The sequence below is a fragment of the Pipistrellus kuhlii genome, unplaced genomic scaffold (assembly GCF_014108245.1).
Source record: "Pipistrellus kuhlii isolate mPipKuh1 unplaced genomic scaffold, mPipKuh1.p scaffold_m20_p_4, whole genome shotgun sequence".
NCBI classification, from domain to species: Eukaryota; Metazoa; Chordata; class Mammalia; order Chiroptera; family Vespertilionidae; genus Pipistrellus; species Pipistrellus kuhlii.
The window spans coordinates 19,178,308-19,322,486 of NW_023425540.1; the positions used below are offsets into that span (position 1 = coordinate 19,178,308).

General features: G+C 35.5%; 1 protein-coding gene across 1 annotated transcript; it reads right to left on the bottom strand.

Annotated features, from left to right (window-relative positions):
* Nucleotides 1-11,835: 11,835 nt before the first annotated feature.
* On the bottom strand, nt 11,836-104,087 carry CDH9 (cadherin 9). Its single transcript, XM_036410829.2, has 12 exons — nt 103,750-104,087; nt 69,838-70,114; nt 38,187-38,481; nt 32,593-32,712; nt 31,665-31,832; nt 29,543-29,730; nt 28,387-28,640; nt 20,276-20,412; nt 19,386-19,507; nt 17,719-17,836; nt 17,369-17,620; nt 11,836-12,519 (listed from the first exon to the last, which is right to left on the bottom strand). The coding sequence occupies exons 2-12, from the start codon at nt 70,063-70,065 to the stop codon at nt 12,032-12,034; spliced, it is 2,370 nt and encodes a 789-aa protein (XP_036266722.1). The 5' UTR covers nt 70,066-70,114; nt 103,750-104,087; the 3' UTR covers nt 11,836-12,031.
* Nucleotides 104,088-144,179: the final 40,092 nt, after the last annotated feature.

Here is a 144,179-nt window from a genome sequence, read left to right on the forward strand (position 1 = left end):
AAACTCCTATGAACCTCAAGGGGCTCTACCTTTGGCTCCCGCTCTTTCACTCTGGAATGTAATGGGCCAATCATTTCACCATGGCATCTGATAAATGCACCACATGGGAAAAGAATGAATTTATTCCAATCAAATGGAGGAAAAATATGACTATGGCTTTTAGTGTTCAGAAGTAAGCATATATCTCCTAGGTATTTGGAAATAAGTTTGCCCTTACTATAACCTCTCTGTGCTTTCCCTTTCTGCCAGTACAGTCTCTCAGCAGAATTGAAAGTGAGTCTATTAACAGTCATCCACATATCCATTTAGCCTTGATCCTTTCAAGGCTTGAGATAATTGTTGCATTTGATCTTTGTATGCCTAGAAAGAGAACAAATTGAATATCTTTATACAGAAGTAAAATAGGGTTTTATTTTATTTTTTATAGAGTATGGGATCCACAAAGGCAAACATTCTTATGCTCACCAAAGCCATAATGCAGCTCTAGACTACATCTTACTGGAAGGCATGGAGTAAATATGCACTATCTCCTGGGTATGTAGCATTCATAAGGTCGATACTAATAATGCTCACCTTTCATATCCTTAAATCTCATTTTATGTAATGCTGAAAACTTACAAATTGTTCATGAAATACTTATGCTTAAAAATACCTTTGGTAGTGAGCTCATTTATATCCAGAACAGACCATTGGAAGTATCTACAATAATTGATCTCAATTCTTTTCTCAGCTTGGCAAATTTAGTGAGTGCCCTCAGTGTGGATCAAAATCAAAATGATATAAATGACATTTAATATTTATAAATGAAAAAGTATTCTAAGAAGACTTCAGTAAAAACACTAGTCCTTATTCTGATCTTCATATAAATGATGCAGGATGAGAAATAGCCTTGGCTGAATGTCCAGATAAAACTTGCTAAGTATGGGATATTTTATCTAAATGGCATGAGGATTCCAGTTATCCTAAAGGTAACAGTTGGGAAATGTTCTCAAATCTAAAACTGCTATTCTTCTGTATTTGGAAGACATCTAATACATAAGTTAAATTCAGTTTTTTCCTCTAAATATACGATTTCTTTGCTACTGTTAACTATGCTCTTTTCTAAGAGTGTATTTGAATTAAGTTATTTTAATAATAATCTTTTTTGTCATGGTAAAGTTAGTCTGTATCAGAGAGAGACAACAATAATCTGGTTACTAAAAAAAGAGACTTCTTTCTCTTTTGGTACTAAATCTGGGTCAGTATTATAGTCAGCTAACAGCTCTGCTCCAGCAGTATGGCTCTTTCTTTCTGATCTCCATCTTTATAAATTCTGGCTGATATTTAAAGTTGGTTTATCTCCATATTATAAACAATGGTATTTAACTTACTCAAAATTTTTTTCCATCTTTAGAGTCTATTGTTTAATTCATCCTTAATGAAGCAGATTTTGGGGTTGACTAAAATAAGCAGTTTTGAAGTTCATAATGAAAGCTATTGGATAAAATATTCCTGGCTTATTATATAGTGGTTGTATGGACAGAATTTAGAGGCTGATTGCCTGGGGAATATTCCCAGCTTTATTATTTATTAACTGTGAGAACTTAAGGGAATTATTCAATCTCTTTGTATTTATGTATTCATATCAGAAATGCATGTAATAATAGTTCTACCTCAATATTAGATTAAATCAATTAATAGCTTTAAAGAACTCAGAATAGTAGCAAAGCTAAAGTAAATGCTCAATAACTAATACTAAATACTGTACACTAAAACAATAAATACCTTGAGGTAGAGTGAATAAAAAGGAAGGTTTTGTTGTCTTTTTTTTTTGTTTGTTTACTGTTGTCTGTTGTTTCTCTAGTGCTCCAAAGTAAGCACTGCATTATTTTATGAGTTAATAAAACTTAAGGCATTCCACCAAAATATTCTTACATCATTTACTAATTTGTAAACGCAACAACTTAGTACTCCAAGAATGGTTTAATGTAATTGATACAGCATGGACTCTGTGAACTAACAGATTGGCATGAATCTGCTTAATTTGAATCCTGGATCTTCCACTCCCTATGGTTTATTTAATCCCTGGGACTTATTTATCTTACCAATAAAAAAAGCATTAATAAAAGCACACCTCTCAAATGTTATTTTAGGATCCGGTAATATTATATGCTTAACATGCTTAAGATACTGCTTAGAAAAATGGTAAATACTTACTAGTATTATAATTACTACTATTATTACTTACCATTAGGATAATCATGGAAAGTATAGGGGTTCTCTTTGTACTATAATTGCATTAACATTCACTAGGAATACTTTATACTTGTGTGTTTTTTTTTCATTAACTTTTAAAATGCTTGTTTTCTCAGTCATGTTTTATACCACTTTACATTCCATCTGCTCTCACTAGTATATAACTGCAATGAATGCCAACTGGTGATTCATCCTAGTGATTTAAGAAATAGTTTTCTTTAGATATAAAATCAAGTAAGCCATTTTCTTTGTGATCAATTACTCATGTTTTTCTTCCTTAAGAGAGACTTAACAGGGCTGCCACTCAGAAACCTCTCCTCTAAAAACCTTCTGCATTGAAATGAATTATTGTTTGCCATCATGCCTCAGAATAGCAATACTTCTTTCAGACATTGGTTACTAATCCTATAAGCACCATTTCTGAGAAAGGTCTTCACAGAAACTTTTACACTCACTGTCTTTCTGCTAATTATCTCACTGACAAAAGACAAGCAAGTAATCTTTGACTTGATTATTATTATTCAATAAGTCTTTTTTACTTAAGACAACCCTTTTGGAAAGATTGCTATCTCTTATTTAATTATCTCTTTACAGAATCATGTCGAATACCCTCTGGCTTCTATAAGGTAAGGTTCATCTATTAATAGTCTGCTCTGGTCTTTAAAGACAAGCATGCTCATCCCAAATATCCTCATTCAGGTAACCGACAAATGTGTGTTCACTAATTCCTGAGTGTTGCATGTGCTTTGTGCTAAGGATAAGTGAACCAGTAGGATGTATTCATGCTCCAGGGGTTCAATGAGCATGGCTATCTCTTCTTGGTTTGTGCTCTTCTGGAGCTACCACTTTAGGAGGGGAGATGGCTGCAGACGAATGAAAGTGAAGCTTTAAGCTTATATTAGAGGAATCTAATTTATTAAGTTTTGAAAAACAAAGATAAATGTATACATTTCCCAGGATATTAATACAGTTGACTTTTGAACTACATAAATGTCCCTTATTTTGCTGTCAGTGTATTTTAAGACAGTCCATTTTGTTTTAAAGAAATAGGAATCATTTATTTTAGACATACGGGATTCTTCTCTCTCATGTATTCAACTGAAGCAGTGTTTAAAAGTATAAAGTACAAAAACACACTGAATCATCAAAAAGATCACATTTCCTGAGACTTTATTAACCTCAACCTTTAAGAACCGAGTGCCCTTACATTTTTACAGGTTTATTAACATCAAGAAGTTATTGCATAATGTTAAAATCTAGTAATCTTTTTGTTTTTTGGTATAATATATACATATTTTTGAAGTATGGAATAATAGTATAATAATTGTTTGACCTTTAAACTCTTTCATAATAATGGACTTCTACCCATGTAGGTTAATTTCATTCTTATGTATATTTGATTAGTCAGAATGTTGTTGCCACTAATCTAGAAAATTATAATACCATCACAGACATATAGACTTGAGAACAAATTATATTTCAAAATTTCTAAAGAAAATGGAAATCTTAGCATTTGTACAGATTGATTATTTTGGTAATAATATCTTTCAAAAATAATTTGAAATGTTTTATTAAGACTATTCTTTGATTTATAATTGATGTGATGATTTTAAAGCCTCTGAAGCAAATCACAGTTGATAGAAGACACTGTCTGCATTGAATTATAAGAATGATTACTGGGGTTGGGTCTTTTGGAAAGAGTTGACACAGTCATTTAGCTCATTCAGAGTGTCCTTAGGAGATTCATATGAGATGCCTTTAGTCAAACTGAATGATCTGCTGACTGAAGAGCTACAAGGTATGTATTAAACAATATTGTTTTGATGATGTTGTGTGTACAAAGCATTGTGTTTGAGTTTGTTTCCAGGTTTTAGGAGAGAATTTGTATTCATGCTCCAGGGGTTCAATGAGCATGGCTATCTCTTCCAATCTGATGGAGCATGTGCATAACATTGGCTCCCAGCTGAGTGCTCAAAGTTTGTGGAAAAAGATAGGGAAGTAGTCTATGCACCGCTAGATATTTAGGTTCATTTGAAAAATCTGCTTTCATTTCTGCCTATTAATTTCATTGATGCTCTGTAGTTCTGGGTTTTAAGGGCTGCCAGATTTACTTATTTCTCCAGTAATGTTACTTATAGCATCTTTTGGAAGTAAGGCAGAGAAGTGATAAAAATATATATATATATATATATATATTCTGGATCCAGACCATGTTTTTGAATCCTCACTCTTCCTTTTAGCTGAGTGACCTTGGGGAAAAAAATACCTCTACATATTCTAGTTTCCTCAACTTCGAATAAGGATAACAATGATACTGCCCACGTAGTGTTTGCAATAGGAATACATGCATCACAGACATGAAACATTTGCTTTATATGTGCAGAGTGTTATGGGCATTGAATGAGCTTATACCAAGTTCTCATAATAGAAAAACCTGATGACTGTTTTTTGTTACCTCACTAAATCAATTTTCCGGTCTTCTCTGTTCTGTTCAGTGTCGCTCTGTTCTGTGCTACAGGATGCTAATATCAAACAGTGTTTCCCAGGTCTTTCTTATTTTTAGTCTCCCATAGGGTTTAGCCCATGGAAAGCATCTGAAGTAAATAAAGGGGCAAAAGAGGAGAGAGAAGTAACAATGTTTATGCTTCCCTCTCCTTGCCATGGTGTGGTATCAAGCAGATTTCACTATCCACAGATGCTCACTAGGGACCCTATTTCAAACTTTATTTCTGAAACACATGTAGGGGACAAAACCATTAAGCATTGTGTCCATATGATTGTCTACATTTTTATATGGCAGAGATTTTAGCGTAGCAGGCTTAACAGTAATTTTTATATTACTTATGTTTGTAAATACTTTAAAAAATTTCCTCTGGAGCTACCTATTATATGCTAACCAGAATATGATGAAATTATATATATTTGTTTGTAAAGACTTGATTCTTTTCTCACTGGAAATCTTATACTTGTTCCAAGGAAATAAGTGTCTAAGTTTTACTAGGATTTTTATTCCAGAATTCATTTTGTGTCGGTGTACTTGATAGAATCACATTTTATGCATATACATATTCCTTTCTATTACAAACAGTTTTCAAATAGAAGATTTCTCCTTTGGCTACGTACAAAGTGAGGTAAAAGCAGATTGACAATTGTGAATATGTGAAATATTCTATTATTTATTAATTATTGTATTGCTTTCTATACAGATAACTGTGCATACTCTTTTGCTCCTCCCCTGTATATTACTAAATAAACTAATGAAATTGGACACATGGCAATTCTAAAAGTAGAAATGGTTAAAAAAATATTTGTGTAAGATAAATACCATAATTCATGGAAGGGTACATGTCCTTTCCCCCCCACCTTTTGTCAATATGCACTGCAAGGCTTTGTATTCATAAAGGACACTGTCTCAAAAGATGATGAACACTGTAAGTGCACATTAGAACTTTTATATGAGCATATTAATCCTTAAATCATTATCATTTTGCTCTCAGTGGATTAGAACTGGACTTGTTTGTATGATTTTATTTTTTAGGTTAAATTTCAAATTAAATTTTAATGAGGTTGTATCCTCTTCCTCATAAATTGAAGAAGACTAAAGACAAACTTTCTTCTTTTTTCCTCATAAAATAATTCTGCTTTTAAGAAAATATTGAAATTGCAGCTACTCTTTGAAATTTGTAATATATAATATATTTTAACTTGGGGCTCTTCTTTTTGATCACTTACATTATGCTTTTCCTCTTGGACTCTTCATAGAAATTTGTAAAAGGATTTTTCTCTCAAAGATGAACAGAATTTCCTCTTAGTCTTAAGTTCACATCTGTGATCCTAATTCTCAAAGGTGTTTTTGCCACATATGCAGAAATTTATAAAAAATAGTTGCCTAAAATTCAGTAGTGTTTATTTTTCTTTTGAAACACTGTATTATTTTATTTATAGACTTTTATTGACTGGGCATCAATATATCAATATATTTGTAAAAGGAAGATTAATATAGTATTTAGAGAATAAGCAAAACATATAAGCGGCTGAAGATAACAATAAATATGCTAATTAACCTGTCATATAAACTAAAAGCAAGCAGTTTAGTTCTATTATTTTCAGCTATAAAAGAGTATATTTTTAAATAAAATATTTTTTGAATTTAATTCAGATCACCATTTTATTTAACAAACTTACATTTAAACATTTTAACATTGCATCTAAATTATTTGTTATTCAGTGAGCAAAACTGATGGTTATTACATTAAAGTTTTAATGAGTAAAGGTTGGTTGAGAATATTTAATATAATTTCATAATAAGTACGAGAGTAGATTAATAATGAAAAATGCATAATATGATCTTTCATTATAGCTGGAAGGTTAAGAAATTAATTTTACACACCATGAAATGGAAATAACTTCCCCACTATTTTATTAACCAATGCTTAGATCAACTCTTCTACTCAGAACAAGTATATCATCTTATTTAGTGGCACTAGATAGAAATTTCCATCATTTCATTAGGTTATTATAACTCAATAAATAGTACCCAAATGAGAATTCAATCATATTACATGATTATTTCTTGATAAGATGTTTTATATCATTTAGCAAATACATCAACATTTCTGAAACTAAAACACGTGTGAATGTGTTAGCTACATTTTTATAAGTTAGGCAATTTAACAGTATGATGCTATCAATGTAGGAATCTACCATTAAACAGGAAAATAAGGGGAATATTTAGAATACTGTAAACTTCACAAAAAGTTTATTCTCATTGATTGGATAAGGTGTAATTCAAAGTATTTTTTTTCTCCATAAAAATTAAAACCTAAGTACACAAATACATTAAGGTAACATGTATGTACAATCCTCTACATTTTAAGACTATGTATTATTAAATAGATGAAATCCATGGCTGGGAATCAATATATAAACTTCTGTTTAACACAGTGTTTTCCAAATTTTACCGTTGCCAATAGATGAAGTTTTCAGGCACTGAAAAGTTATCTCAGCACTTGAGAAAATGTTTGCCTTTTAACCAACTGAAAATCACACTGGAGGCAGTGCTGGTAGGAGACAGAGGGAAAGGCCATCAAAATGCCTCCCTAGTCCTAGCTGCACTTTGATTTAATTGAGTGCACATGACCAAAAATGCCATACATTTTATTCATTGGCCTCCAATTTTAATATTAAAATTGGCTGATTTTAATTAAGAATCCTTTATTACCTTATTTTATTTGAAGATACCTTTGATTGATTTTTACTAGATAAAATAATTCACATTCATTAAAAAAATTTATTGATTGATTTAGATAGAAAGGGGGAGAGAGAAAAAGGGTGAGAGAGAAAAAAAAATAGTGAGAAAGAGAAACATCTATGTTGTTCTACTTACCTATGCATTGATTAGTTGTTCTTGTATGTACCCTGACCTGGGATGTCAGGATTACGCTCCAGTAACTGAGCTACCTGGCCAGGGCTCATCTAGTTTTAAGAGATATAATTATAAAACACATGTGAAGCCAAATATTTTTTACCTTTTTAATCTTAATATAATTTCAAAGCCCTAATCATTACCATTTTACCTTTTAGTTACTTGTTTTATCTTTTATCTATTGAACTAAATTCTAAACTCTTAAAAGACATGGGTTCAGCATTGTACTATTTTTTTCAACTAGCCTCTCTCATATTTAATAAGGACTTTAAAAACTTAATAAATGAATTAATCATTAATTTATATAAAATCCTTTCAATAAAATATATTTGTTGATATAACATACTGAATAACATCATTTGAATTATAACTTATAATTATAATAAATTATAATTTGAATTATAGTTTATAATGCAAAACAATACTTTTAATTAAAATCATACTTTTCTTAGTATATTATTCCTGTACTGAATAGACTAAAGCACCGATATTTTCTATAAAAAGTACATTTTGAAATATATCACACAACTGAGACATTCATAAAAAGTTAGTATTAGAGAACGGCTATAAATATTGCCTCCTCTGGTAATTATAAATTTTAATTCCAATAAACATGTAGGCATTGTATACTTGATTTGTTTTTAATTGCTATCATATAAATAATGTTGTAATTGATTATCAAATGAATGTGAGATATGCATTTTCAAATATACAAAAGGTAGTAAATAAATTTTGTAGGATACTATACACTGAAAAGTAGTATTGAATGGGTCTAGTGAAACAGACAAAAGCTGATCTGAATGTTTTCATTCCTCCAAGAATATGACCACTTAAACATATATTTTCTTATAACCCATATGTACGAAGTGATTAGTATCAGTAATATATACTAAACATAGTAATTAAAAATAAAATAAAAATTATTAATAATACTGTTCAGAAATTTTCAGAGTTCTGGTCAGTGTTGTATAATAGGACTTACAAACTCAAATGCCTAATGCCTAAGAGGAGCAGGCAGGTCATAAAATTAATGAGACAATTAAGTGTCCAAAAGATAAATTTCTGGTCACTAAGGAGTTAAACACTTCAGAAATACTAATGAAACTCCAGGATAACAAATACATCTAGAGCAAAAATAAAACTAAGCTGATTGATGACAAAGGAATTTTTTTTGTTTAGAACATAGTGGAACTATTCTATGAGACACAAATAAGCAGTATCATTTGGGAGATAGGTAGACCAAATTAGGTAAAATCTAATGGGGAGGGGGAACACGGGAAGCAATCTGAAAGTGCTTGACAGGAGCAATGGGACTCAGGGCTTCAATGCTGAAGGAGAGATCCAGGGTGACTGAGGGAGGAGGTGCCAGGATGCGGGTGGAATAGAGGGCGATTAGTCCATCCCACTGAAGCGGTTCAGTGACTGGGGGAAAGATTTCTTCAAGGAGGTGAAATTGGCTCACTACTTTTTTTGTGTGTGCTTGGAATCTTGAGAGAAAATCTGATGATTGACAATGTGTTTGGAGCGGAATTAATAATACGGGCATGTAGAAAACCAAACAAATAATAGCAGGGAAACCATAAACCGTAGCATAGTTAACTTTGATAATATTATAATTAATTATAGTCAAAACAAAGCCACATATTTGTGAAAGTCATTCATAATATATTATTGAAAATGATGGCTATACAAATTAGATAATTGTATGTTTAGAAACAACAACAACTATCTAAAAGACACTGTCACACATGAGCTGGCAATTTATGAAATTAAGTGGTGACAAAAATACAAGGGGAAAATAGCTTTAGCTCACTAATAGATTTAAAAAAAAAAAAAATCCAGAGGGATTTATTTAGAGGTAAAATTCTGGCAATAACATGGTGCTTTTTTAGTCCCAGTTTTTAACACTATTTTGTCAAACAAGAACAAAGATAGCAAATCAAATAAGACCCATTGTCTTTGCCTTGATGCTTGGCCAAAGAGATTTGAACAGTAGGTGTTTCTATTTCATATAAACTATTATCAAACTATATTTATTCTTAGAAATAGTTACATATTTCCCACAATAGGAATTCCTTACATTACTGTAAAATTATAGGAAGTATTAATATTACATAGATCTGGTACTTTTATTGATCAAATCTTCTGATTAATAGCAAAATAATTGTTAAATATACATACTAACTATGAAACATCTTTCCTCTGTCCCAATAAAGATTTAATACATAAGTCATTTCTAGATGAAGAAAAGGGAGAACTGTGAATCTAACTTCATTAGTGGATTGAAAAAATGATAGTCAAATTGACATTTCTTATAATGGACCTTAAAAATTCTATTTAATATCTGGTAAAATATTATTTTATCAAAGCAATTATAGACATAAACTTGTAGGCAGCTTGGTTTACTGTGGTGTTTTCAGTATTTAAAACACAGCAAAAACAAACAGGAAAAGGATGTAACTGGCAATTTCTCCATTTCTGACTTGACATCATTTCTTCTTTATCACTCAGCTATTATATATACAGTCATTATAGGTCTCCTTAGAATCTGTTTACTTATTTTCACTTATCCTTCTGGTGATTATAGAATTAAGGGATTATAAGAGGTATTAATATATACTTTCTTAGATAAAAACTAAGACTTTCTAAACTAAAACTAAAAACTTCCTGTTTTCTGAGACATTCTATAATTTGAAAAAAAATCAAATAATTCTTAAATATTCAATATGTTTTCTTCTTTATCTTATAATACATTAAGTCTTCAATATGTATTAGCTGTTGGCCATTAAATTGGTAAAATAGTCTTAATTTTCAAATATTTTACTATACAGTAATATAACAGGACACACAAAAGTGCCTCTTTATGATTTAGTAGGATTGTGCTATTTAAAAGTTCAGACTGTTTGATGTTAAATTTCTGTATAAGTTTCACCTATAAATCACTCTGCACATGACATTTTTCTCCTTAAAGAATAAGTAATAAGAGAAATAAAAAAATAACTATTTCTTCAAAAAACAGATAACAAGTGATCTTCCTGTAAAATTTATATCATTTTGATTAGGTTTTGTTCTCCAGGCCAACCCAGGGCAAGTTTTCATGGCATTCTTTCAATAATTACAGATAATTATTATGCACAATTCTCCATCTCTTCCTTCTCTGCAGTGTGTGAGGATGTCTACGTTCTGTTTTCTGGACAATCCAATAATTAGTAAAATTTCATATTCCTTAAGATTTCTTGAGTTCACTATACATGTCACTAGTTCTTCCAAGATTTACTCAAATATCAATACAATGACTTTTCAACTTCTCAATAAAAGGATCAATTCAAAAACTTCTCTAGTTTGTTGTCACACACTTTAAATGTTACCCAAGTTATATTCCATGAATTGTCTGATCATGAAGAAAAAAATCAGAACTATTATCTCTCATTCTGAAAAGTACTATTGATGGAGGAAGAGTGCTTTAGATATTTTTCTTTATCTACATAACAATGCTGACAGAATTACTCTGTGAATTCCCTGGTTGGTTCCATAGTAAAGAACTGCAGAAATAAACAAAGTTAATCATTCACAATTATACTTATATTTTATATTCCAAAAGTGTCTCATATCCTATTGATGGGGAGGTACCAGTAGCGCAAAGAACACTTGTCCATTTTTAAGTGGTCAAAACAGATTTTCACAATTTATATTAAATCACATATAATAACATAGCTAACTGCTTTTTCCCTGAGTAAATCATGTTTTAGCTTTAAAGATGTAAACATTTTCTGTTATAAGTGAGATCAGAACTGCTTCTAAGAATTAAATAAAATGAAATTTACTTTTATAAATACTCGTTTATTTCATAAAAATACAAAAATATAAATATACATTTATAAAAATATGAATAAATTAACACCAAGACATTCTTCAACTAAATAAATATGTCAGTAATAGTCATTCCTATTTTTTAGGGATATAGTTTTCCATTTTAATTTACAAAGCGGTTGCACAATGATTCATTTAATAGTAAAGGTGACTTTAAGTCAGTTAAGAAAACATTTATAAAGTTATTACATCTAAGAAAAGGCACAAAAAGCCTTTATGTATTTTCGTTGATTATTGATGTGATATATTTTCCTTCAGAGATTGTTAGGCAAAGAGGGTGAACTGGTTATTATATTATTACTTAAAAAAAAAATCTACGTCATTCGTATTCATTCACAGAAACTTACTGATAAAGCAAACCCTTACGAAGACAACACCTACGTATTGTTTGTAATTTTGACTTTTTTTTAAAAAAAAATTTCCTTCAAGGAAGAGAATACAGGCCACTCAATCTAGTAGCAAAGAGTACTTCCATTAACACGGGTCAAGTCATACGATGCTCTATTCTCGGTCACTCTCATCACCCCCGTACATATCGGCCAGTTTTTTAAACCGAGGTCCCCAGTCGCTGAGGTAATCATAATCCTGGTTACAATCTGCTGTGAGCGACTCTAAAGAACTGAGAGAATCTGCTATGGAGTCATTCCCTTCATAGGCATAAGTAGCCAGAGAATCATAAGGAGGTGCGCTGGGGTCTGAGTCATTTTCTTTTAATCTTCGATGGATAAAATCTTGTACATCAATGTTTTCCCACAGCGGCACAGTCCTCCTTATCTGAAAAATAGTTTCTGGCATCACATCCCTTCTAAGTTTACTATCTTCTCTTGCTTCTGGATTTCTTAACGTGCCAATATCAAAAGCTTGTGTATCTTCTTCCCCGCCCCCCTCGTCATTGTAGGTCACGATGTTGTCCCGGACATCATCTTTTGAAATGATCAGAGGTTCCTTTTTTCTTTGCCTCTTCAATGCAGCAAACAGCACAACTAAAACTTTTGAGAGAGAGAGGAAATAAATATAGTGAGATCCATAATGCAGGTTTAAATTAAATATAGCACACTTCTGTGAATGAAGTTTGTGTGGTGTGAGAAATGCTAAGATTGGATAAAAACAAAAAACAAACCCTAAAGTAACTATCATATGTAAATATAGGGCGCTTTGGGCCAATGACTAGATACACTGAAATGATAAAGAAGTAAATATTATTGTTTCATTATTTTGCATTCAATATCCACTCTTCTATGGAGCTCTGACATTAAAAAAGCTTTATTAAATTACAGCTAATATATTTAGTCAACTGTAAATATTTAATATTTTATTTCTCCAAAATGATAGTGTTTAAATATACTAAAAATTTAAAGCTACAGTAATTAGCCAAGAGAAACTGAACATCAATTTAATATTTTCTTAATAACTCAAGGGAATATATGTAAAACATTATTCATATATGTTCATGTATGTATATATTGCATCATTTACATCTGTTATATGTCTATATAATACCTGGGTGTATGTATGCATAAACATATACAACATATAACAGATATACAACATATCTATACTAATAAAAGCCTAGGTGGTCCTCACACCCTTGCATGATGCCCTCATGTCATCACAAGATAGCTGCCACAAGATGGCCAGCAGGGGAGGGCAGTCAGGGGCAACCAGGCCTGCAGGGGAGGGCAGTTGGGTGTGACCAGGCTGGCCAGAACCCACCCATGCACGAATTTGCGCACTGGACCTCTAGTATATACATAAATATGAATATGCTACTGATCTCATTCCTTCCCATAGTTCATATATGTTTTTTAAAACTCCTTTATTGATTTGGCTTTGAAAGCCTGCTTAAGATAGGAAATATAACACATTATTTTGTTTTATATTACAATATAAAATACAAAGTCAAACACATTTTGAGCTTATACTCATCTTACAAGAGCCTCAGATAATATTGTGTTTCTTAGGACTTCCTTGACTTTCCCAGTTGCATTCAAACTTTTTGGTGAAAATGTTAATTGTACTACGTGTAATTTCTGCATTGTTTTTGTTTATTACCTATATTATTACCTATATATACATATAGTATCAAGTTAACTGTAAATGTCCCCACATATGGTACACTTTATTATTTTTATTATGTTACTTGATTTAATATATCCATGTATTTGATAAAGAACATATGCAAATTAAATACATTATGTAATTAAAATACATTTAAAAATAAGAAAAAAAAACATGTTGTTTGGAAATATAAACTTTCTATCGAAATAGACCACATTGCTGATTTTATACATATGAAAAATTATAATGAAAATTTCCCAAAAGCACATTTACAAATTGCCTGAAAAAATAACAAATGGGTCATTTACTTTAGGGCAGCTAAATGTTTTGTCAACACTATTCATGTGTCACTGAAAAACAAAAAAAAATTTGGCTCAAAAAGTCTATTATTTTTTCTCGATCTTTTTTTCAAGATTGTACAGCATGCACTCATTTACATTGAGATCATTCTTCATGTTGGCCCTTGAGGCCTTTATAACTCCTTAAAAACCTGAGCAATGCTATCATCAGATTAGCCAACACATGTTTTGCAGCTCCTACTAATTGGAAGAAAGAATATTTTAAAAAATTATTAGAAGCATCTTTAGTTAACCTCCACAGAATTGGCTTTAGCTGCTCAGCTACATCCAGAATCATCTTGGAGACTGTTCAGCAAAAATGAGACATAACTGTACTCTAGTGAACTGCCCAATAGGAAAAAAAAAAAAAAAAAGATTATTTTTAAACTTAATGTTCAATGCATTAATTTATAATTTTTACTTTCTATAAGTAAAAGAAAATGATATAGTCAAATTATTTTAAAGGTTTAATAGCTAGCTAGAGGCCTGGCATATGAAATCCATGTGAGGGGGAGGGGTGTCCCTCACCCCAGCATGCACCCTCTCACATTCCAAAACTGCTGGCTCCCAACTGCTCATCACTCACCTGCATGCCTAACTGATTACCCCTAATTGTCTGCCAGCCTGATCATCCCCAACTACTCACCTGCCAGCCTGATTGATGCCTAACTGTTCCCTAGCTGGCCAGTTTGCCCCTAACTGCCCTCCCCTGCTGGGCTGGTCCCCCTCAACTGCCCTCCCTTGCATACCTGCCCCCCCCCCCCACTGCCCTCCTCTGCTGGCCTTGTCACCCTTAACTGCCCACAACTGTCCTTCCCTGTAGGACATCTTGTGGCGGCCATGGGGGTGGTGATCTTGGGTCTTGGAGTGATGGTCAATTTGCATATTACTCTTTTATTATATAGGATACTAGTCAGCTTTATCTGACTGCCAAAGGTGTTCTTGGAACCAAAAGTATATTTTTTTTAAATCCTGCTCTAGGTGTTTACCCCCTACTTAGGCTTGCATCATGATTGATTATAAACTAAGAAATGCCTTTCTTCCAACTGTAACTGGGTATGTCTAAAATATCCTTGCCCATGACATATCACTGTTGCAAAGAGCAGACTCTATAGTGTAGTGGCTCTGTTCCTCTGTCTATATACAACCTCAAAACAGCAGCAACACTGCACGGGGACTTGGATAATGAAAACTTCAGAGGTTTTAGTATCTGGTTCTAACCATTTTTTACTAATAAAAATAAAAAAATCACTCCACATTTAGGTAATACATTGGTAAGGCAAACATAAGAGTGCGCCCTCTATATTGCTCAGGAAAGAAAGGTGGTTGGCTTTTCAGAATGAAAGAAGCATCAGGAATTTCTGCAGAGGAAACTATGATGCAGTTTAGTTTGATAACGCTGTAATGTCTAAACTTACTTGGGGGTGCTTTTCTTCCCCCATGTAGGCATGCATGTCTTTATGTCTGTCTGTCTATTATATTGACTCTAGAGGCCCGGTGCATGAAATTCATGCACTGGAGGGGGGGGGGGGTCCCCTCTCACAGTCATGGAGCCCTCAGGGGCAGGAGGCAACCCGGCAATCCGGGAAAGGCAATGTCCCCATCATACCTCTGTTGTTGCCCCTGTCGGCAAAGCAAGCCTCAGCTGGCCCTGGTTACCTGAGCCTCAGGCGGCCCTGGGTGATTGGGCAGCTGATATCTGCGGCTTGCTTGTGCCTCAGGCATTGCCTGAGCAGCTACCATCCAAGGCTTTCCTGCACCTCAGGCTGGCTCTGGGCAGCTAGGGGGCTGAGGGTGGGTCTGGCCACACCACACGCCGGCCACCCCCCCTTCCCCAGTGGTGCTGAAAGGATTAGGGGACTCCAGCGGGGCTGAGGGGGACTAGGCGCTGCATCTTGTGGCTATGGGTGCTGCCATATTTGTAATAGTGTGATGGTCAATTTGCATATTCCCTCCTTATTAGATAAGAATAAAAAAATCAGAATTGAAATATACATGGTTCTATGTTCTTAGCTAGGGAAGTAGAACTATCTGAACAAATAAAACAAAATGAAAAGCATAAAAGTAGCACTTTACTCAAAGGGTAAGCCACCATTTCATCTCCATGGGGATACAAAAATATTTTCCAGGAGAGCTGCACTATCTAGCAGCAGGTGGAAATGAAGGGCTGATGGTGAGGGTAGTCATGTGTATGTTCTAATACTCTGAGAAAATTTTTTTCTAAATAGTTGGATCATTTTAACTGAAAAATAATGGTTTCTCTTCACTTTCATCAATCCCCCACTGAAGTCCTGCAAGATATCTGGCCAAAGGGATTTCATCCAGAGAGTTTGAAAGGATTTGCAATGAAATGGAGCCAGCACATATGGGCACTGGAACATAAATTTGGCTAGCTATCTTGCCCTAAGCACAAGCATTTTGGATGACTATTTGTTGGAAACAGTTCTGGGGTAATGTTTTACAGTGGAACAACTGTTTAATTGAATTAAATCGTCGTCCTGTTAGGGCATGCTCAAATAAAACATTTGATATTGGAAGTATAACTTTATTTAGAAAACTTTGTACGTCTAGATATTCCACAGTGGCATTTTAAAAAATGAACATAAGCTTTTAAGTTGGTATATATTACCATCATGTATCACAATTTATGGGGGGGAAAAACATTATCTTACTGTGACAACTTAAATACCTTTGCTCTCTGATATGCATAACTTAGTATTTGTTAGTAATGCTATTCATGAAGGCACTCTTTGGATCTAATGGTTTAGAAAGGGTAATTCTGAATTAAAGTAATCTGGCTTTTTCATGGCAGGTAAAACACTTTCTCAGTGAGTGACCTTGTGTACGTGATTGAACCTTTCTGTCGAAGAATACAAGTATTTATACCTTATAGAGTTGATGTAACGATTAAATCAACTCTTAAATCAAAACTAATTGGGACACTGACTGTTTCGCACTAAGCAGTATACATATGAGATACAAGAACCCATTCATAAAAATATCATTAGCTATTGTTGTGTTGTTTTTGAACTCTAGAGAGCTAGACCTAGCCCCACAGGCACTCCTTTTCTTTTCCACTTGAAAGGACAATTAAAAAAAAAAAAAAAAGTTAGCCCAAACCGGTCTGGCTCAGTGGATAGAGCATCTGCCTACGGACTGGAAGGTCCCGGGTTTGATTTCCGGCAAGGGCATGTTCCTTAGTTGCAGGCACGACCCCAGTAGGGGGTGTGCAAGAGGCAGCTGATCGATGATTCTCTCTCATTGATGTTTCTAACTCTCTCTCTCTCTTCCTCTCTGTAAAAAAAAAAAAAAAATCAATAAAAATATATTTTAAAAAAGAAGAAAAAAAGAAGTTAAACTATTCAGTCTTTAGCTTAGAGAAGAGTGCTTCCCAGGGCAGGCTCCCTGAGCGGGAGGGAGAGGACTGGGGGCAGTGCCTCACCCAGCAGGATGAGGACACAGAGCAGGATGGCCACCAGCGCCCCGGTGCTCAGGCCCGCAGAGAGCACCAGGGCCTGCGCGCTGCAGGACTGCATGTTCCCGTGCTGGTCGCAGGCGCACACGCGGATGGTGAGCGTGCCGGTGCTGCTCTGAATGGGATAATCGTTGTCGAAGATCAAAATGGGGAGTAGGTAGGTGCTCATCTTGTGGCGGCTGTACCCATCTTTTCGAGTCATGATGCCCGCTGTGTTGTCTGTGGTTGGGGGAGAAGAAGGTGGAGAGAAAAAAATAAATCAGATCCGTTTTGGATGTTGCATCTCCTAACGTTCTGTTCACAAAAGTGCTCTGTACCTTTGTTATCCACGATGGTGAAGTTGGGGTTGAGCGGAAACTCTGGCACGGGCTCAAAGAAGAATTTGTGGCCTCGGGGAGGATCGTCTTTGTCCATGACACTGACAGTCTGGATCAACTGCAACAGAATGCATTAGGTAAAGCCCAACAAGAAAACAACTCTTGTTATTACCAGGCATTTTTAGTAAATATGTCACTGAAATGAAAGAAACCAAAAAATAATATACAATCTTCAGAAAAATCATGCCAAGGTTTTTCTATGGTGCTAGCTCATACAGCTGATCCAATTAAGAATAAAACGTCTCCATCAAGTATTCATGAACAGGGTGTCTCTAGGCATTGTTGTCTGATTCCTGGCCAAGGCAGTGCCCAGCCTTAAAGAAAAATGCGATCAGTCCAACAGCAATCCGCTTTGAACATTTTTAGAAAAAGCACCAGCCTTCTTTGTTATTAATCGGTTACCAATCTGTTGTCTACACTACCTAATGGTGGTTTCAAAGACAGAGAACAGATGCATTAAAAACAAAACAAAACAAAACGCATCAGTGCTCAGCATCACCACCTTCTATAGACTAAAAACGCTATTAATATTGTTTTGGAAACTGAACAGTAGGTCATGTAATGTCAGCAGTCAAAACGTGAAAGCTAGGGGGTACCATCACTGCAATCCTATAGCCTATCTTTTTCAAACGATGTGCCTTTCTTTTAATGGTATGTGCCACGTTTAAAACGATAGACAGATACATGATTCCAAAGCTATGTAAGATCAGTGTCCAAGTGGAGGCACCCAGAACTTCTTAGCCATGCTCCCTGAAGACAGAGCTGTGCTGGAGTGCGCGATTGGAGCAGCCAAGGACAGATTGGGCACAGAAGTTCCACAGAGCACTTCATGGTGTAACAGTCTCTAAGCCACACATCAGGGTGCCTGCATTTCTGGTCCTGGGCATGCCATCTGTGCATGGTTAGGCTGATTTGAAATCACGGTCGTTTAATTGTTCTTACTTTCAAACGTCTCCTCTACAAAAGCAAACAGTTGTGCCACTTCCAGGTAACGTCCTAATCTGCTAGTATACTCACTAGTTCAATAATTTTTCTCTATACTTTTATGTTAAATTGTATAATTTTTTTTTCTTTTTGACAGAGTGACATGCAGCCTTATGTGTTTTTATGTAATGGTTCTGAGAGTGCATGATTACTAATACAAACGGAACCCCATGTTTCTCTTTAGTAGACTAGAGCATTACACAGAAAAAAAATGTATATAATTTTTAATATTCTTGCTCAATATCCGGTGCAGAACAGCAGAAAAAATATTTAAAATTTAGTATTATTTTTAATCATAAACAACAATGGTCCTTTGCTTATTTGACTCTAAGATTTTGAAATTAGATGGGCCATTCTTTAAGCATATTTTAAGAGAGAATACATATCACTAGCTTAAAGTATATTGCATTTTTTAAATCTTAGCATGGGTTCTATAATAAAAACAATATTAATACTCATCTTTTTCAGATCACTGTGACATTTTTGGTAAGAGGAGATAAAAATGTGACAAGAAAGTCTGACAATAGATTGCATAAAAAAATTGTGCAAGTAAAGTAATGCAAAGTCATCTGCTTTTGTGAAGAGGAAACATTATTTTTAAAGTTTATAATAACTTTGTTTACCTGCCCAGGTTTTGCATTTTCACAAACAAATGTTTCATAGTACATGGCAAATTCCGGAGCATGGTCATTTATATCTAGAATTCTGATGAAGACAGGAATGTGGCTACTTTGTTTTGAGTTATCTGCAACAAGAACATATATAAGGTTTCAATCTCATTCACAGAGAAGCAGTGATACCACTCTCGCTATTTGTAACTTAGCAACAGATCTTTTCTGTGGTGATCACTACTTGATTGGACTGCTGATGGATATCTCAGCTTTCTTACATGGTCCTGATGGAAAATATGATAAACATAGGAGAAGATGATTGATAATAAGCCATTATTTGTAAGAGATCATTTTCTTAGACTGTTTAGTTTATGAAGTTATATTTCTATTTTACAGTAAGATATGCAGAAAATCAAGTTTAAGACATATATATATATATATATATATATATATATATATGCCCAAGCAACTGGTAAGACCAAATGACTGGAACGACTGGGTGACCAATCACTATGAAGGGCACTGACCACCAGGGGACAGACACTCAAATGCAGGAGCTTCCCCCTGGTGGTCAGTGTGCTCCCACAGCTAACTGCCCACAGCCCCTCCCCCCCAGATGGCTGGCCCCCTCCTGCAGCCATTTCCTCCAACCAGGCAGCCCTGATGGGCCCTGATCTCTAGTCAGGCTGAGGGACCCACCTGTGCACAAATTCATATACCAGGCCTCTAGTAGATGAATATTTGATAATCATTAAAATATCAATAATTATAAAATCCAGGCATTCTAAATTATTTCTCTAAGAGATTTGCTAATGACTAAATCATTCTGCTCAAGAAAAAGTTTATTTAATGCCATTATTTGGTGAAAATAATGTGTTTAATTGGATGCATGCTCAACTCACTTATTTCTGTGGCTATAATGGTGATGTTGTGCCATGAAGAGGATTCCCGGTCAAGGGGTTTTAAAGTGAAAATAGAGCCATTTTCTGGGTGGATACTGAAAATCCGGTCCATGTCAGTGTGCCGATCAACAGAGTATCTAAAAGAAAAGAGACTCATGAATCCAAGCATTATAAAAGATTATTAGTTCATCTAATATAGTGGCCAGTGGGGTGGAACTGGGTTTGAAGGGCCGGACATGCCCTGGAGCCAACTTCTCATGGTCTCTCCCTGGCCTTTTAATTATAGGTGATTAATAAAATGTTCTGATCAAGACATGGCCAGTAGATGGCTGAGAGTTCTTTTGAATTTTTATTTTAAAAAGTAACTTTCATTTAGACAATCTCTATATAAAAAAGGTTAATATGCTAAGTGCCCCTCCCACTGTCTGACCAGTTGCTATGATGCACACTGACCACCAGGGGGCAGAAGCTCAATGCAGAAACTGCTGAACTGCAGTGATATACCCAGATACCAGAGGGGAGGGAGCCTGGTTCCTTGTGGGGCCGTGCGATTCCATCTTTGACCGTGGGTTATATTGTTGTTGCCCCGAATCTGTTTTAATGGACACTTGCATTTGCATTCCACTCCCTATCTGACAGCAACTTTGCAGAGTGCCCTCTCCCACCCCAAAACCCCTCTGGCGATGATGGAGAGCCAGTTTCAACCTGATCCCCGCAGGCCAGGCTGAAGGAACCCATCTGCCTTAGGGATCCCTGATCCTTCCGTAGATGCTGGGGAGGGACCATGGAAGGTGGGCTCCAGGGTGTGTCCAGCCCTTCTCGCCCAGTTCCATCACACTGGCCACCTTATAATTAATTTCCTTTCAATGTGCATGAATCGTGCACTGAGTCACTGGTATGAAATATTTGACTGTTGCCATTATTACAATTCTATGATTATGTGTACTTTGCTCATTATTTATACTCAGGAGCCCTTGTGGCAGCTTTTATAAGTTTTTAATTGTACTTGATATACTTGTTATTTTATAGACCCATGTAATACTTGAGAAATATTAAGCAGGTATATTATACTGGAGAGTTGATTACATTGGATAAATAGGAATTATGTTTAAGAGAACACATAAGAACATGTGTCCACGGAGTCCTCATGAACATCAATGAATGTGGAGAGGCTGTTGTAAAAACATTACTTTTGAATGACTATTCAAAGAACAGAGCTGATTGAATATCTTCCTCCAATCTATTCCAAATAAAAAGGAAATGACATTATCACAGAGTTCCATGAATATTTCTCATTAGTCTAGATATGAAAGATGTCACTATGAAATTTATATCATTCTATGGTTGGAAAATAATGTCATTCCCTAAAGGATGTTCATCTCCTTATCATTGGAACCTGTAATTATCTTACTTTACATGGTAAAATTTACTTTGCAGATGTGATTAGGTTTAAAAAATTGCCTTAGCTGGTTTGGCTCAGTGGAAAGAGGATTGGCCTGTGGACTGAAGGGTCCTAGGTTCGATTCTGGTCAAAGGCACATGCCTGGGTTGTGAGCTTGATCCCCAGTAGGAGTTGTGCAGGAAGGAGGCAGCCGATCAATGATTCTCTCTCATTATTGATGTTTCTATATTTCTCTCCCTCTCCTTTCCTCTTTGAAATCAATAAAAATAATATATATATATATATTTTAAAAATGAGATGGATATTGATCTTGATTATCTAGATGGACCTAAACTAATCATATTAACCCTTAAAAATAAAAAAAGAAAGCAGAAAAGTAAAATGTTAACTAATATATATAAATCACATGGGTATCTTGCCAAAAATAAATTCTGATTCAGCAGGTGAAGTGTGGGAGCTGGTTTCTGCATTTCTAACTAATGTAGATAAATCTCATATGGCAAATCCATGGACAAGGTTTGTATAGCAAGGTATAAACTGGATAGAATAAGGAGTGAACACTTACAGACCACTAACAGATTAATCAGCATCATGTATTCTCTTCACTTTTCTTGGTATCTATTAAAAGCACTTAACACATAAACTCCTTTTTAATCTGGTGAATTATGGGATTATAGTTTCCATTATAAATCTATTCATTATAAAGTATTGACTTTAGCAAATATAAGTAATATATATTTAGGTTTCTAAACATTGCCAATTTTTAAACATTGGGTGAAAATAGTGATATTTTTTTATTTTATTTTATTTTTTTTATTTTGGGTTGCACTAATAAAGAACATGTGACTTAGTTTATTAGTAGATGAATTATGCTGAATTTAAAGTATATGTTACTAAACTCAGATTTCAAAAACAATTTAAGCAATTGAACATAGTACATATTGGTACTATTTTCCATTAAAGTTGTACAGACTCCCAAGTGTTGCTTCAAAGTGAGTTCTTTCTGTATCTCAGTCCAAAAATGTGTAACCAGGTCAATCATTTTCTTGTGATTCTTAGAATGATACAACAGCATGAAAATGATAGTATTCCCACAAATTTTCAACAATCAAGATTGTAATTTTCTACTTAATTTTTATAAAAATATTTGGGGATGTTTGAAAAACTCATAACATATGGTAATGGCACGAGAATGGCTATAATTCTGGGGTGGAAAATCCTCAGCAGAGGATAATTAGAAATTTAGATATAATAATTCTATATAATTAAAGCTTAATATGCTAAGTATCTAGTCCTCAGGTGACTGTTTAACCAATCAAAGTGGAATATGCTAATGATATGCTAAGGCCACTCAACCGCTCACTATGACATGCTGACCACCAGGGGACAGATGGTTGACTGATTGACCAGTTGCTATGATGTGCACTGACCACCAGGGAGCAGACGCTCTGACCAGTAGGTTAGGTCCGGAAAATCAGGACTGAGCGAGATGGGCCGGACACTCCCTATAGCCCTCCCATGGTCCCTCTCCAGCTAGCCAACCTCCCACTTTTCTCTCTGGCCAACTGGCCCCTATTGGGTCTGGACAAGATTGGGCCAGACATGCCTTGGAGCCCTCTTGCGGTCTTTCCCCAGCCAGATCATACATGCATGAGAGGGGTCCCTTGGCCTGGCCTATGCCCTCTTGTGATCTGGGACTGCTCGGAAGATGTTGAAGAGTTGGTTTCTAAGCCCAATCCTGCAGGCCACTCCCCTTAGGAGGGTTCTAGCAGCAGGGCCCCTGGCTGGGGATCAGTGTTGCGGTGCTCTCACTATTGGGACGGATTAAGTGAGAGCCCAAAGCAGGCGCAGTGGGGCCGGGATAAGTGGGAGCAGCAGGTAGAAGCTGCAGGTAGCTTTAGAGTAGGGGTGTCGAACTCAATCAGAGAAGGGGCCAAAATCTAAAATCCAGCCTAAATCGCGGGCCGAATGGTTTACTGAACAGTCATAAACTGTCATTGTGATGGAAACGCAGCGGAGTGCAGTGATGACAGCGCAGTGCGGGCCACATTGCAAGGCCTGGCGGGACGGATCCCCACAGGCCACCCAGGGGACCCCACCCATGCACAAATTTGTGCACTGGGCCTCTAGTGAATATAAAATGCATAATGATATATATGTATATATATGTAATTCCTAAAAGGAAAAGCTCTATTGCATTTAACCAAGAATTCTTTGTCAGATAGGAATCTGAGATAGGTCTTATTTTTAATGATCTCTAGTAATGTACTAAAATTGAGGATGACAGTCATTTAATTTTTAATCTGTAGCTTAATAGTGCTAAAAGGAAATCAAATATAGTATTTATTTCTAGTTGTCAATCCATCTACTATTTAGTTCCTAATGTGGGCTGAGAAAGTCAATGAAACATTAAAAAATGGCTTATTTTCCTCAATTCTGCTTATGAATAAAACAATCTGAAATTAAAACAAAGACAGCAAAGTAAAACAGCGAGTCACATATATGCATTGAATGAACCTCGATGCATAATATTCACCTACATATATTTCTCTCCATTATTGGAAGGGTCAACAGTTAACCACTGCTGAATCGATCTTAGATTTCCTCCTACTGTTTAAATTGAATATCAAAGAGAAAAATAAAAATCCTTTTGTGCTACCTGTCCTAGAGATTACTATGACAGTCCTATGATTGAGGAATTGCTAATAGTTCCAACATACAAATCCAGCTTTGACACACTTGGAGCGTATGTGGAATAAAAATAGGTTGGAATTTTGGCTGATCTACTTTTAGGTTCAAACTTGAAAGGCACTGTTTTCAAGTTAATTCATGAAGGATTTAGAAATAGCTCAGTTTAACATTAACGCTACAAACTTTCAGGTTTATATTCAGAAATTTGCCTCAGTGCAAAGAATGTTCTGCAGTTTTTCAAAGCCTAGGGATACATTTTCTTTTATTTAGCAGCCAAAATTCTATTTTCAACATTGAATAGGCCATACTGGTGTACCTATTAATAATAAGTGCACCAGATTACAACAAATGACCATAAAGGAACAATAAACACCCTTTGCGTAGGAACAAAGCAATCTCTATGTTCCAGCAGATTGCCTATTAAAGCATTTTATTGATCTCTTTACATTGAATTTGAACAATAATTTTTAAAAATATCACTGGCATAATTTTTAAGGAGTATCTTCGGCAGAGACAGGATCCAATTATATAGTCTGAGAATAGCAAGTAAAAATATTGCAGGAGAACTGAGTACGCAGAAGCTGAAATCTGGTTTAGTTGGTTGCTCTTTGTTTTGCTGTATCACTTTATGTTTGTTTTGGATGTTCTACCATTGACAAGCACACTTCAGATCCCTATATTTGCATCTAATATTTAAAAAAGTGAATTAAATTACACCGGAACAAATTGGTAATATGAAGAAATATGTCAAAGATAGCATTTTTTTTTTTTAAATTTACTGAACTAGAGGCCGAGTGCATGAAAATCCATGCACTGGGGAGTCCCTCAGCCTGGCCTGTCCCCTCTCACAGTCTGGGAGCCTCAGGGCATGTCCTACTGACAGCTTAGGCCCTGCCTCCCTCTGTGGGAGGCGACTGGGCCAATGAGAGGAAAGTGCAGCCCATTACCCCACCTCTGCTGCTGCTTCTGGCCTTCCTCTGCAAAAGGTGATTGGGTTGATAAAGGGCAGGCACCTCCCCCTTCACCCCGCTGCTGCTGCTGCCTCTGCCAGCCTCTGTGGCTGCTTGCTCTTGGCCCTTGCAGCCACCCTGGCTTTGTGCAGAAGATGTCCAGAAAGACAGCCAAAAGACGCCTGGTCTATCTGGTCTAATTAGCATATTAACCTTTTATTAGTATAGATTCCAAGCACATTGATAACCGGCTGTCAATACAATTAGGCTGTGGCTATGCTCTTTCCTTCCCAGCTACTGCTTTTCAGAAATGTGTTTTCTGCTTATGAACTAGCACAAATAGTTTAAATCTTTGAACAAATGTTTTATGTGTTTGAACAAATAGTTTAAATCTTTTTTGCAGTTATTAGTGACATATTCTAATTATTATTAGTTTAATCTGCATAAAAAATCAGCAAGTTCTAGGGAGACACATACACTGAGTGGCCAGATTATTATGACCTCTGAACGCATAATAATCTGGCCACTCAGTATATTTATATAATAGAGGTCGGTGCATGAATTCGTGCATGGGTGGGATGGGTGGGGTCTGGCCAGCCTGGCCAGGGGGAAGGGACATGGGCGATTGGCCGGCCTGCTGCTGGTTGAATTCCTGGTTGAGGGGATAATTTTTATACTAGCCTTTTATTATATAGAATATACACCAAGTGGCCAGATTATTATGCATTCAGAGATCATAATAATCTGGCCACTCAGTGTATATATGAGTGCACTTCTTCAATTATTCTAGCTTATGGTGGAGTCATGTTTTGTTTTTTTGTGTTTTGTTTTTTTGAGGCATAACTAATTAATCATTACAAGTTTGCGTTGGACTTACTCTCAGTTTGACTTGAGTAAAAACAAAAAGTTCTTCAAAAATTCATTGAACTTTAAATATGTTTAGCATTAAATAGGTGTGAAATGAGACTTGCTTTTTCAGAACCTGTAAAGCTATAATCAACCCTATACCTTGGGAATCCATGATTACTAATGAGGTGAAGCAGAGCTAACAACAGCTGTTAATTGTACCCATAATCACATGTTGCAAGTGGCAGATGCATTTCAGAAAATATGTTTGATGAGCAGATTTACTGGTGGGTGAGAATTAGTTCCCAAGCTCACCCTGGGAAATGTTTCTCCATGATGCTTATCATAGCCTATTTCTGCTGTGGGGATCAGTCATCCTTCTAAATGCTTCGGATGACAATGTTGCCTCCTTTTATTGCTGCATGTTCACACTATGATTGGGTATCGACAGCATTTATTTCATTGCTAATGGAAAGAAACCTATATGCTATATTTCTAGGGTGCCTTTATACATTGGCAGATGTAGCAGCATAATTTTAGAAATATAATTTCAGATTAATTTGTTCTCAATATTTTTCTTCTGATTTTACAGGTAAAATTGCTATTCTCTCCCCCCCCCCCCCCAAGAGTTGATATCACATAAAAAGCAAATGTTTCTGGGATAGGATGAACTTAAAATTTTATCAGTCACTTTTATATGCTGTGAAGCAAAGTTGCAGATTTCACTGTCATTTTTTTGACCCATAAAATTTCCTCCTAAAAAATGTGTCCTCATGGTGTCAGATATATAGCAGAATATGTAGAATATGTATGAGTGCATATGTGTGTGTGTGTGTGTGTGTGTGTGTGTGTGTGTGTGTAAGTCTCCAAACAAGCTGGATTTTTATTAATGATGTGTCACCTACATGACAATATGTCAGTTATGCTAAGTGAAAGAAGTTAGACAACAGAAAATAAGCACTGCATGATTTCATTTGTATAAATTCAAGAAAATCTAATTTAATCAGATCAGTATTGACAGAAAGCAGATTGGTGTTTGGCTGGAAGTACGGTTAGGTTCCAAGAAATTTGAGAGGAAGATATTGCAAAGGAACATGAGGAAAGGATAAGATATTTGTTCATTATACTGATTTGGGTGATGCGTTAATGGGTATATTAAAATTTCAGTGTTTACTGAATCATATAATTTATAATTGTGCAGCTCTCTTTTTTTGGTCAATACTATATCAATACTTATGTTCAAAGAGAAGAATAGAAATATAGCTACCATTTTCTAAGCAAACATCTTTATAGTGTGAGCTTATGTAACTCCATATTGCGGCAATTGAAAAAGCAAAAAGAAATGAGACCAAATTCTGTGAGGAAAACGCCATGTTTTGAAAGTAGTGGGTGGGACATCAGAGGAAGGGTGGCCTGAGAGATCCCTGCCATCTCTGCCCTTAAAGTCTCAACAATCTGAACTGCTATGGCTCAACACATGGTTTCCTGAGAAATGCCCAAACATATCTGAGAAATCTGTGAGTTGAGATATCTACAAGTGAGCAAAGGGAAGCAAACTGGGACGGTGAGAAGGGAGAAAAGCTGAGCTAAGCCATGGATGCGGCCCTTTAGCCTGAAGCTCACAGTGGGGCTTAGTCAGGCGGGGGTGGGGGTTGGGGGGATCAGTTTGTGGGGGCACTGCTCTTGGTGCAAAGGAGCAAGGAGATTCAGTGGGCATTCCTGTAGGAGTGGGCAGTGCAAACTGGTTGAGTGTTTTCAAAAGAAATTTTTCAACATTTTCAATGGATCCTTTAAGAACATTTCTACAATATTTTTTCTAATTTAGTATTTGTTTAGATCACTTATTATTTGAACTATCACTTACCAAAGAGAGACAGTGAGATATAGTCACACAGTCAAGGGATTAAAAATCACAGACTCTGAAGACTGATAGCCTGGTTTTCAAATCCAGCTTGGCCACTGACTAATTTGGCAAATCATTTAAATGTTCAGTGCCTTTGTCTTACCATCTCTAGAACAGTGTAATAATAGGACCTACCCTATAAAGTGTGAGTCAACTAAATGATATTTGCAGAACACTTAGAAAGACAGCCCGGTTAAGCATCTGCGCTATGACAGTGTTTGTACTTGGTCATGCATTTTACAATGTAAATTTTTTTCACACGGCTTGTAAATGGTAAGATTATTTTTCTGAAAACGTTACCTCTTGGCAAAATACTTACTGTATGAAATTGTTTGTGGCATCTGGATCGTATGCTGTGACTTGTCCGATGATGCTGCCTTCCTTTACATCTTCATCGACCTCTATCAGGTAAGAGACTTTACTGAACACTGGAGGCTCGTCTACATCTTCCACAGAGATTTTGACCACAGCTGTGTCTTTGAAAGGTCCCAGGTGTCGGAATCGTGGATCCGGGTGTGTGTTACTGGCATCCACTCTTAAAGTGTATAGCATTTTGCTTTCAAAATCTAAATTCTGAAGTTAAATAAAATAAGAACAATTAGTATAGCACAGCGGGCATAACAATGGAAGAAAAATTCAATATTTAATAACTAGCTCTCTTAATGGAACCAGACATTCTGATTAAGTAACTTCTCCAATTATGGCTTCACAGATATATCAAATAAGTCAGTAAATATTATTATACTTTACACATATTTACAGCATGTAGTTACTTATTATGGTATACACATTAGTACTGATTTCCTCTTAGTAATACATTTCACATTTTGGTGGTCACAGGTTTGTTCCTTCATGGATATATAGGTTATTTATTATTTTTATTGCTATTATTACTACTAAATTTATGCAAAGTTAAAGCTAAAGGGGAAATAGAGATTTTTCAAACTATTCATACAAGTCAAGTCGCTTCCTTAGATCCTATATTTCTAAAGCTGGTATTACGAAAAGAAAAAAAAAATCATTCATTTGAACACTGTGGAAAGGAAGAGGTGAATAAAAGCAAGTGATCAGGGCTATAAAAAATAATCAATATTTAGCTGGATTATTCCATGTAAGCTTCATGATGTTCTCCCACAGTGCAATAAAAATCAAGAAACCCAACAAAAAACTCATAGCATCTCTAGGCCTCATCACCTTGAATAGACATGAAATTGTGCTTCAGAAGTTAGCTGACCCTGCTTTGATGGTTGCCTTTATAAGCACAAGCAGCCAAGTTTTTATATCACTTTTTAAGTGTCAATGATGAAGGCGCTTAACTTACTTGAAGTGTAATCACAAGCATCCCCGCTTACATGAAGGATAGATAGCGTGTAAAGGATGGAAAAGTAAATCCTAGGCTTTTTTCTTCCCTTAACTGAAAAGCAAAAATCAACCATACAGTGCTCAATGATAAAATGAAGACAGGGAGAAGAAACCTGTTTGACAGTTATAATCCCTTCCTGTGTATTCTTGTCAGTGATGACATCGAACATGTCAGCTCCGTCTCCTTCAGCAATGCTGTATTCCATCTCAGCATTTTCCCCCACGTCGGGGTCATTGGCTTTTATCCTTCCAAGGTGTGTTCCAAGAGGGACAGACTCGGGAGAATTAAATTGATACGTACCTGAAAATTAAATCAAAGCTCTTGACATCTCATCTCTCGACAACGAAAATCCTTTATTTCCTTTGCCTTTTACACTTAAATAAATTAATTTTAAATTGGGAGGGTTTTTCATCATATTGAGTTGTAAGCTGTCAAAAATTTTAGATTTATTAAGTTGGAAACATAATTTATAAAGGCAGAACACTCTCATTTTGTAATTGAGAAATCGAAGTTCCAGAAAGATTAAGTGAATGTCCCAAGGTCATTTAGATAATTGATGGTAGGCCTAATATCAGAATCCAGAACTCTGACTTAGGGCGAGAACCAAATAAATCTCTTCAATAATTTAATAAACATAAAAATGTGTAATGAAGATGTTGAAAGCTCTAGATAAGCAGTGCATATTTGATTTCTTGCCCTCTTAAGCATTTATTTTTATATTCTAAATCAGAGATAGAAAAATTAACTTGTACATTTTAACATGTTGATGCCTTCAAGTGGAATCTGAATATTTTTTTTGTGCATGTAATTTTAGCCAACCATTATATTTTATGTGCTACCTCTGAAAGCATTTTAGTTTCTGACTATTATTCAAAATACAAATAGGAAAAAAAATTACAAAATTTGTCAATGAAAGTTAGAAATGTTTTTTAAACTTTTACTATGTTTCTCTATCTCTCCCCTCTCTCTTCCTATCTGAAATGAATACAAATATATATACTAGAGGCCTAATGCATGAAATTTATGCACAGAGAGCGGTGTCCCTTAGCCCACACTGCACCTTCTCTAATCAGGGGACACCTTGAGAAATGTCCGACTGCACATTTAGGCCTGATCACAATCCAGGATTGCTGGCTACCAACCACTCGCCTGCCTGCATGCCTGATTGCCCCCTAACCACTCCCTGCCAGCCTGATCAACATCTAACTGCTCCCCTGCCAGCCCGATTGCCCCTAACAGCCCTCCTCTGCCAGCTTGGTCACCCTTAACTGTCTTCCCTTTCAGGCATAGTTGCCCCCCAACTACCCTCCCTTGCAGGCCTGGTCACCCCCAACTGCCCTCCCCTGCTGGCCTTATCGCCTAAACTGGAATCAATATCATAAATTTAAATTTGAGGTTCTCAATTGAATATTTTAAGATAGGGGCCTTTATATGTTCATTTCCTACACAATGAAAACATTTTTAGGAAAGCCTGGGGATCTGCTTTTGCAGGACCTCATGGAATACAAGATGGTGATTACTGAAAGAGCACTGACTGATTTAACCTTCACCAGTTGTAGCATATTCTAGCAAACTTTAACATTCTCACAATGCCATCACAACCTAGGTATACTATAACTGTAGGGGCCACTAAAAAAAAAAAAAAAAAAAAAAAAAAAGGAAAAAATGCTCTAATTGAGCCAACATAGTGATTTTAAGTCAGTGCTTGATTTCAAGGATTGTTAAAGCACCCAGTCTGTGTTTTAGAATCAATTAAATAAGGCATTATAATTCTTATGTACAAACAAGAGAACGGAGGAAAGACACATGATAGACATGGGATTTGAAGCCAGGCAGTCAGATTGGAGAGTCCACACTCCTAACCGGGAAAGAAATAAGAAACAAAACAAGCCGATCTTAGTGAAGGTTGAGAATGATAGTCTGAAAAACTTTACAGCTCTTCTAAAGGTAGAAGAGGATCATTCAGGTTGCCAAAAGGACACCGTTTCCCCGCGCGCAAGCTCGTGCGCGCCTGTGTGTTTGTGGTGTGTGTGTGTTTCCTACTACTACTGCCTACTTGCTGATGAAAATGATATAATGACTTTTAATTTGTGGGGAAATGTGATACATTTCAGGGATACGTGTTATGCCTTTCTGTATAAACTAGCTGTGAAACCACTATGTACAAGTATTGGCCTCTCTTTGTGGTGTGTAGGAGAAGCCTTCGAACATGAGCTCCCTGAGGCCTTCCTTACTCTGGGGAAAGCGAGGTGGGTTGTTGTTGACATCTGTCAGAGTGATGTGCACGGTGGTGGTCCCAGAAAGGCCTCCCATCTGGCCGCCCATGTCTTTGGCTTGGATAACCACTTGGTACTTCTCTCTGTTTTCTCTACTCATGTCCGGTAATGCTGTTTTTATTATACCTTTTGAAAAAGGAAATAAATATTTTATCACTGATTTTAAAAATGGAGCTATTCAAGGTCCACCTTACAGAAGTTAATCATAACAGACAGAGAAAATGTCAGTGTACCTAAATACATATTTCAATCTATAACCACTTTAACATTATTGACAGAAGAAAAAGAATTCTTTCATTGGCTATTGCTTAGGAAATGAGTTTTTTTCTAAATCAATTTATCCTTTTGATGAATAATATGAAATCAAAAGGATAAATAATATGAAATCAAAATCATCAGACGAATAAGTTCAATTTTGATGGTTGTCACATTTTTTAGGTTTGAGTAGAACACAAAGTGCTGACATTTTGTATTTAGAGTCATAAATTTAAACTCAATAAATAGTCAAAAGTTGATGCAAATAATCTGTTTAAATTATAGGATACTGTCCAAACCGGTTTGGCTCAGTGGATAGAACGTCAGCTTGCGGACTCAGGGGTCCCAGGATCAATTCTGGTCAAGGGCATGCAACTTGGTTACGGGTACATCTCCAGTAGGGGGTGTGCAGGAGCAGCTAATTAATGTTTATCTCTCATTGATGTTTCTAACTCTCTTTCCCTTTTCCTTCCTCTCTCTAAAAAAGCAATTAAATATATTTTAAAAATAAATAAATAAATTACAGGATACTGAATAGATAGCTTTTAAAATACAAAAAATATACACAAATTAACTGTGCATCCAGATGCATTACATAATGAGGAAGGGACCAAGTATTAAATATTGTTACCTGATTCTGGGTCCACTGAGAAATATGGCTGTCCTTGCAATATGCTGTAGACCACTTTGGCACTATTTCCATAGTTGGCATCATCCGCATCAGTTGCTGTCACTTGTATTACAGACGTACCTACACAGATGCCCACCCATGCACAGACAATTAAATACTTCTCAATTAGAAGCTATCCTTCTGAAAAATGATCTCTGGTAATGAGGTGCGTTAGACCATGCTTAGTTGAAAGAAATTTGCTCAAATGATATTACCTCCAAAAAAAATTTTTTTTCTGTTTTACTCCTTTTTATTTCTGTAACTTTAAAAATATATTTATTGGTGAAGGTGTTAATATGTATCAGATTCCAAGAGTTAATTGGAAACATTGGATTTTCACTAAAAAGGGACTATGCACATGTCTCTGAGAATTAAAAAGAACTGTGACATGATTTTGAGAGAAATGTGGGCTGAGGGGAAAAGCAAGAAGAGTCGGTGAGAAAAAAAAAAGAAGAGACAAGTATACTAAGACAAAAATAAACAGCAAGAGAATAGTATATAGATTATCAGAGGAAAATAATGAAAAGAAGGTAAATTCTAAAAAAAAAAAAAAGTTTTTATTAGATGTTATTTACCCCCAAAGTTAATAATAGTAGTCTTTTAACTCTTTAATTTAAATAAAAATTACTAATATGATAAAATTAGTATTAGAATTAAATCATTGTGTACTACTTCAAATATAGAGGCATCTTTATTATTTGACTATGCGTGGGATTTAACTGCCAGTATATGATTTACATATAGTCTGACAGACTTCATCCTTTAGTTTTCCTCTGTAAATGGTTATTTGTACAGGAAAAAGCAGAGAAAAATCATATCTTCAAAATTATCATGAATTTATATTTATTTTTTTAATCAGTAAAAAATTCTAGAAGATTTTATTGTAAAATACAGTCTCCTCCTCCCATTACTCTTATTTGTTTCTAAACTTATCAATGGGGGGAGATTTGAATTAAATAATAAGATAACTGATGCTTTTGAGGAGTTATCAGGAATATCATAAAATTAGAAGTTTTTCAAACTTGGCTTTGTCTAAGCATAACTCTTTTACAGTAGAGAAAAGTAGTAAAGCATTATCTCTCTCCAGCTATTTCTGTATTTATCAACCTTAAAAAAAACCCTGTACAGTAAAAAACCATCTCTATGTGTTTTGGAGCAAGTCAGTTTAACTCTTTGGGGCTCATCCTTATGAATTAAAATATTTTATTATGCCAAGTATTGTATCTTCTACATGTAAATATTGTATATATTTAAAGTTAGATACACATGCAAAGTCTATGGGTGAGCCAAGGAGGAAGTAATTAATGCAGTGATGTCAATATTAACAATAAAGCATAATTACTACCTCTATAAATGGGACCAAAATTTACCTATAGTTCTTATCTTTATTTATTAATACGAAAAGCTGCAACAAGAGCCATACTGTTGCTTGCTATATTTTTCAGGTTGTGTTTTTGTGTGTGTGTGTGTGTGTGTGTGTGTATGTGTGTATGTGTTTGGTAATTTTAGAGGTGGAGGAAATGCAACTGGCAATGGTCCAAATTCTGATTTTTTTAATTAATATTTTAAAAAATATTTATTATTGAAAATATTATATGTCCTCCCTCCCAATTGACTTCTATCAGCCCCCCTCCCCCAACACTGCCCTAGGCCCTCACCAAGCTATTGGTCTGTGTCCATGGGTTATGCATATTCTCCTATATAATAAAGATATAATATGCAAATTGACCATTACTCCAACACACAAAATGGCCTCCCCATGTGGTCAAAGATGGCCATCCTCATGTAGACACAAGATGGCCACCACAAGATGGCCTGCAGGGAAAGGCAGTTGTGGGTGATCAGGCCAGTAGGGGAAGGCAGTTGGGAGGGAACAGGCCTGAAAGGAAGAGAAGTTGGAGGCCATCAGGCCTGCAGGAGAGGGCAGTTAGGGGTGACTGAGCCTACAGAGGAGGGCACATAGAGGTGACCACGCCTGCAGGTGAGGGCAGTTGGAGGTGACCAGGCCTTTAGGGAAGGTCAATTGGGGGGAACCCAACCTGCAGGAGAGGGCAGTTGGGGAGGACCAGGCCTACAGGGGAGGTCAGTTGGGGGCAACCAGGCTAACAGGGGAGGGCAGTTGGGGGGTATCAGGCCTACAGGAGAGGCAGTTAGGAGGAACAAGACCAGCATGGGAGGGCAGTTTTGGGTGACCAGGCCAGCATGGGAGGGAGTTAGGGGTGACTGGCCAGTAGGGAAGAGCAGTTAGGGGCAATCAGGCCAGCAGGGGAGCATTAGGCATCAATCAGACTGGTAGGGGAGTGGTTAGAGGGTGATCAGGCTGGCAGGCAGAAGCAGTTAGGGGCAATCAGGTAGGCAGGCAGGTGAGCGGTTGGGAGTCAGTAGTCCTGGATTGTGAGAGGGCAGCCGGACAGCCCTCAAAGGGGTCCCAGATTGGAGAGGTGCAGACTGGGCTGAGGGACACACCCTCCCCCCCCCATACACAAATTTTATGCACTGGGCCTCTAGCATGCATATAAGTTCTTTGACTGATCTCTTCCCATCCACCCTCCCACTTTTCCCACTTTTCTCTGATTTTTAATATCTGCAATAATAAAAAACTATACTGCCTATGATTTGTCTAATGTAAATTAAATATAGATTGCCTTATAAGAAGAGATTTTTAAACAAGATAAACTATAAGCCTTCTTCCATTCATAAAGTTATATATTCTATATTTTATTATGGCTATTGAACAAGAGAAGGGCTTTTAAAAAAGAAAACCTGCATAGACATGCTTACTCCAGTCCTGTGATAAATTCTAATAGGATTTATACTGTGTTAGTACTTCATATAAGAAAGAAAATATTTGAAATAGGTTTGCAGAGGTTGGCAAAAGTAGGTTTACAGTTGTGAGTACTTGAAACATAATATATTCTTATATTTTTTACCTAGGTATTATTTATTTGTATTATAACTAGAAACCTACTTTTGACTACTCATGTACAGATGATAATCTTCCATTGAATAAGCAAAATAATATAAGAAAAAGCAAATGATATTCAGTGCAAATATCAGATTAGCCAAAGGGTGTATGTGTGTGTGTGTGTGTGTGTATATATATATATATATATATATATATATATATATATATATATATTGCCCGTAGAACTCAGACAACAGTGTGGTGAAGGCCAGGGGATAGGAGATGATGTTTAGGGGAAGTTATTATACTGTCAACAATTTAAAATATAGTCTCTAATAAATATTGTGTTTTTAAAAATGAAATAATGTTTTGAAAATCTTAAGTATACAAATTTAAATATATTATTATCAAAAAGTATCATATTCAAATATTTCTGTCATCTCAATTGTACTTTTACTTCTAAGGGTATATAATGTTTTTGGAGAAGGAACATGGAAGTTTGTGTTCTATTAAGTGTCAAAATAGCTGGAAAATAACATATATACAAGAAAAACAATTATTATTATTTTTTTTAATTAAAAAAAGGTGTTGTGTGACCAGCATGGCACAGTGGTTGAGCATTGACCTATGAACCAGGAGGTCACCTATGAATCAGGTTAGTCTGGTCAAATGCCTGGGTTGCAGGCTCGATCCCCTGAAGGGTCTGCAGGAATCAGCCAATTAATGATTCTCTTTCATCATTGATGTTTCTTCTATTTCTTCCTCCCTCCCACTCCCTCTCAGAAATCAATATATATATAAATTAAAGGGTGGAAAATCTAACTGCTTTAAAATGCTCGTGAATAGGAAGTTGAGATGGAGAGTATAAATTTTAGATGTATCTTTCTTTTTCTATTTAAAAAAAATCTTTATTGTTACATGTCCCCCCATTTTTTTTTTAACCCCATTGACCTCTTCTAATCTGGCCCCACCCCTCCACTCAGGCCTTCATTGCCCTATTGGGAGTGAGCGGGGCAGGGGGGAGATGAGAAGATCAAACAAAGAATTTGTATGCATACTGTTTTTAGATATATCTTCGTCTCTAATGTAAGCCCACAAAGGGATCATGATGTAGGTTTACACTGGCCCACTGGTTGACCCCTATGGGCCAGTCCAGTACTTTTCCAGGATAACAGATAGGGTATTACAGAGAACACAACTGCTTACATTTCATCCTAGGATTTATGATTGCATAAGAGTCCTGTCTAATTTAAGAAGTCTCTTTCATTTTACTGAAATGAATGCCTGAAAAGGCAGTAGAACTGCTGCTTTGTCACACAGATGAGATTTCCTTTGATGTTAGAGGAAATTATAACTTTTATACAAACTCTTAGTTCTTCTGACTACATGGCACTAAACATTTAACATCAATCACTCAGTAAAGGTGAATGTACACTTATTTTTCCTTATAAAGAATTTATTTCAGACTGAAACATGTATCAATTATAATAATGTCAAACCTATAGACTTAAAGCTGATTTTAAAATAGTATTCAACTAAATAGCATCAACTTGTGAAAATCAGTTGCATAGTTTGGATATTATAGAAGCTTACTTTACTGAATTTTGTGTTTTTCTGTTTGTTTTGTTTTGTTTTGTTTTTTTAGAAATATATGACTTAAGAGCCAGCTCTTATCTCATTAACAAATCTAAACCTTTCACATAAATATAGCTAAATGTAGTCAGACATACACATAAAAATCATTGCATAATTGATGGTATTTAAAACTATGGGTAGCCTTAAAAATGAAGCAGATATTTCCAGTTTGCACAATAGTAACTAAATAACACAAAAAGACCTGAAATGTTGTTGTTATGCTACCAGGTTATTCGATCTTAATTCAGTTGCTTAATCTTTCTGAATCCTGGGTTCCTAATTAACAGAATGGGGATTTGAAGTTCTATTTCCCATGCCTACAACATTAAGTTGTTTCAGAGATCAAATGAGATGATCAAAAGAAATTTGTCAAATGCAAGAGCATTCGTTGTTATGCAAAATAATTTGAACAAAACTGCCCAAATTGCTAATACTATTTGTATTCCTTTCATTTCAGACAAAAATACTCAACTTGACTGCCATTTGAATGGCAGTTAAGTATTGTAGAAGTGAAAATATTAGTTCAAATGCAATAAAATAATTATTCTCAATAGCGATCATTTTAGATATCAGTTACAACATAGCAGGAAACATTAAGATATAAACTGTTGAAAATATTTAGAAGTGAGATAGCTAGCATTAAATAGTAATTTTCAGTTATAGTTCTTATCTTTATCTTTTTTTAAAAATGTATTTGTATTGATTTCAGAGGAAGGGTGAGGGAGAGAGAGTTAGAAACATCAATGGTGAGAGTGAATCATTGATCGGTTGCTTTCTGTACACTTCCTACTGGGGATCAAGCCCAAAGTTGGGTCATGCGTCCTTGTCTAGAATTGAACCCTCGAGAACGCGGGACCCTTAAATCCACAGGCCAGTGCTCTATCCACTGAGCCAAACCAGCTTGGGGTTATAGTTTATATCTTGAAAGAGGTCACATACCATGAATGAAGGTACATAATAATTATCTTAGCAAACAAACAAGCAAGTTAGTTTACATGGATTAGCATATACCTACCTACTCCAGACATTTCAGGAACACTGGCGGTGTATAAGTCTTTTGTGAATTTTGGTTCATTGTCATTGATATCATGGATTTTAATGATAAATTCAGATTCAGGTTCCACCTGCCGTCCAGTCTTTCTGTCTATAGCCTTGGCACGAAGAATGTACAGGGATTTTTCTTCTCTGTCTAATTTCTTTGCAGCATGAATGTCTCCTGTATTTTCATCTATAATGAATACACTGCCAGCCCCATCTCCTGTTAATATGTATTTTAAATTTCCATCTCCTTTATCTTGGTCAGTGTGAAGCTTCAGAGAAAAAAAAAAGAGTTCTATAAATATATGCATTGTTATTACAGAAAAAATAATGTTGGTGCAAATCAATTTATCTCCACATGACAGCACTGGAACAATGATTGTAATGGTTATCTTAATTTTCACTGTGGGAAAACTATGTATATTATTTTTATCATTCTCAAAAAATTTAAACAGTTGTATTTCTACACCATAATGGACCAAATTTAAAATATAACAAAAATGAATATATCCTTTTCAAAACAGTGTTTCTAAAATATTTTAATAGACTGCTACTATTTAAGCCTCTAGTACATGAACAGAAATAAGGATATTAACTTAGATCTTGAGTGTAAAATATTAATATAATCTTGATTACATTTAAAATTACTAAACTGGGAAGGGATATAAGGAATTTCTCAACTTATTATGGAGATAAGTTAGGAAAAAAATATTGGATTTTAAGTTACTTTACCTCCTTTCAGTATAACATTTTAGATTCACAGGTTCTGTCATCAGAGAGACCAACCAGAGAGAGAATTTTAATCTCATATATTATTCTCTATGGGACTTAAGAAGGGTACTCTCTCAAACATAGTATTCTCATTTACTTTTTAAAATTGATATTTTATGTATATATGAAATATCAAGTGAAATAAAACATGCATAACTTTCCACTGGCCATTAATAATTTAATGAAAATATGAAGTTTTTTTTTTCATAAATCATCTTCCTTCTTCTGATCCATACCATCATAGAAATAAACTTATTAGTGTATAAGGCTGTTCACTGAGTGTTTGAAACAGATAAAACATGTTTGCATTGGAAAATAATCTTAATGTGTTTGCAAACCTCACATTATTCTGAAACTTGTGTCTTAACTAGCCGATGTCTGCTATATATTATCTTTGAACCTGATGAGGTGCTTAGTAAAGGCAAAGATTTGGTAGTGGAAGAAAGTAGTTATAAATTCCAGCTATGATCTCATGACTAGTTACAGAAAATGAGGATTGTAAATTGTCATAAATATGTCCTCTTTCTTTGTTAGGAATATATTTGTATGTCTGCATAAGTGAAGCAATTATTTTTTTCTCTCCTATAAAGATGAATTGACTTTATATTATAGAATTTAAGAATTGTTCATATTACATAATTGCATCGAAGTTTTAGGATATCAAAGGGAAGAGTTCACATGATTTTACCTATTTTGGGGCAGGGATCAATGTGATTTTAGTATGCAGGATAGTTGTATCATGTTATGTGAAATTACACAACTTGTTTATTGTCTTTATTTAGAGATTATAGTTTAGGGAAGCATGAATGGGCATGAAATTGATAAGCAGTAGACTTGTAATGGTTAACTTTGTGTCTATTTGCATCATGTGATCCTCATAAACTCAGTTAAACATTATTCTGGATGGGTTTGTGAGGATGAGGTTAATATTTGCATTGATGAACCACGTAAAGCAGATTGTTCTCCCCAGTGTGGGCATGAATCGTTCGATCCATTGAAGGCTTGAATAAAATCAAAGACTGCCTTAAGAGGGACATTCACTCTGTCTGGGTGTGCTTGTTCTGGGACATCGATCTTCTCCTGTCCTTAGACTCAACCTCTGATTGGAACTTGAACCTTCAGTTCTCCTTCTTCTCAAGCTTTCAGACTCAGCATGAAACTATATTTTGGCTCTTCTATGTCTCCAGTCCACCAAGTGCAGATCTTGGCACTTTCTGTATTCCATAATCACATAAACCAATTACAAGAAATTATATATATATATATATATATATATATATATATATATATATATGATATACCTGATTCTATGATTCTTAGGAGAACCAAGACTAATACAACATTTGAAGGTAAAATTTATAAAATCAAAACAAATTCATTCTTTTTTTCTTTTTTCTTTTTTTTAAAATATATTTTATTGATTTTGTACAGAGAGGAATGGAGAGAGATAGAGAGTTAGAAACATCGATGAGAGAGAGTCATCAATCAGCTGCCTCTTGCACACCCCCTACTGGGGATATGCCCGCAACCAAGGTACATGCCCTTGACCGGCATTGAACCCGTAACCCTTCAGTCCCCAAGCTGATGCTCTATCCATTGAGCCAAACCGGTCTCGGCACAAATTCATTCTTAATAATTTTTTCTTTAAAAGCTAGGTGGGGTTTTGTTTATTTTTTAAATTATTTGTTTGTTTTAAATTTTATTTCAAGGGCTTTTAATTGCAAAAGTATCCCATAATGTCCAACTGTTACTATCAGCAATACTCATATATCTTTATAAATATATATATATATATATTTATAAATATATATATATATATATATATATATATATATATATATATATATATATGCCTAAGCAACTGTTATGACCAGAGGACCATATGACCAACAGGTAGCTATGACATGCACTCACCACCAGGGGGCAGACACTTAATGCCAGAGCTGTCCCTGGTGGTCTGTGTGCTCCCACAGCCAACCTCCTGCAGTTCCTCCTCCTGGCCAGCCAGGTGGTCAGTGCACTCCCATAGCCAATCTCCTGTAGCTGGCCAACCTCCCATAGTCCCTTCCCCTGGCTGGCTGGTCCAGATCAGCTTGATTGGGAATGGGTGAGATGGCCCTGAAAAGCCCCAATCACTGGCCAAGGTGAGGGACCCCACCAGTGCACAAATTTGTGCACCGGGCCTTTAGTATTTGAAATATTTTAACATCTTATTCAATATTTGATGAAAAAATACATAAGATCTATTGCTGATAGTTGCTAAAATAACTATTAATACTTATTGTAACACTTATTTTTGATGTTTTAATAGTGTTCAAATATACCAATATATTTTTTAAGAATAGTATGTGGGGTGCCACTCTTAAAGGAAGATTTTTTTCTTTTTGAGTAAGTTACATATTGATATTTTTTCACTGTTACTATTATACAGAATGAACCAAGGAAACATCTTTTATGAGTGTATCACAGAACTTGCACATAGAGAAGTACTCTATTCAATAGGCAATGGAAGCACTTGGTATTAAAAATGGATGACTAAAAAGCTCTATGGGTTGGCTTAATCATTTAAATGAACATGTTCTAAGTTTGAAATTCAGAGGAGGAAAAGTGAGACATCACTGAATTGTTTTTAGAATATAGAGCTAGTGGAGGAGTGGAGGGATGCAATTATGAAACACCTCATTTTTCTATGTATGAAACATTTTCCTCATTATTCCTTATCCGGTAATGCCAGACCCATTTAGTGAATGCTTAAGGCCTAATTTTGATGTAATTAAATTTAGCAGCACATTATTTCTAAAGGTATTTTGAGTTGAGTCCTAACATCAACCCTCATGGCCTACTACAGCTACCTATAAATGCAATTCCATTACCAAGCAACAGGCTTGTCCTATTATAGATCCTTTATCTGTCAAATCTCTAATCTGCCCAGAGATGGGGTGGAGAATGGCTGAGAAGTCTGAGTAAGGCTTCTTTGATTACCATCTCTGTAGGTACATAACATGCCTCCTAAGCTAATAGTCAACCTTGGGTGGGGGAAAAAAAGTAATAAGTAGAAATGAGAGATATAACAAAAGGAAAAGGTTAGTATACCAGGGAGGGATATAACTGTGAAATTTCCAAGTGAGTGTCTCGGCAACAGACCTGCTGAGATCTAATGATTAGGAATGGCAAGTAGAGAGAGAAGCTCAGGACTTGCTACCCCTAGAAGCACTGAACTTCTGCTCATTTTGCCATTGCAACAATGGATATATTAACTTTATAAACACTGGCCCCCGTTTCAAATATATTGTGGGTATGTTAAGAGCTCGGTGGATTCTGAATAGGAGTAAAATAACATTCCTAGAATGTTGTTGGCATGAAGAAAAAGTCTTAACATATACAGGGACATGAGAAAAAGCTCTTCTCCAATGACTCGACATTTATTTAGAGAGAAAGCAAAGCCCTACTTAAATCAATTAATTCAGTAAAAACTTTAACAGAGCTGTCAACAGTGGTAGAAGGGAGCTTATTCAGTATAAGGAAAAACTATCAGGTGTCATATTTTCTGGTGGCTTCAAAGGCCTGTCAGTAATTGTGTGGCTTAGATAGCCAAACAAAGGCAATTCAATTGTATAAATATTGTATTAAACTTCAGTAATAGTAGTACATTACAAAAATTGTGACTTCTATCATTGTTTTCAAAGTCCAGAATATTACAAAACGTTTTTAAATGTCTTTACTTTGGTTTAAATGTTGGGTTTGATTAGAAAGAGATGCAAAACTTTGTCATTGCACCTGGGAGTCGGTGCCCTTAACCTTTCCCTATATTAACTGGGATATGATTATATCTACAAACCAAATATAATCCAAAATTCACCGAATAATGTTGTTTGGTCACCATCTCAGTCCAGTTAGGATATATGGCACAACAGGAAATTACTACATCAATCTCTCTGACAAAGCTATAGGATGAACAAATGGTTTGCAAATTAATTTATAGAATTAAAGTAAAGCCAGACTATTGTAAATAACTCTCCAGGGTGAGGAAATATTTTATGGTCTGAATTGAAGTCACCACTTAATAAAAGACTTCAGAAAACTGTCCAGAAAAGGAAGTAAATTTGGCCTTATAAAAATTACACATTTAATAAATGCTTATATATCAATATATATGAAAATGTTCAACTGTCTGAAGCCACTGGAGGAAGAATAATAATTGCACTGACAGAATAATATTAAAATAACTCTGTAGGCATATCATCATTTTAAAAAGCATTGCAAAGAAAATTCCTATTAAAATGGTAGGAGTCAAATCCAATTTATTGTCAGGGTGTTACTAAAATTAATCTTTGTAAAAAATATAATACAAACTATAAGACAAAAATTGGAAATACATCTTAGACATATCTAGTATCGTAATACTGACTGAGGACAGATGATTGACTAGGAAGTTCAATAGTTCATTTACAATACATTTCCTTCACATTATTGGAGAGAGGTTAAAATTAGGGATATGAACATGACCTATATTATTGTAAGCATGCTGGGGGAAAAAATACCCTATGATAAACTAATGTTATTTGATTGAAGGACAGTACTTACCTTTGAAATTCTTTAGCGAACTATCCATGGTTTAGGGTTGCCTTTGGTTATTAAATCTAGAACCTATGATTAATGAGGCATGCTCTCTGGAAAATGTTCCTTAAGCTATGTAAATGCATAATGGGGATGCTTCATACCCTAAATAAAACATTTTGTAAACAGGTGACTGTTCGTCTTACTTGGGATATATTCTTTGGGCATGGGCTAGAGATGTGGGGAACTGGGAAGCTGTACTGAATACCCTGAACCTCTTTCTCCTTTATATTTTTCCATAGATTATTGTGTCCTTAAAATTATCAGTAAAGCTTGATATTGGACAATATCTCTGACCTATGCAGATCTGATATGACAATTCCCTATCATTTGTCTTCACTGACAAGGAAAGGACAATCATTTATCATTCCTTAATAGTGACAACCCAAGGCTGGTCTCACAGATATCTTGGTTCAGGATTGCCCACAAACTATCATCCTCAACACACAGGTCTTAAAAGCAAAAAAGAAAAAAAAGAAAAAAAAAGAAAAAAAGAAAAAAAGAAAGCAATTCCCCCTAGGAATTAATTTAAATTTATGCTGTTTTAAGACTAATTTTCATTGCATTAACCACAAATGTCTCCATTCCTTAAAGAATACAATTCAGGAGGAGAAAAGTCAAATTTGAATAAGGAGGCTGTTTAAAAACAGTAAGAAAACTAAAATAATTAGAAATGTTCTATAATTAATAATCTATGGTATTAGCATAAAATACACTGACAACAGTGGTTCTTCACATTAACTTCAGTGTAACCTTGGTGTTTATAGAAATGTTTATATTTCTACAGCTATTTCCTCCTTTTTACTGCAAAACATTACAGTTTATACTTAGTAATACATCAGACATTTCCTTAAGAAAACCTAATAGGGCAGTAATTTGAAATCTATAGCCATTACATCATTTTGCTTTAATTATACGAATTTGAAACTATAACTATCATTCTATTATATTTCTCTATTATACTTCGAATTATTTTTAAAATAAACTTATGCACCACTACACTACAGGTGAACTCACAAAGCATATTTTCCTAGACATTGCCATGGATACTGCATTAATGAATTTACCATTCTACAATAATGAGTCCTTATTTCTTTCTTCTGTCTGTACTTTCTAAGTAGTTACCTAGTCAAATGGGTTTACAGGCAAATTATAGGTAAACACTCTCACAATGACATTTCCATCCCTAATTTTTCACTGCCTTTTCAAATCTAATATTCCAATGCTTGCCTTTCCTAACCATCATTGTTCCAAAGAAGCCATTTAAAATGTTTTATGGTCCAAATAAAATCCTCTATTTCTCTCTGAGCCATACACTATTTATCCATCCTTTCACCTTGCCTTTTTCCAGCAAACTACTATGAGTTACCTTTAATATGCTTGATTGCATAAAAATTATTTCCTCTATTTCATTCTCACCCCCTTTATCCAAGCGATCTGTAGATTCTATAATCTCTATCTTTTCTGTTAACATATTAATTCAAACCACCACTGTTGACCACTTGAATTACTTAAGTAGCTGGTCAGATCCATGGTTTTCTTTCTTTCTTTTTTTTTCATCCCAGTAAATCTCTTCCCCACTCCCCACCCCCCTCTTTCTTCTCTCTCTTAACCACATACACAAACAAAAATCAAATAAAACCAAAAGATTATTATGGCTTCTAATAGCCTATGTGACCTTCCCTTTGTCTCTCTTAAAATTAACTATTCACTAGAGGCCCAGTACACGAAATTCATGCACTGAGGAATCCCTCAGCCCAGCTAGTGCCCTCTTGCAGTCCGGGGCCCTCGGAGGGATGTCTGACTGTTGGCCATCAGTCCAACATCCTTAGTGCTATCACAGAGGTGGAAGAGGCTCCTGCTGTGCTCACCAGCCAGGAGCCTAGTTTTTGGCTGAGTGGTGCTCCCTCTGTGGGAGCTCACTTAAGGACCAGAGGCAGCTCCTGCATTGAGAAGTCTGCCGCCTGGTGTTCAGTGCCCATCATAGCGACTGGACATTCTGCTGTTCAATCAATTTGCATATTAGTCTTTTATTATATAGGATTGCTTCCCTCCTCATGCACTAAACTATATCTTTATTGAATTTCTTTCTTCACCATGGATCTCAATATAGCTGAGCACAAACTCTTTAATTTAGAGTGACAGATTAATTACCTTGCTCAAGGTCATGTTAGAATTTTATTGCAGAAAGGCATTTAAAACAAAGTTTCCTGACTCCTCATTATTCTTTTTCATTTCTTTCTATAACACATAAATCCCAATTAGCAATAACACTTTCCACAGTTTCCTTCATTACTTGTTAATTATCAATTTTGAGTATTAATTATCTCTCTAATTATAGTTATGGAAAATTAGGAGCTTTTTTCCTTTTTGGTAACTGCCCAGTTCTTCCCATTCTGAAAAAACAAAAACAAAAAAACACTCCTTTTTGAAGATAAAACATTATTCCTATGGAGGAAGAGGCTTAGAAGAAGTAGAAGCTGGGCATTAGTTCATATACTTATGAGTCATAAAGATTGAAATAATATCCATTATTGAATTGGAGATTTTAAAATCAGCTAAAAATTATCATTGAGTTAAAACAATTGTATAAGCTGGACAATCACAGGATATATCCACCATATTTTTCAGAAAAGTTAATTTTTACAGTGGGGTAAATAGGTAAAAATTATAGTGGATGACAATTTCATTTGGTGTCTAAAGAAAAGCATCTGCAAAGAAATCTATGGAATCTACAGTTTGTCCAGATTAGTTTTTATTTTGAAAAAGAAGTTCCGAAATATCCCAAAAGCAGTTTACTCATCAATTGAAAGTCCTTCAAAAACCAGAATGATTGGGAAATCAGTCTGTATAGTAGAAAAGAAAAGCTCCCTCAGTTTTTTGGAGGAAATAACGTTTAAAATACTTAAATGGCTAGTTTACTTGGTGCAGTTAATAATTAAACTTGTTGATTTTAACATTACTGTTACATCTAAAACAAACATGTGATGTTCTGATAAAAATTATAAAAATAAATTATATTTTTTATTCTAAACTAGAGGCCCGATGCACAAAATTCATGCACAGGGGTGTGTGTCCCTCAGCCCAGCCAGCACCCTCTTCAATCTGGGACCACACAAGGGATGTCCGATTGCCCATTTAGGCCTGATCCTGGTAGGATCGAGATCTGGCCCAAGGCAATCAGATATCCCTCTCACAATCCAGGACTGCTCGCTCACAACTGCTTGCTTCTCCCTGCCAGCCTGATCACCCCCTAACCACTCCCCTGCCAGCCTGATTGATGCTTAACTGTTCCCCTGCCAGCCTGTTTGCCCCTAACTGCCCTCTCTCGCTGGCCTGGTCACCCCTAACTGCTCTCCCTTACAGGCCTGGCTCCCCCAACTGCTCTCCCCTGCAGGCCTGGGTCCCCCCCAATCAAACTACCCCGTAGGCCCACTCACCCCCAACTGCCCTCCATTGCAGGCCTGGTCCCTCCCAACTGCCGTTCCCTGCTGGCCATCTTGTGGTGGCCATCTTATGTCCACATGGGGGCAGTTATCTTTGACCACATGAGGGCAGCAATCTTGGGTATTGGAGTGATGATCAATCTGCATATTACTCTTTTATTAGATAGAATAGAGGCCTGGTTTACGGGTGGGGGCCAGCTGGTTTGCTCTGAAGGGTGTCAGATCAGGGTGGGGTTCCCTTGGGGCATGGGGCAGCCTGGGTGAGGAGCCTGTGGTGGTTTGCAGGCTGGCCATGTTGCCTGATGACCCAAGCAGAAGCCCTGGTATATGGGATTTATTTATCTTCTATAATTGAAACTTTGTAGCCTTGAGTGGAGGCATTGTCTGCCATTGTATGGGGAAAGCTGGGTTTCCTCCATTACCGGGGATACTTAAGCCTCCTGCTTGCTCTGTGGCCACAGCTATCTTGGTTGGGTTAATTTACAAATTCACACCTGATTGGCTGGTGAGCATGGCTTGTGGTTGTAGCAGAAGGATGGTCAATTTGCATATTACTCTTTTATTATATAGGATAATAAAGAGCTAATGTGCTAATTAGACCAGACAGTGGAATAAACTTCCGGAATGACCAGTGAACTCAGAGCAAGGCCAAGGGGCCATGAAGCAGCTGGGGCTGTGAGGCCTGAGGCAGTTGGAGCTGTGAGGGACTACCTTTGCATGAATTTCATGCATTGAGCCTCTAGTGTTATAATCATTCTCACAAAACTTTAAAAAATCAAATTACGTGTTATGTGTCATTATAAAATTTAATTTAAGTGGTAACTTACAGTGGACTGTTAGAATATTTTTATGTGCTATTAATACTTAATTTCAACTAAATCAAAAATCACTAGTCTATGATTCCTCAACTATTTATTTTTTAGCTATTTGCTTTCTTTCTTTTCAAACATTAACTCCCACTATCTATTGTAGAAAGTCTTCTCTCTACTTCTTTGAAGTATTGCTGATTGTTCTTCAATGTTACAATATGTAGAAGCCCTTTCTAATATCCTGTGTTAGTTTCCTATTTCTCCAGTAACAATTTACCACAATCCTAAAGCCTAAAGCAGTGGTAGGCAAACTCATTAGTCAACAGAGCCAAATATCAACAGTACAAAGATTGAAATTTCTTTTGAGAGCCAAATTTTTTTAACTTAAACTTCTACTAATGACACTTCTTCAAAATAGACTCACCCAGGCTGTGGTATTTTGTGGAAGAGCCACACTCAAGGGGCCAAAGAGCCACATGTGGCTCCCAAGCCACAGTTTGCCGACTACGGGCCTAAAATAATACAAATTTATTAAGTGCAGTGCTCTAGGTCATATTTTCCAACATGTCTAAGTAGACTAAAATCAAGATATCAGCAGGGCTGTATTCCTTCTGGAAGATCTATGGGAAAATCCATTTTCTTGCCTTTTTAAGTTTCTAGGTCCTACCTAATTGATTCCTTGGCTCTTTTTTTTTTTTTTTTTTTTTTTTTTTTTTTTTTTTAATTTTCACTTGAGGATGATTTTTAGAGAGAGTAGAGGAGAGAGAGACAGATATCAATGTAAAGGGAACACACACATTGATTGCCTCCTGCATGGGCCTGGACCAGAGCCTGGAGCCTGGGACAGGGAGGAGCCTGTAACCTAAGTAGGGTGCCCATGACCAGAATCAAACCCAGGACCTTTAGGTCCACAGGCCAATGCTCTATGCACTGAGCCAAACCAGCTAAGGTCTGATTCCTTGGCTCTTAAGTTCCTTCCTCCATCTGTAAACCCTGCAATAGCAGGTCAAATGATTTTCACATGGTTTCTCTCTGAACATTATTTTTTGGTTGCATTTCTTTACCAATTTATCTCTATCTCCTCTATCTCTATCCCTGTCTCTATTTCTATCTCTATGTCTATCCCTATATCTATCATCTTTATATCATCTATCTATCTATCTATCTATCTATCATCTATCTATCACCTATCTATTTATCATCTATCTCTCTATCATCTCTATCTCTGTATTTTAAGAACAGATGAATAACAACCTCAGTTCTCTTTTGCCATACAATGTACCAAAGTCATGGATTCTAGGTATTAGGACATAAGCAAATAATTCTTCCTATCACATATATTCAGGTAGATTTTCTTACACTAATAATCTTTCTAGAGTTAGCAGATAAGTGATTGATATAGACTAAACTACACTAACCATCAGTATCTTATGTAATAAAAGTCTATTATGCTAAGTTTTTTGTCTGCCATTCAACCAAAGTGTAACATGCTAATAATATGCTAAGGCTGCTCACCTGCTTGCTATGACATGCCCTGACCACCAAAGGGCAGATAATTGACCAGTCGACCAATTGCTGTGACTTGCAGTAACCACCAGGGGGCAGATGGTCTGACTGGTAGGTTAGCTTACTGCTGGGTTCTGGCCAATTGGGACTGAGTGAGGGGGCTGGACATGCCCTGGAGCCCTCCCATGGTCCATCCCCGACTGGCCAACTCCTGCATTCCTTCCTGGTTCTGATCATGCACAGGTGGGATCCCTTGGCCTGGCCTGCTCCTCTTGCAATCTGGGACCTCTTGGGGATTTTGGAGAGTCGGTTTCAGCCTGATCCTGCAGGCCAGGCTGAGGGACCCCAGTGATGCACGAATTCATGCACCAGCCTCTAGTAGTGTAATGGTTAAAAGGATGCATTCTTAAAGACAGACAAGTTTAAAACCCTAAGTCTGGCTGGAACCAGTTTGGCTCAGTGGATAGAGTGTAGGTCTGCGGACTGAAGGTTCCCACGTTCGATTCCAGTCAAGGGCATGTACATTGGTTGCAGGCACATCCCTGTAGGGGGTGTGCAGGAGGAAGCTGGTCAATGTTTCTCTCTCATCTATGTTTCTAGCTCTTTGTCCCTCTCCCTTCTTCTCTGTGGAAAATCAATAAAAATATATATTTAAAAAAATAAAAAAATATATTAAACCCTAAGTCTGCAATTGATATCATATGACTGAAGCAAATGATTTAGTCTTTCTGCATCACCATAAAATCATCATAATAATAGTGATCACCCTTAGAAACAAGAGTTAAACTTTTAAAAATATATGAAACTTTAAAAAATATCTTGGCTATGGAGAGTGCTCAATAAAGATTATACATAATTATTAGCAAATTCAAAAAGTTGGCCTTCTGCTTTTTTAATTTAGCTATGAGCACATCTAATTACTTGTTATATTTAGCACATAGCTTTTAACATTGCCTTAATTTGGTAACTTCTGTATATCCAATTTTTATAAATTTCATTTACTTTCTTCTTCAAAAATATTCATTTAGTTGAATTTTAATATCACATTTTTAATTTCCATCTAAAATACTAAACTAAGTAAATTTATTTAAAAATATATCATTATTGTTTTTAGAAAAGAATGGAGAGGGAGAGAGAACTAGAAACATCAATGATGAGAGAAAAATCATTGATTGGCTGCCTTCTACATGCCCCACACACAGGGGTTGAGCCCACATCCCAGGCTGTGTCCTGACTGGGAAATTACCATGACCTCCTGGTTCATAGGTCAATGCCAATCCACTGAGCCATGCTGGCTGAGAAATGAAGTTATTTTTGAAATTTGTGACCACATTTGCTATAGAGTGGTGTTGAATACATCTTATCCTATATAATAAGACCCTAATATGCAAATTGACCAAACACTGGAACAACCTATTGCTATGACACATACTGAAATAAGGGGGCAGACACTCAACCAGGAGCTGTCCACCAGTGGTCAGTATGCTCCCTTAGGGAGAGCACCATTCAGCCAGAAGCTGGACTCACAACTGGCGAGTGCAGTGGCGATGGCAGGAGCCTCTCTCCCCCTCTGCAGCAGCACTAGGGAACAGTGAGCCCTGCTTCTGGCTGAGCATTGCTCCCTCTGAGTGGCCTATCCCACCCCCGCTGAAGGCAGGTGGAAAAGATCAGGAGGTCCTGGACTGTAAAATCCCCAACCTGAAAGAAGGAGGTCTGATTGCCAGCTTAGGCCTGATTCCTGGGGGGAATCAAGCCTAAGCCAACAGATGGACATCCCCAGAGGGGTCCCAGACTGTGAGAGGGTATAGGCCAGGCTGAGGGACTCTCCCCCTCCAGTGCATGAATTTTGTTTGGTAGACTTCTAGTATGATAATAATAAGGTACATTTATGTATAATGTCAATGAGAAATTAACCTAAATGCATAAGTTAGGAATAATAAAATCTTGTTATAAAGGATTATTTTGTTGCCAAATTGCTATTTCCATGAATATTCAGAATTGCTTACTTAAATTACAAATTTTATGCACAACTATAGCCATTATGCAGATTCCATGATATACAACAGTGTTTTCTTTTGCATTAGATTAATTAATATGTTCTGGAACTGCCTATATTTTAAATAAATCACCATTATTTTACATAAGATTCTATTTAAAGATTACCTGAAAGTCCTTGTGAGACTTCTGATTTAATATAACAGATTAAGCTAACAAATTTAACTTCCCATTCTCTCTCACAAACAAACTAAAATATGATGAAAAACTACTAAAATGAATAAATTTACAATAATGTAGAGATCAGGACTGATACACTTGTTAATTTTAGCAAATTCCTGGAGATGAATACATGGGTAGGATATACTAACACCTTATTATGAAAAATGAGATATAAATCTCAGTGAACAATAAATAAAACTCTAGTGAAAAACAGAGGAGTCTGGTTTTGGGTTTGTTTGTGTTTTAGTACATATGAACCCCCAAAGTTAACAGAAATGAAAAGTTAAAATAAGAAGAATGGACATTGAGGGAGATAAGAATGGTTTATAAAATGTCATCATTCACCGAAACCGGTTTGGCTCAGTGGATAGAGCATCGGTCTGCGGACTGAAGGGTCCCAGGTTCGATTCCTGTCAAGGGCATGTACCTTGGTTGCGGGCACATCTCTAGTGAGGGGTGTGCAGGAGGCAGCAGGTCGATGTTTCTCTCTCATTGATGTTTCTAGCTCTCTGTCCCTCTCCCTTCATCTCTGTAAAAAATCAATTATATATATATATATATATATATATATATATATATATATATATATATATATTTAAATGTCATCATTGGTTGCCTGGTTTTTGTTACCCTTCTTCTCTAACCAACATGAAGGAAAGAGATAGTATATGTCCACATTGAAATAAGATATATGTTTTTCTAAGAAATTAGAAGTCCCTCTTAGTTTTTCCTGCTTATTTATCAAAAGGATGCCCTCCTTATTTGCCTGCCTGATTCCAAACATGTCAGTGGAGATATCTCTCATTCTGTAGAGATTTTTCCTAAGCACAAAGCTGAAGTTTACCTCTAAATTAGGAGTTAGTGAAGGCAATAGCATTCATAGATCTGAACAAACAAAATATACTCATATGTTTTAAAAAAAATTGGTTACCAGAAAGTAACTAAGTTAAGATTACAAAACTGAACTCAGAAGATAATACATTGGTATAATGAAGACAAAATTATTTAAAATAAATTCTAAGTTGTATGCTTAGCCTATATAATAAAGAGGTAATATGCAAATTGATCCTCAAACCTTCACATCACAAGAGGGCTGTCCCACGTTGTCACAGATGGCTGCCCCATGTCACCACAAGATGGCCACCACAAGATGTCTGCCTTACATCATGACAAGATGGCTGCCCCCACATCATCACAAGATAGCCAGTACAAAATGGCCACCACCCACATGACCACAAGAAGACTGCCACAAGATGGCTATCCCCACGTCATCATAAGATGGCCGCTCTCACATTATCACATGATGGCTGGCTGGGGAAGGCAGTTGGGGGTGATCTGGCTGGCAGGGAAGCAGTTAGGTGTCAATCATGCAGGCAGGGGAGCGGTTAGGGGGTGATAAGGCAGGCAGGCAAGTGGTTAGGAGCAAGCAGTCCCAGATTGTGAGAGGGATGGCCTACTGCTGCAGGGATCAGGTCTAAACATGCAGTGAGACATCCCCTGAGGTGTCACTGATTGGAAAGGTTGCAGACTGGGCTGAGGGAACTCATGCACTGGGCCAACAGTTTCATTATAAAAGAAGGATAATTGGAAACCCCCAAAATAATCTATATAATAAGAATATGGGGGCTAGGTGACTAGGAAGAGACTGTTTAGAAGGTATAAGATTTCTTTTCAAGTTGATGAAGACATTTTGGAAATAGAAATAATGGTGGCACATTAACAATATACCAAATTCCATTGAATCATATATTTCAAAAAAATAAAAGGAAAAAGATAAAGCAATGAGACATAGAAATTTGGATCTCTGTCATTTGATTTTGTTTCTCTTCTGTTATCATGAGATTTTGCTACATAAAGAAAAATCACTCTCATTGCTTCTTGTGAGGAGATATAAGCAGATCAGATCATGGTAAAAGAATTATTGATTAGTATTCAAGTAATCTTGCATAAATATTTAGGTTGGTTCCTTTGTTATTGTCATTGGTTGTTATATAAAGTGTTATAATGAATACTGTTGTACATACATCTTCATATATTTCTAAGAGTACATCTACTGGGTAAACTGCTAGTGAGTGAATTGCTACATCAACTATTATTTTATTTATTTTTTGTTATTTTGATTACTTATCACTAAAATGCACTTCAAAATCCCTTGACAAAGTATCAAACATTTTCCTTTATACAAGTTTCAATGAAAAAGAACAAATTGCTTTAATATATTTTTTGTTGTTTAGAGTGAAATAGAGAATCTGTTCTTATGTTAGCAGCCAGAAAAGATTTTAGGAATGGTGATCATGTAAAATTTTTGAAATATCCATATGATAAATTAGTGCATGAAAAGAAGGCAAAAACAGGAATTCTATTTAAGCGGGTTCTGAAAAGTTAGCTTTTACCTTTGTATGTATGTTCCTGCTCATTGTGATTCTTGTAAAGAATCATTCATTGTAAACCTGAGATATCCCAGCATAGTAACTGCAACTAACAGATATCAATATAGAGTTATAGAGTTTAATTGGTCTGAATTGATATTTTTAAAACCCAAAATGGCCCTAGCTGGTTTGGCTCAGTGAAGAGAGGTTTCCATGTTTGATTCTGGTCAAGGGCACCTACTGTGGTTGTAGGCTCCTTCCTGTCCTGGGCCATGGTTGGGGCGAGTTCAGGAGTCAACCAATTGATATGTTTCTCTCACATCAGTGTTTCTCTGTGTGTTTTCCTCTGTCTTCAACTCTCCTTAAAAATCAATGGAAAAATATCCTCAGGTGAGGATTAAAAAAATAAAATAAAATAATAATAATAATAATAAATAAAATTTAAAAATAAAAGAAATAAAACACAAAATGTCCTTTGCCTGATACCTAAACTCATTATTTCTTTTCATTCCATTTTTCTTGTCTTATTTCTAACATTAGAATCCTAGATTTTTTTTGTCTTCTGCTGATTTTACTTGTGTGTTGAAAAAGAAAATTTATATGTGGATATATTTTGTGTGTTATAAATGTTATCCATGTATACCTTTGTCAGGTAAGTCATAGGAATCTCAATTTCTTAATACCAAAACCAATTTTAAATTCTTGAAAATTTCAAATGACACTTTAAAATTAAAATAAAACTAAAGCTCTGGCCAGTTTGGCTCAATGGATAGAGAGTGTACCTATGGACTGAAGGGTCCTGGGTTTGATTCTGTCCAAGGGCACATTCCCAGGTTGTGAGCTTGATTCCCAGTAGGGGGGGTGCAGGAAGCAGCTGGTCAATGATTTTTCTCATCATTGATGCTTCTATCTCTCTTTCCCCTCTCCCTTCCTCTCTAAAATTAATTTAAAAAAAATATTTTTTTTAGAAAATAAAGATAAAATAAAGCTAAAAAGGTAGTAGTAAAACTTGAATTTTAATAATTTAAAGATATATTAGGCTTTTGTTTTTATTGAAATGTTACAAATCTAAATAGTCATTGTCTTTTTGTTTATACATACAAGTCAACTTATAGTGATTAATCTAAATTACAGTTCTTTATAACCAATTAAAGTTTTGTAAAAAGCTTAGTGAAGAAATACCATGAGGCACATTATTTAGCAATAAGAAATACTCCCTATAAATTTATTCATAGTTTTTCTAACAGTTTACCTAACCTTAGAAATGTATGAGGAAAAACCACCTCACTGCAACTATACACACACACACACACACACACATACACATAATGTATGTGGTTCCGTATGTCCTATAAGTGGTTTTTCCCAATATTGTGTTGCTTGGACAGTCATAATCAAGCTTCATTAAGTTATATCATACTTATCAGGCTTGTTAGCTTAAAATAAACACAGAAAATAACTAAACCATTGCAACAACTGCAAAGAAGGATGATAGGATAATTGAGTACACCCTGAAGTTTTTGCATTAGTAATCAGAACCTTCATTTTTTCCCCCCTTCACTGAATTCTCTTTCCATACATTTGCATAGACTAGACCTTATTCAGATGCCAAGAAAACTCATTTTGCAAATTTGACCTTGTCTGTATACTGTGTACACATTAAAAATAAAATTGTTCTTATAAATGTTGCAAGTCCTACAGTGACTAAAGTGCCAACTGTAAATACAGCAGGGATGAATGGTCCTGGATCTTCACATATAATTCAAATTAAATACCAACATAACCTTTCATTTTCTCTAAGTTTTCCGATGTATAGTGTTAGCAGTAAAAAACTCAGAGATTCTACTAACAAAAGAGGCCATTCACAACTTACACTTTTGTTACTTTTGTTTCCTTTTATTCTATGCAGTTCCTTTTGACATAAATGTAAACTCTGCTTCCTTTTAGCTTTATGCAAAGCTAATATGGGAGCCTCTGTTTCTAGCCATGACCAGAAAGTCAGGAAAGAGAAGTGCACTGCCTTATGCCAGCCCTGTTCACCATGAAAATAGTCAAGATGAAGCACATGTTACACCAGCAGCTGATGACATGGGAGAAAATGAGGGTTCACTCCTCGGTCATAGTATACCTCATAGAACACAAACTAAGATATCGCCTTGAATACATCATTTTCAAGAGGCAGTTTTTATATTCTAGGGAGTACTATCGGCAGCAATTTCATCCCAACTTTGGGAAATACCTCCTCAGTAGGAATTACTTTAAATAGGGTTTTTCATTGTGTTTTCTGTGCAAAAAAAATCATTAAATATAAAACCTGCATGCCAATAAGAAGGGAATTTAGAATGAATCATTATTATGCAACATATGAGTATGTTTCTAAAATTAACCACATGGCTGAAATAACTTTGACAACAGAGTTGTCCTTGTAATATTTGCTTGTGATGCTTAATCTTTTAAAAAAGTATTCTCATTGCTATAAAATGTGTGCATGCGTGCATGCATGTGTGTGTTTGTGTGTGTGTGTGTGTGTGTGTGTGTGTGTGTGTGTAGGTGTGTTTTTGTGTACATTTGCCTTCACTCCTCTTCATATTGTTTACTACAGCAAGGTAATAGTAAGCTTATCTCTTAATCCAACTTTGAAGTAATAACTGTTCATGAGATGTGGCTTCAAATACAATTATTGAGTGTGCTGTCTATATTAGCTCTATACTATGTTTTACATTAATAGCATAATAAATTGAAAAATTTAAGCTACCAAGATCTAAAATGTCTGTGGACAATTCTGCTGGCTATCTCATTGCCTAAATAGTGCATTATTTGCTTTTATGCATTAGTTTTCAATCACCTGTGTGGCATCAATTATATTTTGTATTCTTTTAATAAAGAAGTTACCTGACAATTGGCAGTGTGAACCATATTCACTATTGATTCACAGTTGAAACTAAATTTATATTTGTCACATTTAATTATAGAATAGTAGTGGCCTGGTGCACAAAATTCAAGGAGTGGGGTTCCCTCAGCCCGGCCTGCACCCCCTCTAATCTGGGACCCCTTGAAGGATGTCCTACTGCCAGTTTACAGGTGGATTGGGTCTAAACTTGCAGTCGGACATCCCTCTCGCAATCCAGGACTGCTGGCTCCTAATGGCTCATCTACCTGTCTGCTTGATTGCCCCTAACTACACTGCCTGCTGGACTGCTTGCTCCCAATTGCCGCTTGCCACCAGCCTGATCATCCCCAAGTTCCCACATTGCCAGTGTGATTGCCCCAACTTTCCCCCTCCCCCCATGCCGACCTGCTCAACCCAACTGACCTCCCTGCTGGTCTGCTCACCCTTCTTACCTCCCCACTGCCCTGCTCACCCCCAACTACCCCTTGCTGGCCTGCTCACTCCAAACCGGCCCCCCCCCCCACTATCCTGATCACCTCCAACTGACCCCCACTGACATCCTGCTCACTCCCAATTAGACCCCCTGATGGTCTGCTTACCCCCAACCGCCCCATGCCCCACCAGCCTGATCACTCACAATTGCCATCCCATCCTGGCCTGATCACCCACAACTGCCCTCCTCTCTTGGCCTCTAACTGCCTCTACCTCGGCCCTACCACCATGGCTTTGTTCAGAAGAAAGTCCAGAAGGTGTCCTGGAAGGTCTCCCAGGTTAATTAGCATATTACCCTTTTATTAGTATAGATAGAGGCTTGATGCACAGGTGGGGGCCAGCTGGTTTGCCCTGAAGGGTGTTCCAGATCAGGGTGGGGGTCCCACTGGGGTGCCTGGCCATCCTAGGTGAGGAGCTAAGGGCTGTTTTCAGGCTGACCTTAGTGATTCAGGCTTCCAGCCCCTTCTTTTTTTTCTTTTTGTTCCAGTGCCTTCTTGAGCAGAGGCCAGGGCCAGCTCAAAGCAGGTATCTGAGTTTAATTTATCTTCTAGAATTGAAACTTTATAGTCTTGAGCAGAGGCAGGCCTGCTTGCTCCAGCTCCATGGCCACTGCCATCTTTGTTGGGCTAATTTGCATACTTGCATCCGATTGGCTGGTGGGTGTGGCTGGTGAGTGTATCAGAGGTATGGTCAATTTGCATGTTTCTCTTTCATTAGTGTACATTATCCATCAATTTCAAAGCCTTCTAGAACCATAGCTTTTCAAGTGATTCTAATCAATTACACTGATTTGAGTATGTCTCTGTCCTAATATACCATAGGGAACATGTTTTAATAAATATTTTATTTAATGGTTTTTCTTTCATTTTGTTTTATATTATCTATTTTAATAGGAATAAATTTTAGGTTCAGAACAGTGTTTATGATTTCAATTTAAAATACATTGAAAAATCAACAAAATAACATATAATGTTTATATTATTTAATACAGCTTAATTTTATCTAAGCAGACCATCTAATGTATTTTAAACTTATTTTTATTTTTCCTTTCTGTGACATTTTTAAGATCATGTTTTCAGGTTAAGGAAAGGCCACCTTAAGTGAGCAAAATGACTGATGTTTTTGTACTTATAAAGATAAATAAGCAAATAGACTAACATTTGATTTGTAAAACTTTGCAAAAGCAGTTCAATGGGTTTGGAAGATACCTGCCTGTTCCTTTTTATCTCTCTCTCTTGCAGTAATTATAATAATGAGGCTAGCATCACAGAGTCCTCTGCTCAAAAATCTTGTCTAAATTTAACATTGAATTGAGTTCTGATATGAGCAGATGGAGAAGGGGAAAGAAATATATATTTTAAAGAATAATCAGTTTGAATAGATATGACAGACATATTTTTTATAAAATTCTGTAAAAGCAAAATAGTGACATGTTATTTATTTTTGCATACTGTTATATATACAGAGTAATAAAATTTTGTAAAGTTCAAAAGATAACTGGTGGGCCTGCCCTCTGCCCTTTTGTTCTCACTGATGCACTGGTGGAATAATGTTCTCATTGATGCACTGGTGGAATAATGTGAGGTGTTCAAAATTGCACTAGAAAGAAGACAGTGATTATCGATCTGATGGGTGCCTGCAGAGTTGTGACTGGCAGGGCAGAAGTGTGACTGTAGAGATGTGTCAGTCCAGACAAGAAGTGAATAGAACATGTTTACAAATGGCTCCTGCAGATTTCCACTTGAGAATTTGAGTTCTTTGCCAGGAAGGAAACAGCATGCCTTCAGATTTTTTGACATGCTAGAGGACATCCAAATGCCAACAATTCTATCCTTAAAAGTGACTGATTTACGTTGCCCCCTATGACATAAAGCATTTGCAAGTTTTACTTAATATAATAAAACATGAAACAAAAATTGTAAGTGTAGCTTTGGGTAGGGGAGAGCTTATTGTGACTTAGCACTTCAGAAAACTTTTTAAATCTTACAATATTGCAGTACTTAGTGGTGTATGCAACCTGCTTAGTCACATTTTGCTATGTTTTTTGAAAGAAATATTGGTACTGGGATTTCTATCCTTATGAAGTAGTTACATTAAAAATATACTTACAGAGAATAATTACAAACATATGACTGAAACAAACACACATAGAGAACAAAAAACCTGACATTGGACAGGTTGGTGATAGTTTGATAATACTAAATACCAACCAATAGAGGAGGAGAGGAAAAGGCTGTGATCTTAAGTTAAGCTTTAGTCCTTCTTTATCTTATCCTTGCATTGATGGAATTTTTAAAAATAAGTACTTGTTTTATTCCGATGAAAGTTGAGTTCTTCATTCAAACACAATTTTGTTGAACTTTGTTGTATACAAGGCATTATTAAAAGTCAAAACGTCTACACTAATAAAAGGGAAATATGCAAATTGGTGGTACCCGTGTAACACCCACCAGCCAATCAGGAGTGAGTATACAAATTAACCCAACCAAGATGGTGGGTTAATTTGCATACACAGGTGCCAAGCAGTGGGGCAGGATGGCGCCAAGCAGCCTGGGTCCCAGACAGGTGCCAGACCCAGTCCTGGGCTAGGCAGCACCAGCCCCATCCCCAGGGTCCTGAGACCATCAGCAGCCTGGGAGTAGTCAAGGGGGCCCCCTCACAGTCAGCTCACTGCAGGGCCCATTCGGCCCTGGCTGGAGGTGACCTGGGAGAGCCACGTGCGGTGAGGGCTTCATGGAGCCACGAAGGGGTGGAGCGACCAAAGCCAAGCTCCAGGGGTCTAAAGAGAGTGCCTAAAGGAAAAGAAGGAAGTTTCTGCAAAGCACAGGAGGCGGGTGGCCCAAGGAGCGCAGAGTGGCGCCAAGGCGGGATGCACCTGAGGGGGCTCGGGCCAGGGCAGGGAGCCGGCAGGTGGGGATCTGCCTCACCAGAGGAGAGCAAGGTTCTGCGGTGGCCCCGAGATGCAGAAAACAAGAGACAGTGACTGCTGGTGTGGAAGGATATGGACCCACAGCCCTGAGGTGGGGGTTCAGGGGCAGCACCATCTCAATGGAGGGGTATCGCACTGCCGGGTACCCAATTGCAATTGTTTGGTGATGCTCCCAGCACTAACTGGGCCTCAGCCTTGCCATGGCCTGTGAACTTGAGAGGCTGTGACTCCTGCTCTCTCTTTGGCCCAAAAGCAAGCCCGTGCCTGCCCTGCCCTACTGTGTGCAAGCCTGCATGGTGAGTGTGAAGCCTACCACCTGCTCACCAGAGCCGGGGGTGAGGGGGTTGGGGGGAGAATGGGGGGGTCGGGGGGGAGAAATGTGAAGCATCCACGATGAAGAGGTGCTTGAGAATGAGGTTCGGAGACTCACAGAGAAGTTTGTTCTGTTTGCCCTGCAGCTGTCCCTTAAGAAAGGCAGAGAGCACAGTTGTGAGGGCTGCCTGCACAGCTGAGTCCAGTTCCACAGCCAACAGGAATTGGCCTTAGTGTTCTGGTCTGCAAATTGGATTAAGCGTGTCCCAGTGCCTTCACTGAGCTTTGAAATACTATATAAAGAAAATGAGTGAAGAGGTAAGAAAGAAAAGGAGGGACGAGTCACACAAAAGAAAGACTGGAAGGAACCGTAAAAGCTATTGTCACTTAAACAGGGAATATAGTCAATGTGTTGTAATGATGGTATGATGCCAGGCGGGGACTGGAAATATCGGGGGACACTTTGTAGAGTATATGGTTGTCTCAACAGCCATTATTCTGTAACTAATATAAAACCTAAAAGTAATCCAAAATAATATTGAATGTAAAGAAATAAAAATAGGAGCGAAATTTTTATAAATTTCAAAGTTGAAATAAAGGCTGTTAAGGAAGGAAGGGGGAAAATAAAAATGGTGTTTTTCATTTTACCACTTTATTGTCTTTTCAGTACATGAAAAAGACAGTTGTCTTTAAATGGTACTTTTATACTTTTTTAAGTCATTATCTCATTTGATGTTCAGGGAAACTTAAAGACTAGATAATTATTCCCTCCACTACTCAAAGAAAGGAAATCTTGGTGTCTGGCCCTAATGATTAAATTGTCAAGTTCTTATTGTAAAGCACGGTTAGTGAAATTATCTGTGAAGGGTCATAACTATACTAATAAAAGCCTTGGGAGTGATCAGGCCAGCAGGGGAGGGCAGTTGGGGATGAACAGGCTGGCAGGTAGGTGAATGGTTAGGAGCCAGTGGTCCCAGATTTTGAGAGGGATGTCCAACTGCCTGTTTAGGCCTGATCCCACAGGCCTAATAGCCGAACATCTCCCAAATTGTCCAAGATTGTAGAGGGTACAGGCTGGGCTGAAAGACTCCTCCTCACCCCCACCCCACCCCCAGCCTCGTGCACAGATTTCTAGCCCCAGGACACTAGTCTATACTAATAAAAGGGTAATATGCAAATAGTCAGGGTGCCCTCACACATAACTACCAATCAGCCAGCTGCTTGCTCAGCAGGCACAGGTGGACGAGGACTTGCAGTTTTGGGGACTTGGGTCATGCTGTCACAATCCATCAACAGGAAGCCCGAGGCCTGTTGGAGCCCCAGGCCCAGGGACAGGGCCTGGTGGAGGCCTCCACGCGGTAAGACCTGGGACCCCTCAGCTCTGCACGCCAAGGCCTGGGGTCCCACGGCTCTGCACAGCGTGGAGGGACCCCCAGCTCCGGCCTGTCTCTTTGGGGCAACGCATTGAGGAGCACCGTGCAGAGCTGTGGGACCCCAGGCCTACCTCTTTGGGTGATGTATTGTGAGGCTCCTACACTGTACAGGGCACAGGCCAGGCTGGGGGATCCCCTCCCCCCGAGTGCACAAATTCCATACACTGGGCCACTAGTATAATAATAAATTCCTGAAGTTTTTGACAATCTACTGGTGAACACACTTTTTAAAATTGTGATAAAACATACATAATGCTCATTTTATGATTTTTACAATTTTATGTGTAAAACCGAGTGTCATTAAGTATATTCACTTAGTTGTACAACGATCATTACCATCTATCTATAGGACTTTTTCATCTTCCCAAACTGAAATTCTGTATCAATAAACAGTGCCTATTCTCCCTACAGAGGCTACTTTCTGGTTGTGGGAATGGGGAAATTATGTAATTAGAGCTCAAACAGAGAGAAGCAGTCTTATTGGATAAATAGATAGTGGTTAGCATCTGAGTCTGCCTGAGTGACTAAAAACCGGAGAACACAATTTTAGGGAGGTGGGAATCACAGAGATTTGATCCCCAAAAGTCTTTTAACATCCCCAAATGTTTCGTTGATGAGCACTAAATACTGCTCCAAGCAAGATAGATAACGTCAGCAAGAAACTAAACAGAGATTTCATCAGCAGGGAACAGAAATGAGACTTGAATCCTTGCCAAGTTAGTGTGAGTATGCAAGTACTCCAAATCTATCGTTTCCAAGAAGGGACAAGTCCTGGAAGCAGTGACAAAATGGAAGTAGTTCTGCCAGAATATAAAATCTTTACAAACCTTAAGTGACTAAACAAATTCATGAAATGGTAGATCATTGGTAAAATTGCAGAATGAGGTGCAGAACTTCTGTGCACAATTTGAGTGACCCTCCAAAGTTTAAAATTTTTTTTTTCCAAAATAAACTTAAAAGAAAAACTACAGGGATATTGATTGGGAGGGCATTTAATCTAAATTTTTTTTATTCTTCTAATCTCCAAGCACATTGTATCTCTCTATTTAAGTCTTCTTTAATGTCTCTAGTTTTTGTAGTTTAACATAGATCTTTGAGTGTTCCCTGGGATTTGGGGACTTTCATTCACAGTAATTCTGGTTTTGAGTGGTTTAAACCTACATTTCCTAATGAGTTGAGCACTTTATGTATACCGTATATCTTCCAGCAGGAGATTTGGATGTCATCTTTTGTGAAATACTTAGCTAATCTTATTGCCAATTTTCTATTTACCTGTCCATATTTTTCTTATTGTGTTATAGACTTCTGTAGGCTTGTGAATGTTTTTCCTATATATTATTACATGTATTATATGTACTAAAATTACCTTCTCCCATTTGTAGACATCATATCCATTTATACCTCTACATGACTATTTCAGCACCTATAACCTAAGATTTAGAAAAGTGTCTAATATAATTATAGTAAAATCAAAAAATTAAAAAAAATAACAATGTAATTATATACAATTATAGATAACATTAAAATTAAACAGTCCATTTTCAAATAATGTATTTATGGCAACTTCCCACTTAAACTCAGAATTTAATCCAGGATCACACTTTCTCTTACTGAGACATCACTTTAAGCTCTTCAATATGAAATAGTTTCTGAGATTAGTGAAAATTGAAAAGCTAATTTTAAAAGTTTATGAAAATGCAAAAGACCTCAATGCCACAATGATCTTGAAGATGAACACAGATGAGGAACTTTAATGACTAGATTTAAAAAAAAAATTAAATATTGCTTCAATAATTAAGGCAGCTTCATATTATCACATAGACAAACAAAAATGTCAATATAATGACTAGAAATCCAATAACAACATAAACAGACACATGCATTTTTAAAAAGGCCACTGGAATTAGATACCTAAATGCTTTTTAAAAATAAGGATGAGTACGTACAGGTCATTATGTTGACATTCTATAAGTTTGGAAATAGAGAAAGAAAATGTTAGAGTATTTGAAATAGTACAAAAGCACTGAAATAGGCCATCAGGAAAAATCAGACATAATTTGGTAAGCATACTAATGAGCATTTTCTACCACACTCTTATATTTTCGAATGGTTTAAGTTATTGATATTCCAGAGGGGCGGGGCAAGCTCTCTAAAAATTTTTAATGTAAATGTTTCTGGGAGTAGTTCCAATTCCATATGCAGTCAGACTTGGTTTAATCCTATCTTTTAATCATGGAGACCTCTTTTAAATTATCTGTATCAAGGCCATAGAAATTATTGTGGAGTAAAAATGAAACTAAAATTTGTGCTGTTGGGGGCATAGAGCAAAATGAGAGTGAGCGACATGTTGCAATCAGGGCAGTGAGTATAATGGAAATACAGGAAAACTCTGAATTCGGTGTAACATTCCCTTCTCCTGAGAAGGGAATATACTTATTTTAAAGTTTATCTGCTCTTTCTGTGTTTCACAATATCAGTTTCTCAGGACTCAGGTTATCAATGCTCAATAAAGGTCTCTTAAGAGAGCAGCTGAATGATAATTTTGAGTAAATATATGATGTCACACATTTTGGAGAACCAAAACCCAACACAGATTCAAAGGTCACAGATTCTAGATAGTAGACCAGAATAATTAAAATTGGACACAAGTAAGATTTTGATAAGTGACATAACAAGGAGAAGAGATGACATTATGGAAAGGGGCCTTAGATATTTCCTATAAAAAATGGCCTGTGAACAGAATGAAAGCAGAGATCAAGTATATGCAAGAGGAAAGTTTCATTGTGCCTAGAGCTAAGGCTCCATAGTAATGGGGACACAGGCTGGAATGTAAAATGGTAATGAATGCAATATTGGGAATTCTGTTTAAGTAAATTTGAGAGTTGTTTTCTTTTCTATAGCCATTTTGGTCAAGATATTGGTATCATTTAAGAAACAGTGTGTAATATGCATTGTGAATTAAAGTCACGTAAAAAGACTAGTGTAGCATGCAGTGATGTGGTAACACAGAACTGGCCCTAAGAATAAAACAATAGCCGTCTAATATAAAAGCTAACTTTTAAATAACTTGGTGTGAAGTATGTGTGCATTGTCCTGAGGACTTAGGCTAATACTTAATATTTTTCTCATGTGTTTCTAGTTTTTATAAAAACAACCTATAAAGAGAATTTTGGGATACAATGTGCTTTTAAATCAGAAGCAGCTGCTACATGTACTGCACCATAAGTAATGACATTATAAAACCTTTATAAATGTAATTTATTTTGCTTCTGAAAAACACTGTAATACTATAAAAATTTATCAAACATCCTCAGGAAATGTGAGACTCTATTTCTGTGTATATATACTTCAAATTGCCACATCCTAAAGCCTATGAGAAAACTGCCTACTCAAATACATTATTGTATGTATGTTTTGGGGAAATATCAAAGTTTAGGGCATAAGTCAACATACATAAGTGCAAAATCTTGATTACTCAACAGATTGATTTCTCAGTATAATATAAACCAGACTCCTAACTGTTTTTGCTGTTGGTGTCTGTATTTTCATTGTTTTAGTTAACATCTAAGCTAATTATATCTAATTATAACCAACAACCCAATAATTGTTAAAATCCCTTCCCATTCTAGGGTTCTATGGTTACATTCATGATAACTTAAGCTATGAAATATTTTTATTAAAAATATTAAAAATTTATAGCTAAGTCTGCAAAATGATATCTTATATTTAGATAGTGACTACTTATAGGCAGTTCTAGGACACTCTGTCGATTGCCCTAAGCAAAGTGAGTGCTAAATGCATATCTTTGAATTAAAATATAATGGTCAATTAAGTTGAAATTTCAAAATTATTTTATGACTAATTCTGTCCTTAAAAAAAAAAAAAAAGACACACACACTACTCCTGTAAGTTTGGAAACTCTTCATACAATAAAGGTGTTTTAATAACCAGAAAGTGAAATAAAGTATTTAAATTCTGCATAATTCTCAATAATAATAGGCATATGAGTGATTAATTATTAATCTATGACCATTAGGGATTCCACAAGATCTAGATATAATATAAAAAAATAAAATGCGTATGAAGATTCTCTAATAGAATAGTAGAAGCCTTTGCTACGTTTCTGGTGTTGTGGAATTGTGCACCTGAAACCTGTATAATTTTGTTAACCAGCATTATCCAAAATTCAATAAAAAGGAAACAAATGTATTTTAATTCTTCTCAAGCGGTACTTCTAGTTTTCCTAAGTCAGTGGTTGGCAAACTTATTAGTCAACAGAGCCAAATATCAACAGCACAATGACTGAAATTTCTTTTGACAGCCAAATTTTTTAAACTTAAACTATATCGGTAGGTACATTTTTATTAACTTTTGGGGTACCTGGTATTTTGTGGAAGAGCCACACTCAAGGGGCCAAAGAGCCGCATGTGGCTTGGGAGCCGAGGTTTGCCGACCACAGTCCTAAGTAATTCATCACATGTGTTTATTCAAATTATAGGGAAACTACATAGTAGTTGTTATGACTTTATAATCCTCTTTGTGAGACCAAAGTTTTCTCTTGGTTTAGAAAACAGAATTGGTAAATACCTGATAGTTTTAGTCAAGAGTGAGCAACCAAATTTCAGATGGCATTATTGTGAAAAACAAAAATTGCTCTTAATTTCAACAATCCTAAATTTTCTTCCCTGTCTTACATTTAAAATGACATAAGGAAACACTCTGTAGTATTTCCTTATGGAAATACCATTGTGATTCATTTTCTTGTTCCTCCAATCCATGAATGAAAGCAAATTTGTCACTCAGACAGTGCTCTGTGAATTCCTACAACAGCTCTCAGCAGGACCTCACATACCATTCTGTATGTAAAAACAACTCAGCATGGAATTCTGGACCTTTCCATCAATGGTCTTATCTTTATCCCATTGGACGAGTCTCTCTCTCTCTCTCTCTCTGTGTGTGTGTGTGTGTGTGTGTGTGTGTGTGTGTGTGTGTGTCTTTTATCATGCCATAAGCAATTCCACCTGTTTGGGTTATCCACATGCAAATTTTTATTACATTTTTACTATATCCTCCTGCCCACAGACACAGGTTTCTCCACAATCTTGAAAATATCAGAACTTTGCAGTTAAAGAAATCTTAATGATAATTTCATTTAACCTTACAAGAATCTAAGGTGTGTGAAGTTTAATTGAATTCTAAGTTCTGCATAATTATTAAATGGTGCGATCAGGACTGAACCTTGTAAGCTGCATGTTTGTGTCTGTGCACATGTAGGTTTTATTAAATCTGGATAGTACTGCCTGGCCAGTGTTGCTCAGTGGTTGAGTGTCAAACTATGAACCAGGAGGTCACAGTTCTATTCCTGGTCAGGGCATGTGCCCAGATTGTGGGCTGCATTCTCAGTAGGGGGTGTGCAGGAGGCAACCAATCAATGATTCTCTCATCAATTCGGGTTTTGCCATTTTGACACATGTCAAAAATAAATAGGCACAGAAAATTGAACACCTTACCTTGTCCATACCTAAAAAATATTTATTCTCAAGAGAACTGATATTAAAAGTAGTTAAAACTACACATACTGTTAGTAGCTCTCATTGACAGATTGCAGAACTAATTCAAAATGGTACAGAAAGATTTAAAGCATTTGTATGTTTTAAAATTTCAGAAAAATATTGTCCAGGTCTATCAATCCATGTTGTTGAAATATCAGCATTTCATCTTTTCTTATGGCTCGTAAGAATCTATGGTGGACAAAGAATAGACTATACAGACCATGTAGTATAGAAATGTATGTTTGAAACCTATATGGTCCTTTTAATCAATGTAGCCTCAATAATTTTAATAAAAAAATAAAAAATAATAAAATGTATGTTCAGTAATAGTGGTCAATTAACAGTACATACTCAACTTTTATAAGAAAGAATTTTTGTTTACAGCCAAAAATAAATGCTTGTAGTGGAGCTTTGGTTGTCTTAAGATTACAAGTATCTCTTTTTATCTGTGGTTATTCTTCTGTATCTGTGAATCTCCCAGGATGAAACCCTTTATATAAGGCCCCATGAACTGAATGTGCCCTTTATACACAGCTTGAGAAAAAGAATCATAAAGCAATTTCAAGTTCTTAGGTACAAACATTTGTCAGTTGAACTTGAAATATCACGATGTTAGTTATTATCTATGGAGGGAAAAGTGATGTTAAGTGAGGGATGCTGGAGGATGCCATATGACTAACCTGAGGAGAAATAAGAGAAAAAAAGAGTCATCAGGTGAACCATATGGGACTAAATGACTATGACCTATGGAACAAGAGGACAGATATTTCAAAGGAAGTGAAAGTAATAAACTTTTGATAAAATAGGCTGCCTGTGGAAAAACATAATGTCACACACACAAAAGAAGAATCTGGTCAAGATTTTGGAAATTTCACAGATAAAAGTATTTGTGATTTCAAAGCAATAGGCATAACTTTTGTGCTATTGGGTACTTTTTTGTTTATATTTTTGGCCTGTTCTTATTTATTTGATGTTGCAGTGAATTAAGCAATGCTCATTTCATTACAATCCCCTCTAGTATCATATGCCAAGAACCAAGAAAAATATATAAGGATCTATGGGCGATGATAGTATTCATAATTATTTATTTTTTATTCTCATGATTTACAATGAGTGGGCATAAGTAGGGGGTAAAGCACAGTTAACACATAAATTGATTGGCATATAAAACAGTATAAATGAGATTGGTAAGGGGAAGATAGATAAAACAGTATAAATGAGATTGGTAAGGGGAAGATAGATAAATAGAAAACTTTGGACATCAGGAAGATCATGTCACATAATCTGTGACACAGAGGAAAGGAGAGATGTTGAATGAATATTTGCTGAAAATTGAATGCAAGAAGGGTTAAGTATTTTCCATTGCCATTTGCTCCTGGCTGCTAATGAGCAGCATCAAGTAATGAGTACATTACTTCAGATGAATGAACAACATCATCATGCTACTAGAATGCTTTCAAAGCTTTCTAAAGTTTCTTTCTTTACTTTTCTTTCTTCTACTTTTTTTTTTCCTTCTTTTTCCCTTCTTCTTCAAACCCATGGGTCTGAATTGTAGGTGGGAAGTTGTTCGGTTTTCCTGAGATTAAGAAATAGAAGCACCCAGTCGGCGTGGCTCAGTGGTTGAGTGTCCACCTATGAACCAGGAGGTGATGGTTCAATTCCTGGTGAGGACACATGCCGGGTTATGGTTCAATCCCCAGCGTGAGGCATGCAGGAGGCAGCCATTTAATAATTATATCTCATCATTGATGTTTCTATCTCTCTCTGCCTCTCCATTCCTCTCTGAAATAAATAAAAATATATTTTAAAAAAGAAATAGAAGGATCTAGAAGTATTTATTATACATATCATACTACTCTTAATTATTTAAAAAAATTCATTAGTAGAGACCAATATAATTTAGTAATTTTTGGCATATTATAATTGTACTTTGTATTGCCTCCTATAGCACACTAGTTATTATTTACCCATGACCTTAGAGTAAATTTCCAAGAAACCTTTAATATTTTATATGCATACACATACAATTAAAATCATACATAGCTGATTAATAATGAATCAAATCTATATGTAACTGATTTTATTTTGAGATATACTATGAATACTGACCTGCATTGAGCTACCTGAACAAATTACATTTCTTACTGTTCTCTACTGAAATATATCACGCCTTTTGCACACCACAATTAGTCAAATATCGTTTGAATAATCATTAGTGATGTCAAAAAGTCACTGTAAAATATAACCCACTTTCAGCCTCTATATTATCATATAAAAATTCTTACCTTGCCCACATATTGTGTATCTGTACCTGTGTACTCTTCCAACAAAAAGAACTGATTCCACATCCAGCCACGCTTGGTGCGATGCAGCATTTTACCATCATCTTTTGTCAAACTCATCATCCTTTTGCTTGGCAAACCACTGTTAGCTTTGTCTTGTAATGGGATAGCATCAACTGCATAAAACATATAGGTCCAGATGAATAGTGGTAGGCAATGGTAAGTCCTCATTATTTGCGGCTTCAGCAGGATATCAAATTCAATGTACGGTCTATTTCCCCTGAGGAGTAGGGGGAGAAAATGGTTTGTTAGATTGTGTCTCACTTTCAAATGACCTGTAAACTGTAAAACTTTCTAAATGTTATTTAAATTTATATATATAAATATATATATATATATATATGTGTATGTGTGTGTGTGTGTGTGTGTGTGTGTATATATATATATATATACAATATATATATATAATTTTTCATGTTATATCAGTGAACTATCCTTAAAAACTTATATAGATAAGTAGGAAGACATATATATATCACAATTAAACTATACAAGAAATTAATAACTGACTTTAATATAATTATATTGCAGCATATAAATGTGAATATATTTGTAACCTAAAATATTCGATATTTTGAAAAAAATAATCTCTACAATACATCAAAGATCATAGAGGCCATTAGTGGATTATTTATTAGCATATGCATATATATGAACCTACGTACTTTACATAAAACTGTTTTCTGCCCACAATCTACTACATTTTACTAGCTGTTTTCTCCTCTTGTTTTTCTTCCACCTCCTCTTGTTCTTCTGTAATAAGTTGAGACGGTGTCTCAAGGAAAATTCAGTGATACCAAATATACTTTGGATTGTGTCTTGCAATACATGGCGCCATACGATGCTGATCTTTACAATTGACAGCTATTATTTCCCCCAACAATCAGTTGAGTGAGTCACTCAAATTTATTTGAGACTAGGTTGAACATGTTCTGCATGGAAACATTTTACCTGATAATTTAAAAACAACAACTCGTTTATTTCCTAACAAGAAAAAAGAGCACACAAACTGGTATTGTGAAACTAGGTGTGAGATACTTTGATCCAGTTTTTGAAACTAAGAATGTCTCTCTATTGCGATAGCAAGTAGAATCTTATTGAATGAGATACCATAACTCATTTGGCATCTCAACTCATTTTATTTATTAATACATCAGTTTAAACTTAGGCAGCATTTTTAAAATATATTTGATTGATTCTTTACAGAGAGGGAGAGGGATAGAGTTAGAAACATCCATGAGAGAGAATCATCAATCAGCTGCCTCTTGCACACACCCTACTGGGGATGTGCCTGCAACCAAGGTGCATGCCCTTGACCGGAATCGAACCTGGGACCTTTCAGTCTGCAGGCCGACGCTCTATCCACTGAGCCAAACCAGTTTCAGCAAATTTATGCAGCATTTAATTTGGTAGATGTGAGACGATAATACTGCTGCTTATGATGATGGTAATGACTTGGTAAGCAATAGAAACCCATTTCAAACTAGTGTAGGAAAAAGAAGAATTAATTGAATTATAAAATCAAATTAAGTGTGGAAAAGAAAGAATGAAGGGACAAAGAGGCTACTGGGCATTTCCTGTCTATGAAAACTAGAATTGGGGTGTTGAGTACTTGAGTACTATTCTCTGTCTCTGATTCTGTCTCTCTTTTCTTTCTCACTTTGAACTAAGCTTTCTCAATCTGATGAAATATTGGAATTTATAGAGTCAGATTTAATATGAAAGCAACCAATAGATATTTCTAACTTGTGTTTGAAAAGTCCTGATAATGGATTCAGATTTACCTTGGCATAACCCAAATGCTCAATGCCAGAGCATCCTATACAGTAAAAAGACAATATGCAAATTGACTGAACAGAACGACCAGTTGCTATGACATGCACTGACCACCAGGGGGCAGATGCTCAATGCAGGAGTTTCCCCCTGGTAGTCAGTGGGCTCCCACAGGGGTAGTGTTGCTTAGCCAGAAGCTTGGCTCATGGGCTGAGGTATCCCCTCCCCCTGAGTGCACACATTTTGTGCACCGGGCCTCTACTACACCCATAATTAAGTTGCATTTATCAAGGCATAAAGACCAAATATAAACTTCTAGCTTGGCTTTATCTTAATTATCTGTGAAAGTTTGGAATATTTACCCACATTACTAGGTCTTAACTACTCTCTCTATCAAAGGAATATAATTAGTACCTGGTTCCCAGGTTATCATTAATATTTTGTTGAACTTTTAATAGTCATTTGTAGTTCAAGGACTTATTTTTACAACAGCATATACTATGAAAATACTGACACATTAAGAATATAAGTAATTTGATAAATAAGTGTCAGAACTAGTTTGAGATCCAAGCAATATAAAATTCTTTGATTAATATCAGAAAACTACAATGTCAAAGAGTGCTTAGAAAAAGTGTAATGGAAAGTCTAGTAGTCACTAGCTCAGAATATGACATTCATATTGTTTCTTAGAGATGGTGCAGTGGAAAATAACATCAGGGAATGTCAGTTGTCATTGTTAATGTCAATATCATCAGCTGATATCTCACGCTCATAAAATTTAACCAATTCCTTAGTTGACCATACTGATTACCCTGATTTCTTCTCACTGAGAGATTCCTTAGGCCATTGTCTTTTCTGATAACCCTTGCCAGAGAAATTGGAGAGCATTCTTCATTTCCTGAGGTCTGTTCTAACTAAGATGCCCACTACGGATGGAATGTAAGCCTTTACTCAAAAAAGTCCAATTGTATTAGTTGGAGCCAGTGACTTTGGCAGGGTTTGGGATTCTAAAGCTACAATATTGCATTCATTTTAAGTGCCTTAAAAAGCATTTTGGATATTTTAACATGGCATGCTTATAAAAGGTTAAATCTGGCTACAAAGTTGAGTAGGCGTCTTCAAACTACGGCCCGCGGGCCACATGCGGCCTGCAGAGGAGTCTGATCCGGCCCACCAGGTTTTTTGGGCAGTGAGCGCAGCCGAGGTGTTACAGTAGGAATTAGTAGTTCATATAGTCCAACCCTCCAGCTCTCTGAGGGACCGTGATCTGGACCCCACTTTTAAAAGTTTGAGGACCCCTGAGAGGGTAGGAAAGGGTTTGGTTAAAGGGGGATCAGTTAGAATCTATCACTCAAGTCCGGTAGAAGATGACAATGGCATATAGAGAAATGACTTGAAATAGAGAGTGGATCTCTGTTCAGGTTTCCTTAGCTACATTTAATATGCCCACACAAAGAAATATGTACACACACACACACACACACACACACACACACACCATACACTACAGTTTTTGTATGGTTTGCTTCTTCTTATGGCTTGCACCTGCAGTTCTCTTTGGAGGACTTCCTTTGTCTACTGGAGCCACTTTGCCCACATGCAGAGGGAGCTTAAAGCGCCTACAACCTGACAATTATCTCCCACCAAATCCCTGAGCTATTGTATAACAGGTGCAGAGACATGAAAACTTAAATGTGCTATACAGCACAGAGCTCCCCCGTAGAATCATGCTGGGGCTGGGACTTTGACTAACATTAGACCTTCTTTTGATTATATCCTGTCTTGTTTTTTCCCCACTCTTTCCCTAGCTTCCAGGTCTGGGAACAATGTATCAGCTAATCACTTGCACACAAATCCTCACCTCTGTATCTGTTCCTGGAGAATAAGACCTATTTTGTCTATGATATAGACAAAACCCATATATTCACAAGATTAAAAACTACCTTCTCATGTATTGGTAATTATAAAGAGTGGAAAAATAAGAAATATAATTTTTAGATTTTTAATTTGTGAACTGGGTGGATGATTGAGCCATTCATTGAGTGGAAAAGCAGTTCTGTTAGAAAAATAAAGAATTAAGGTTTTGTTATTTTTATTCAAAATAAATAATTTTTATGCTGCTCTTGCTAACATAATTAATAATAGGGAGGAAAGAATTCACTATTCTGATTTTACATCATTTAATTTATATAATTTAATTTATATATTTACTAGAGGCCTGCCTGGTGCATGAAATTAATGCACTCGTGGGGGTGGGGGTCCCCTCAGCCCAGCCTGTGCCCTCTTGCAGTCTGGGAGCCCTTAGGAGATGTCCAAATGATGGCTTAGGCTCAGCAGCCATGAGCTTGGCTCAGGGCTTCTGGCTGAGTGGTGCTCCCCCTGTGGAAATGCACTGAACACCGGGCACAGCTCCTGGGTAGAGCGTCTGTCCTTGGTGGTTAGTGTGCATCATAGCAACTGGTCATTCCCCCCATTTTATCTATTTGCATATTAGCCTTTTATTATATAGGATGATAGACTTTGAAAGTGGAGTCTTATATATTTCCTTATATTCTTTTTAAAATCTATTTTTATTTATTTCAGAGAGGAAGAGAAACAGGGGAGAGAGAGAAACATCAATGATGAGAGATAATCATTGATTGGCTGCCTCCTGCACGCCCCCTACTGGGAATCAGGTCCATAACCCTGGCATGTGCCCTTGGCCAGAATCTGACCTGGGACCCTTCAGTCTGCATGCTGACACTCTATCCACTGAACCAAACCAGTTAGGGCAACTCTTCCTCATATTCATATGAGGAAACTGAGGTACAAATAGGTTCAATGATTGCCCAGAGAGAAGAATTGAGAATTAAATCTTGGTATGCCATTGCACTTGGGCTTACCCTGATGCTGGATGCTGGATGCTGGCAACCAACGTTTATTCTAACTTGCCTTCTATAATCTAGGCAATTTTCTCAAACATTTTTATTTAACTTTCATCTCTGTTAATATTACGAAGAAGGAATGGCTGTGTTAGAGGATTAAATTGAGGTTTTTCTTGTTGAAGTAACATACTAATATCACAGGGTGGTAGGCACCTGTGGAAAGAAGGAGGAACTGAGGATTTGAATTCTGTATTACTGATGACAATGCTTATAGTCATTATACTGCTGCTAAGTAACACTGCTTCATAGGCACCCGCCAGGAGGCCTTTTTCATAGGCTTCAAATGCTTGCCCAGTTCAAGGTCTTTGTCTTGACGCACAGTCTCACCTGCAACTATCTCTCTGGGTCATCCATAGCCATCTTTCTCATTATATTCAGCCTCTATACAATGTTCTGCTTTTTGGAGAAGTCTTCTAAACAACTTCTTCAAAAATAGCTTACCCCATGTCAGTCTCTATTGATTTCTTTCATACCACACATTTATTTTCTTTATGTCATTTACCATGATTTTAATTCTCTCTTTTATTTAGTAGATTATAAATTTATTGATTCATTCCCCTTATTATAATGTAGCTTCTATGGTGCTGAGATATTTTGTAAATCATCGTATCCTGTAAAAAACAGTTATTGACATGCAATAGCTACTTAATATGTATTTGAAAAATTGATTAGTGATCCATGCATAAAATGGATAATCCACAACTTGAGACTAGTATTACATACATTTATTTAATATTCTATTCCATAAACAAGTTGATAGAGATATGGAAAGAGTTGAACTGGGAGGAAATGTGCCTTTTCAAATAATGCTCCTATTAACAAATGTCACCCTAACAAATTTAATAAAAATAAATTTAAAAAATAAAATAATTTTTGTTTTTCCTAACAAGTGGAATATATTTAGCAGTGAAGAGTAATATTAATTTTAAAATTGAATAATGTGAAATTAGTATAAATTTAACATCAAGATTGCTATAAATGATAGAATGTTTATTTGAACTCTGAAGCCCTTTCATGAAATACCTACATTTTTTCCTTATAATTCTTGGCATAATTCTTTACATTTAAGATATAAAACATATTCTCACAGACTTTATTTAAAACTATCCGTATCCTTTATTCATTCAACAGCAACAAGATGATTACTAAATTTTTCTGTTTAATTATCTCTATCAGCCTTAAATGCTCTACATCTTAATCACCTTTTTATTAACAAATAAATACCATCTGATGGATTATAAGTAATAGTATTTTAAATTTGGGTTAACTTTGATTTTGTAACCAGAGAATTTACTTGGATCTTTTAAACTTTAAAAACTGAAAATAGTTTTATTATTATTCCCTGTTCCCTTAAATTATATTTCAATAGCATTTAAGAAAAATAGTTTTTGGCTATTTGTGAATTTAAAAAAAAAGGGCCTTGCTATAATTAAGTAAATGTTTAACTTATAAAATCTACATCCAAAATTAAATTATGCTTTTATTTATTATCCCCATAGTTTAAACACAGATAAAACATTTTAATAATTTCAATCTTGTTTTTCAAGCAAAGCTTTTTAGATGAAATAAAGGTATAAGACAGGTGGATGGAACTGATTTTAGTACCTTATTATACAATTTGTCATCAACAGACTACTTCCACACAAATAAACCTATGTATATTTAAAAAGCAACAACTGTGAGATTTGGTCATAAACTTAAATCCTTCCCAGATGAGATATATGAAGTTTGGAGAAATGAAGACAACCATTTCTGATTATTCATTTGTTTTGTGGGTTTAGCTAATTCCCACATATGTCTGATTCCTATGCTAGCCAGCCAGTTATTTTTCCAACACATTAGTATGTTTTTATATCAGTTGGAAACACAAGTCTGACAGCTCAGTTATGTAAGTGACACATATATAGATCAAATCCTATGACTAAGCACCAAAATTAAGAGTATTATATAATCAAGGAACTATTTAGGGATAATGTCTTAATATATAAATTTTTCATTCTAATTGATAATCCTTATATTTATTATACAACAATAGGTAGATATATATATATATATGAATATATATGTAATAGATCATTATTTATTATTTTTATTTCATATATGTGTATGTATCAATATATATGTATGCTTATTTATTTCATATATGTGTATGTATGTATATGTATATATGTGTATGTATATATACACACATATATATCCTCTAAAATAATTTATTGATTTTTTTTTCAAGAATCCATGCCCAAATATTGTCACATTGTATTTTAAGGTCTGTCCTTCTCTAAATAAATGTTATAAAATAATTAAAAAAACAACAACACAGAAATTGATGGAACAAATATGAGCTGCCAGCTTTATATAAGCAGAACTTAATAGTTAACACTATTAAACACTCAGCTTTGAAATTTAGCATTAGTTCTTGCCTAGAAAATTGGCAGTATGAACCTGTTATCAAATGAGAGACTCTTGAATCATATTTTGCCAATGTTCTATCAAACAATAATAACATTACATATAATAAAATTTAAAAACACATAAAATGTATGTTATTATAGAGTAAAAAGACATGTAAACAAACTATTTCCAGTATTTGAGAAAAGTATGATCAATAACTTTTTGTTATATGGAAAAAGCATGGACTTTCAATTAAAAGCAGATAAGCAAGCAAGCATTTTCACCCGTAGTGAGGGTCTCCTGAATGGAAACCAAGGGTATCAACATTGATGTATGACCTTCTATTATAATAATATCCCTTTTGAGGTTGGCCAAGATATTATTATAATTAATTACTCAGTTAATACATTCCCTAAAATATAATAGAACAAGGAAAAACTAAGACAATTTAGGTGGTATTATTTTGGAAATAATTTAATTTGGAGGTATGCCATATGGGTAAATAATTTTAGCCTGTCAGAGACTTAAAAAGAAGAGAGGTATCTACTCTTAACTTTTTAAGAATGTTAACTAACAATATTACTGGTGTGGGGTAAAATAAACATTTAATATTATCACAAATAAATGGTGACATATTTAGTCACTGTGTTATTAAATACTGAAAACTGGGCAAAATGATTTTCAAACTGAGGAGGCATGAATACTTAATATGCAGCAGCATACATTGGGCTATAATAAAGCCAAGGAAAATGCACACCATCCTATCAACATAAAGACACTTAATAACACCTTCATCTGAGATTGTGGACTCTAAATACCGTGTCTCCTAAAGGAAGCACTTTTCCTGAGATAAATAGTTAATACAAGGTCTTAGGGAGAATTTGTGCAAGATGACTTTGAAACATCTTGTATCCAAATGCAAAGAAGTAAGCAAAGACAATTGGGTTCTTGTCAAAAGGACTCAAGAGTTCATTTGAAGGGCTCCCAACTAACCAATGAAGGGATAATATGAGTATAAAAATGGACAATTACTAAATAGATAGAAACATATAAAATGTTTACAAATCCATGAGTATATAAGAACTATTGTAGAAGCCTGGTGCAAGAAATTCACCAGGCTTCTAGTTCTTATGTAAGGTGTGTGTGTCCCTAAGCCCAGCCTGCACCCTCTCCAATCTGGGACCCCTCCAGGGCAATCGGACATCCCTCTCACAATTCAGGACTGCTGGCTACCAACTGCTCACATGCCTGCCTTCCTGATTGCCCCAAACTGTTTCTGCCTGCCAGCTTGATTACCCCCTAACCACTCCCATGCCAGCCTGACTGATGTCTAACTGCTCTCTTGACAGCATATTTGCCCTAACTGCCCTCCCCTGCATGCCTAGTCCCTGTTCCCCCAACAACTGCAGGCCTGGGCCCCCCACAACTGCAATTCCCTGCAGGCCTGGTTGCCCACAACTTCCCTCCTCTGCCAGCCTGGTCACCCCTAACTGCCCTCCCCTGCAGGCTTGATTGCCCCCAACTTCCCTCCCTTGCAGGCCTGGTCCTTCCCAACTGCCCTCCCTGCTGTCCATCTTGTGGTGGCCATCTTGTGTCACATGGGGATAGCCATCTTGTGTATTGGAGTAATGGTCAATCTGCATATTACTCTTTTATTCAATAGGATAGAGGCCTGGTGCATGGGTGGGGGCCAGCTGGTTTTCCCTGAAGGGTGTCCTGAATCAGGGTGGGGGTTTCCTTGGGGTGTGGGGCAGCCACGGCGAGGGGCCTGTGGTAGTTTGCACATCTCCTAGCAATCGAAGCAGAGGCCCCAGTATCTGGGGTTTATTTATCTTCTACAATTGAAACTTTGTAGCTTTGAGAGGAGCCAAGCCTCCTGCTTGCTTCTTGGTGGAAGCCATTTCTGTTGGAATTTATGTATCTTCTACAATTGAAACTTTGTAGACTGGAGTGGAGGCCTGAACCAGCCAGGGCTGCAGAAGCTTGGCTTCCTCCATTGCCCGAGGCAACGCTAGCCTCCTACTCTTCCAGCTCAGTGGCTGCCACCATTTCTGTTGGGATCTATTTACCTTCTATAATTGAAACTTTGTAGCCTTGAGTGGAGGCCTGAGCCTGCCAGGGTATGTGGAAAGCTTGGCTTCCTCAATTGCCAGGGAAACCCAAGCCTCCCTCTTGCTCTCTGTGGCTGCAGCCATCTTGGTTGGAATTAACTTGCATGCCCACTCTGATTGGCTGATGGGCATGGCTGGTGGGCGTGGCTCGTGGGTATAGCAGAGTGATCGTTAAATTGCATATTACTTTTTATTAGATAGAATATTCTATTAAGGTGCAATAAAGGAATATACATCTGCCTAGGAAACTATAAATTAGATTTGAGAAGGTCATTGTAAGGTATTACATTTACTGTTTTAAAGGTATAAGCTCATTCAAAGTTTATTGCAAATGTTACTGTGAAGCCTGCAGTAGATATTGGTCATCCATGCACATGCCATTGACAAAGCCAACTACCTTTAGGTTTGGCTTCCAACTGCTTAGATCTACCTCTTCTTCCAGGAATTTTCCTAAACTGATGAGAATCACCAAAGTAGGGATGTTATTTCACTCACCACCAATGACATTGAAGTACGAATATCCAGACCCTTTGCTCAAGAGTCTTCATTCTCAGAGCCTCTCTCTGTGATCAGGCCAATGCTAGACTCAATTTGAGGCAATATTGGTGTTATGTCCCCCCCCCCCCACCTCTCTGTCCTATTTCATTCCTCCCGTACCATATTCTCTTACTCATTGTACTTTGTTACAGTAGCTCTAGGAATCCAATATAATGCTGCTTAAATATTAATATTTATTAACCATTTGTAGTATTCCCTTAACTTTTTCAGGTAAAGGTAAAATATTATTTTTTTCCTCTGTGCTTCCATGTTATTGAGACCATAATATTAAGGACAGAGAGGTAACATGAAGACTTTTTTAAGACCACAAACTGAGAATCATTTCAAAAGACTGTACTACATACTATTAATAGTTATGTAACTTTTTCAAGAAACTCTTCTCTGTCTCAGTTTCTTAATTTGTGAAAGAGTGTCATAATAATCCTATATAATAAAAGGGTAATATGCAAATTGACCCTCACAGCAGGAACTACTGGGAACAACCATCAGGGGGCAGATGCTCAATGCAGGAGCTGCCTCCTGGTGGTCAGTGCACTCCCACAAAGGAAGCTCAGCAAAGTCACAAGCCAGACTGAGGGCTGTGAGCACATTGATGGTAGCAGGAGCCTCTCCTCAGCAGCACTAAGGTGTCTGACTATTGGCTTAGTCCAGATGGTAGCAGGAGCCTCTCCTCAGCAGCACTAAGGTGTCTGACTATTGGCTTAGTCCAGATCCCCCCTGGCAGACATCCCCCGAGGGCTCTTGGTTTGTGAGAGGGTGCAAACTGGGCTGATGGATGCTCCCCTTCCCGCGCCCCCCCCCCCCAATATGCACCATTCCTATATAATAAAAGCCTAATTTTCTAAGTGTCCAGTTGTCTGGTCATTCATTCAATCAATCAAAGTGTACTATGCTAAGGCCATTCAACTGTGTGTGATAATGTGCACTGACCAGCAGGGGACAGTTAGTCTACTGGTTGACCAGTCTCTATAGCATACACTGACCACCAGGAGGCAGATGTTCCTACTTGCTGCTGGGATCCTGCCCATTAGGACTGAATGAGATGGGCTGGACATGCCCTGGAGCCCTCCTATGGCCCCTCCCTGGCTGGCCAACCTCCTGTGTCCCTCCCAGGCTCCAGTTGTGCGCCGGTGAATCCCTCAGCCTGGCCTGTCTCCTCTCGCAATCTGGTACCTCTCAGAGGATGTCTGAGAGCCAGGGTCAGCCCAATCCCGCAGGCCAGGCCAAGGGACCTTACTGGTGCACGAACTCATGCACCGGGCTTCTAATAAAGCTAATAATACTCATAGAGCTGCTACTAATTCTCTTGAAAGACTTTTAAATGTTCTTTTAAAATTAGCTACCATTAAATTACTCTCTCTTTTCAGACTATAACCCAAAACAGTCTTGCACAGCACAGAAGATTCAAAATATGTGTTAGGGGACTACATAATATATTTAAAATCCTTAATGTTCAGTGGGTTGAGTTAAATATCATATGTCTTAAAACATTTTGAGAATTCAAAGAGGAAATGTAATATAGAAGGATATAATATTAAAATATTAAATCACATATTCAATATAAAACATGAATATTTCCATTTAGTTATTATTCTCAAATATATGTTAAACATATGCATATATATTTGTTTTCCTCAGCCAATATGAATGTAGACACCAGAAAAATTACACTTATATTCTTGAAATGTACTGTGTAATACTAGGAGAGCTTCTTGCAAACATTTCTTGGCACTGATGCCAATTTAAATGTCATTATTGCAATCACCATGGTAATGTTTTCAATTAGCACTACACAGTCACAGCATTACGTGAGCCTAGAGTACCATTTGGCAACATTTTAATGGGCCTCCATATTATTTAACTTTATCAAGTGTAATCTAGCCAATCAAAAAAATAAAATAAGCCAGTGGTCGGCAAACTCATTAGTCAACTTTCAACAGTACAACAATTGAAATTTCTTCTGAGAGCCAAATTTTTTAAACTTACACTTCTTCTAATGCCACTTCTTCAAAATAGACTCGCCCAGGCTGTGGAATTTTGTGGAAGAGCCACACTCAAGGGGCCAAAGAGCCGCCTGTGGCTCCTGAGCCACAGTTTGAAATAAGCAATCACCATGATCTAACTGAAGGTTTCATATTTCAAATACCCCCTAACTAAAATTTTAAGGTATTTTAGTATAAATATACAATAGCATGTTTACCTTTGCAAGTCACCTATTTGAGCACAAAAAAAAAAAATATCTCATTTTCAGACATTGATAATAATAATCCTGTTTATTTCATTTGAAAAGTCCATATGAAAATAAAATCACATGTGAATGTAATAATTAAACCCGTGGAAGGAAGGAAAATTAAGATCATAGTAACATAATAGTCCTTTATTATTGTGATAGCTGGCATTCATTAAGCACATTTGAGGGACCAGTCACCGTTCTAAGTGTCTCACAGTGTGTGCGGCCATTTATTCTGTTCCCATACAACCCATGCCTCCATCATCCCAGCCCATTGGGGTTGTGCTTCTATGCCATCCTGAAGTTCTGTGAAGCTATTTAGCTAGGAAAGTTTGAGTAGATGCAATGTAGGTTCTTTCTGGAAAGGGGTTTTATGAACTGTTCCGTGAGCCTGTCACTGTCGTGTTTCCTTTGCCAATGCCAAATAGCAAAACTTGTTAGCCTATAAACCAAAATGATGAGAGGGGCTACCCCACAACCCTACCAGCCAACCTCTGATAAATATACAATGGGAGAGAAAAATAAACTTTTTGAAAAGACTTCACTGCACACCCTAGTCCTTTTGACTGATACATGTATCTTAAATCACATATCAGTCTTCAAACCAACCTGATGAAGGTGCTATTATTTATATTTAATACACAAAAAATATGAAAGTGCCAAGTGTTTAAATATATTGCCCAAGATAATTCCTGTTAGGTGATGAGAAACAAAAATTAGTTCTGATACTCGTACCTACATGGAAATTAAGAGCTGTGATAGTTTTCCCTGCTGATCCAAAATAACTTAACAGAATATCAGCATCCGATAAGCTCATTCAATAGCTGTGAGTGAATTAGAAAAAGCAGGAGTGCTATGTATCCCTCCCCCCCAAATGACCAGATATCTTCCTCTCCTGGTTTCTACTTCCTTGTCAAAGTCAACTTCAAACTCTTTTTCTAGCTTTCTTGGCAGAAGCTAATGCACAGCTACAAAATTACCCCAATTTCCTGATAGTCCCCAATCAAGTGTCATCCTACTTTATAAGCACTTACAAAATTCCCTCTGCTATATTTCCAAACTCCATAAGCCTACCCTAACACCTTCCGACCAAAATACCTGAAAATTTCCCATAATGTGCAGTATGCCTTGTTATAGGAAATTGCTTGGCTACAGCAGTGTTTCTGGGGATCTTTTGGGCAAAGGGCTTCTCCAGTGGCAGCTGAAATTTACACTGAGGGAGTCTGACTCGGTACACATGAAATAACCACTGTGCTGTAATCCTAATAAAGCAGTATTTATTTTGAGAATTAAAAAGGTAATTAACATAGGTTATTTTCTTTTTTTTAAAATATATATTTTATTGATTTTTTTTTTTAACAGAGAGGAAAGGATGGGGATAGAGAATTAGACACATCAATCAGCTGCTTCCTGCACACTCCCTACTGGGTATATGGCCACAACCAAGGAATCGAACCTGAGACTCTTGAGTCCACAGGCTGATGCTCTATCCGCTGAGCCAAACCAGTTAGGGCAGTGATTTCCTTTTTAAAAGTAATTCTATGAGAGATCGTTTTCCTAAACAAATCAAGGGGGCTTTTTAAAACAACATATCAAAGAAAAGTAGTAAAATTGGCACAAATGTAACTTACTAGTGTTTATATAATACTAGAGGCCTGGTGTATGAAAATTCATGCAGTGGATGGGTGTCCCTCAGCCCAGCCTGCCCCTCACATAGTCCGGAGCCCTCAGGAGTGGGCGGTGACTTGACAATCAGGGGAAGGTGACACCCCATCACACCTCTGCTACTGCCACTGCCAGCAGTGCAAGCCTTGGCCTTACCTGAGCCTTGGGCAGTCCTGGGAAGCTGGGCAGCCACCATCTGAGGATTGCTTGTGCCTTGGGCCAGCCCTGGGTGGCTGGGGGGAAGAGGAGACTGGGGGATTCTGGAGGCAGGACTGAGGGGACTGGGCACTGCCATCTTGTGTCTATGGGTGCCGCTATCTTTGACGGCAAGGCAGTCAATTACCATAATCCCTCCTTATTGGCTGTGGGTGCTACCATCTTTATGAGGGCATGCCAGTCAATTAGCATATTCCCTCTTTATTAGGTAGGCTGGGTTCATAAGGAGAAATTATTAAGGAACAGATTGAGTTTCCACCCCACTGGTCTAACATCACGTGCAGACTATTGAATTAATCAAACCCTCTGCTTATGGACCATAATTATTATTTCATACAAGAGCCTTCACTTTGTTTTAATGATTTATTTTTATCTCTATCAGGCACTCTCAGCTTCCGTGATTTTCTAAAGATTTTTCAATAAAACCTTGTGAATCAGAAGTGTTTTACAGTAAAAATTAATTATCCTTATGATGTATACAGAGGTTAGTGTGGAATTATGGCTTGCCTTGGAGGAAAAATAACAGACCAAGAGTTCAAGTGATCCAGTGCACTCTGTGCCTTATCAGATGAGTTGCAACAAAACACCTGACTATTGTGGACTATTTCAGTAATTTGAACATGTTATTTTTCATCTTACACATGATGCCCATAATTGCATCTCTTTTTTAAAAACACTGCAAAGTTGAATATGTTTACAATTTAGGTAGAAATACTTCACAACCACACCCTGAAATATGATGAAAATTACCACACAACTCAATATCTCTATTAACCCACTGAATTTAAAGGGAGAATATTAATTTTCACTCTAAATAATCATGCTCTCACAGTTGATCTTACAGGACACGTTTTCTTTGCTGGAAGATGAAGTCTCAAGAGTAAAAATGTATCTGAGTCAAATCCTAAAATCAGGCCTATTGAAGATCCTTTACACTTCTTACTAGGAATCCTTCTCTTTATGAAACTCGTTTAATTTTACCACATGGTAAGACCATTTTATTTTTTCTCTGTATTTGCCAACAGAACATATGTTTGCTGCTTAGATGGCATCATTAAACATCAGATATATGATATACCAAATTAAATATATATTCATCAATGCAAAATAAAATCTTCTAATTTATGCCTCTTAGGAATGTGCCTGTTGCTAAATGTAAATCCTAAAATATATGCTCTGGTTTCTGGTACATTAATAGTAATTCCCAGAATTCTTTAATTTACGTTCTATTGCATAACGTTGTAACTCTGTATCTGCCAAACTCTTGCCACAGCTGTCTTTTCTAATAGGATTCTGCTTATTAAGCATATGAGGGTCGCCTGTGTCAACAGTGAGACCCAGAACTTTCAGCATGTCATTAGCTCCTGAGAATCACTTAGTGAAAAATCATTTTTAGTTCGGAATTTTGTCATCTTACTCTAATGAGACATCATTGTCATATGAACTAATGTAGGTAAATAGACAAAGGGACTGTATGGATAAAGACAGATACAACATGCACTGATGCTTTTTGTGACTTTATTACTGCGATAACCTATCCTTTAACATTTATATATTTTACTGGTTTTGAGCAATGTATTTTTCCCGAATTGTAACCATCCTCAGAAATAGATATTGTAGTATTTCAATAATCTCTAACACACAGTACTGGTATGTAAGTATCTACTATTAATGAACTTTATATTAAATTTTCTAGAACATAGACAAATTGGGTTTTGGCCATGCATGCATAAGTGCTTTCTATGACACAGTGTTAGAATCAGTAGGCTCTATGAGGTTGAGGAGAGGGATGAAGGTGAGGTTGTTGTTTGACTAAAAAACAAAACAAAACGTTACTCGTTACAAAATGCCACAATGTGAATAGAAATAGTTATATGACTTATTTACAAAAAGCTTAATCACTGTTTTATACTAGCAACTATGTCTGCCATCAATTAAGAAAATAATCCCATTTGGCCAATATACTTAGTAACGTATGTGATATTCATCTTTTAAGAATGCTTATTTAATTTCAAATGTTTATGAACTTGGAGTTTTTCAATGATTGCATTAAAAATTTGAAACTGGTTCTATGTAGAGAAAATTTTGCATGATTGGTCACATAATTTTCTCCTAAATAGCCATTTAAAATTCAGCATAACTTAAATCCATTGTGGAAAATATCCACGAAATGACATTTTTGCTTTTTTCAACCAACTCTTAAATATTGTTTTAAAAGTCAGAAACTTAAGATGTGATACATTTTACATATTTTAAAAAAATGTTGGTGAGATTGAGAGAAAGATGGGGATGCAGATAAAAAGTTTCAAAGAACACATTGTGGGTTTTTTTTTTAATCCACCAAGAAGAAGGCATTTGCTAATTTGCTTAAACCTGATAGTTTTCAAAAGGTTCCACTTAGACATTTAGAGTTGCAGGTGCCAGAGTGTCATCAAGTTCCTTCATTTTTTTCTGACTTTGTTTATTCTCCTGCAATATGACAAGCTTCAAGTTTAATAAGTATAAGAGCATACGTGTGTACATAAATATACACACATGTATATATAGTACCCAACACACACACATATATATCCAGGAGATGATGCAAATATTAGTTTATACTTCTTTATGTATTATCTTCTAAGTCATTACTGAAATAATTAAGGAACATAGTTAAAAACCTCTAAAGTAGCAATTCATCAATGTACAATGTCTGGTATTCAGTACTTTCTAAAGCATTTATTACTAATTTTAAAAAAGGATTATTGCATAGTTTATAAAATAACTGATCTCAAATATTTTATTTAAGACTTGATTTAAAATCCTCACAAAATGAGGTGAATATTAATTCATTTTAAATAGTATATATTATAACACTTTGCTAAAATGCATTGTTAACTTTAAAGCAAAGTGTTCAATAAGCATTCAAGTAGTAAAATATGACTAGATGTAGCTTTAACTTATTTTAGTTTGAAGATGGATTAAAACTATTAATTTTACAGAGTTTAACAACCAAATAAACATTGTCTCAAATATTATACAATGACAGTAGAAATAAAGGGAGATTCGGGCATTTTCTCATATTTTCATATAATCAGGGCCATCCAAAAGAGGGAGCTAAAGTATTGTGCTAAGTAACTTAGTTTTATCAATTTGAGGATTTGGATCAGTATCACAGACAAATTTTTAGATGTAAAATTTAGTTTGGTCTCATTTTGACTTATAAACATATTAATAAGCAGTACTTAATTTTTGGCCATAATGTTGTATATACTCCCAGAATAAAATTATTTTTTAGCCATCATAAAATTATAAAATTTGCAGCAAGATCTCAGACATCTCTCGTAGCAATATATTTGCTAATACATCTCCTAGGGCAGTGGTTGGCAAACTCATTAATCAACAGAGCCAAGTAGCAACAGTACAACGATGGAAATTTCTTTTGAGAGCCAAATTGTTTTAAACTTAAACTTCTTCTAATGCCACTTCTTCAAAATAGACTCGCCCAGGCCATGGAAGAGCCACACTCAAGGAGCCAAAGAGCCGCATGTGACTTGGGAGCTGCAGTTTGCTGACCACTGTCCTAGTGCAAGGGAGACTAAAGAGAAAGTAACGAATGAGACTACATCAAATAAAAAGCTTCTGCACAGCAAAAGAAACCATCAACAAATTGAAGAAAGAGCCCACTATACATAACATACTTGCCAATGATACATCTGATAAGGGGTTAATTTCCAAAATATAAAAGGAACTCATTCAACTTAACAAAAGAAAGATCCAATTGAAAAAAATGGGCAAAGTACCTAATTAGACACCTCTCCAAGGTGGACATACAGAAAAAAGACATATGAAAAAATACTCAAAGTGGCTAATCATTTGAGCGATGCAAATTAAAATGACAGTGAAGTGTCATCTCACACCTGTCAGAATGGCAACCATCAACAAATCAACAAATGAAAGTGCTAGCAAGGATGTGGAGAAAAGGGAGCCCTAGTACACTGCTGGTGGGATGCAGACTGGTGCAGCCATAATGGAAAACAGTATGCAGTTTCCTCAAGAAATGAAATATGGAACTGCCATTTCTAGGAATATATCCTAAGAAAGCTGAAATACCAGTCAGAGAGAATATGTGCATCCCTATGTTCATAGCAGTGCCGTTTACAATAGCTAAGATCTTAAAATAGCCTACGTTCCCATCAGTAGATGAGTGAATTAAAAAAAAAGCTGTGGTACATTTACACCATGGAATACTATGCAACTGTAAAAAAAAAAAAAGGGATCTCTTACCCTTTGAGATAGCACGGAAAAACCTGGAGAATATTATACTAAGCAAAATAAGCCATTTAAAGAAAAATACCAGTATGACATGATCTCATGTGTATGTGGGAGCTAATGAACAAAATAGATCTAGAGACAAAGAAGCATGGAATAGACCAATGAATCTCAGAGGGAAGGTGGGAGTGAGTGGGTGAGTGGAAAGAAATTAACCAAAGAACTTATATGCATACATGCATAACCCATAGTCACAAACAATACTGTGGTGAAGGCCTTGGGGGAGGGAGATGGGATGGAGGGTTCTTCGGGAAAACAGAAAGGGGACATCTGTAATACTTTTAACAATAAAGATGAATAAAAAATAAAACAAAAATAAAATTACAAAAATTAATTACAAAAGATGAAAGGAATATTAAGCAACATTTCTTAGTACTGAGCCTTATAAAGGAAGGGGTGGAATCACAAAAGTCTCACGTAACCTGAAACTCATGATCTTTCTCCTCACTTATAGAAATGGATTTATAGTAGTCCTGCCTTATCTGCAGTTTCTATGGTTTCTGTTACGCTCTATCGTAGTCCAAAAATATTCAATGGGAAATTCCAGAAATAAACAATTCACAGGTTTTAAGTTGTGTACCTTTCTGAGTAGCATAAAAAGAAGAAAAAGTTCATGTTGTCCTTCTCTGCTTTCTGGCCATGAATATCCCTTTCTGGATATGAAAGGATATGCTGGCAACAGCTATGTTTGGGCTCCCCACCTGTTAGTTCCATGTCTCATAGCTGCCCTCTGAAATATCAGATCAGCTAGTGCAGTATCTTGGTGCTTGTTTTCAATTAACAATTGTTTTACTTAATAATGACCCTCACCCAGAAGAGTAGCGATGATGGTAATTCAGATATGCCAAAGAGACTTAAAGTGCTTCCTTTAAGAGAAACATGTATGTATAGAAAAAAAAATACATCGTGTAAACGTATAGAGTTTGGTGATATCAATGTTTGCAGGCATCTACTGAGGGTCTTGGGATGTATCACCTGCAGATAAGGGAAACAAATATAATAATATTGAGGTTGTTTCCATGTACATCAACACTTCTAAAAATTTTGGGGGGGTTCATTGAGTGAATCTTCCTAGAATTCTTAGTGCTAGATAACTGTTCCATAACTCAGTCGTTCAAGAGGAACTGATAAAGGGATAAGGATTTCCTAGAACAGGGAAGCTGAGCAACATTTTAAATTAATTTTTTATTATTATTTTAGAATATTTTATTGATTTTTTACAGAGAAGAAGGGAGAGGAATAGAGAGCTAGAAACAATGATGAGAGAGAAACATCCATCAGCTGCCTCTTGCACACCTCCTACTGGGGATGAGCCCACAACCAAGGTACATGCCCTTGATGGGAATCAAACCTGGGACCCTTCAATCCCCAGTCTGATGCTCTGTCCACTGAGCCAAACCAGTCAGGGCAATGAATTTATTTTTAAAATATATTTTTATTTATTTCAGAGAGGAAGGGAGAGGGATAAAGATAGAAACATCAATGACAAGAGAGAATTGTTGATCAGCTGCCTTCTGCACACCCCACTCTGGGGATCGAGCCCACAATCCAGGCATGTGCCCTGACCAGGAATCAAACTGTGACCTCCTGGTTCATAGGTAGTACTCAGTCACTGAGCCACATGGTTGGGGGCTGAGTGACATTTTATAATAAAGTTACTTGAAGCTAAAATATATTAAAAAACATGCCTCTGAGAAGCAACCAAGAAAACTGACCATATTTCAAACAGTCAATTTTTTAAAAACTTAAAAATGAATGAATAAATAAGGTAATATGATCAATTGTTCAATAACGTTATCAATAGATAGAAAACAGATTTTAACATAATATTAATAGGGAAAGCTATGTATCCATAGATAAATCTAGCCACATTACTCATTTCATCTAGTCAGTTATAGCTATTTTAGTTATAGTTTGTTTTATATCCTTTGTACAATAGTAAATGTAATTACTTAGAAAATCAACAATAAAAGATGCACAAAATAAGTTAATTCTAAGCTAAGATTTGAATTTCATAAGAGGATTAAAAATAGGCTTCTTTATCTATTTGGTTTAAATTTCTATCTGTGGTTCAGTGTAAGCAAATAAAGAATCAATATTGACAATACATACTGAACTTGTATTAAATCAATGTCTTTCAAGAACACTTTTAAAAGTAACATAAAATATGATTCATCTATAAAATACACCAGGGAACATATAATATTTTACATTACTTCAGCAATATCACTGACAAAGGGATTCTGTATGATGATTATGTGTGTGGTTTATCCAACACAGCTGCTACTCATTCCCCATAGACCAGGGTAAGATACCATTATTAATAAGGGTTCATTGGCAAAGAAAAATAGAATCTGCAGTTCCTTATTACAAAATGGGATTAATTTAATTAGTGAATAGGTTAATTTCTTTCTTCAGAATATCAGAAAGAAATCTGTTACTCCAGTAGGAAATTGCAAGAAGGAGATGATTTATCTATAAATAATTAATTTTCTTGTAAGTAGATTGTGAAAGCAAAATATTTAATTGACTAACAGATACTCATATTATGTTTTCTCATGAGATTACATTCAAACAGGGTGTTGTTCTGTTGTGAATTGTTAGAACTTATCTTACATGCTCATGCTTTTCTTATTAATCTCATAACACTATAGATAAGAAATCATTATGATAGTAATTTATTTTGTGTTTAAGTGGGATCTAGTACTGAAGTCCCTAAGACAAATTATTTGTTAAAATAAGAAATAATATCCAAGGATAGAGCATGAAATGATGACAATATATAACCTCAAAGAAATTATTGACCTTATATTAATCTAGTATTTTACAAATTTAATATTTTAGAAATTCATTTCACATAATTGTTAATTCTTCAAATGAATTCAGTCTTTATTTTAAAATTGTCAAACTGTGATATTTTCTTTTTTTTCAAAGATTGGGCAATTTTGTTAAGAAATTGCTCCATATCATGCAATGTTGTCTATAATACAGAAATAATTTATGTATATTAATAGTATAAAATAGAATTTTATACCTTAAGAAATATGTATACTTTTAAATAAATGAATAGATTATACTATTTTAATTAGTTACAACACAAAAATGTATTAAAATAAATGACTGAATTTTGCCTTTTAGGTGGTTGATATCTGAATTTGTAATATTACTTGTGAATATGCTGATAGAATGTTTGAAACAGAGAAGTTCTGTACACACACTGAAATAAATACATTTCTGAATATGTGTGACAATAATAGAACTCCAACTCATTATTTTTACACATGGGAATTCTGATATCAGTGTGGGGAATTTAGGCAATATGGACAAGGCTGTTTGAATACATGTGATAGATCTGATACTTGAGTGGACTCCAATGCAGATAAATCCTTTGAGAGGACCAGGTATGACAGCATGATATCCAGGTTCTTTTGGATATTTTCAAGCAAATAATTTCTGTTGTTTTATTTTTCCTTGCAAGATGGAAGCTTGTTAGAGAAACAATTGAATGTTAAATATATGTATATAACTAACTTACAGTAAACATTCAATTGACTTTGGAAAGAGCCCTTAGACGTCTCTAGTCTCTCCCCACCATTATTAAAGTGAACAAACAAATTGAATCCCGAGTGGTGAAGAAAAACAACCCCTTATCTCTGGTCTTTTTACTCCCAACCATTGTTCTCTTTATTATTGCTAGATTGTAATTCCACCTTGTAAAATTTGGACCCAAGAAAACAGAACTAGAGAGAGCTAATTCAGATATGATTAGGAAAATATTGAATAACCACTAAAAATATATATATAGGGTCCTGGTACAAAGCAAGGAGATTTGGACTTAACAATTATTTCTGAAAATTGAATCGGAGATTCATTCAAAAGAGGAAATCAGCAAAAAAATGAAAGAGAACTATAAAAGTGCCAAAAGATAAAGGTAGGCACGTCATACTACACAAAGTGATGAGAGCAGACCCTCAGAAGTAGAGATCTGCAGTCACAGAAAGAATTAGATTCCTTCTTTTGGAAACTCTAGTAGAAGTAGGAAAATCATGTTCAACATAAAATCACACAAATAGAAAGGAACTAATATTTGGAAAAAGTTGAGATAATTCTAGAGCAGATCCTATTCTAGTGCCTTCAAGGATAGAACCTCCCCTGAAGGACTTGTGTTCATGCATATAAATTTAACCAATGGACACAGACACCAGGGGCTGCTGGCTCCTAACCTCCCACCTGCCTGCCTGCATATCATCCCTAACTGCCTCTGCCTCCCTACCTGATTGCCCTTGACTGCCCTCCCCTGCTGGCCTGATCTCACTCCCAACTGCCCTCTCTGCTTTGGCTCCCACCACCATGTCTTATCTCCATTCAGAATCAATACAAATATCACCTTCTCAACAAAACCTCTTACCACCTTGATAAAGTTTCACCCATCCCTGTAAGTAACTGTCCATCACACTGCCTACTTTCTTAGCATTCATCAATACCTAAGTTATCTGATTTATTGTTTGTGTCACTACTCTAGAGAGGTCCTTCCTGAGATTAGAAACTCTTTGCCTCATGTTTGCTGCTATTACCTCAACACCAGAGAAATGATGAGTGCATTGTAAAAGGTGAAAAAAAAAATTGGCACTAATGTATGAGTTCAGAATAACAAATTTACTAAATACTATAATAGTTTCTATATTTTGTGAATGATACAATTCTACTTTATAAAGATTAGGGATAAGCTATCAAATCATTAATATTCACCACAAATATAACTTCCAGGTTAATTATAGTGGATGTTACTCATAAGCTTGCAATCATTGTTACCATTTTGGTTTGAACTATACTTTTCAAACCATAGTAACATTCTCATACAAATAAACCACCTTTATAAGCTGTATTCATTTTAAGGTAAACAAGGTCATTTACTTTATAATAATTAATATAATTCAAAGCATAAAAGGGTGCAACCATAAAAAAGATAGAAAAGGAAAGTTAAATACATGGCATTGAATTATGTGATGATATGAAATTTTATTAATGTTGATTTAAAAGACTTTCATAACTCATTCCTATTTCTAAGATCCATGTGTAATGTGCTCATTTTTGCTTAAAGCAATAAACTTTATAGCATTGTATCTGCGATAGTAAATATTCTATATTCAATACGGTATAAATTTATAACAAAATTGTTCAAAATATATTTCCATTGTATGCTATGTCAATTTTAAAAATTATATCATGTATATTAATATTTATATTCAGAATGTTGTAACTGACCCAGATTTACCTTATCTAAATGAAAGAACAATGAAATTGGTCATTAATTCAAGCTAGGTCTCTCTCATGCTTTTCTATATTGAAATTCCCCAACGCTCTTTACCTAGATATGCTAAGCCTGAGCAACAACATTCTTAATAATAACAACAGTGGTCATAAGCACAATCTGTTACGTCTCCTCATAATAAATTCTGATGTCAATTCTGTTCATATCTTAATTTTACCCAGGAAACTACAGGCCCTCTAGGGCTTTAAAATACTTTCTCATTTTCATACACACATTAAGTCAAAAGCACAATATTTTTGTAAGAATTCAGAGTTGTTTTTGACTCTTTAAAAACCTATTCTTTAGGCTCATTAAGGCTGTAGCCATATTTTTAACACTCAGATTTCAGTAGAAAAAAAATGATAAAACCAGTTGCTGAAGTCTCTGATTCAAAGCTGGAGAGTACTGACTGACTTCTGGATTTGATAGGGTATGGGTTGAGGGTCAGAGAAAAGGTGGTTATTTGAATATTTTTTAAAACATTTTATATTTTTATTGATTTCAGAGAAGAAGGAAGAGGGAGAGACAGAAACATCAATGAGGGGAGGAACTCATTAATTGGCTACCTCCTGAATGCCCCCTACTGGGGATCGAGCATGCAACCCTGGCATGTGCCCTCATCTGGAATGAAACTGTGACCTCCTGGTTCAGAGGTTGATGCTCAAATAAATACTGAACCATGCTGGCTGGACCCAAACATATTTTTAATTTATAAAATTACATTTTGTGAAGTGCATCAATGCTTAAATTATTGGTTTAAAGAGAGCAAGTACAATTTCATTTTATTATATTATTTTATTATTTTAGTAAAGCAAAGAGATACCGTATTAAGGTTCTTAGAAGAAAAGTGGCCAAAGGGCTAGAGCAAAGGTTAATATAAGATGTGACAAGGGTTGTAGTTCTCAGAATTTGGTGACAGTTTATCTTATATTGATGCTAAGTGAAATAAGCCAGTCAAAGAAAGAAGTACCAAATGATTTCACTAATATGTGGAATTTAATGAACATAATGAACTAACAAGAAAATAAAGACAGACTCATAGATAGAAAGCAGAGAACTTTGGTGGGGCAGTGGTGTTGGACTGGTGGAAGTATTGAGCAAAAAAGAAAAAAAATATAGATAATTATAAACCAAAAAGACATTTTTTGTATGTCTTTGGAAGTAGTGAGGATAAATGGGAAAAAAATGGTCTTGAATTAATTTGAAAAGTAGATTTTAAAAGGGAATTATAGTCCTATCTATCTGTGCTCTCTTGAATTGTGATGATCACTTTCGTTTTTAGGGCTATTACCAAAGAGTTAATAATCTGTAAAATGTTACTTATTTTTAAGATGAAATAACGAGGAATATATCTACTGAAGAGAAAGTATAGACCAGACAATATTTTTGCATGAGTTTAATGCTCTTTGGTAGGGTAGAATACAGATTAGTTGCAAGATGCATGGGGAAAACTAAGACTAAATAAAAAGAGGTTGCAAGCAGGTACATTTTGGCACTTACAACAAGCAGGGAGTCTCTAAAAATTGAAGTTGTTTGGAAGTTATGGTTTCCATGTGAAGATCTCCCAGCTCACTTAAGACATAGCAAGTGTTTAATAATGAGTAAATTCAAAGGTAAAAAAATAATTAGCCAGTGAATTCATTAATTCATTATTACCAATAATCTGAAGATCTTTTCTTTCCTGATAGTGAATTTAAAAAATAACAATGAACTGAAGGGTGCATTTAGGTTTGTGACCATCCTCTCACCCAGCTGCACACATTTAGGACCCCCTCCTCTCTACTTTTACTGTCTGATTGACTGGAAATGAGTCTTCTAGGGTGTTGAGTATTACCAAGGTCACAATTCATTAAGTAGAGATAGGTCTAACAAGGAGACATCCTGCTACTCACCGAAGTCTGACCATAAGTTCAGGAATGCAGCGCTGCGTATTCACAGCTGCACGAGAATTTCAGAGAATCATTAAAAAAAGGGGGGGGGGCTTGAATACCTAAAGCTGTCCTTATATAATTAATATCCATTAGGTGTGTGCGGGAAGAGACAAATTGGCAAAGGGTATCGATATTGACTGTTCGACCTCAGGAGTCGTCAGATGGTCATGTACAAACTGTTCACGTGAAGAAGCAGATTTTGTGTTCCATTTCCAGGGAGTGGAAACGACAGTACAACGAACAGTGTGCAGGTGTTAAGTAGAAACAATGCTTCTCATAACTAGTGAGTAGCAGGATGTCTCCTTGTTCGACCTATCTCTCCTTAATGAATTGTGACCTTGGTCATACTCAACACCCTAGAAGGCTCATTTCCAGTCAATTAGACAGTAAAAGTAGGGGTAGAGGAGGATATCAGAGTCTCTAAAATCATCTATGCCTATAACAACCAATTTTTATTAGCTCCATTTCTAAGGAGTTTCTCATGTTGGAAAGGCTACTTTTCTGTTACAGTTCACTGAGTCATGTCCACAAAATACAAGCCCAGTTAAGAATACTCAGAGTTAAATTTATTCTGTCTTTGAAGTGGAGGCGGTAGGGGAAGACGATAAGGGGATAGAAGTCAAGCAATATGGAAACAGATGTAGAAGCAAGACTCAAGCTGCAATGAAAGTAGGGAAGCACAGGAAGTGAAAAGTAGCAAGATAAGTAAATCATCACAATCCTTGACACAAGTTAAAATACTGGGAATAAAAAGAATACAATCAAATAATTAGATTTAGAAAAATTATCTAAAGTGTTAACTTTAATAATGACTATATATCATGGATAGTTTATAAAACATCTCTAATTTATAGAAAGCCACTATATCCCTAGCTGGTTGGCTCAGTGGATAGAGCATCAGTCTGCGAACTGAAGGGTCCTGGGTTTGATTCTGGTCAAGGACACAAACCTCAGTTGCAGGCTCCTCCCCAGCCCAGGCCCTGGTCAGGGTGCATGCAGGAGCAACCAAATGATGTGTTTCTCTTACATTGATATTTCTCTCTGTCTTTGCCTCTCTTTCACTCTCTCTAAAAATCAATGGAAAAATATCCTTGGGTGAAGTTGATTTTTTGTTTGTTTGTTTGTTGTTGTTATTTTAAGCTACTATATATATTGAATGAATATGTATAGAATTTTATAATGATCAAATAATTATTTTCTAAAATCTGCTTTCACATCCAGGTATTATAGAGTATGATATGATTTATAAATAGTTAGGGATATTTTTATCCAAAACTATAATCTGGATAAAAATTTCATTCTGGCACTGAATTTATTCACTCTTTTCATATAGGTTGTTTGTTTACATTTTCTTACAATTTTAGAAAAGTACAATTTTATAAATATGGTCATTGAAATATAGTGCAAGACATATACGTGTGACATTTCTATTCCAGAATAACATTTTGTTTCTCCCTGAATACGTTTAAAGTTCAGTTTCAGTATCAGACGTCTATATACACAGGGTAGCCTCAGGTGTACTGAAGAAGGCTCTCCGTGCCCATGTGAAATAAGGTGTGTGTGATCCCAAAGGCAGTGCTTCATTTGACAAGCAGCAAGCCACAAGCAGCTTAGGTCTGGAGAGGTCGGACATCAGATATCCTTGATGACATCATTATTAAACTCAAATTGTTGTTTTTTAATAATGAGCAGTTTAATAATAACTGCTACTGAGTCTGTGATGGAATCCCACTACCTTCTTGTCTCCATTCTATCATTTTGTCTCCATCAGTTTCAGTATTCATCACTGGGTATACGTAATTACAAATCCAAGTACTCTCCTGAGATATATATATATATATATATATATATATATACACACACACACACACACACACACACACACACACACATATATATATATATATATATATATATATATATATATGTATATAAAATTTCTATCAGATCAATTATCCTAATACTGTTCTAAAATAAAAAAGTCCAAAGTTGGAACTATTTTCTTATATAAATAATCACCCCACTTTAGCTACGGAAAACAATTTAACACAAGGTGTCAAGCCCAAAATAGTGGCTTGATATACATCATACATATTTAAATATCTATTGGTTTATATATAAGGAGGCAACTATATAAAGATAGCATTGATAAAAATGCTAATTTTAATGTACTAAAAATAACCCTACAATATTTAAAATATGTTTATTATTGACATTTACAACTTATATTTTAATAGTACTCCATATTTTTAACTTAGCAAAATTAATTATAAGTAAAAATATATTTATTGCAGGTATTGTATAATAATAACATTCTTCATTGTTAATGATTGTATCAGGGGTCTCAATTTCAAGTTAAACATAAAAAGCAGACAGATATGATTTTCGTGCATAATCATGTGTTACGATAATAGTGCATCAATTATTTAGTCCTTGAAGAATTAAGTATTGTCAAAAATAAAAATCTGAGTATTATTTAATGTTTGTGTATTAAAAACATAACTGAATTGAAAGTATACATACAATGCCACATCATATAGATAAACAGGCAATATTTGGGGAAGAAGGAAAATTATTATCTCTCTTCTAATAGTTAAATTTACTCCAATCTGTACATGCATAGTTGATTTATAATGTCCTAATAAGTTATAAAATTAATGTGGAAAAAGGGACAGTATTACAAATATATTATCCTTGACAGTTTTATTAATTATTGTGCATATGTTATTAGATATAAGGCAATACTATTTAATTTTAATATCATGTTTTTTATTTTAAAGCAAATTTCCAACTTAGCAAATAGTTAACTTACCCAGTAATACAACAAATATAAAATGTCTATTGACCTGACCCTCAGTGAGGGAAAATGGCCAAATAAATAATTTAAATTTTACCACATAATGTTCTTCCTTTGCATTATACATAACAAGGAAAAATAATGATTTTATGTTCTTATATTAATGATCTAATTTCTACCTAATATTGTTTGAGATGGCATTGTTATTTCTACTTAAAATAGCACTTTTTCATTCACTCTATGAGTGGGTAAAGAGATTATATTTTTATTAGGTCTTCAAGAGTTGTGAACATTGAATGAAGAACAATTACTTCCAGTTACAGTTTTAAAATATGGAAGTCGAATTCTCCCTAATCAAAAAAGTATCCAAAGCACCCATAACACATAAGCTGTAACTGAGTTTAAATTTACTAAATTAAAATAAGTTACAATTGTTATTTTATTATTTGTTCATGATAACACATCTATGAATGCTTGACAAAAGAGCCTGGTAGTACCTAATGTTTCACCATTATAACAATTTAAAGTCTATAATTAATTTAACCATCAAAATAATTTATTGTATTATCCCTTTTCCTTTTCCATATCTATTTAGTGTGAAGACATGTACATAGTTACTGACATAGATACACAGAAATTTAAATGAAAACACAGCTATGGTTGCAGATATATAGGTAAAGATATTAAACTACTTATAAGCCCTGGCTGAGTAGCTCAGTTGGTAAGAGCATTGCCCTGATACACCAAGATTCAGGTTCGATCCCTGGTCAGGGCACATATAAGAATCAATTAATTAATGAAATAAGTGAAACAACAAAAATCAATGTTTCTTCCTCTCTCTCCCCCTTCCTCTCTCACTTTCTAAAACCAATAAATAAAAATGTAAAAAATATATTAAATTATAGATAGGTAAATGAGAATTTGCAATTTGACCTGCAAGTTTTCTTGGATGTTTAAACTTAATTACCATTACAATATAAAATATATTTTAATTTCTTAAATTTCTGATATAGTTTTTGTGTTGTGAAGTATTTATAGCACGAATATGTGAATGTTGGAAAATAATATTTCAGTCTATTGTAGTAAATTATAGTAACCTGCTTTGTAGGAAAAAAATGGATGAAAGTAGTTACTTGATTGTCTGAGGGAAAACTCCCTTTGAAACTTTTAGAATTGATGTCTCAGTTTTATAGAGCATATTTTATATGAATGAGAATATTTTATAGAAGTAGAGCATATTTTACATGGAGATCCTTCTTCATTGCACCCAAGACTAAACTGTGTTTATAGATGTTCCTGTAGGTGAATTATTGACATTTATATGCTTACACTACACATTGTTATATGTGTTGTTGTCTTCCCTGTTATACTGACTTCCTGTAAATAGTATTTCTTATTTTTACTGACTTTCCTAAGATCCTTCTTTAGTAACTATGAAAAAAAAAATCCATTATGCATTGCGTACTTGATTAATGTTAAATTAAGTATACTGAGTTTAGTATATTCCAATATAAATTTTGTGAGGTATATCTATTTTCTACATTTAGAAACATATTCATCTTTAAAATAAAAACCAAATAATTACTAGCCAGTGGTTTCTCCCTAGTAAGTTGAATAAATTTGGTTTGAAAAATTATAATGAAGTCATCCATGCTCGTCACAACTGTAGAGCCAATTTGAAAAAGTAATATGAGCCACAGGCTTTTTAATTCATACTTATAAAACAATCATATGCTGTGGTGTTTCATTGATTAATTAGGAAGTCCAAGAATTATCTTGTTCATGAGGAGAAATACAGAACATAAAAGCACTCATTCTTCCTGCAATTGATTTATAATTTGGCAATGTAATTGAATAGAAAAATGAGAAAGAAAAATATTGAAGACTACCTCAAGAAAATCTTCAGGTCTTCTTTTTCCTACCTCTCTCATAAAAGTACATAAGTGTCTCACACGTGCACACACACACACACACACACACACACACACACGTGAGCGCACGTATGCACTCATACATACTGCACCACCTCCACAACGATAATACCTCAGGAGGTTTCCATTTTCTCTTCATTGGCAGATCCATTATAATGACTTTTTGCGTTTGGGAGGTGTTTCTCACTGGTGCTAATGTAAAATGCCTTGCTTAGGTTCCAGAGATCATGCTTTTATTCAGGCACTTTGCATTCTTAATGTGGCTATAAGGCTTCTTACCAGTGCTAAATTTAGGCACAAGTGCATTAATGTATTAGGACTGCTATGGAAATGTATAAAAGTGCTATAAAGGCGCTCTCCTCACTGGGCATCCCTTACTGTATTTCAGTGATGAGGATGATGGCTATTCCAGGCACAGGAATTTAAAAAACAAAACAAACAAATGAACAACAACAACAACAAAAAACACAAAAAACTTTTTCAAGATGTTTAAAGCAATCCAGGAAGCATTGCTTTTAGCTAATCACTGTGTGTGTGTGTGTGTGTGTGTGTGTGTGTGTGTGTGTGTTTAATTTTTCATATACAATTTGACAGCTTTGGATATGTTACTTGATTTTTTTAATCCTTAGTTTTCTTGGGTCATATCAGAGTTGGAGGTTAAAATCCCTTTTTAAAAGTTCTAGAATTTGATGTAAAAATCTAAATAGCATAATGTCATGATTATTTAGGAGGGTATATATTTTAAGGCACATACTTTGTTAAAGAAACAATTATATAAAATACAAGGAAAATATTTTCTATCTCAGGAAACATGCCTTCTGTTCTATATACATCATGTCTATAAATGAGTGACAGGTACAAAGAAACAAGCTAATTAAAACCCATGTCCTTTTGGTCTAGCATACTTTCTTCTTCCTTAAGAAAACTTAATATTATTTATGTAGATACTTTAAGAAGTAAAATTATCCAATAAAGTATTCACAAGTATAAATAACATATCACATTGGACATTTTTTTAAAGTATCACGCTGTTTTTTTTCCAATGTAAGATTTACTTTGTATTTTTAAATTTTCATTTGATGGAACATTAGTCTAATGTATAGCAAACTAATGACCCATTTCATGGAAGCATCTATATTAATGCTAAATAATAATCCATCTAGACTGTTTCCTTTCAAAGAGAACACTTTACAGCCAATGTTTATTTATTACACGTATTTTTCATTAAATTAACTTTTACCTTAATTTATGCTTTCTTCTGTATGATATATTACCATAATGCTCACATATTTTGTTATGTAATTTTTTCAAAGCACTCTGATTAACTGCACCGACTCACAGTGCAAATGTTGTAGGGAATGTGTATTTGCCTCAAATCACTACTGATGTCTAAAGAGAGGTGAGCCAGAAGAAAAAAACTCTCCAATTAATTTTCCCCATCCTTTAGGTGAATGTGCCAGAGAAGAGAAAGTGCATTGGCTCAACTTTGCATTTGCTGCGATCACAGGAATACACTGGATACAATCTCCATGCAAGGTGACACTCAGAAGAGCTTCTGCTCCAACACACAGTTTGTCAAGTTGAGCAACACAACATTTAAAACTCTCATTTCAAAGCCAATCTTGATATTGTGATATTGTTACATAGGCAGTGGTAAAAGGCATTTTCATTTCAATTATGCAGTGAATACAATGATTGTGGTATAATTATGTCAACCATTTCCAAAATTGTCTTAAAATATCAAGTAGCATAATAAAAGGAAACTTATGCTTTTCCATTCTAGAAAGTATTTGATTATATGAGTTGCTTTATTAGCCCTACCAAATCTGACTTAAAGTTAGTGAATTACTTTTACATTGACACTACCTATCTGCTCCCTCTACAGCATTTTTCTATTCATTATTCCCAGGATTAGATTTGCTCACAGCAGGCACTTTATCTTACATTTTCTCATTTTTCAAAACAAACATAGAGATGACAGTATTTTTTAACATCTCAGCGTACATCTAAATGCATGCAATTGTATTTTACAAATTTGAGAAAATTTGAATTAAAAACCAGAATGTATTCTATGACAAGATCACAAGTGCAAGCTGTTCATGCTATGCCCAAGTTCTTTGCTTCTATGTGCCAGAAAGCATATTCTTTAATTTTCTTTGTCTTTTTTAAAAATCTACCATCCAGACCTGAGTTAGCCAGTTTGGTAGTTACACAAATGTATTCTGCAATTGACATAGCATTGACTAGGCAATGAAGCAGCGTCTGAATCTTAAAATAGAATCTTAAAATCTCTATTGAATGTAGGAGGTGTTTAAATCACTCTTTTTTCCAAGTTAAGAACACTGAATGATCAATTAAATTCTTAGTCAACTATGATTGAAGATTGATAGCTCTTCTAATTTATGATGTAAAAAGTAACTTTCATGCAAAAGTTACTACTTTTTGTGGTCACAGCATCACTCCCACAGTACATAGATGTCAAAAGCCTTATAGAAATCTTTATTAGTAATCTTACAGATATATATATATATATATATATATATATATATATATATATATACACACACACAAAATATTAAATAACAAACACCCAAAAATACCTCCAAGTTCTCCTAAAATCTATAGTTCATTATATTCCCATCAAAAATTGATCATAAAAATAGATGTGAACTTATCTACTACAGGTGATCCCTTTTTGTCTAATGCACCTTGTTATTTAAAGTAGATTCTAAGAGCATACGGTATTAGCAACATCTAAATGGAAACATTATAAAATGTTGATAACCTTACAATTAAAATTGGTCATACCATTTGAGATTAATGTGCTTGAAAATTTAATAGATGTGAATGGCTATATTGATTATAAAAAAACACGCACCAATGCTCCATCAAATCAATGCATTTTCCAAGTCCCTTCAAATAAAACATGTCAGTTTTGCTTTTGAAACTCTTTCCCTCCTGTGGTTTTCATCCAGTCTGTATTACGTTAAGATACATTTGCCTACTTAATGGAAAGCAATTATATAGCCAACCAGCATGCACATTTAGAAGGCTGACCGGAGTGAGAACCACAGATATTTAAAGAAACCTTTATCAGGTAAAGTGATCACATTTACCCTGACATTCTATTTCCATCTGTATATGTTTCATATATATAACTTCTTTTTTAATATTAGAAAATGAAGAAATCATGTGTTCTTAAATTATGAAAAATATGCATTTATTTTTTATAGTTCTGACTCTAAGCAAGCAACAGTTACAAGAAAACCAAGGGTCCATTTCAAATTAATTTAATAATAGTAATATATGTATATAAACACGCTAATGTGTGAGTACTAAAGCTACTAAAACCAACCAGCATAATATAAAGTTTGGCTTTATTTTTATAATACTTCATATGCAAAATTTGAGCATTACAGAAAGAGCTTGGTTAAGTATCAGTTTTGTAAAAGTAAAATAAGAACCAAATGTTTGCAAGTTTTTTCACTGAGTATTTTAATAATACCTTATTCAAATATTATAAAATTGTGTATTCTTACCTGCTTCCAAATGAGTGGGGAGAGAGAGAGAGAGAGAGAGAGAGAGAGAGAGAGAGAGAGAGGGGGGGGGGGGATCTACTAGGAGAAAAGCAATATTTGCACTACTTCATTATTAGGGGGAGAAAATTAATAGCTCACAATTCGCAAGCAAAGTAAATAGCACTTACTGTTGGAAGCAATGGAACTGAGTTCAGCCTTGCTCAACACTGACGACTCTGGCAGCGTTGTGGCTTCTGTCTCATCCCTCCTCTTTTTATAGGATCTTCACAGCTGAATCTTCATGCATCTCAGTGTGCCTCTCTCTTGGAGCATTACTTCTAACTCAGACAGGCAGGAAGCTGAAGCCAAAGGAACTCTCTATCTGATTGGTTTCCATTCAGCGTTTCTGATTAATAGCAGACAGTCCCTCGCATGGGAAGATACCGCCGGTGATGGCGCTGCAGGGCTCCAGGTTTGGGACTGGGGCAGCCAAGACCTCTGTAGGCACCGCGATTTGCAAGCGAATGGAGCGGGAGGGCTCCTAGGGGAGGGCTTTGTCAGAGATCCACCATAAGAGAACATCACCCCGTGTTGTGTTTTAAGTCTTGGTTAATCAGCTTCTGTGATCTGTTTGCAGTTGGGGGGGAAGGTCACCGCGTGGCTAACCTGTAAATCATCCTTAGAAAATATACATCCCATGCAGAGAGCAGTGTGGCTCAAAGGGGGATTTTGTGTGTATTCTCTGCAGAATCCACCACCCCTTCTTTCAGCTCAATACCACAATTCCAAGTTTAAGGAAAGGGAGAGAGAAAAAAAATCCAAATTATGTTTGTCATTGCTAATGACTTTTTATCTGTCTCTCTGAGTTTATCAACTCGCATACATTTCCAGCACAGTCATTTAGAAGCGTCTAGTATCAGTGCTTTAACATGTTCTTCTTTTCAGTGACAAGAATGATGTCAAGCATAATTTCAAGTGTCTACAGCATCGTGCTTTTTACTCGATAATGTAGTTAAGGGATTTTTCACCTTCTCTGGAAATGTCCAGAACTAATGGTGACCACAGCCACATCACAAGAGGCAGATGGTCCACTTGTTAGATTCACTGCTGTGCATTGCACAGCTACTGGGAAGGGTAAACCATAACCGAGTCAAACCCTGTGTCAGGAGAGAAGTCCCTTCAGCACTTCTGGAAATGGCACGATGGAAGGGTATTGATTAGCAGATAAATATTTCTGAAAAGAAGTTCTAGTAATAGTTGTATATGAAATGTGCAGTGGGAATATGGCTCGCTTTGTTTACAACTTGGTAAGCCACAGGAGGTAAATAACTTAAATGCCAAACAATATCAATATCCTGTTTGATGTTTCAAAGGAAAACTGACAAAAAGAAATAAAAATAAAATCACCACAAGTTTTCTCTCTCTCCAGTGGCGTAGCTTAGCTGTGAAGTGTACATCATAGAGCTACATATCTAAGACATGTACGTCATGGAAATGTGTTTCTTAAAGAGGAACACAAATATGTAGAAAAGACAGTTTTATATATCCTCAACTGTAAGGTGACACTGCCAACACTTTGTAAGGCAAACCCTCAGGCAAGGATTAAAAATCAAGTCAAAACAAAACACTGAAATGCTTTGCACAACAACGTTCAGGTGCCACTATTATGAATAATATATTCTGTCAGAACTCAACACCATGGGTTTGCTCCTACAACCTCAAGGTTAAGCTCTCCTCAGGAATGGAGCAGGAAGTTATCCATTGTTTCCTCCTTTTCCCTAACAAACCACCCTTGCTCACATCCCTACTCACATCAAACCCCCTCTGGAGTTGAAGGTTCTCCAATCATCTGTCATCACCATGATTTTTATCACTGAGGCTTGAGGTATCCCCAAATCTCCTCAGAATCCCCTCAGACCAATTCGGCCTGCTGGTGAATCTGCATACCTTCAGAAAATGCTTTGTGACCTCAGTCTTATCTTTGAACATTCCCTTTAATTCCCTGATCACACTCAAAGCTGGCTGTCATATAAAAATTATTTTCTATTTCCTATTTCTCACCTGAGAGAAGATATTAGTCCCATATCCCGTGTACTACAGGACCTGGAGTTGGGATAAATGATCTTTGTTGGGCCATTTTTCCTCTCACCTGTATCCATGCTTGCCATAGATTTTGTCATGCCTACGTCTCCTTGTTTAAATCATTAAAAGACCTTAGTAAATTCAGCAACCACTGAGGCAATCCACACAATGCATTGATTCCTTCTTGCCCTTGCTATTTCAACTTGCAAGGATCATTCCTTCCTCTCCACTTCAACTATAAGCTCATGGTATGCCCTATCAGCAAAGGAGGAAAAAAACAACAGCACATGATTTTTTTTTTTTTTATTTTATTTTTTTTTTGGACAACCTTAATAGGTCTTCTCCATTCTTTACCTCAAGGTGGATTAGCCATGAGCTGACTCAATAAAACTAAATAGGCTTCCCCTTCATGATATAATCATGCCCAAAGGCCCTACCTTAATAGCATCATCTTATTACCTTGGGCTTTGGGATTTCAACATCTGAATTAAGGAAAAACACAAACATTCAAATCACATCAAGATTTTATATATATACTGATCAAATCAGTTTGGCTCAATGGATAGAGCATCAGTCTGCAGACTGAGGGGTCCCAGGTTCGAGTCTGGTCAAGGGCATGTACCTTGGTTGCGGGCACATCCCTGATGTGGGGTGTCCAGGAGGCTACTGATTGATGTTTCTCTCTCATTGATGTTTCTGACTCTATGGCTCTCACTTTATCTCTGTAAAAAATAAATAAAATACATTTTAAAAAGATTATAATATTTTATGCACTAACCCAAACCAACTAGGGCAATTAGTATATAAGTTTTAAACAAAATGAATATTTAATGAAAACACTTAGTCATTTATTTTCTTTTTAAATTAAAAAAGTTTTGCTATAAGCTTTTACATAAACATTGTATGTTTACCCTAAAAGTCAAACAGAGAAGATGATCACTTGATAACACACAAAGAAAATTTCTGTTGCTTTCATTTAGCATATAAGGGAAATCACTCACAGAATTAATTTTAAATAAATGAGATCATATTGTATATATTATTTTTATCACGGATATTTTAAAATTGTGTTTGAACACTGCTTTCCTCCCCCCACTTACTTTCCCTCATCCCTATTCTCCATCTATTTTGCTATCTCTTCTTGTAATGTAGGTACTGACATTAATAGCCTCTTCTATAATTTTCTGTAACTTAATTAACCATATTTTAAAATATATCTATTTATCTATAATATACCTACCTATTTTTATATATGCCCTTAGTGTTTTAATTAAAAATAAATAGCATATAACATTAATTTCTCTGTATCTTGCTTTTATACTTAACAATATATTGTTGACATTTCTGCAAGTTAATTGATAAACATATTAATTTAAAGGCTGTTATCATCCTTTTTTATTTAATTTAATTGACATTTTGTGTATGTTGTTGTTGTTTTTTAAGTTTCATCAGCTTACAAATTGGTAATTTAGGATTTATTTTTCTTGGTAAAACACTGCCTATCCACTCTCAAGCTCCTGAAATTTACTTACTGTCTTATCCTTTCCTGTTATCTTCTCCCTTTGAATGTGTTTTATTTAATTATCATAAAGGAATAAAATTAAATATTGGCATCTAGTTTGCAGTTATATGGGTTCTAGGTTTGGTATTAGTCTATTAATTAATAGAATACTTAAATAAAAATGGCATTCATGAGATAGAGAGACAGATATTAAGACAAAGAGAGAGAGGGGGGAACTTTTATATTTATATTTAAAAGTTTGGTATCAACAATTTAAAATTTAAAAACATTGACCCTTAAATTAAAGAGCTTTGTAATAACCAGTATTTCGAAGCTTCAAAAGAGGAGCCTGCTCATGAAAATAGCAGAAATTATAGCGAATTGAAAGAAGAAAAATGTTTTCCAAAAAGTAAGTTGATATTTATGTCTATGTGCGTGTCATAGTTTGATTTACTTAAAAGCAATTTCTTATAGGTGATTCATAAGGAATTTCAATCAGTGACTTTAATATAAATGACGTACATAGCTTTCAGCTAATGATGTCTATTTTAATATTTTCCCATATCCTTTAAGGATTACAACCTAATTTACTTATTGGTCCTTTATTTTTATAATTTTTAAAATTTTAAAATACTGTTTGGTTTATATTCCTTTAAGCTTTGCAATTTTTATATTGTATTTTACAATAGACTTATCAACATATTGTATTATATTGTAATTGTAATAAATTAATTACCGTTTGCATTATTTATGCAAAAATTATAATTAATATGATACAAAAAGACACATATATATTATACATATGTATATCCATATGTTATATATATATGTATATTAAGTGCACAGACAAGAAAAGATTGAGCACTCTGAGTTAAATGGTGACTTTGACATAATCTCCCTAAATAAAAGCACTTTGAAAGAATACCTTGACACACACGGAATTTGCTAGAAGCACTCAAACGAGTAGAAAGTCTGAGTTTCTTCTCTTAAGACACCTAAAGGATAATTTATACCCTGCAGAAAGGTGACCTTGGGAAGTTTTCTTTCTAAACCCACTAAAAGGAAAGATTTTTGACTCTTATATTAGTATACTGTCTGTTAGCATTGAACCCTGGTTGGAGTGAAACTAGCTCAGTGGTTCTTGGCCGAATTCACATTTGGCAATCAGCTGAACATAAGCTGCTCAACTTGAAATTCTGACCCAGTTGATCTAGGTCAGCAAACTCATTAGTCAACAGAACCAAATATCAACAGTACAATGATTAAAATTTCTTTTGAGAAACCAAATATTAAAACTTCTTCTAATGACACTTCTTCAAAATAAACTTGCCTAGGCCCTTGTATTGTGTGGAAGAGCCACACTCAAGGGGCCAAAGAGCCGCATGTGGCTTGTGGGCCGCAGTTTGCGGACCACAAATCTAGGGTAAATCCCAGATTTCTGCCCTCTTTACTGCAGTGAGGAGAAAATCCCATCACAACCACAGGCTACAGAATTGACCTAAGAATAACAGGCCTACATATTCAGTCCCTGGTTGCATTCAGGAGAGGGTCTAACATGTGAGATCTACAGATCTTGGAGACTTCAGTTTCCAGGTCTTCCAATCCCATTAGGTAGTATTCAAGGTCAATAGAGCACTATTGTTTTTTGTTTGTGTGTGTGTGTGTGTGTGTGTGTATGTGTGTTTGTGTTTAATGTTTTTATAATTATTTTTTTTAAGAGAGAGAGAAAGGAAAGAAGGGCAGAGAGATAGAAACATTGATGAGACAGAAACAGCCATTGACTGCTTCTTGCATACCCCCTACTGGGGACTGAGCCAGAAACCAGGGCACATGCCCTGACCAGGAATTGAACCAGAGACCTCTTGGTTCATAGGTGAAAGGTCAATCACTGAGACACGCTGGCCAGCAGAAGTTTTTATATTTCTTTAATGTGTTGCTTTCTGTTTAGTTTGCATACTTTGCCTGTACTGTCCTTTCTGCCAGAAAAGTCTTTGTGTTCTCTCTATATATTTTTAAAACCCTTTTACACAGTGTAAATGCCACCTCCTTTGAGAGGGTGTCCCTGGCGAACCACTCCTCTTCAGGTATGGCTCATGGGCTCACATCTCTCTCTGTCTCTTTTGTTTGTTGTTGGCATTCTGTCTCCCTCCCTCCATCAGACCTTGAGCTCCTCAGAGGCTGAACTCTCTTCTTATCTGCACACAGTTGTATTACCAGCACACACATTATTATATGCCTGACAATAATAGGGCTCATAAAGCAGGTTCTCTAATTTTTTTTTAATTAGCCAACTGATTAATGTTTATGATTTCGAAGTTTTTATTTTATGGTTTACTTTTTTTTGTTTTGTTTTGTTTGTTTTTTACCAAAAGAAAGAACTATCTCCTTATTAAATGTAAATATGGCTAACTTTATTTATACAGCAAAGTAATTTAACAGGCAAAGCGAGGTTAACAATTTTACAAACACACCTTAAAAAGAAATATAATATCAGTCAAGACTTGGTTTCTCAGCTTTGGCTCTTGTGTATGAAGATTAATATCTTAATACCCACATATTAATTTCAGCTCTTCAAAGAAAAATGCGTACAGAAGAACTAGACTATAGTTGTGTTTTGCTGGTGTTAAGTTTAATTGGTGTCATTTTTAACAATAAAAGCTACCACAGTTGAAAACCAACCGTAAGTTATTGCACTATTTACCTCCTAAATTCTCCTCATTGGATCTCCACAATAATATAGAAAGGCACATGCATGAATTTTCTCACCCTACAAATGAAGAAATGTAGGCTCAAAATGGTCAAACCCTAAAGCCAAATCACAGAGCTAGTAGCTAGTGCAAATGAGTGAACCCAGCTATGTTTTACTCTGACACTTGCATTATTTTTAGTGTGCTATACATGAAAACATTATATGTTCTGAGCATATTTCTCTGATTTTCTTCTTATAGTCTGCTTTTTGAGAGAATGGGTTGATAATTTAGTAATCCCAAATTTCCCATGTGCTAATTGTGCCAACTGAGCAAGAGGTTCCATGCCTCACAGTCTCAATTCTCACACAACAGAGGAGAAAATGATCCTAGGGTCTTTGTGATGATCAGCTGGGGCAATGGCATTGCTATAAAGAACCAGGTGTTAAGTAACTAACATCAAATTGGGAATTTTTGCTCTTAAACAAACACAAGTTCACCTACAGGCACAAGACCCAGTTGTACTTTAAGAATGCTTCTGGCTTACTTCTACCTTCCTACCTGATGCTGACTTTTCTCCCAATTTGACACCTGGGCCAAGGCTAATGTTTGGTTTTGCATCAGTTTACTCACAGCTGAAGTCTTAGATGTCTGATTGGGTTTTTCACTTTGGGATTCCAGACTATCACTGTGAGCTAACATTTACTGAACCTGCTCTTGGAATGAAACTTAATTATGCACAAAGTGACAAGGGCAAGATGATTTGGAAAGAATCTGCCATCATTGTTATAGAGAAAGCCAACAGAGAAAATACAAATGGTATTTCCCAAACTTCTCCAATGTGCAGCAAAAGAGCCCTTAGGTTGGCTTATAGGGGAGAAAAGTGCAGTAATGAAAAGCACGGTATTCATGTCATCAGTGTTAGGTTTGAGCTTTATATAGTGCATATCTCTATAATAGAGCCTGATTCTATCTGGGTACTTCAGGATTTATATATAATTAATTAGTGGTCCAGTACACGGGTTTGTGCACATTGAAAGAACATTAATTAGAAGGTGGCTGGTGGGGCAGGACTGGGTGAGATGGGCCAGACACATCCACTAACTTCCCGTGGTCCCTCCCTGGCCGTCCACACCTGGGATGCAGGAGCTCACAGGGCATCTGCAGAGCGAGAGGGTCTCAACTGAATACCTAGAATCTTCATTTAGTTACTTCTATTCTGGCTTAGATTATACACCGATGGATTTCAACTCTGAAAACCTCTGGCATGCCTATTTGGCTCTCAGTCTCTCATATTCTGTTCTCTACTAAGTTGCTCAAAGTTTTTCCTTGAATAAATAGAGCCAAGGGTACCAGGACTATTTTAATAGACATTTTTAGGTATCCTTGTGTGTAGTTTCTACATTTCTCATAACCTGTCTCCCAAATTAAGTTGCTCTTGCTGACTTAGTTTCTCCTTTTTTACTAGTATCCATGCAACAATATAGCCACCTCTGCTTGTATTCCATTTTCCCAGGTACCTTTGGCAAACACACTAGGGGAAAAGCTGAGATAAATATGGAGCTCACTTTTTATGCTTTCCTTATCAGAAGGATCATAACACAGAATTTGTTATTGTCTAAGAGAAAAATTGGTGTCTCAATTAAATTAACCTCAAGTAGGGAAGGGGTGACTCTATCCCTTTTCTGTACAGATGGCTTACGTGACTCCATATGGCCAAGCATCTCATCTCCTACACATAGGCCTGAATCTAAGCATTTGTTCTTATTTTCAGGTTGCTTAATATTTCAGTTTATTTCCCACCTCCATATGTTGATCCCTCTGCCCAGAAAGTTTTCCATTCGTTTTATATTATTTAATTGAATTCATTAATTTATTTTCGTTTCATTCTTGCCTACGAATTGCTTCTTCATTTTTGCTTCTTTGCCTCTCCTTTTATTTAATTTTTTTTTTTTTTTTACAATTAAAAAAATGATCCATTTCTCCCACCATCCACCCCCATCTCAGACAATCACCAATCTGTTCTTTGTATTTATGAGCTTGGTAGTTTTGTTTGTTTGTAAGTTTGTTTTTAGTTTTCACATGTAAAAAAGATCCTAAGGCATCTGTCTTTTCTGTTTGACTTACTGACCTGGGCAAAATGTATTCAAAGTCCATCCATTTTGTCACAAATACCAAGATTTCATTAATTTTAAGGCCTAATAATATTCCATTTTATTTAGACAAATACCCCAAAGTGAGCTGCTGGCATTTCATTTTACTCTCTCCCTTTCAGACCATTCCACTTTCAAACTCAATCTCCTTGAAGAAAACACATTCAACCCACAACACATTGGTCAGATGTCATCCCTTTAACTCCTACTGTTCGAGGAGAATTAAGTGTTTCCCACTTTATGTCCTAATAAATTATTGAACATAGTTCCATATTACAATTTTTATGTTTAACACACTGCATACTACACTAAAATATATGCTTTCCAGCCTAACATCTTTGTTCTGTTATTTCTATTCTTTAAAAAAACAAAACAAAAAACCCCCCCACATATTTTATTGATTTTTCACAGAGAGGAAGGAAGAGGGATAGAGAGCTAGAAACATCGACAAGCTTCCTCCTGCACACCCCCTACCGGGGATGTGCCCTCAACCAATGTACATGCCCTTGACCGGAATTGAACCTGGGACTTTTCAGTCTGCAGGCCAACATTCTATCCACTGAGCCAAACCGGTTTCGGCTGTTATTTCTATTCTTATATGTCCCTCTGTTATAGATATATGATGGTGATTTGGGGGGGGGGGGGGAAATAAATACTCGTGTAAAAACTAAAAGACTTTGTGAACAAAAAAAGTATAATAATGCATTAGGCTTATTGAGCAATATTGATATGATATATTTAGTGTCTTAGATAAAACGTCTCTAAATGTTCTAACCACCTCCAATAAAATTTTTTTGAAAAAGCAAACCATAATAGGTAGTACTGGGAATTTATTTTTCAAAATTCTAAAATCCATTTTATTTTTATGAACCAAAACTGACTATGTAATTCTCTAATTGAATAAAACTTGTTATTTAAAATTTGTTATTTAAAATTAGGCAGATGACATATTAAGATAGTAAGAAATGACAGAACATAATTTAATTATGTTATAATTCAGATGATAGAATAATCAAAGTGAGTTAATTTGAGTATAATATCTACTATACATATACAGACACATAATGCATATATATATATATATATACAATATATTTGAAAGAATATATTGTTAATTTCTTAAAATTGAACTTCAAGCAAAAAAATTCACACTGACAAAATAAATAATATAGTCAAGATTTCATAGAAGTAGATAGCACATATATAAAATATGTTATATAATTTAATGCAGTAAGCAAGTGACTAATATATGTTACCACTAAAAACATTTAAACAATAAAATATGTAAGCAAAGATCTCATAAACCTTTATAAAGATGTATACATAATTTAACCAACATATTCTCTAAAAGTTAATGGTGGATGATTTATATATACAGCTATGTGACAAATTTACCAGCAAAAGACTAATGCCAGGCGGCTAGTTTACCAATATTCCTAAGGGAGACCAATTTGGCCACATGGTTTCAAGACAGTTGTATTGATTTCCTTCGATCCTACATGTGCCAGAGTTTCATTCTGATAAGAATAGACATACTATATTCCAGGAGTAAATTTGTCTTTCCCGCGTGCTTAACCTCAGCTAGCACCACCATCCAGAGGTGTGCAGAATGACTGATTTATAGAAATGAGTTTCCACACAATACAGCTTTTAACCAGCAGACATATTTCACAGCAATGCGGATGCCACACTGTCCAGAAGTATGTGGACTGACATGGGTGCCAGGATGTCTTATCAAAGGACCTGTCATGGCACCTACATGGGACAGTGCTCTGAGAGGATGGGATGTACTTCTCTAGGATGTGGTATACTCACCCAATCAGTGCTCTCAACTGAAAGAATACCTGAGGCTGAGAATAAAGTGATTGATACAAGAGGCCCCATTTATCAACACTCTTAAAGATCTGTTGCCACAACTGTAAGTTCTGTAGGCTTAAAGGTCTGGGTCACAAAGAGGGTGAACTCTCACCAAGGGACACAACAAGAGTCCTATCTGATGCCCAGTGCATGAAAATTCATGCACTGGACAGGGTTGGGGGGAGGTTAGGAGCGGGGGGCGTTCCTCAGCCTGGCCTGCCTCCTCTCACACTCTGGGAACCCTCAGGGGTGGGAGGCGACTTGATGATCAGAAGATGGCAATGCCCCACCACACCTCTGCTGCTGCCATTGCAAGCCTCAGCTGGCCCTGGTTACCTGAGCCACAGGAGGCTCTGGGCAGCTGGGCAGACACCATCCGAGGCTTGCCTGCACCTCAAGCCAGCCTGGGTGGGTGGGGGGCTAAGGGGACTGGGCACCGCCATCTTGTGGCTGTAGGCACCACCATCTTTGAGGGCATGGCATCAATTAGCATATTCCCTCCTTCTTGGCACTGCCATCTTTGAGATGGCGTGAGGGTCAATTAGCATATTCCCTCTTTATTAGATAGGATAAGTTATAGCCATCTGTTATACAAATGAGCCATTGATGGTACCTGTATATTGGCCCCTCCGTTGTTTATTTCTGCACAGCCAATTGAGAACCTGTAGCTCAAAAAAACACCAGAACCAAACTCATATTTTTACCTACTTAATTAAAAAAAAAAAAAAAGCCCAAGCCTGAAGGTGTTTAGTCACTGTGAGCCCATCTGCTTTGGCTGTCCCACTAAACTACACCCTGCATCTACTGGTCAATGACAGGGCCTTTTGTTTGTAAGACTCTAAGCCAAAATTACCCCTGGGAGCTCTCTGACCCACACTCCACCCTTGCTACTGTGATATAACCTAGACATGTAAGCCCTTTCTCGGATTCTCTTCTATCCTGGGAGTCCCCTTGCCCTCTGCTTGTCCTGGATGTTGGCCCCCATGACATCATTTTCTGGCTGTTTTCATGCTATGAGATAATTTTTGTCTCCTGCAACCTTGTCTAAACACTGTCCAGTAAAGCTTGTTGTATGTTGTTGCCTCTGTGGCCATGCTTAATTCATTGACCAGCTGTCAAGTACCTCGAGTTCCCTATTCTCTCTACTGTGCACTTTGTACTTCTGTGTCAAGGGACCAGCAGCTGTAAAACAGTGTCACTATTGTGGCAAGGTTAATTGACTCTGATTAGCAGAACAATTCGAGCTGCTGTTTTACAATAAGGACAAGGAAGGAAAAGTGTAGAACTCTGAAAACCATCTAGGACTTTTTTGTTACTCATTTATTAAATTTTGATTGTGAATGGTCAGGTGCAGCAAGCCTAGTCTGAAAAGATCATGACTGCTAGAGGCTCAGACTTCTTAGGCATGAGGGTTTGGGTCACACCACCAGAAAAGCCACTAAGAACTGTCATAGTTGAGGGTGATGTGAATTTAGAACAGATAGCCCAGGAGTGGAAAGATGGGTACCAGGTGTGGCCACAAAGACAAACTGCAGGATGAGGCCTGTAGTTCTTTCCATTAACCTTCTTACCTAGATTTGACCCTGTGAAGAGAGATCCAAGTGAATCTTGGAAGAGCTGCCCCCCAAACGTGTAGGGAGAACAGAATTTGCGTAGCAAAAGGGCTATTCTAGTAACATGGAGAGATGCAGATTCTACTTACAAGATCATTTACAATAAGAAAGGCAATGCTTTTTATTTAGATGTAGTCCCATTTGTTTATTTTCTCTTTAGTTTCCATTGCTCTAGAGTCTAGGAGCTATATTGGTGAAGATATTGCTTCATAATGTGACTGAGATTTTGCTGCCTGAAGGGTTCCAGGTTTGATTCTGGTTAAGATCATGTACCTCGGTTGCAGGCTCATGGCTTTGGTTGGGGCATGCAGGAGGTAACCAATTGATATGTATCTCTCTCACATTGGTGTTTTTCTTTGTCTCTCTCTCTTCCACTGTCTTTAAAAATCAATGGAAAAATATCCTCTGATGAAGATTAAAAAAAATCATTCTTGTGTATCAATAGTCAAAGTTTAATAGTCACAATTCCCTACTGGTTACCATATTAAACAGCAGAAAATTTTCCTTGACTGTGATGATGTCAAAGTATAGAAATGACAAAAAATTATGAGTTGATGTAGAAAGAACATGTTAAAGAACCTGCTAAAATCATAAAATTTATTTAAAAATTATATAATGAATAAAATTGTTTTAACTAAATCAAAGAAAATCACAGTGAATTCAAATTGGCCATTTCTTTAGTTTTTTTTTTTAAATAAAAATGCCCTATATTCTTAAGTATTGAATACTATTGACATTTCATAGCATTAATAAATGATAGCATTACTATAGTATAGCTTTATGCAATACTTCACTGTCTTTTCCTCTACTCGTCAACTGTGTACTGTCTTTCACACAGATGCCCCTTTTCCTCCATAAAAATCTGTTTCTTTTTTCCCTCTTCCAGTACCACCAGCAGTGCAATTTGAAGCAATCTGGCAAAATTCTCTAAACCTCAGTTCTTACATCAATAAAATGTAGTTATTATTAAACTCTGTGAAACTTTGAGAATTAAAGTATTATTCTTTTTCATTGGATACATTTTTTATGAAGAACTAGTCTAGACTCACACAAAATATTTCAATGCAGATCATAGGAAAGGTTACACTTTTAAAGCATCTATAATTGCTTGGATTTGCCCTGAAGGAAAACTTAACCTTTCTAACCTTATTTATTAGGAGATAGGAATGCTGAGAGAGAGGGGAAAAATATGATGTCAACTTTTAAACCATGTATTTTCAGGAAAGGGCAAAGCAGGCAAGTAGAAACATTCTATAAAAATCGTTTGGGAGCTATGAAACTATAATTCTTATGCAAGGTCAGAGCCAGAGAGTTGGACTGGGGTGTTACAGTAGTGAATATTATGGCAGCCACAACTTGTGGTTGTACATCGAGGAAGATATGTTATTAAAACAAAATATAAGAAAATTAGGTCCTAATTGGGTGCCTCAATTGGTTGAAGCATCATCCCAATACGACGAGGTTGTGGATCTGATCCTCAGTCAGTACGCAGGCAAGGAGCAGCCAATGAGTTCATAGCTCAGTAAAACAACAAATCTCTCTCTCTCCATAACATACATATAAGAAACTAGTTTTGAAAACCATATCAAATATTCATCCATGAACTATTTAATATCTTAATATATCTGGCCCTTATTCATCAGTAATATAAATATTAATATAGTCTTTATTTACCATGAATTTAAATATGTTACTATGGAAACAAATTCAAAGCATATAATGGCTGATATTAGACATGACCAATTAGTTGAGGAATTTACTTAAAATCCTGTTGTCGTTAATTAAATCACTAAGATATTTGCTTGGATATTCAGAGACTATTACAGGGAATTTGGCTTGAGAATTTTCATCATTAATTGTTTGTACTGCTTTCTTGTGGTCGAAATTTACCAATAAATACAATAATTTTATAATCCACAGAATATATATTGTATTAATTTCCAGATAACTATTTGGGGCTCCTTGAACCTCCATGATAATACAAAAGTGTAAGTATTAATAATTTCATAGTGTAAATTTCAACCATAAATTGAATCTTGATGTGCTAAAAAAATTCCAATTACTAAGAAAAGAAATAATTTATTGAGATTATTTTTTAAAGAAAAGAATCTACATATATTACTTATAGACTTGTATTTCTCATATAGGTCCATGTTAATAAATATTTTATTCCAGAAATATAATGTTTTCTAAGCAAAAAGAAAACTCTCTTCTTTATAATGTTCTTATTTCTAATTATTTAAATCAGTATGCCTCTTGGATACTACAAGAACAAAATCTCTATATCAGATTGCACTCTCATTGTACTAAAGAACATTTTCCCCCCATGTGATTTGTTAAGCGGATATTAACAATGAATAATAACAAATTCTGATTAGAATGAGAAATATCGGCAGACTATCATGAAACCTGAATATTAATACTACAATTGACTACAAAAATAGGCTGCAGTTTACAGAAATAAATGTGCTCATAATTTATGCAGAAATTTTGACATTATAAAATATAAAACAAATTGATTCTCAGTGAGAGAAGTAAATGTACTAAAAAATATCAGTATTTTACCTTGTATTTAAATCAGTGTCTACATCAGAGCTATGAGAAACTCATACATATAATATATATATTTTAGCTAAATGTATTTTCCATTACAAATACTTGCATAAAGTCATCAGTATTAAATGTAGAAATTAAGATTACATAATCAGAATTTTATATGATTATACAAACTATGACCAGTAGATGTGAATGATCATATACATTATTCATAGAGTAATATGCAATAATACTCTTTTTACTGAAGGATATGCATTCATTATTAGCTTCTTATAATGAGAATCCTTTTAATGAAGTTTAAGCTTGGCTGAAAACAAGATATATAATGTAATACTGAATTATAGGTAAAAAACAAGTCCTAAACTAAAATATTAATAGATATTTTCAAAGAAAATATTTTATTTATCTCTTTATTATATACTTATTAAATACATACTGTGTGACATTAACATTGTTTAGTAACTACTATATGGTAGTAAATAAAAACAGATATGGTTGCTTTCCAATAGGTATTCCTATTGGTGAGGAAGTCATTGTCTAAAATAAAAATTCAGTACTTGCTTTTGCAAATCATGTTTTCTTATAACAATAGAGGCCCAGTGTACAAAATTCATACATGGGGGTTGTGTCCCTTAGCCCAGCCTGCACCTCTCCAATCTGAGACATCCCTCTCATAATCCAGGACTGTCTGCTCCCAACTTCTCACTTGCCTGCCTACCTGATTGCCCCTAACTGCTTCTGCCTAATAGCCTGATCACCTTCTAACCACTCCCCTGCCAGCCTGATTGATGCCTAACTGCTCCCCTGCCAGCTGTTTGCCCCAAACTGCTCTCCCCTGCAAGCCTGGTCCCTCCCAAACTGCCCTTCCCTGCTGGCCTGATTGCCCACAATCCCTTGCAGACCTGGTCCCTCCCAACAGCCCTCCCCTGCTGCCCATCTTGTGTCCACATAGGGGGCAGCCATCTTGTGTGATGGAGTGATGGTCAATTGGCATATTACTCTCTTATTAGATAGAACAGAAGCCTGGTGCATGGGTGGGGGTCAGCTGCTTTGTCCTGAAAGGTGTCCCAGAACATGGTGATGGTTCCCTTGGGGCGTGGGACAGCCTGGGAGAGGGGACTGTGGGGGTTTGCAGGCTGGCCATGCCCTCCAACAACCCAAGTGGAGGCCCTGATATCTGGGATTTATTTATCTTCTACAATTGAAACTTTGTAGCCTGGAGCAGAGCCAAGCCTTTTCTGCTCACTCCAGGACAGAAGCCATTTCTGTTGGGATTTATATATCTTCTATAACTGAAACTTTGTAGCCTGGTGTGGAGGCCTAGGCTGGCCAGGGATGCAGAACCTTGGCTTCCTTCATCCTCTGGGACAGCCCTAGCCTCCTGCTCTCTTCAGGTCCCTGGCTGCCACCATTGTTGTTGGGATTTATTTATCTTCTATCATTGGAACTTTGTAGCACTGAGTGGAGGCTTAGGCCGGCCAGGGTGTGCAGAAAGCTTTGCTTCCTCCATTTCCAGAGAAACCCAAGCCTCCCTCCTGCTCTCTGTGGCGTAGCCATCTTGGTTGGGTTTATTTGCATAAACCACTCCTGATTGGCTGGTGGGTGTGGCTTGTGGAACTAGCTGGTGGGTGTAGCAAAGGTATTGTCAATTTGCATATTACTTTTATTAGATAGGATAACCTTGCCAATTTATTTACATTTTAGGTCATTTCACTTAAAACAGCAGAACTGAATACTTAAGACAGGACGTTTGATTTGCAAGCCTATAATATATACCATCTGACTCTTCAGAAACAAAGTTTGCCAATCCTTGCTCTAGAATATAAAGTACTCTACAGAACATTAATCAGTCCATATTTTCTTTAATTTTTAAAAATCCTCACCCAAGGATACATTTTCATTAATTTTAGAGTGAGAGGAAGAGAGGGAGAGAGAAACATGAATCAGCTGCCCCTTCTCCTGCATGGGCCCTGACTAGGGATCAAACACACAATGTAGGTATGGGCTTAGACCAGGAATCAAACAGGTGACATCTTGGTGCAAGGAACCATGCTGAAACCAATTGAGTTACATTGACCAGGCAGTCCAAACTTTTTAAAATTAAAAAAGAAAAACAAAAACTTTTCCCAGCACAATATTAAAGGAGAAGAACATTTGAAATAGGAAATATTAACACTTTCATTCCAATTTTGTATATTTGATGTATATTCTTTTTCTATGTGTATCTTTTGTTTTCCTGATATTTACTTGATTTGTTAGTCTATGTTTACTTGTTGTTCATACCTGGTATCTATGTTGATTTGACATTGCCTACATTTTGCCAGACACAAAAATGTATTTTTCATTTCAAAAAATAAATATATAAGTAGGTGAAAAGCAATTACATCTATAATCTTCATGATTATGAAATAAAATGTGATTTCTCTGGATTAGATAATAATATCACATTAAGTCCAAATTATTGTCCCACATAAGCCACATAACAATTTTATGATATTATTTTTCCTAATTTTAGTGATCAAGAAAAAAAGAATAGAGGGCTAAATTACTTAGGAAAACTTGTTTGCTGATGGTTAATAGAACTAAATACACTAAGTCTATGTTGCTCAGGAACCTATGTTCTCAGCTACGCTATTAATACTCCTTTATATTGATTAAAATTTATTTCAACTATTCAATCCTGGAATAGCTTTTTTTAATTTCTCCTCTAATTTTATTAAATGAATACAATAAAATTCTAAAAAATAAAAATTCTTACCCTGTCTTCATATGATCATTTACTGCATATTACAATATGCATTAGAGTTATTAAAACAAGTGATTGTTTTCAAATGTGTACAATAATAAACTGTGGTGGAAATATTATAGAATATTAGATTTAATTGAATATTTTCTTACATTTTTGAATTTTTATTATATCTTGTGATAAGAGGAAGGCTAGCAATTAAACAAAAATATGTTCATTTAAAAAATTCTCTTAGTTTAAATATATCATTTCTTTTCTTAGAGTACTTTAAAGTATCATATAAAATGTCCACATTTTTGTATCAACTTTTGTCAAAGAGCAGCTGAATGAGAATGATAATAATGCAACCTCCAGAAGATTGTCACTGTCACCACATTCTACTGGTTACACTTCTCATTGAACTGTGAAATACATTCAATTTAACAACTTCCAAAATGGCCAGCTGTATTTTTTAAAGAGACGGCCAATTTATACAATAGAAGATATTTTATTATTTTTCTAAAGGAACTCTTTAGAGACCCTTGAATAATATTTCTGTATGGAAAATGACTACTAGCACTACTTATGTATCACTTAGTTCAGCTACTCCTGATGACATCAGCAATTACGTTTCTACTGTAGCAACTTGAGGATTGGGTTTACTATGTTCATTCAACAGAAACAATCCCAAAACCAAAATATAATTTTTCACTGAATAAGTAAAGCAAAATAAAATCATTCAACATGACTGGAAGAAAGATGCCTACCCTGGAAAATTACTTGGACACAAGCCCAAATAGAATCGATGTTCATAACTTTTAAGATGTGGAATTCAAAAATATTCTACTTTATTGAAAGAAACTTGTTCATATTCTTAATATTTTCATTGTATAGCACCAGGGAAAACTATATCCCTGCCCCTTTTTGGGACAAATCTTATAATTCATATTACTTTTTTATAATTTATATGTAATTGATAGTTTTGCTTCTGAGATATTAAACTTTATTCATCTATCTGTATCTATATATTTATTGCTATTATGATTGCAAACTATTATAGCAAGTGATTTCATTTGATTGACAAGGAGTTATCAGGAGACTACTTCTACTCAAGAAGAGCACAAAGCTTCCATGACTATTTTCAAAATGTTTTAGAAATGGAAAACTTTAATGCACTTATTTTTAATACATTTTAAGAAAAATAAATTGCTGCTTAATTTATAAAACACTGACAATTTTACATTCTATATATTTAGAGTCACTCAAAAACAAGTAATGATAAACATTGAGATAAGCAGACAGGCAATTTAGCCACATATATTATTAAACGAGCTAAGCAGTGTCCTATTAATGCTCACTGATATACTTGTAAGCACATGGATTTTCTCATCAGCCACATTAGATATGAGCTATTATTACCTCTTACATTTCCTGTTCAGAAATTATTTCACAGAAGTTGGCATCTTGCCCCAAGTCATACAATTTACAAATGGCAGATCCGAGGTTTGAAGCCAGGGAATCTAACTTCATAATAAGCCTTATTCATCATTATAAAATTATGCCTCTTTATATAGCAATAACATATAAAGAGGTGTGTCATTTATTTCTGAACCAAAAGCTTAAAATGCACAACTCGAAGTCAGCAGAAAAAAAAAAAAAAAAAACTTATTTATTATGTCATCTGTTAAACATTATGGAACACTCACTCTGCTGTAGAAACTATAATTAGCACCCAGGATATGGCAGTGAACAAGATGTTGCTTCAGTCCTCATAGATCCTAGATTTGTGAGATTCTTCTCTAACTTTATATTCATCAGAACCTCTGTCCTGATTATACTATTTCAATCCCAATATTACCTGTCATCTCCAATAAACTGAGGATCACACATTAGGCTTCATAATTATCAACCAAGGCAGGAACCTGGAAAATCCTGACACGATAATAATTTTAAAATCACCATCTATAAAGACAGAATCACAGTCATGACAAAATTTACAAACTAACCAACAGCATGCCTTGAATAAAAAAAAAAAATAGCAACTCAAGGCTACAGACACATTCAAATATCATTTCTGTCCTTTGTTGAGAAGGATATCTCTTATTCTGCTGCAGAAAAAAAATGAAGAAAAAACTGAACATCAGGGGTTTTATAACTATTCTTAAGTGAAGGGATTTTCTTCTTTATTTCTAAGATCTTTGGAATTAAAATAAAAACAACAATAGCAAACAAACAAATAAATAAACTAGTCCTAGCTGGGTGGCTCAATGTTAGGAGTGTCATCCTTATGTGCCAGGGTGCGGATTTGGTCCCCATTTGGTCAAGGCACATGCAGGAATCAACTTTTGAGTGCATGACTGGGTAGCACAACAAACTGATGTTTCTCTTTCTCTCTCTAAATCAATAAATATTTTTAAAAAGTAATTATTCTCTTATTCTGGATATTTTCATTTAATTTTTAAGTTCTCAGGACTTGCCTCTTTCTCTATAAACAAAAGCAATAAAATGGGTTCATTAGTTACATATTTTTTTTAAACTGCATAGAATAAAAATGTATATAACAAATCTTAGTAATTAATTAAATTATACTTTATGAAAATAAGTCAGAATTATGATTGGTCAAAAGTGATTACCTTTTTTTATGAAATGGTGATTAAAAAATTTTAATAGGCTAGATAAGATTATGTTCATATATACTGCTTAAAACAATGTCTTGAACATAATGACTATTCAATCATTATAATTTATTTTTATTCTTATTATATTTTTATTGTCATATTCAGTCATTTTAAAAAAATGTTCATTTGGCTTTAAGAACCATTATGTACATATATGCTTTATTTATCAAATCCATGGAAAATTTATGGGAACCCCTTTCATGTCCCACCTGGTTCAGGGTTCCAGTTCAGGGTTTGGGTTCCGGAGAAGGGCCGCACACAAATTAAAGAGAGACTAGAAGAAGTTTAATTTGGTGATATGGAGGGCCAGGCACTGGGAGCCCACTTCTAGTGGGAGTACTGCAGCTAGGCTCTGGCCTTGCTATCCCTTTTAATTGAGACTATGGGATACACCCATACCCTTAAGCAGGTGTGGGATACACCCACAGCCCGTAGGCAAGTAATAAGCAGATTATCATATCAGTAAGGATTTACATGATTACAAGATGGGGAAGTTGCCTCAGTTATCTTTGTCTTAATTAGATAGAGAGTGGTTAGCTCTAACTTTCCAGAGCTTCAAGGTTGACCAGCCTTTTACATCTTTCTATTAGTGAGACAATGATCTGTTTTTAGCAGAAATTTATTTAAAGAGTTATTAGGTTTGTGTGACAGAACCAAAGTAGATACTTCTAAGTAATGAGCCCAAAAGTTCACCATTCAGATCCTGGCCTGATCCCAAACTTTTTTCTTTCTCTTTCTAACCTGGCTTGGTTTTCTCAACAACTTGTTCCCTTTCTGTGAATGAGTCTGAAAATATCCTGCTACAAACAAACAGACAAGTAACAAAAGTTCCATCTCTGCAACTATTACCCACTACATTACATTTTAAAAAGAATCCAGGTTCTCCTTTTTGCTCTTTAAACTGTCCTGTTCTGATTTATAATAGTAACAATCATGTCTGGATTTTTCCTTTCTGACATGGCTCCTTCAAATTGATGTCCCTGACTCCTGTATCAATCTCAGTTCCAAACCTGTAGTTCAAAAGCCCTTTCTCTCCATCTTTTGTGCCAATTCCAGATAGACACAAAAACAGTATGTATCCAGTTCCCAATGAAACCTGTTCGGACACCTCCCTTAAAGCCCATAACATAGGCTCTTGTATTTTCTTTCAGCCTTATTGTTGGCAGTTAATTCTATTTCAGCTCGCCCACCCCTGAATCTGAAAAAACTGAAAATAATTTGTGATGACAGCTAAAGTAAAGAAATAATCACTCTACTTCCTAATGGTAAGCATAATTCACCATGTAGACATCACCAGGTTGGATTTTTAAAATGTCAGAAAGATATAGCCTGTTGACAAAAGTACTAGGGAATTCCAATAATAAAAACTCATAATTTAAAAAGAAAGGATATATGAGTCAGAAAACAAACAAACAACAAAAGCATGCATTTGGGAAATTGGCATTTAGATAAGTTCACGTAACATAAAGCTAAGGGAATAGACAAGAAACAATGGGGACATACTAGTAAAGGACTGGAAATGCAGGCAGAACTCAGAGCATGGAGAAGCTTGCATGATGTGCATAATGGTCTTCAGTTTATCTCATTGAAAAGGACATTGGGCAATGACTCAATATTATTAGTTTGTGTATTAGAAAATGTATTTTGATTTGAATAGACTGCAATTTTAGAAAATTCATTCAACCTGATTGCCTTTCTTTATTCCTGATGGTAAAATCTCATTACTCTCCCACCTTTTTCTATTATTCATATCATCATTCTTCCATTTCAAACCTAACACATTTAATATAAATGTGAGCATACAGAAATAAAATGATTCAGTCTAAAACATTAATTATAAGAACAGTGCTTTATTGTCCAAAACAATCTTTAGATCCATAATGATCACTGATGCTCAAGACACTCTTGGGCCTGGCCTGCGTGGCTCAGTGGTTGAGCCTCTACCTATGAGCCAGGCGAGCCTGGTCCGATTCCTGGTCAGGGCACATGCCTGAGTTGTGGGCTCAATCCCCAGGAGGGGGCATGCAGGAGGAAGCCAGTCAACAATTCTCATCATTGATGTTTCTTTTCTTTCTTTTTTTTTTAATTTAAAAATATATTTTTTTATTGATGTCAGAGTGGAAGGGAGAATGAAAGAGAGATAGAAACAGCTGCCAAGATCATCACTGATGTTTCTATCCCTCTTTCCCTCAGTCTTCCTCTCTGAAATCACTACAAATATATTTTCATAAACAAAAAGGAAACACCATTGGGGTGGGCAAACCAAGTAGTAGTATCCACACCTACACATGAAAAAGAGAAGCCCAGAAAGGTCATTTTTATTGAAGGTCATACATAAAGGGCAGAGCATGGACAATCTCCTACGCGTCACTGAAAATGGTAAACCAAGAATTTCTATGTTTGCAAATGATGGCTTTCTCTTCAGTCATGATGAAAATGCAAAGAGAAGAAAATTCAAAGAGAAGAACTAATATAAATGTTCACTGAAGGGTTGTTAGTGTAGGGTTGATTGATATACAAAGGCTTTTTAAATATCTTATATTAGATCAAGTGTCCAAGAGGTTTACTTATTGCAAGTAGTATTTTTAGAAGCAACAGCAACAAACCTTGCATTCAGTAACGATGGCTACCTAGAAAAATGTGATCACTTTAAATTATATTTTGCTGATACAAAAGTATCTGGTTGATCTAAACAAATTAATCTCCCAATTCTGATTTAGTAACCTTAAGGTAGTTAAAGAGTAAAGTTCAGGGTCTGTCTTTAAGTATAATACAAGGCAGGGGACAGGGGAGGGGGAGGTTGGGCACAAAGCAAAGGAAAACAAAGCATGGTCACATCAAGGACTATGACACTTAGAATATATAAATTGTTTTCTTTCAGCAATGACTGGAAAATCAATTTGCTTCCATAACATTTTTCCAATTCAAACTTTTTTTTTCTTTTCTAGAATCTACAATAGCAGTTGTCAAAAACACAAAGAATCATGAGTTGCCAATCTATTCCCATAACATCCATCCGGTGGGAGAGCATCCTTTCTGTAATGAAGAGGAGTTTAGTCCAGGCAGGTGGCTGATTCTGTTACAAATATTTCTTTCTTGGTTTATGGAAACTCTAACAAATTATACTCTACCTGATTACCTGTCTGCTGATAACAGTGTTGGTTACATAATGTCCTGTACCTAACCTGAGATTAGAACCCATCTTAACAGGTGACAGAGGGATGAGAAGTCCCCAGTACTCTTTAAGAAGGCCTGTTTCATAAGCAACAGGAAGAGATAGGAGTTATTTAAATGTAGTGAAGCAGCCCAGCCAGCATGACTCAATAGTTGAGCATGAACCTATGGATGAGGAAGTTATGGTTTGATGCCTATCAAGGCACATGCCCATGTTGTGGGCTCAGTCCCAGTGTGGGGCATGCAGGAGGAGACCAGTCAATGATTCTCTCTCATTCTTGATGCTTCTATCTTTCTCTCCCTCTCCCTTTCACTCTGAAATCAATAAGAATATACTTTTTTTTTTTTTAAAAGCAAGCACAGTATGATTGCCAATGAATGTTCTTAAATAAGAGAACATACACCAAATGCAATGTTAATTCTTAAATTCCCCAAATCATCTTTATGAAAAAGGCAGAAATTCTGACTGCTATCTAAATTCTCCCAGATAATAATTAAGAAATTTCATAACATTGAATAGACCAAGTAAAACAATTGCTAAAACTATGGAATTGCTTTTCCCCCCATCTGTACCTGAATTATTTCTAAGGTACTTAGAGCCAGCAAGCTAACTAATCCATCTAGAACAATGAGTCAAGCTGACTCAATTAAGAACAAAATAAAAATAAATTTCCATGGAAATAGAGAGTTGCAGTCACATAAATGCCAAAATAATGTCTTGTAATAACACTATTACAGTGCATACAAATGAAATAATGATTTGCCATTTACTTAATTTGTGCTATTAAATGCTTGATAAGAATGTCAGAAGTGTTTTTAAAAATGTTCATTAAAATGATTTATTATAATGATGAGGTAGAATTACCATTAAAGGATTAATATGAATCAGGCATGTAGTGGGGAAGAATTGCAAAGAAAATTGTGATGAAAGAAAAAAACACATAATAAACTATTATAGATCATGAATACACATTTCCTGAGAATGTCTTAGGGGAATTATACAAAATGTAAGAGCATAACATTTTTTACAAAAATAAAACTTATATCATAAATTCTCTTTTCTTTAAATGTATACCTATATTTAAAGAATAATTACCAGTATTTTTCATTTTTTACTCTATATTACACTTATCTAACTACTATAGAAAATGAATTTTCCTGTATGAGCAATAATATTATCTAATTTGGAAACAATATTATTGACTGTGGTGGGTTGTCTAGGCTGAACAAGTTAAATATATTTATTTTTGCAATATTTTTAAAGTATTTTATATAGAAGCCATAGTAAACTCTACTTACATAAATCCCTTTAAATTGTGATATCCATTGCACTTGCATTTTATCTCAAAAGTTTTTGTCTAAAATATTCTATGCCCTACAAGTGAACAGTTTTACTTTTAGGAGGAATCTTCACAACCAAAGTGAAAAAGAGAAACAAAAATATTGGCTGAAATTTGGCTCATGTAATTTAAAAAGCAGCTGGGTAAGCCAAACTCAAAAGGCTTCTACCATTTGCTGAAATAACAAGCATGTTTTTGTACATTGAATGATTTAATCCTATTTGTCAGGTTGTTAGCTTGTGTTTCCAGATCTCTGATTTAAACTGGCCCACAGAATCTCCTGTTAACTAGAGTCTCATAAAAGGGATGAGTCTCTGTCACCAGACTGTTGAAAGGTCAACAAGAGTGACAGCTTTACCATCTCAATTGCAGATTTCCAGCTAAAAGTCAACTGATGTCAAGATTAAGTCAGAGCTGAGACCTCATCATAATAAACAGATTGTCAAACAGCAAAGCACTGCACAGCTTAGAAAAGGAAGCACAGGAGGCAGATTTGTGTCAATTTGAGGGCATGGCAGAGAGTGTGGGGATGTCAAAATCTCAAGATTGTGCTTTCTCATTCTAACATTACTGTTTGATCTTAAAAGTCCATTGGTGTTCCATAAGTAGGGGGGGGGGGAGAGAGAGAGAGAGAGAAAGAGAGAGAGAGAGAGAGAGAGAGAGAGAGAGAGAGAGAGAGAATGTAGCTTATGTGTTCATGGCTTTCAATTATCTTATTAACTTTTATACCTTTGTGAGTATTAAAAGTAATACAAACGGCTAGAAGAAGTAGTAGAGACAAGTAAAAGAAACTCGCCAACAGATCATAGCAGAAACAACAGATAGAAAATTAAATTAATGGTGGAAATGCCAACTAAAAATGAAATTGGTTTATTTTTAGGTATGCTTAATTAAAACTCTATCTTGGATATTAGATCTGTGGAGCCCAAATATCTTTACAAAGAAACTGAAAAAATGTTTTTAAATTATTGGGGAAGGGCTTTTGGATCAATTTTCAACATTATATAGGTTTCAGAAAGTTATATAATTGCATATGAAAAGCAGTTGCATCCTATAAACTTAAGAACACTGTGGTGAGACTTGTTTCATCACATACACACATGATAAATACAACTAAACAGAGTGAGGCAAAAGCAGATTTATAGTTGTTTGTATGAAAAATAGGCCCACACTTATATATTTAGTTTGTATTATGCACCAAGCTGCATTCTAGGCTTTTGGAATAAATTAGAGAATAAAAGACAGAAATTCCATCCTAACCAGTTTGGTTCAGTGGATAGTGTCAGCCTGCAGACTGAAGGGTCACAAGTTTGATTCCAGTTAAGGGCATGTACCTTGGTTGCGGGACATCCCCAATAGGGGGTGTGCAAGAGACAGCTGATTGATGTTTCTCTCTCATTGATGTTTCTAACTCTCTATCCCTCTCCCTTCCTCTTTCTAAAAAAAAATCAATAATATATATATCTATAGATATATAGATATATCTATAGATATATAGATATATAGATATATAGATATATAGATATATACAATAGATATATAGATATCTATATCTATATATTTAAAAAGACAGAAATTACCACCTTTATAGTGTTTACATGCTCACAGAAGGCTGGGAAATTATAAGGATTATGTAAAAATATAGATGGTGTAACAGACGTTTTTATATTGCATATGTGAGGGTACCTGTGGATGAGTGTGTTGAGAGAGTTGTAATTTTAAATTGATCAGAGTGTTCAAAGCTGGATTGATTGAGAAAATATTTTTCCAAAGATCTTCAAGAAACTATCATGATAATCTTTTCTAATAATTAAAAAAATCATACCATCATTAACTTTAACATATATAAAAAAGAAGCATGGATTGAGAATGGCTGGATAGATAGGCAGATGCATGCTAAATCAAACATATTAAAATGTTATAGTAAAATATTGATGGTAAATGATAGGTGCTACTATAAATGTCTCTTGCCTTTGCAGAATGTTTGAATATTTTAAATAAAATGTTGGGAATATATAGTGGAATATATAGTGGACTTACACATTTCTTCCTTCGGTGCTTTTTGTTGTTCACAACTCTTAAGCCTATGCCTCTAAAAGTTACATATTGAAACGTATTTTAAATAATACTCTGTATTCCACTATTTTGACAGTTATTAAGTTCTAGAAATCATGTTTACTTTTCTTATGACTTTTTACTCATAACTTTGCATCTACACATTAACATGTCATGTAACTCTTTTTGCTAAATTTCAGAACATGGAGAAATCAGAGGGGAGCCTCAGATACAGTCTCATAAAAAGTTACACTACAATTAAGTGTGCATATCAAATAAATAAGAGTATCCTTCTGGGAACACACAGAGAGTAATATCTGATTCCAAATTATTATCTGATTCCAAGAAACAAAATTATTCCAGTCAGCCAAAATGTCACTATATAGCCAACACAAATATATTCTTTTAAATTTAAACCCTTAGCTGCTTTTTACAGCTTATTGAATGATATCCCCAAAATTATAGTGCATATATAATTTGTATAGGATATTGTGAGTTTTTAAGATAAAACAACAAAACCAAGCTTCCCTTAAAAACAAAACAAAACAACAAAAAACAACTCTAACCCTTTATTAATGTATTACTTAAGTTAAAAATAAAGGGACTCTAACTTAAGAGATGATTTCCTAATTTCCAAAAGTTGGCTCCTGTGAGGGTACTTCCAGATACTTTTTATATATGTGTCTAGTGTATAAAAAGGTTCTGTTTTGTATTGAAATACTTACCTACGCAGTTACAGCTCAAAATATGGGTATAGCGGTTCATAAAGTCTATGCATCTTCATGTTTTTCTTTCATTGCCATATACACTTTACACTATTATAGCGTGCAAAGTCAGTCTCCTTCCTCTTTTTTCTTGTTTTTGTGATTTATATTTTTCTATCCATTTTTTATTCATGTTAGTACAATGGGTTTCACTAATTTTAAATGGAAGTTTCTTAAGAATATATGCAGCATGATCACATCATACATGTTTTTAGGTAAATGGCAAATTTCTTTATTCACAGTGAATCTCAATTTACTTAATTTTTACATGTAAAAATTGGATAATTACATTGACCCTATAAAATTGACAAGATGTATTTAAGAATACCTTTCAAGAATTTTGAAGGGTGGATGGTTTTACTGAATTCTATTATACTAGAATCCTGATGCACAGAATTCATGCAAGGGTAGGCCTTTCTTTTCCTGGCTGCCAACATGGGCTTCCCTCTGGTACCCAGGCCCTGGGCTTACCTCTAGCTGCCAGCAGGTACCCAGGACCCGGCCTTTCCTCACAACTACAGTTTTATCTGGAAGGACATCTAGTCTAATTAGCATATTACACTTTTATTATTATAGATTATTACCTTGCTAAGCACCAATGTCACATTTTGATGAAAGCTTATTGGATGATTTACATTCTAGTGTTTTTTTCTTTTTCTTTTTAGATTTACATAGCACTCTTTTCAAAATAAAAATCTATTCAGACATTTCAAATGACATATTTTCTGTAAGATTATTTTATCTTTGTTCCCATGTTAGTATTTACCAATTGGTTAAACATGTGTTCAAACTCCAACAAAAATGTATGAGGCTTTCTAACAAAAAACTGACTTTGTAGTGTTACTTTGATAAATATTAATAATGGCAAATTTAACAACATATATATTTATAAGTCATCAATATCCTCAATAGCATAGAAAACTAAAAAAAATTAGCAGTTTCATTATTAAAAATGAATGAAATAATCCCTTTCAATAAATACTAAAAGTAATATTATGCATTTTAATTATGAAAACAATGTTAAACGTTAAATAATAGACTAATGTTTTCAACATGCCTAAATTCAAGTAAAATGGTGTTGTTGGTAGATATAGACGTGGTAGGGTAGTGAAAGCTGAGACCCTCCTTGAAAATTGCTCTTAAAAGAAGAAAAGTGATGTTCTATAAGCAGTTTCAAGTTCTTATCTCCTGGCCTCAAGGCACATCTTAACTTTGAAACTGACCTTTGACCCTAGTGAGTCCTATTTTGCCATAATATCCAAGAATTCCCTCCCCTCAATAGGCGGCCTTTCTGAGACTTTCTCCAAAGGTTGCCTTCCCATTGATTTCAGTTATTCAGGAACTATTTTCTGGGGAATCCAAGATGGGGGATCCTGAGAGAAAAGTATATGTGCAATATATCTAAAGCTTTAAAAATTACTACGATGCCAAAACAGGTTTGGCTCAGTGGATAGGCACATGTGTCAAACACAAGGCCCGCGGGCCAAATCCGTCCCGCCAGGCCTTGCAATGTGGCCCGCACCTCGCTGTCATCACTGCACTCCGCTGCGTTTCCATCACAATGACAGTTTATGACTGTTCAGTAAACCATTCGGCCCGCGATTTAGGCTGGATTTTAGATTTTGGCCCCTTCTCTGATTGAGTTCGACACCCCTAGGATAGAGTGTCAGTCTGCGGACTGAAAGGTCCCAGGTTCTATTTCAGTCAAGGGCATGTACCTTGGTTGTGGGCACATCCATGGAGAGGGGGAGAGGGAGGAAGGAGTGGTGGTGCAAGAGGCGGCTGGCCAATGTTTCTCTCTCATCAATGTTTCTGGCTCTCTATCCCTCTCCCTTCCTCTCTGCAGGAAATCAATAAAGTATATAAAAAAAATTACCATGAGACTTTATAGAATTGGTAATTACAGTGACTTTCTATTTTATCCACAATATCCAGGATGGTGTTTTGGCTGTAGTTTTAACTAACACCAGTAATGTGGCTTTCAGTATTATTATAACATCTCTAATTTCCTCATATGCATAATGTATTATTCATAGAACAAACTCATAATATAATATAATGACCTAAATAATATAAGAAATCACACTTAATAGCTTCTCTAACTTGGGTTAAACACTCGGAGCTAGGGCATGTTTTCAGTAGATAGCCATAGGACACGTGTTCCTCTTTTAACCACAGCTAGCTATTCACAGATGGAGTTCCACAGATTGTTGGCGTTTGAAAATCAATCTCAATTTCAAGACCAGGACAAGACACTGAGAAATAAAATAATGAGATCCATAGTTGCTCCCCTCAAAGCAATCTCTGTCACCAGTGGGAGGTTTAAGCAAAAGCAGTGCTGTTTGTTTACTTGGACATGCCAGAAGTCTCAAAGTGCACTTACGCATTTTATGTCTAATTCTGCAAGAATAGCTTAATAAGAAAACCTCATTGTTATGCCTTCACCACTGAATTGCAAGCTGAAATGTCAAAAGACCATGTACCTTGTCTCATGCGAGGAAAAGCAGCACACACCTAAGCGACGGGGATATCAAAAACACAGAAGAAACAACTGCGACCTGATTGTTTGTAAATCCCTAGCCCACTCCCCCCTTTTCTCTCTCTCTCTCTCTTTTTTTTTTTTCCTCTTTTTATTTTATTTTTATTTTTTTTAAGAAGAAACAAAACTTACAAGGGAGCTTTGGCACTGTTAGCTCCGTAACAAAGACCGTCCTAGATAATAGCCTCTGGAAAACTCTGGGCTTCCCATTCTCCCGCTCACACCATGCGCTCCCGCGCTATTTCTCAGGACAATGCTCCGCTGAGCGCTGGCGCCCTCGCAAATGGCGTGGGAGCTGTCAGTGGCTTTCAAAGGAAGCCGAATCACATGCCCATCGCTTATTTTAATGTGTTCAGAACACATGGACCCTTTTTGGTGCCGGGGACGGGTGAAGAATGTGACCATAACGTGGAGCACGGTTCACGCTGCGGGGCCCAGCAGCAGGAGGCCGCATGGTTCATTAGCCATTCTCCCCCAGCAGCTGGCCAATGGCTCCTGACAATGAATCAGAGATAGGAGAGGGTGTTTTATTTTTTCCTCCCCTTCTTTTCCTCCTTTCTGCGTTCACAAGCAATTATGAACAGTTGGACTCCACCTTTTGGTGGCTGGTATTTCAATGCTCTGCTTTTATCTTGATAGGTTTCCGTTCTGAAATCAAATGCCCTAACTCATGCATTTGTGACAGATAACAAACCCATTTGAAGATCTTTGAGTACCTTCCAAGGGAAAAAAAAAAAAAAAAAAAAAAAAAAATGCGTGTGAGGAAATATGCGTTTCTTTGCAGTAGAAGAATTCCCTGAATTGTTTTTGAAGTAATTCAAACAATTCCTATTAAAGACAAAAAATGAGTACATGCCTCTCAAAGACAACAAAGCAAGAGCATCAATCAGAGGTTCCTTAATCCAATTTTTGGGGGATTCTACTGAAATTCTTTTCTCCCCTCAACCCCCCAAACTCCACAGGAACAAAGAGAGCAGGAATTCAAATTAATTAGTTTGATATCCCTAAGAATCTTTTCCACCATACCATGCAATGCTAGGGCTCCTTGCATTGTGTATATTTGATTTCTGATTGAACACCCTTCAATATCTTATTCTCCAAGAGGCAAAAAGAGACTGCCTATCATGGAGGGGGCAGGGGAAGCCTTAATGCATCAAATATATAAATCACTCATTAAAATTATAATCAGTTGAAGTTCCATTTTAAGGTAAGCTTGAATCATTACAATAGCCACTTACTTTTTGTTTGTAGTTATCCAATGTTACCTACCCTAGCCAGCAATGTTCTAAACAAATTAGTTAACACTGTATTTATTGCAGAATGAAGTCCAACTCTTACTTATCCTTTTTATATTTTTATTAATATCAGAGTAAGGAAGAGAGGGAGAGAGAGAAAAAGAGAGAGAGAGAGAGAGAGAGAGAGAGAGAGAGAGAGAGAGAGAGAGAGAGAGAAAGAAAGAAAGAAAGAAACATCAATGATGAGAGAAAATCATTGATCAGTTGCCTCCTGCATGTCTTCTATTGGGGATCAAGCCCACAACCCACAAATGTACTCTGACTGGGAATCAAACCGTGACTTCCTGGTTCATATGTTTTTGCTCAACCCCTGAGCCATGCCAGCTGGGCCCTTACTTATTCTTTGAAGGTACCTTTTAGATTCCATGAATTTGAGAGAAGTAACTTGTATACACAAATTGCTATGGAGGTTTAAAAAAATGATCTGTTTGAAAACAGAAAAAAGAATTAGCCTCTCAACTATACAACTGTCTAGTGGAGTTTCTACTGCAGGAAAAATAAAAATAAATAAATAAAAATAAACTTATTTAAAGGATATCTGGAGTTGATGAAGAATAATATCCTACAGTCTATTTTGTTTCTAGAGTGACATAAGCCTTGGAAATGCCTGTCTAAACATCTAGTGATATATTTCAGGAAGGAAAATAAATTGAAAAGCAATATATTTTTAAATGGATTGAAAATAAAACAGACACGAAGCAGGGATGTTACCTATTATTCTAAAGCACTGGGTGATTTCACATATCATGTAATTAAGCATGTGCTGTTCTCTCTAAGCAGCAGGCTCACTTTATACATCATTTTTTGAAGTAATCATTTTATACATTGAAGCAGGACTATTTATTTCACTTGAATAGTTATGATTTAACTTTCACTTCTGTCAGCATTAACCTTTTTGCCTAGATGAATTTCTCAGGTTAATTATATACAGCAAGATTTTTCTCGTTGAAAATGTCATTGAGGTTTCTCACCTCATGAAAGTTAGTACATGCCAGATGAAGCCTATTAATAATCCCTCTCAAACTTCTTCAGTTGTGTCAGTTCTTTCCTATTTTGTACTAGTATCATGCACAACCTCATATGATGTTCCTCCATCCTGTACTATAAACTGCTCTTTGTAAGGTCTACAGTGTCTTGCAATATGACAAATATGAGGGACATAAACCTTTTTTCATCTTATATGGTCCATTTATGGCATTTAGTAGAGCTGACCACATTTTCCTTCTTGAAACACAACGATTCCCTATTTTCTTGTCACCATAATATTGTCATTTTTTACTGCCTCAAAAGATATTTCATTCAGTTGCATTTGCTGGCCCCTATTTGCTGGAACAGTGATACCTAGAGCTTGAGTATAATCTGCCCCTGTTAGTTTTTTTTCCCTTCTTCTTTATTGATTGAGGTTTTACATATGTGTCCATATCCCTCCATTGCCCCCCAACCCCCTGCTCATGCCCTCCCCCCCCCCCTCTAGTGTCTGTGTTCATTGGTTATAGTTATATGTATGCATACAAGTCCTCTGGTTGATCTCTCTCCTTTCCCCCCCACCCTACCCTGCCTTCCCTCTCAGGTTTGATGCTCTGATTGATGCTTCTTTGTCTCTGGATCTGTTTTTGTTCATCAGTTTACATTGTTCATTATATTCCACAAATGAGTGAGATCATGTGATATTTATCTTTCTCCAACTGACATATTTCACTTAGCATAATGCTGTCAAGGTCTATCCATGCTGCTGCAAATGGTAAAAGTTCCTTCCTTTTTACAGCAGTGTTAGTTAGTATTCCATTGTGTAGATGTACACAGTTTCTATTTTCCTAGACATGCTGATGTTTAAAACCATCCTTGTATTATAATTATAATCTTTGTCTTTCTATCTAATAATACTTTCTTAACAAATCTTCTGCCTCCTCCATAGACCCTTTCTCAACACTTTCAAATAATCTTTCAAATATTTTGCTTAACATTGTAATTGGAAATGCACTTTTATTGTGTTTGCAAGAAAAAGTGATGAGGTGATGGAAGTGTCTACTGTGTGAGAGCCTTTCTACTTTGGGCCACTTTAGTTCCCAATGGAGAAACCCAATCCTTTGTAAAGCTGGATACTTCTCCGACCTCGTATCATTTATATCGTAATCCACATCTTTTTAAAAACACTTACAAACAGAAGAAGCTCTCGTTTATTTGAGCACTGATCCTGTTTGCATTGTGCTCAGTTTTATTGAGTAAATTACTAAGAGGGGCTTGAAGCCTTCGGGAGCAATAATCAAGAGTTATGTCCCTAATGGATTTGGCTCAGAAAATAAAGGGTCGGCCTATGAACCAAAGTGTTCTGGGTTCAATTCCAGTCAAGGGCACATGCCTTGGTTGCAGGCTCCTCCCCAGCCTGGGCTTGTTCCAGCTCCTGCAGGAGGTACTTATGCAGGAGGTACACAATCAATGCACTTCTCTCACATTGATGTTTCTTTCTGTCTTTCCCTCTCTCTCCTCTGCTCTCCCTAAAAATCAATAGGAAAATATCCTCAGGTGAGAATTAAATGAAAAAAAGAATGCTTTTATGTCATTCTTACTGTCTGATTTGCTAGAGCCCTCTTACAGCTATTTCTTACTAAAAGTTACAGAATCAGGAAACTTTTTTGTAGCAAAATATTCATCAGGCCAACTATGACTCACTAGCAATAAGCATTTTACGTCATGTCTGCAATCATTATCAAAAGACTTGATTTAGACACATGAATGGAAGCTTCTTTTGGTTTTTCAGTTGCCAATTCAGTCATCTCCACTCCCAGATGTTCATCTCCATCACATAGCATCAGATTAAGAAATGGGAGAAAAAGGAATATATGTATGTCCTATAGAGAAATGTATGTATATTCTACAGAAATATAAATTGCATACTAATATGGTAGGAGAAAAAATTACTTTATATTTAGTTCCTTATGTTTCTAAAGGATATAGTTTGCTTTAAAGTGTATGACTTATGATCTTTTACAAGTATATCACCATCAGCGTTCTTTATTTATTTTGTATGCTGATTGACTTTTAAAATATCCTCACACAAATTATAAATGCCAATGTAACAAAGGGAATGATAACACATAGAAACACTGATGTATTAATTCTTCTAAGCAAATCCTTAGGTTTCTATAGAACATAGATTTAAATAACTCCATTACACTCTTCTCTGTATCATTAACATACTTAAAGACACATACACACAGTTTATTTTAAATTATATACTTAAATACATATATATGTATTCACTTAACTATTTTCCCTGCTAAATATATTTGATCCATACCCATGCCAAAAATTAGCAATTTAAATATTTTAAATAGATATATTCTCTCTACACATTCTCTATAATATATAATATATTCTTTATTTTCTATAATCCTCTGATTTATGAACATTCAACAGTTATACACATTTTCAATTCCACATTTTCTTTTTCTAGATAGCAATTCAATGGCATCTTTTTTATTAATGACAGTTTTGGTTTGTTTTTGTATTTCTGTGTAGGGCTCAGTTTTATTGAGTGTATTACTAAGTGGGGCTTCAAGCCGTGGGGAGGAATAATTAAGAATGCTATTGTCTCACTCTAAATGTCTGATTTGCCAGGTCCTGGCAAAATATTAAACTACTATTTTAAAAATGTAAATATAGCGTTATTTCACATTTCATAGTCCCTTGTATGAAAATTTTCTCTACACTATATACTAGACTTGGAAGTGCTAGGTTACAGACTATAAATGTCCAATCTACTACACATTTCAAAATATCTTTCTAAAGTTTAATTATTATTTTGAACAGAATATATTGGACATGTGTAATACTTTCAAGAACAAATTTTAAAGTAAAAAAATTATAATATATTCAGTTCTCATAATTTATTCTACTGTATTAAAATTTTATTTCTTTTCCAATATTTTGGTCTTTGTTAATGTATTATATTTATAAATTACACTTTGCAATGACTTACCTTTCAATATTAAAACCTCTAGGAATATTAATTATTCCTCTCTATTATGGATTTTTATTGTATTTTAATAGTATTTTAGCAGTTTTATTTATATTTAGTTAATCCATTTTTGTGAGTGGTATAAATAAGTATTTTTACAGATTTCTGTTACTATGGTTAATAGAATTTTTAAATTTATACCATTTTTTAGCTAATTGTAGACAATAAAATGTCATTTTTAAATCTTGCTTTTTTTCTATAACTTTATCTAATTTTCTAATTTTAATAGCTTTTAAGTGAGTCACTTTGGTTTTCATGGTATCTAATTTTTTTTTAACAATGCTTATGTTACCTAATATTTTAATGAATTAATTTAATTAGATATCTAGGTAGTGTGATTTTAAAATATTAGCATAAAATAAATGGGAATGATTACTTAATAGGCAGTTAATATACTTATTGCCTGTATTTGTTCTCAATACAACTGTGGCAAAATTTATTTTGTAAAATTTTGTGTTTTAAATGTGGAAGATACACATAAAAAAGTCTCTAAAATTAAATACTATGAGTACATTAAAATGATATGGGATGCTGTTCTAGAATGTTCTTAAATAAATAAGAGGTTTTGTATGTGAAATATAAAATGATAAATAAAATAAACTCTGAACCATTTAGGGTGATTAAAAATTAAGCCATCATAAAAACACATAATTGTAAATGGAATATGGTTTGAAAACATCTGTTTAAATCTGTTTCAAGAGCATAAATAGCTCAGAAAATGAAAAAGAACTCAACCTGTTACTAAGTAGCTTAGAAATATAAATTTATTATGTTTTTATTCTAAGCTATGCTTATTGGATGTTGTTAATAAATATAAGTTAACTTCTTAAAATATAATTTATTAAAAAAATAATATATACTACTTTAATGAAATAAGAATCATGTATCATTAGGCTTTTCTCTAAGTATGACTTAGTAGATAAAACTATTCTTCCTGTTTATTTTGAAGGTAGATTTTCAGCAAACTTGTGAATTTAGCATCCTTTAGGTTCCCTATTCAATGTTTTTCATTTGAATTCCATTTTCACCAATGCCAATGTCACAAGTTCTGCTTACTTGTTATATGCTCGGCTGGCCATTTGCTTATGTGCTTAACGATTCACTCACCAGCCTTCCCTCCATCCCCTCCTTTCCATTCCAAAGTGAGGCTGACTCTGCCCAAGACTGCCTGAGAAAGACACTGTGTAAAATGCTACACAATTGCTGTCTTGAAATTCTTAGAAAAAAATATTTTTTACTAAAAATTGATGAGATATTGTCTCTATACTGAGTGGTCACATAGTTCAGCATTGTAATTAGTTCTACTTAACTACTCGTTACTGTTCTATCCCACTTTCTCATATTTTTGGATATATATAGACTTGAAATGCTCTCATACAATTAGAGTTTTTTTTCATGGATTGGTTAGCATCACTGTGTTCAGTAAGCCCATTGAGAGAAGAAGCTCAGCAACTCTTGTCTACTTCTGAATCCCCAGTGTTTAGAATTCCACTTGAGGGATTAAAGCCTCTCAGTGAGATTTTGTTCAATTAATGAAATAAATATTGCTGGAACTCATTATCTACTTTCTGTCTATGGGGATATATTTTTTCTACAAGTTACGGAGCGTTCTTATATTGTGAATGTGATCATTCTTTTAATTCTGTTCTTTTTTATCTGGCATTTCATAAAGTTTCACATTTTTATAATTGTTATCTTGAATATATACTCCATATCTTTTCTTTGCTTTTTATTTCTGGCTTCTATTATTTTAAAAATTTGTGTTGTTTTATTTATTAATGAAGATTCTTTCTTTAATTTCCCAAATTACAAGTTTTAAAGTCCAATGACTATGTACCTTTTGTTGAATCTGAAAGGTACACAGTTTATGACCCTCTTTAAGAAAAAGAATACAGCTCTAGCCAGTTTGGCTCAGTGGATAGAGCATTGGCCTCTGGACCAAAGGATATTGGGTTCAATTCCAGTCAAGGGCATGTACCTTGGTTACAGGCTCCTTCCTGCCCAGAGCCCTGGTGGGGAGTCCTGCAGGAGGAAACCAATCGATGTGTTTCTCTCACATAAATGTTTCTCTTTGTTTTTCCTTCTCTCTTCTGCCCTCTCTAAAAGTCAATGAAAAAATATCCTCAGGTGAGGATCAGAAAAAAATAAAAATAATACAAATGTATAACAACAAAGTAAATATTCAATTGTTCATGCAAATGCTATTAAAAGGAAATTTCATGTTTTGAGACAAGGGAAAATGAAGGTTGTATTAACTTGAAGCTCTATTAATGCCATTTTAAGGAAATATCATTTGAACTTGAATTAAAAAGGGATGATGAGATGTAGAAAGAGCTAAGTAAGTTTCTGGTGATGAGTAGTTTTCCAGGGTGAAGGACAGCATATGCACAGGCACTGTGGCAGGTGCAAGCATGATTCATCTGGAAACTGAAACAAATCTAAGAGACTGAACCATCAAAAAAAAGTAAGGAGAAAAGTGGTATGCCCTCAAGGGTATTATGTATACAAAGAGCAAAAGGCAAGTGCCATATGATCTTTCTTTTATATGAAATCTAAACTAAGATAACAAATTAAAAACGTATTAAACAAAAGCTCATAGATACAGAGAACAGATTGGTTGTTTCCACAAGTGGTTAATGGGACATAGGGAGTAATAACTTTATTTATTTATTTATTTATTTATTTATTTATTTATTTATTTATTTTAGTTTTAATACATTGAGGGTTTAAAAAATTAATAAATTAATAAGAACAAGAAGTAAGCAAAATCATTGTAGGATGAAAGTAAAGTGGTATTCCAGGCTTTAAATCTTTTGGCTGTCATGTGAAGCGATAGTTGAAGGGAGGTGAGATATCTGTGAAGGCCACTGTGCTATGTGGGCAGCTGTGAGAGAGAGGAGGAAAAAGTTTTGTAGTAATCAGTGATGTCCTACATGGTGATGAACACATGTGACAGGACAAAGTGATGGTGTGAATGTAGTGAGCAAGGAAGAGTTGTGAAAGGTGAAGGCTAGATAGATTCCAGCTTAAGGAATGGTTGCGTGGTGGTGACATTCATCAAAATAAGTACAAATTGAAAAAGATTAGCTTTCGGTTAAATTTGGATAAGTGTGTTTGCAGCCACCAGATGGACGTGTTGAGAGGCTGTGTGTGAGTGTGTGGTTCACGCTCCTCAGGACATAGGTCTGAACTAGAGATAATCTTTGGGATCAATGAGCAATGAAGCCTGGATGCAAAATGTGTTGAATTTCAATTTGAATTTGGATTTTGAGACTTGTTGGCTGTGTGAAATTGGAAGTCATTATCCTCTCTGTTCCAAACATTATCCATCACTAAAATATTGTCTTGCAATAATATATAAACTAAACTTACGTATTTAATTATTACCATTGTTGTATATAAGACAACATCTTTTTTATGAAGCAAACAGAATAATGATTTTGTGTGTGTGTGTGTGTGTGTGTGTGTGTGTGTGTGTGTGTGTGTGTTTTCTGGGACACAATGCCATTCAATGAGTAGAGAACAGGTGAATGATTTTTAGTTAATCTTTTGAAGGCATTATTAGAATACTGTTTACTCTAAGGGTGAGGTGATAGTCCATATCCTCAACCCATTCTAAAAGAAACAATGAGACATCTGAAAGTTATTTCTTTTTGCTTTCTAGGTCAAGCAAACAAAGCAAAGCAAATACATTTTAAAAATCGTCATTTGCAATTCATAAACTTTATCAGTTGATGTTTTAAATGTTACTACCTGGTTTACATACACTTGGTTAAATATAATTCTACCACACTTGGTTTTCCTGTCCCTTGTATATTAAAAAACAAACAAACACTTGATACATAGAAAAAAAGGATTTGCAAAAGAAAAAGATGCAAAGCATTGATGAAGGAAATACTGTGTGCTATTTGACCCCAAAGAAACAGAAAGAAAAACATACTCTATGATATAGTGTGTGTGTGTGTGTGTGTATACATACACACACACACATATGTGATCTGATATACATATATATACACACACACATATATGTATATCAGATCAGCTAGGGGACCAGCTGGCAAATGCATAATAGCCATACATGACTATAATGCTTAGACTATCACTCTGTGAAACAGGTCTAACGGATATCTGAACCTGTAATATGACCTACTTTTGTATGGTATTAAAAAATTAGTATTCCCTACCAGAAGAAAACAATATATTTAATTTTCCTGTTTTTATTCTTGTCAAGCACTCCATTTCCTTTCAAATTGTACACTTAAGCAAACCAGTATAATTAACATAACATATTTATTCTTACTTCATTAGTGACATTTATACCTGTACTATTTAAAAATGTGCTAATGTTTTATTTATGAATTTTTATAGCCTTACATATTGCCATTCATGCCATTCACATTTAACAAAGGCAGAAACTAATAAAAACCAGGTATTGGGTATTATTTATCTTTGTTCCTGGCATATAACAGCTTTAATGAAAAAAGGGAATAAAAACTTAGACAGTAGTAATTACTCCAATCACATTTACTTCACAATGCAGACGGAGTATAATGCTGTGTCCTTCATGTATTCACAGCACAGTGAAAAATACAGAGCACTGTCACTAAATATAAGTCAAGCTGAACAAATGGGTTTTTAATTTGCACTAGAAGATACAGGCAGCCCACTGTACCTGATCTTACATGAAAGGATATTACAAAGATGTATGAAAGGTTAAAGCATGTAAAATAGAGGACTCAAGGAGATTTGGTGGGGTAATAAAAGGTAAAGAGGGAGAAGCGATGGGAAAGCACACCAATTTATCAGTCAACAAGAATACTTTGCTATGAAAATTCATGCTAGAAAAGGGGCATTACAAAACATATACAAATTAAGTGCAGACCGATATGCCTAAAAAAGAGACAATACTAAATTCTAAAGAGATTAATGATGTAGATTAAGGGACAGACCTGAAATAGTAGAACAGTTAAGACTCTGAAGTTGAAAATCAGGATGGGTGATTATTACAACCATTAATCTGTTGAATTTGATTGAGGGCAGTTACAAAAGAAAATGGCAAGTGCTTTTAACATATGGGCCTATCCTGTTTGTGACAACTGTCTATAAATCAATGATGCATAAAAAGGAGCTTTTTGGAAAACTAAAGTGTTTAGATTGAAGCTGTTTTAAATGCTATCATAATTCTAGGACAGATTCAATATATTATGCTCAAATATGTTCTTCACAAAAAATGTTGTTTACAAATGCAAAGTGAAGAGACTTTATTTAAATTTTAGTATTTTCTATCACACTATTTTCTTAATCTTAAGTTGTACAAAAATTCATGGTGACTTGGATACAACATACACATTCAATAAATGTATTACTGATATGGATAAGGCAATATGGCAGTTACTCTGTATGATATCATATAACAATTACCTTGAGATGGGTATTATTATTACTATATGCAGGTGACAAATGAATTCAGAAATTTTGAGTTGCTTATTAAATGTCATGAAATTGTTTTAATCCAGGTTTTCTCATTTCAAATTTAATGCTCTTTGACTTGTCCCACAATTACCTCCTGAATGGGCTG

What these genes read in the sequence shown, in the direction of transcription:
- CDH9 (XM_036410829.2), bottom strand. Translation starts at nt 70,065, where the DNA reads ATGAGGACTTACCATTGCCTACCACTATTCATCTGGACCTATATGTTT. An exon ending in CTCAGTGGACCCAGAATCAG is followed by an intron (nt 31,833 to 32,592) that starts GTAACAATATTT and finishes CTTTTTCAAAAG; the next exon opens with GTATAATAAAAACAGCATTA. An exon ending in CTGTGTCCTCATCCTGCTGG is followed by an intron (nt 12,520 to 17,368) that starts GTGAGGCACTGC and finishes CTCTCTCAAAAG; the next exon opens with TTTTAGTTGTGCTGTTTGCT.